At 41.7% G+C, this 113,227-nt stretch overlaps 4 protein-coding genes and 1 non-coding gene across 8 annotated transcripts; 2 read left to right on the forward strand and 3 right to left on the reverse strand.

The window, feature by feature from the left end:
• Window positions 1-15,218: 15,218 nt before the first annotated feature.
• Trnav-cac (transfer RNA valine (anticodon CAC)) lies at window positions 15,219-15,292 on the reverse strand. Its single transcript has one exon. It is a non-coding gene; the product is annotated as a tRNA-Val (tRNA).
• A 4,231-nt stretch (window positions 15,293-19,523) lies between these two features.
• LOC114084057 (HLA class II histocompatibility antigen, DP beta 1 chain) lies at window positions 19,524-29,895 on the reverse strand. The gene is made up of 6 exons (XM_071613498.1): window positions 29,700-29,895; window positions 27,458-27,721; window positions 21,519-21,800; window positions 20,342-20,452; window positions 20,030-20,053; window positions 19,524-19,750 (listed from the first exon to the last, which is right to left on the reverse strand). Exons 1-5 carry the CDS (start codon window positions 29,797-29,799, stop codon window positions 20,037-20,039), a joined length of 774 nt encoding a protein of 257 aa, XP_071469599.1. The 5' UTR covers window positions 29,800-29,895; the 3' UTR covers window positions 19,524-19,750; window positions 20,030-20,036.
• Window positions 19,524-86,005, reverse strand: LOC114084058 (HLA class II histocompatibility antigen, DP beta 1 chain-like). 2 transcript variants are annotated; one of them, XM_071613497.1, is made up of 6 exons: window positions 85,831-86,005; window positions 80,141-80,404; window positions 76,665-76,946; window positions 76,132-76,242; window positions 20,030-20,053; window positions 19,524-19,750 (listed from the first exon to the last, which is right to left on the reverse strand). In XM_071613497.1, exons 1-5 carry the CDS (start codon window positions 85,925-85,927, stop codon window positions 20,037-20,039), a joined length of 771 nt encoding a protein of 256 aa, XP_071469598.1. In that variant the 5' UTR covers window positions 85,928-86,005; the 3' UTR covers window positions 19,524-19,750; window positions 20,030-20,036. The 2 variants fall into 2 exon arrangements, with proteins under 2 accessions (XP_071469598.1, XP_071469597.1); XM_071613496.1 differs by lacking the exons at window positions 19,524-19,750; window positions 20,030-20,053 and adding exons at window positions 75,299-75,529; window positions 75,820-75,843 and having other exon boundaries at window positions 85,831-86,004.
• On the forward strand, window positions 34,920-46,418 carry LOC114084035 (HLA class II histocompatibility antigen, DP alpha 1 chain-like). 2 transcript variants are annotated; one of them, XM_071613494.1, is made up of 5 exons: window positions 34,920-35,109; window positions 38,226-38,471; window positions 38,798-39,079; window positions 39,253-39,403; window positions 46,080-46,418. In XM_071613494.1, exons 1-5 carry the CDS (start codon window positions 35,028-35,030, stop codon window positions 46,081-46,083), a joined length of 765 nt encoding a protein of 254 aa, XP_071469595.1. In that variant the 5' UTR covers window positions 34,920-35,027; the 3' UTR covers window positions 46,084-46,418. The 2 variants fall into 2 exon arrangements, with proteins under 2 accessions (XP_071469595.1, XP_071469596.1); XM_071613495.1 differs by lacking the exon at window positions 46,080-46,418 and having other exon boundaries at window positions 39,253-39,407.
• A 2,385-nt stretch (window positions 86,006-88,390) lies between the features above and the next one.
• On the forward strand, window positions 88,391-95,673 carry LOC114084036 (HLA class II histocompatibility antigen, DP alpha 1 chain-like). 2 transcript variants are annotated; one of them, XM_071613499.1, is made up of 5 exons: window positions 88,392-88,588; window positions 92,286-92,531; window positions 92,860-93,141; window positions 93,335-93,485; window positions 95,328-95,673. In XM_071613499.1, the coding sequence occupies exons 1-5, from the start codon at window positions 88,507-88,509 to the stop codon at window positions 95,329-95,331; spliced, it is 765 nt and encodes a 254-aa protein (XP_071469600.1). In that variant the 5' UTR covers window positions 88,392-88,506; the 3' UTR covers window positions 95,332-95,673. The 2 variants fall into 2 exon arrangements, with proteins under 2 accessions (XP_071469601.1, XP_071469600.1); XM_071613500.1 differs by lacking the exon at window positions 95,328-95,673 and having other exon boundaries at window positions 88,391-88,588; window positions 93,335-93,489.
• Window positions 95,674-113,227: the final 17,554 nt, after the last annotated feature.

A 113,227-nucleotide genomic window follows, 5' to 3' on the forward strand; every position in this document is an offset into this window, starting at 1 on the left:
ACAATACATAGGTGTGCATAAATATACATGGGAACCAACAGGAAGTAAAGCTTTTATAGCTTTTTACCAAAGCTGAAGGTTTCAGAGGTCTCAATCCATAGACAGCAGGCTCCATTGGGCCTCGAGGTGTGGTAGAACATCATGGTGGAAGAGTGTGGCACAGGGGAAACAGTTCAAGTGGTGATCAGGAAGCAGAGAGAGTGACTCCACTCAGTAGATATGAATATAAACCCCATAGCCACACCCCCAAGGAACCACTCCCTCAGCCACACCCCATCTGCCTGCAGCCACCACCCAGTTAATCCCATCAGGGAGAAATTCACTGATTAGTTTAAGGCTGTAACCGAATAATTTCTCCTCCAAACCTTCTTGCATTGTCTCACACGTAAGGACACCACATCTAAACCCTAACATGTAGTCGCAGCAGACAATACATAGGTGTGCATAAATATACATGGGATCCTCCTCCTCCTCTTCCTCCTCCTCCTCCTCTTCCTCTTCTTCCTCCTCCTCCTTCTTCTTCTTTTGTGGTGCTGAGGATTGAATCCAGGGCCTTATGCATGCAAGGCAAGCACTCTACCTACTGAGCTATATCTCCAGCTCTGCTTTTCTTTCAAAAAAAAAAAAATTAAAATAAAGCCTGTCACAGATCTTTACAGTATAACTCAGACATGGGAAGGGCCTGTGCACTTGGGGATGTTAGAAATAGAGTCTGTTTGCCATAGTGATGAGGAAATCAAAGGTTCAGGTGGCCACTCATCCTCCCTGTGACCATCTGGATTGAGGAGAAAACCCCATGGGAAGAAAGGTGTCCTCTGAACTTCCCAGACTTGTTTGGGGGAAATGTCTGCATTGTCCCCACAACAGGCGGCAGACCTCTTAAGCATCCTCAAAAGGTTTGGATCCTGGTGCAGCCAGCCTTTCCAGATCCTTTTCATTCTGTCTCCCTCTTTCTCTATCAGGGAGGAATTTGCTGAAAGATCAGAATTCCAGGGTACAAGAATAGAGAGAACAGCAGCTATTGGAAGTGGCTTGGATTTTAAAGTGACACCTTTTCCTCTGATCCTGAACCAGTTTGGGGCACTTGCTGCTGTAGCTTACATTCCAGATTCCAGGCAGGCTGCTAGGGAGCAAGGAAAACTGCTGTTTTGAGCATGAGAGGCAAGGGGCATTAAATAGGGCATCCTAACCCAAAGAGATGGAGGATACCCCTTTACCACAGACTTGAATTTCAGTTCCCACTGATTTGAACCTTGAGTGAGGTCCCACAAAGTTCTGTTGGTCCTTAAGGGCTGCGGAATCTGAGTTCCACTCAAGAGAACTTTTGGTCTTTACTAGAGTGTTCTCTAGCCCAAGACTCATCAATTAGTCACCAAGAATTTGAGGTGGAGAATAGAGGTTCAGAAAAGACTGAAAGAAGAAAGCAACTAGAAAAGAATTGGGGTCACTGAGGATGACCAGGTGGGAACACCAAATGTTTTAGGGCTGGGACTTCTGGGAAACTGAGGCACCACCAATTTCCCCATCAGAAAGGTTTCAGACATGTCGCTGTGAGTCACAGGCATGAGTTTATTAGAAGGATGGGAAAAGGGAAAAGCACTCACAGGAGAGAGTGGGTCCTCTCAGAGAGGAAAGGGGCCAATTTCTAGATATTTAAAAGGAACATATCATCTCTAAAGCTATTTGAAGGGAGAAAATGGGCAACAGTGTAGGAAAACACAGAATCACATATTCAAAACGTTACAAGAACAACTTTGTCATACATGATAGACCAGAGAAGACTTTTAGAAGTGGGTCCAAGTCTGCACTAACATTGTCACCAGAAACATCCAAACAAGTAACTGCTATTATTGAATAGAAGTGTTCAAACAGCTACGAAGCTACTAAACTTTACATTTAAAAAAATGTTGTTCAAAAGGATGCATAATGCTGCCAAATATCATTCTGGAATCAAAATCTATTAGTCAATAACACTCCTTTGCTCTGTCAGTCTGGTATCCTTATTTTTAAAAAAGAAAAAAAAAAGAAGTAACTTGACAAGTTCTTCCTGTAACCTGTAAGTCCCCCACCCTCTCTTTCAGGAAACAAAAACAAGTTTATAGCAAGATCCACAAGACAAGCACTCTTAGTCCTTTCCTCTTGGGTTAGCAGGGAGCCTGGCCTCTTGAGGGACTGGTCTGGCTTCCTGTGCTCCTTAGGCTCCTTGGGGTCAGGGCTGGGCACCTGGGGACAAAGGCAGAGGGGACAGAAGCCTCTTCCCTCATTTGCTGCCCCAGTCCACCCCTTCAGTGTCTTCTCTCTCCCAACCACCCTCTCACCTCTGTGCTTCAGGGTGAGACCTTTGTTCAGCTCGTAACTGTGTCTGCACACGGTGTCCACAGTGCAGTATCAATTGCAGGAATTCCTCCTGGATGTCCCAGTTCTGGGATGTGATCCGTCCCAGCTCAGTCACAGCCCTAAATGACCCTCCAGTGCTGTCGAACTGGATGAACTCCTCTCTGTTGTAAATATATTGCTCCAAGAAGCGATGCGTCCCTTTGAGCGCCTAGCAGTCACTCCACCTCTGGTACCCGCAGAGCTCTGTGGACAGTGAGGGGCCACTGGGTGGAGCCTGGAGCCACCTGCCAGACGCTGAGTGGGCTGGACACCCCACACCAACTGCATCCATTCTTTCCCATCCATTCTTTTAATCTCCTGGGTCTTCATCCTCCTCCCAACAGACTGTCCAGATATGTTTCACAAAGTGCCCGAGAATTACAGACCACCACACTTACTGAGCCAAATTCAAAGGGAAAAAAGTCCTTTAATGTGCAAGCCAGGCAAGCGGTTGGGAGCAGGCTAGTGCCTCAAAGAACTCCCAGCACCTGAATTTTGGAAGTATAGAGTTTATAAAGGCAAAAACCACAAGGATAATTGAGGCACATGTAGGTCAGGAAAGACCTTGTTGAGAAAGACATTTTGATTACATGAGAAAATGTTTTGATTATACATTTCAGAGTCATCCTTGCTATAAATCAGGGCTTGCTATAGCCAGGGACTTGGGACGGTCCTACTGTACTGTCAACATAGACACAGCTGTCAGGAGGCTGAAAAGACAACATTTTAAGCAAGCATGAAATGCAGTCAGATCACAACAAAATGGTGTTACTTTTTTTAAAAAAATATTTATTTTTTAGTTGTAGTTGGACACAATACTTTTATTTTGTTTATTTGTTTTTATGTGGTGCTGAGCATGGAACCCAGGGCCTCTCATGTGCTAGGTGAGCGCTGTCCACTGAGCCACAACCCCAGCCCCAAAATACTGTTACTTTGGTTCTTTTACATTCCATATGCATCCAGAGAGTCACTCTGCCTTAGTCCAGGGGGGACTGACCCACCTGCTACCATTATGGGCCAAAATAAAACTGCTCACTCTGCTCTCTGTATTGTGTCTCTCTTTATCTGTTCACCTCATGACTAGTCTCTTTGTGGCTCTCAATGAATGAGCCAATCAACAGAATATTGTTGATGACTGTTGATGGATTTTGCTAACCTGCTCTTAAACCTGCCCCCTTCCAAGGTGATATTATAAAGTATGTATTGCTCTTATGCTCAGACTGCGTGGAAGCTAATGAGGGACCACCAGTGTCAGTTGCAAGAATCTTTAAATTGCAAGTTTATCCGGTGGCATGGTGGCCCACTCCTGTAATCCTGTGACTCAGGAGACTGAGGCAGGAAGATGGCACATTCAAGGCCAGCCTCAGCAACATAGGAAGCCTCTGTTTCAAAATAAAAAGGAAAAAGGGGTGGGGATGTAGCTCAGTGGTTAAGCACCCCTGGTTTCAACATCCAGTACATAAATAAATAAGTAAATAAATAAATAAAATTCCAGGTTTCTTCACACAACTTAAAATGTATTCTAAGAGAAAACTGCAGATGGAGTCTCTCACACAACCTCCCAGACCCCCGTGAAGGTGCCGTGTCCGGTTCTGCAGGAGGAAGTCTCCTTAGACCTGACTTCAGCTTGTGGCAGCTTCTGCACAGGGTGAGCATGGAGCCTGAAGCTCCTCTTCCTGCTGCTCAGGAGCCTCCCTGGGTGAGAGTTGAGAGTCAAGGGGGCTCAAGGATCCGGCAGCACAGCCCACCATGGTGGTCTCTGGTCACTGCCCCTATCCCAGCAAATATGGCCAGAGTTGATCTGGGAGATCTGGTCTGTATCCTTATCCTTCTTTGATGCTCCAACTAGAATCTCACAGCTGGTAGCCAAGGAGCTGGAGGGAGTAGAACTGGCCTTGGGAGCCACCCCCTCAGCCTCAGGAACATCCTTCTCAGCTCCCTACTGTTATTTTGCCCTGTGCTCTGTCCCTGGGCCTCTGAGTCCTGGCCCCACCTGACTTGGAGTCTGGACAACATACATCTGCCTTCTACCTTGCCTCCTGCTCTACTCTCTGGCTTTTCCCTCCCTAAAGAAGTCTTAATTGCAAAGCAGATATATGTCACACAAACGGCTATTTTCTATGTGGATGTGAAAATATGACAGACTCTGTGAGTCTCTTAATAAACATCAGAGTGTTGACATACACCATCTTCTTTCCAGAGCAGATCATATAAGGCACATGCAATTACTATAGGACACAGGAAGACAGTGAGGGCAGCATATGAGCCTGTTCACTGACCACTGTGTGACCTCAAGCAAGCAAAGCAAGCTCTAGGAGTCTCACCCTGTTCACCTATAGAAAGGAAAATTATTACTTTTCCTTGAAAGACTACTTAGAAAACGAAAAGGGATGATGTGAATTAAACCTACTGCATAGTGTCTGGTGCAGCCCAGTGGAGGTTAGAGCCCTTCTCCTTACCAATCTGTGCTGGGTTAGGATACTGGAGGCAGAGGGAAGGCCAGGGTGGAGTCCCTCCTGCATTCAGAATGGCTCTGAAGAAGCTGCCCCTGGGACAAGGCCCTAGTGCTTGAGCAGGACCTTTGTTAACTTAATGCTATAGTCTATTCCTTTCCTTGGGAAAGAGTTGGAAGAAAAGGAGTAAACAACAGGTCTCTTCTGCTGCTTCCCAGGTGACATGATAGGGTAGAGGAGGCCCAGGCCACAAATGTGGGATGAACGATGTCATCAACAGTGGATTTTAAAAAATTGTTAAAAATCTATAAACTTCAATGACATGTCACTGAATCCTGATAGAATGTAACAGTTTTTCTGAAAAATTTCTTAACAGAGCATCAGAGTATTGCAACACTTTATTAAGAGTATTGGCTTTCAATTAGTAGCTGAAGTAACAACTGTATAAAGCCAGATTAGGTGTTCTGCAGAATACTCATACTCATACTTATTGACATTACTTAGCAATTTTTAAAATTGAGCACATTCCACAGTACAAAGCTGTCATGAATAATATCTGTACAGCTTGTTTCAATAGCTGATCAGACACAAATTTATTTCCAACAGATAACTGGCAAACATAACAGATTCCAAATTAGAATTAGACTATCTCAGTGCTTTAAAACATTAATATAGCAGTAATTTACAGTTGTTTAATTATGTTAGCAAAATAAAGTACAGAATACAACTGGAGTTCTACAGTAACCCCAGAGCCAGTACTCCTTGGGTGCCAAAGTCCCCTGTTATATTTAGTAGGCACAGATGAACCATGAGTTTTCAAAAGGTTGTCTGTTGAAACACTATAGGTCTGTTGCATTCATGAGTTGGATGTTTCTCATTTCTGTTTTGTCCTTTGTGGTGCTAGGGATGGGATCCAGCTTGCATGTGAGGCAAGCATTCTATTGTTATGGGCCAGGCTATACGGGCAATGACCAAACAGACTCCATTTTGCCCCGAGACTCCACTTCATGTAAGAAATGCTTCTCCCAGGGAACACCCCACCTTTGTACCCATCAACAGTTGCATACCACAGCGTGTTTGGCAACACAAAATGGCAATTCTTCTACAATATAAAAGTGTTCTCATTTTTCTTGGACATGTACCCTGTCAGAGGTTGATTGTCTAGATGTTAGTAACCGTCCTTTAATTTGTACACAACTAGGGACATTTTGGCCCATTTTCTTTTCTGCTTATGATTTTAGATCTCATGACATTTGTTTATGGTTTTCAATCATAGCAACAGCCACCGATGCTTTAATATGATTTTGGACTATAAAAGGTGTATTCACACTCCGGGAGGGGGGTAAAAAGGTGTAGACTTGCAGCCTACCCTTTGGCCCACCAGCTGGTGGATCCTGACCACCAACTGGTGAATGAAGTTTCCATCTCCTGCTTTAAGATCAAATAGGTGATTTATTGCAATCTGGCCTTAATACGATCACTGAGCTACCCCCAGCCTGGATGTTTCCTTTAGCTGCAGTTTGCTCTGTGATTCAACAGTCACCAAAGTTTTCTTGACAATTTTAGCTTCAGCCAGGCCCCTTGAAGCCAGCCCTCCTTTGCTCCTTTCCATTTTTGCTTTGTGGCAAGTTGAGGAACCCCCTGAGGAGTTGGAGGTGCAATAATGTGGCGTGTGTCAACCCATCTGATCCAAGTTGTCTGGCTCCATTTTTTGAGCAACAGTGAGCTCCTGGGCATCAACACTGTGCAGAGAGTTCTGCCCCTGCTTCTCCCTCGCCACCAGTCTTCCTCACACACACTCAGTGCATTCTTCTTACTAATCTGAACCCGTCCCCTCTCCACCTCCCTTCCATCCTTTCTACTTCATCCCATCACTCTGCCCACTGATCACTCCACAGAGTCCTGAACCCCCTGATTCCCAGTGTGTTCACATCAACTTCCACCACTTCCCCTTGGTCCCCACGAGTCTCCCATGCTCATCCTGCACCTCCTCTCCTCTCAGGCCCTCGCACTGGGCCCCATCTCACCAGCTGCTTCCCCAGCCCCCTCCTGTCTTCTGAGGCTCAGCTGCTCCATTCCTCTCTTACCTGAGTCAGAAGCTCCCCTCCTGTCTGCCTTGCCCGCTTCTCTGCTCCTCTGAGCAATAAATGTCAGGCAAAATTCCCCTTTTCCTTCCTGTGAGGAATGGGTTTAAAGGATGGAGTTGGTCAGATGAATTTGGAAGTTTCAGTGGTATTCCCCTGGAGGTAGCACAGAGAACCACATCCTCAGGAGGAAGTGGGGGTGGCTGTATGGGGGGAGACAGGGAGCGTGGGGACCTTAAAATGTGTGTCACCATTCTATTTCATGAGATCTCAGGATGAACTGAAACTAGAAATTAAGAGGTGTTATGAGGACTTGATACAGGAAGTAACAATATTAAAAGGGCCACAGGAGGGCAGCATGGGAAGCCATTTCCTATTTCTCACTTCCTCTTTGGCCCTATCCTCATGTGTTCTGATTGGGTTCTGGAAAGGAGGGACTATCTGTGAAAGGCTTTGTTGGCCTGTAATTACAGCTTGTCCTCATTGCCCCCTTCTGCTCCTCTGGCCATCAGTTCATGGGATGAGGTCCCTGCTGGTTCTGTAGATGTGGCCTCTACCTGGAGAGCTGATTCTGTGGTCTTGGGATCCTGAACGTCCTCACACTAACCATAATTTCTTGTTTCAAATCTTTGTTGTTGAAACACAATCATCTCAATGACCTCCCTGAGAACCTTGTCCCTCTAATATTATTGCAGACCAGTGGGTACCATTGTCCCAACAGATATCCACAGTGAATTCTCCCTGGTGGGAACAGAGGGCCTTGGATGGTGTTGGATCCCAAAGCCTTCCTTAGGGGCAGGCCAACACAGGAACACTCCATAGGTCATTCCTGTGAATTGAGGGTTTCAAGAGCAGCATCTCCATCCTTACCTGGGGTGTCTCTGCCCTGAGCCAAAGGGAGCTCAGAGTCACCAGCTCAGAGTGGCCATCAGGTGACTCCAGTTATCATCCTTCTAGATACTGGGAAAGGACAGACAGTGCAGGTCCATTTTTCTAGATCCTGGGGAAGGACAGAGAGTGGAGGAAACGCATGAGAGTCTACCTATAAAAATGAACTAGGAGGTTCTCTTATATTCCCTGGGTGTGACCAGATTCTGTAAAAGGCACCAATAGCCGATATCATCATCCGCAAGGGAAAGGTTTGGTATAAAGCATGTGATACTTCATTGTAAGTTTCACTCGAAACCGTATGAGGAAAGGCATCCTCATTTTGAGCTACTAGTCATGAGGCTTGGTTATTTTATGTTTCCCTTGCCCTGGAATAGGTCTTGAGGAATCTCATGCCCCCTTCAAGGTGATGGTCATTCCCTTTGCATAGACATGTTCTAGGATAGAGCAAGTCTTACCCAGTGTGTAAATGTCTAGGGGGATTGCCCTCCCCACTCCAGAGCTCTGAATAAATTCTAGGGGCTATATGAGTTCATGTGAAGTGCCTCTGCAGAGGTGCTGTAAGACCTTAGCATCTAAATGGATGTGAAGTAAGTGTTCCTGGGATTGACACCAGAAATGGTATGGACCTCAGTGTACAACCAGGGAAAATGATTTGCTTTACTTGTTCTTTCTGGGCCAGAGTGGTGCTGAGGATTGAGCACTGGGTCTCACACATGCTAGGCAAATGCTCCACCAGCGAGGTAACCTGCAGTCCATATTTTTTCTCAGTAACTCTAATGCCAAAATGAGAGTCTGCCTATAAAAATGCCTTTGGACCTCAAAGTTTTTATTGGTAAGCCAATAACATTATCAAGGATCATCCCTTTTGTGAATTCCTTGTGTTTTGGGAGTAACTTTTAAACACCAATTAATCCTCAACAAATGAGTTTACAGGTAGTTCTGGAAATGAGATAAATATTCTCCCTGATCGTAAAACCTAAGAGAGGAAATTACAAAGCAAATGTAATTTCTGATAAATTTAAATTTCCAACAAATGTATTAAGTACTTAAAAGCTTGATAACTTGAGTGAAAGTGAATAAATTACCTGACTTTGGTTTCTGTTAGGAACACGGATGCAGTATAGTAAAGAGGTCAGAACAGAGGTGTGGAGGGAGATCTCCTGTCTGGGAAGCTGCTTTTGGCTGCTTCTTGGCTTCCCAGCTGTGGACAAGTTACTTTACTGGCTGTATCTTGGTTTCCTCTCCTGTGGAGTAGAAGTTACGGTGGTCTGAATGTCGTAGGTTCATTAGGAAAACCAATTAAGGTAGTAATCAGTGTTCGTAAATCTCTTAAAGCAGAATCTTGCCCATAGGAAACCATCAGGAAATTTTAATTATTATAATGGACTAGTTCAGAACATAAAAAAACTCTTTAACAATGAAACACGCCATCTAATTCCATAATACAAGTTCTGTCATTTTAACATTAAATAGCAGAGAAGCTTACTCTAGCTTCTCATCCCTTTATACTAAAACAGAGTATGTAAAAAGAAAGATGTACCATTACATTTAATGTGAAATGATTGGAGAGAATGTTCTTAAACATAGGACCTTCTTTGTGTCACTACCTTCTTGTATAAAGAAGAAAGAAAACAGAGCAAACAAAAAGAAAATAACTAAAAATTTTCATCCCAATTTATGTGTCTAGAAATAATCAAAGAATTTCTCCAAAATTATCAAAGGGGTGAAAGAATAAATAGGATATTATTTGGCAACCATCAAATGAATTCTTATATGAAATTAGGAAGAAACATTATCCATTTACACAAGTGAAAAATAGTCATTTATACAAATGAAAAGTAGCCAGGGACCCACCCCACGCCCTAGTTCCAAACAACCCTGTGAGGGGGTGCTCCTGACGTCTCTGTTGTAGCTTCTTCCCTCATCCTCAGACCCCACAGTAGGTCGGGGCTTTCTGGGCCATGTCAGGCCCGTGGTGGACACTGGGGGCAGCCCTCCACCTCCTCTCCCAGTGGTGCTAGAGCTTCCTCAGCCAGCCACAGAGGCGCCCCCTGACTGTTCTGGTTGGTCATCTCGTCCCCTCCCTCTCCACAGGGGAAGGGGAACAAGCCCTGGCTCAGAAGCCCCTGCCCTGTGCCACCTCAGTTCTCCTCATTTTCTGGCTCACAGTGGCCACTGCAGGTGCTCCTTGAACACCGAAGGAGCCAGAGCAGGGCTGGGACCCTGGGAGCCCATGCCACCCTAGTTAACCCCAGTGGAACTGGTGCCACCAGGGCTGAGTGCTCAGGTGGGCGAGAGGGGGTGGGGTGGGACTTGGGGACAGTAGGGTCAGAAGATGCTGTTCTGTCCTGTTTTCCTTTTCTTATTCCTTTTTGTGACTTTCTTTTTGGCTTCCTCCTCCTCCTCCTCCTCCTCCTCCTCTTCTTCTTCTTTTCTCTCTCTCTCTTTTTTTTAGTACTATGGATTGGACCCCTTAATCACAGAGCCACATCCCCAGACCTTTTTCATATGTATTTAGAGACAGTGTCCTAAGTTGCTGAGGCTGGCTTTGAACCCTCCATCCTCCTGCCTCAGCCTCTGAGCCCCTGGGATCACAGGCTTCCTCTTATTCTAGCAGCAGCGATATTTGTTTGCTACTGAACACCCGCTGAGCACCAACTCTCACACCAATCTTCACAACACTTTTTTCAGGAAGGCATTTATGATCTCATTTTAGAAATGAAAAGACTGAGATTCTGAGATTCCTAAGTGCCTCATTATCCCAATGTCGGGGTGCTGAGGGGAGGAGTCAGGGCCTCCTCCTCCTCTGGAGAGCTCATCTTTCTCACTGTTTAAAGCTAAATCTCTTGGAGCAGGAGTCAGCGATGTCTGCTTTAACTTTCCCCATTTCGACTGCCCACTGGGTTCCCCTTTTGTCTCCCCACATCCTTACTGCTCCCCTCCTGTGGGGATCAGTGACCTTTGTCCAGCACCACCTCTCAGTGTCTTGTGTGCCACTGGTGATATTTGAGACATGACCACTACTTTTTGCTGGAATTTTCCTCCTTTCCTCCTATTGGTTGATCCTCTACTTTCAGCTCTTGTTGAAGGTCCACCTTTCCCAGCATCCAGACCACACACTCGGACCATCCTCCTCTGACTTTGTACACTTTTCTTGGGGACCTAATCCAAAATCACAACCTTGCTCACAGGTGAGGACTTTAGTCTACATTCCTAACAGTGTAACTTGAGACCCATCTACTTATTTTAACGTCCCCTAAAACCTCCTCTGTCCCTCAGAAATCCCACTCCAAGCAGAACATCCTATTTATTTAAAAAATGACAGCGAAATGCATTACAATTCTTATTACATATATACAGCACAATTTTTCATATCTCTGGTTGTATGTAAAGTATGTTGACACCAATTCCTGTCTTCATACATGTACTTTAGATAATAATGTCCATCACATTCCACCATCATTTCTAACCCCCTGCCTCCTCCTTTTCCCTCCCACCCCTCTGTCCTATCTAGAATTCATCTATTCCTCCCATGCTCCTGCTCCCTACCACATTATGAGTCAGCCTCTTATATCAGAGAAAATATTCGGCATTTGTTTTTTTGGGATTGGCTAAGTTCACTTAGCATTATCTTCTCCAGTGCCATCCATTTACCTGCAAATGCCATGATTTTATTCTCTTTTAATGCTAAGTAATATTCCACTGCGTATGTATGCCACATTTTTTATATGCATTCATCTACTGAAGGGCATCCAAGTTGGTTCCACAGTTTAGCTACTGTGAATTGTGCTGCTATAACATTGATGTGGCTGTGTCCCTGTGGTATCCTGATTTCAAGTCCTTTGGGTATAGACTGAGGAGAGGGATAGCTGGTTCAAATGGTGGTTTCATTTCCAGATTTCCAGGGAATCTCCATACTGCTTTCCATATTGGCTGCACCAATTTGCAATCCCACCAGCGGTGAATGGGTGTATCTTTTCCCCCACATCCTCGCCAACACTTGTTGTTTGTTTTCTTAATAGCTGCCATTGTGACTGGAGTGAGATGATATCTTAGAATAGCTTTGATTTACATTTCTCTAATTACTAGTGATGATGAGCATTTTTAAAATATATTTGTTGATTGATTGTATATCCTGTTCTGAGAAGTGTCTGTTCAGGTCCTTGGCCCATTTGTTGATCGGGTTATTTGGTTTTTTTGGTGCTTAGTTTTTTGAGTTCTTTAGAACATCCTATTTTCCCTCAATCACTTCCCATCCTTCATCACCTTTTTAGCCACTGATGCCACAATCCGCCACCGGAGTCCCCCTCATTGTTTGACGCCTGCGGATTTCCAAACACTGGCTCTCTCCTTTCCGGGTGCTCCTGTCCCCCACCCAGTCCCCTCATCCCTTCTCACCTCCCTTCCCCTGGCCCCCAGCCTTGCTTTCAATCCAGCTTTCTGCTGCTGCCACCTCCCCACCAAACTCTGATCCTGTCACTCTCCTGCTTAAGGTCCTTCAACAGTGTCCTCTGTCCTGTGGCATAATTTAGTACACAAGGAGGGTTACAGGGCAGCCCCCACCTCCCCTCAGCCCCAGCCCTGCTGAGGAGCTCCCTGGTCTTCCTGGGATTTCACCCCTCTCCCTGCCTGAGCCCATTTCTGCTGCTGGAAATGCCACTTCCCCTCTCTCTGCTTTTCCAGCCACAGGTAAAGGCCATCCCTAGGAAACCTTCCCCAAATCTTGTTGTGATTTTAATGCCCTCTTTTTGCTCCCGCATGGCATCTTCTGTAAACCCAGAAGTGATCAAAGCTTAGACTAGTGATTATCTTTTGTCTTTCTCACTATTGGAATTTCAGATAGTTTGAGGGACAACCTTAGTGCCTGGAATGTGAAATTTCATGGTATATGTTTTCATGATTTTTTTTTTAAATTTAGTTTTAACTTTTTGCACTGGGGATTGAACCCAGAGGACTTAACCACTGAGTCACAGCTCCAGTCCCTTTTTTAGACAGTGTCCCCTTAAGTTGCTGAGGCTGGCCTTCAACTTGCAATCCTCCTGCCCCAACCTCCCTAGCCACATGGATTATAGACATGCACCTGGCCCTTCCTCCAGTGAATGAAAATTAATATTTAAAGAGTATAATTCACATAAAAATGCACAGACCTTTGTCAATTTGTCAATATGCAGAAAATGAAATATTCTGAGGCAAACAAACTACATCTGTGTAGATCTTTTCTGTAGGTGACTAATTCTCTCTAGCCACTGAACTCAGGGCAGGACCCCTAAGCATTACTGTCACTAGTGTGTCTTAGGAGAGGGCTGCTCTCCATGGGCTGGGACTGGGAGGGGGAGTCCTTGGTAGAGACCCCTGAACCCCACGGTGTTGTTTCACTGTAGTTTCTCTAAACACTGTCAACACCAAACCCCAACTTGTTATTGTTTTACTGTAATAACAGTAGATTTTTCTTAACTTTTTGCTGCTCTTAATATATTAGCTAAAACTAAGATACTATCTCACAGGAGTTTCAAAGGCAATAAAAAATTGCCTGGTTCCAGGGGTTTAACTCAGGGGCACCTAACCACTGAGCCGCATCCTGAAACCTTTTTAAAATTTTGAATTTTTAAGACAGAGTCTCACTCAGTTTCTTAGAGACTCAGTAAATTGCTGAGGCTGATCTTGAACTTACAATCCTCTTTTCTGAGCCTCCTGGGTTGCTGGGATTATGGGTGTGCTCCATGGTGCCCAGCTTCAAATGCAATAATTTTTATTTCCAATTGAAATTACAATCAAAAACAAATTAATCAAGCCAATTTTGTTTATAATATTATTTTAAATTTATTATGTCTAAATTGAAAGTCTTGTGAATAAAAATACAATTAACTGCTTTTATTTATTTATTTTTAAAATATTTATTTAGTTGTAGATGAACACACAGTATCTTTATTTATTTTTAGATGGTGCTGAGAATTAAACCCAGTGCCTCATATATAGGAGGCAAGCACTTTACCACTGAGCTACAGCCTCAGCCCCAACTGCTTTTATTTAAAACCTAAAAAAGTAAACCAAGTATGGTGGCACACACCTGTAATCCCAGCAATTTGGGAAGCTGAGGCAGGAGGATTGCAAGTCCAAGGCTAGCCTGGGCAATTTAGGGAGAACCTCAGCAGTTTAGTGAGACCCTGTCTCAAAATTAAAAAAAAAAAAAAAAAGAATAGAAAATGTCTGAAGATGTAACTCAGTGATAAAGTGCCCCTGCCTTCAATCACCAGTAGAAAATGAAAACAAACAAACAAACAAAAAACTCTAAGAAAGTAACTTGAAGTCTATAATTAGTGCTAAGGGTCTGGAAATATTTTCATTCCTTTATTATTAAGCACCTTTTTTTTTTCACTCTGATTTTTATTCCATTCCTACAACCCTATGCGATTCTGTGGCTCTGTCATTAATTTTGTCTGGTCTTGTAAAGATTTTGAGACTGTGTGGGAGTGAAGTTTTAGGGGAGATTACTTAATATTGCTTCTACCAGGAGCTGTGTGACCTGGGACAGGTTATTTAACCTCTCTGATCAGTTTCCTAATATGAAAAATATTACCTTCTACATGAGGGTGTGAGGATTCAATGAATAAGTTGAATAAGACAATATTATTTTATTGTGTTCAATATATTATTATCTTGTCCTGGAGTGACCGATGCCTAAGTCTTCAGGGACAAAAAAGAAAAACAATCTAAATGTTTAACGGGTCATTTCTCTCATTTCTTTTTCCCCTTCCCCTCCCCCTCCCCCTCCTCCTCCTCCTCCTCTTCCTCTTCCTTCTTCTTCTTCTTCTCCAAGCTCTGGGGCTGGGCACTGGGGCTCTAGAGATTGGGGTCTTACCCACATGTAGGTCATGTCACCTGCAGCCATTCTCTGTGTCCCTCACAGTCTACGCAGCCTTGATTTTCTTCCATTCTCACAGTGAGGTCCAGGATTTCTGTTCTGTGTTAAACATTTGCAGAAATAAAGGGCCTTCTATCTTTTTCATACTCTCTAAGGGACTATATCTACTTTCTTCATATATCTGATATATATCTAGTTTATTAGCTTAATCATGTAAAAATAATCACACTCTGTTTATATATTGAGTTGAATTCAGCTGAAATGAATATGAATTTTCTTCTTTGGCTCACTGATATGCTAATCACATTATGGATTTTCTGACACTGAATCATCACTATATTTTTTGAATAAGCCTTATTTGATGGAAACAAATTGTTCTTTTGTTGTAATAACTGTTGGATTCAGTGATGTGGATAAAATTAGTGCATCGTTTTCCTCTTTTTTTTTATTGGAGAAGTCTAAGTGGAATTTCTCTCACAAATATGCATCCTGCTGAACTGTACTGAAAACTTGATATTTGTTTGACTCTGATACTTCTTTTTTGTGTGATTGTGTGTGATGCTGGGGATTGAACCCAGGGCCTTGTGCATGTGAGGCAAGCACTCTACCAACTGAGCTACATCCCCAGCCCCATTCCTCTTTTTTAAAAAAAATGTATTTTGGTACTGGGGATTGAACTCAGGGGCACTCGACCACTGAACCACATCCCCAGCCATATTTTGTATTATATTTAGGTCAGGGTCTCACTGAGTTGCTTAGTGCCTTGCTGTTGCTGAGGCTGGCTTTGAACTTGTGATCCTCCTGAGTCAGCCTCCCAAGATACTGGGATTACAGGTGTGTGCCTGGCCATCATTTTCATCTCTTGTACTACCCTTAGCTGGCCCTGGAAAAGAATGCACACGCTTCCTAAGATGATCTGGAAGCTTTAGTCTTTTCTGCGTTCCAGGCTGCATGTGTAAGAGAGGCATGGTCTCTCCTTCAAGTGTGGTAGGACCAGCCCAACTGCCTTGTTACCGGGACAGGAGCCCAGGGCAAGAGGTGACATTGAAATGTTTCTTTGATGTTCATTACTCTATTTTAGTTTTCCATTTCTTCCTGTTGTTTTCACCTTTATGTCTTTCTAAAAATGCATCACTCTTAATTTTCAAACTTATAGGCATAAAGTTGTTCATAATTGTTTTTCATTTTAAAATTTCTGTATGTATAATCATTTCCCTTTTCATTTTAAATCTTCTACCTTTTCCCTAGCAATCATTCTTGAAATCTGGTGACCTCATCAATTTGAATTGACTCTGTTTATCTTCTTTCTTTTTCTTTTTCATTGAATTTTGCTGTCTCCTTTATTACTTGTGTCAATCATTTAGCTCATTTGTTTTGACAGTTCTTTTTCCTGATAAATTTGTTTAAAAACATCTGTCATTCTGTGTACTATTTTCAACTAAATTATTTAATCTTTCTTTTTATTTATTTATTTGTTGGTCCTGGGGTTGAACCTGGGGTGTTTAACTACTGAGCCACATCCCCAGTCCTCTTTTATATTTTACTTACAGACTGAGTCTCGCTAAGTTGCTTAGGGCCTCGCTAAATGGCTAAGACTGACCTCAGACTTGCGATCCTCCTGCCTCAGCCTCCTAAACTGCTGGCATTATAGGCATGAGCCACTGTTTCCAGCTTGCTTATCTTTCCTTAAAGCTTAGAAATTCATTATTTTTTCCTGTGGTAATTCTCCTCCTACATTTCTCTTACTTTCTGGGTGTTTATTTACCTAGGTGTCAGAATCTTTGTTTCTATCCTTCATGTCTCTTAGCTTTTCTATTTTCTATTATTTGATCTTTCATGCTGCCCTAGGGTTAGTACCTCAGTCTGACTTTTTATATATTAGTAAAAAAATTTTGTTTTAATTAGTTTTACATGACAGTAGAATGTACTTTGATACAATGTATATAATGGAGTATAATTTCTCATTCTTCTGGTTATACATGATGTAGAATCCCACTGGTCAAATAGTTATATATGTTCATAGAGTAACGATGTCTGATTCATTATTAGTTAATCTTCAGTTGCAAAAGTCTCATTTGTTATATCATCTGTTATTTTCTTTATTCCAACTATTATTAAAACCCAGTTTTTCTGCTAGACTCATTGGCTTTTATGTTTGCTCCAAATTATCAATATCTTGCTTTGCTTCTTTTTAAACCCTTTTATCGTGAATTAGAGGACATTTTCAAGAATACATAAAACAAAATAATGTACAGCCAATGATTATCAAGGCAAACACCCATGTAACTAGTACCTGTGCCAGGAAATAGAGCTTTGTCAGCATCCCTCAGGGCAGCACGTAGTTTATGAACTTTTAGGAACTGAAGTCCCTTTACCCATAAAGCCCAGCAAAGCTCCTACTACGTGGTAGGACCTCATGTAGTAAACACGGCAGGTCCTCTTGTGTATTATTTATGTAACATGCAGTTACTGAGTAATCGCTGCTTTCAAGGATACCAACTCACTTGTAGCTGGATGCAGCCATGTGACAGGAGAACCCAAGAAGGAGAAATGACATCTCCTTAGGGTGTCCCTTAACTTATGGGCATCACCTGAGACAGTAACACCTGTCAGATTGAGAAAACTACCTTCTCCATAGGAGGGGCAGAAAATGAGGAATGAAGGATATGACACTAAACCGAGAGTCCTAACTGAGTTTTTCCTATTGTAGGTGGCAACTTTTCTGTGACAGAAGAGGACATAGGCATGTCACCAGCTTCAAGTCTGCTTGAAAACTGCAGTCCCAGCTTTCTTTTGAATCTCTCTGTGCCTCTCAATGCAGTCACTGGACTGATGTACCCAAGACCTGTCTTATTCCCACCTGTTTTTGATCCTACTCAGACTCAGCACCTAGCTCAGGGCCTGACACATACAAAGTATCCAGTTAATGTTGTTGGAATTGGAAGTGTGGTAACAGGTGGCCCCCACACTGGGTGGACTTCACACCCCCTTCTCCTCTGGGACTTCTCCCTATGCTGCATCTTTCCAGAAAAAAATCCCAGAGACCAACACATAGCTGGTGTGTGAGAGCTGGACCTGCCTGATGCCTGCTTTCTTAGCTGCAGGGCCTTCCCCATTTCCTTCACCCCAGTCCTCTAGAGGCACGTCTCCTGGACCCGTATGTGCATGCAGAAACCACAGTTTCTGATTCTGCCAGAGAATGTCGCTTCCACCCTGGTCCTGCCCTGGCCTGTGGCATGTGGAGCAGTGGGTGGGGGATGGTTATGGAAGATTCCATTCGGATATGTTTTGCAATATTCAGTGCCTGAAGGCTCCACAGAGGAATCTACACATTCTGTGTCTAGGGATTTAATAGTGATCATGATTTTAAGACTTTTCAGAATACTCATGACCCATTTCTGTGTTTGAATGACAAGGTTATAATCATATTATTTTTCTGCTACATAGACTTCTCATGTGGTGGCTCTGAATCTAGAAAGGAAAACCAAGAGATAAAGGGTCCTCATTTGTCCGCTGTAAACTGTCCTCATCCCTTCATTATGTGACAGCTGAAATTTCTACACAACCCACGGTAACAGTTATTCCTGTATTAGTGATGCCCTAGACTCCACCTTCAGCCCCAAACTCTCCCGGAAATGGGGGAGTCTGGTGCCCAGATTCAGGGCACAGTGAGAGGAGACTGTGAGAGAAGAGCACTGTAGATTGTAGGAACTGACCAGGGGCAGGCATCTAGGAGTATATGGACCCAGAAACTGCTTCTATGAAGCCAGAGACAGGGAGGTGACCGCTTTGTGTGTCAAGAGCTGTAGAGCACTCAAGATGTGCATCTCCACAAAAAAGTAGTACTAGACAGACCTGGTAACTCTTGCCTATAATCCCAGCATCTTGGGAGGCTGAGGCAGGAGGATTGCAAATTTGAGGCCAACCTCAGTAACTTAGCAAGGCCCTAAGCAACTTAGTAAGATACTGTCTCTAAATTAAAAAAATAAAAAGGACTGGGATGTTGCTCAGTGTAAAGTGACCCTTGGTTCAATCCCTAGTGCCCCCAATTAAAATAAGAAGTGCTTAGTCCCAGGACAGACAAGTTATGGTTTTATAAGACTATCTAGACTTAAAGATAACCTAATATGACATATAGAACTAAGAAAAATTTTGCATTGTAAAAAAAAGACTTGTGTTTGAAAAAGTACTACATATACTGCTTTGTCTTTCAACAATTAGGATGCATCTCCCATAGTACAAATTATTAGGAGAAGAGGTCTGGGTAGGCTGGGGAATACAGATTTTGAGGATAAGTCTGTACATTCTCCTTGATGCACTCAAAAGGGTAAGACATATTTGGTTAAGCAGTATTTATTATGTACACGATAAAAAGGTTTAAATTTATAATCCTTAATTCTGATTTTTATTTTATTTCTTAACTGATAATGGTAAAACATGCTCTTAATAAGATATATGTTGAATCGGTGAATACAGGTCACATAACCATATTCATATTCAGAGTCACTGCCTGCTCACCAAAGAATAACTAAGAATCATGGTCTGAGACCTACATAGATGAAAGGGGCAAATATGATTATGGGGCAGCCCATAATATAAATATAGCAAATTCAGAAGAAGAACTGTAGAGCACAGAGTATGTGCAGCTCCACAAAAAGAAGTGCTATCCAGACCTGGTGATTCACGCCTGTACTCCAACTGGCTACTTTATGCAGCAGTTAGGATCTCCCATTTTCATGTTTTCCTCTTGCCTGTGTGTACATGACAATGAACTTCTCCATTATCTCTGTTTACCTCAAGCCAAAGCAATGGCAGAGATGACTCGCTGCAATTCTTAAAAGAAAACAGACAACTATGTTGGATTTTAATTATTTATGGAGTTCAGGAACTTGGTTGAAAGCCTCAGGAAACTTTTGCATTGAGTCAAAGAGCAGAGCTATAGACTCTGGTTTCAGAGCAATTACTTTGCAGGAACATCTTCTTGGGAAGCTGGGGGTCTGCCCCAGAATCAGCCTCAGGGACTAAAGAAATGCAGAAAAATCCTTGTTCCAAGGTACAGAGAGTCTTCTGTAAGATCAGGAGCCCTGTGGGGTGGAGAAAAAGTCATCCCAGGTTGGTGAGCCCTCTTCCTCTGAGCCCCAGGACAGAAAAGGTAGGGTTTTATAAGATTGAGTCTTAGCCCGTTTTCCTGAGCTTCCATCCCCAGTGGAGTAAAGGAAGGCCCTTTGCCCACACTCACTCAAGGGCTGAGGCTGAGAGGGAAGTTCAGGCCTGCGACCCTCTTCCCTGTGGTCAGTCACAATGCAAGGACAGCACTTAATCCTTCTGCAACCCAGTCCCTCAAGAAAACAGAGGAGTGTTACCTGTTTGTCAAGGTCCTCGTTGAGCTGGAATGAAAGGAGGAAAGGGGATGCATTCAGCCATTAAAACCACCTCAGAATGAGAGACACCCTTATCCCACCTTCCAGTGCCCCTCACTACATGGACCCCACATGAGCCTGAGCACCAGACCTTGTCATCTGGGCTTTCCTCCCTCCCTACAGGCCATCTTTGCTTTGACGATCTGATTTCAGTGGCTTCTAGAACTCTCCAGCACTGCTCTCCTGTCTCAGTCCCTCAACATGCAGATGAGGAAGCCAGGAAGGCAAGCCTAGGTCTCCTCCAGGCTTTCTTACCTTTCTTGCTTCTCTTGTGCATGAAGATGCCCACTACAAGGAAGATGAGCCCCAGCACGAAGCCCCCGACCCCGGTGAGGGTCTTGTTCCGGGCAGAGTCAGACTGTGCCTCTGGGAAGAACAGAATCCAGGATTAGTTTCAGGGCCTCCAACTGCATCCCTTCCTGGGTCTTGTCTGAGATCCTGGAGCTGGAGCAGGAGGTCAGCAGGAGAGTTACGGGCCAGGCTACATGGGTGAGGACCAAACAGTCTCCATTTTGCCCTGAGACTCCATGTCATGTGAGAAATGCTTCTCCCAGGGAACACCCCACCTCTGTACCCATCAACAGTGGCTTAGCATAGCGTGTTTGGCAACACAAAATGGCAATTCTTCTACAGTGTAAAAGTGTTCTCCCTCTTTGGTTCCCGTTTTTCTTGGACAATGTCCCCTGTCAGAGATAGATTGTCTAGATGTTAGTTACCATTCTTTAACTTGTAATCAACTAGGGACGTTTTGGCCCACTCCCTTTTCTGCTTATGATTTTAGATCTCATGACGTTTGCTTATGGTTTTGAATCATAGCAACAGCCGCTTATGCTTTAATATGGTTTTGGACTATAAAGAATACTCAAACTCCAGGAGGGGGTCGAAGGGTGGAGACTTGCAGCCTATCCCTTGGTCCGCCAGCTGGTGGATCCTGACCACCAGCTGATGAATAAAGTGTCTGTCTCTTGCTTTAAGATCAACTCAGTGATTTATTGCAATCTCGCCTTACCATGAAGACAGTGAGGGAGTCCACTGAGAAGTAAATTTAGAAAGGACCCACCCAGTTCTGGACTTAGGCTGGTGAATTGAACAAGAGAACAGATGCTGATTCTGGCAGCTGTCATTCAACATAACAAAGACCAGGGGAAAAGGTGGAAGGAAAACAGTTCCCATGTATGAGGGCAATTCAGGAAAACAGCTGATTCCCTAGGTTTTCTGACAAAGCGGGAGATCCTCAATCCTTAGGATACCCTACACCAGAGACAGGCTAGTTTCCACTGTCTCCATTTCAGAACTGCCCTCAGGGGCTTGTATAGAAAACACATGCTGGTAAAAGTGGTCCCAGTGTACAGACGTGTAAGACAAGATGCGTGGACCTTGGAGCTAGTGTTCATAATATGGGGTCTAGAAGGGCTCTTAGGGGGTAACTCACTCCACTCCACAGTGACAGGACTGTTCAGGCTGGGGTGCTCCACGTGGCAGGTGTAGACATCTCCCTGTTTGGGGGTCATCTCCAGCATCACCATGATCTGGAAGGTCCAGTCTCCATTATGGATCAGGTCGGTGGCCACAATCCCAGCTGTTTCTTCCTGTCCATTCAGGAACCATCGGACTTCAATGTTGCCTGGGTAGAAATCTGTCACGTGGCAGACAAGCAGGTCGTGGTGCTGCAGGGACCCCTTCTTGGAGGGTGACACATGTACTTTAGGCTGGACTAGAATGGAAGGAAAAGAAGGAGTGACAATTGAGATTATAATTTCTTAGATGCTTTTATTAAGGAAGTAGTTTCTAGATGTTTAAGATATAAATATATGGGCTGGGGCTCAGTGGTAGCACACTTGCCTGGCATGTGTGAAGCACTGGGTTCGATTCTCAGCACCACATATACATAAATAAATAAATGTCTATCAACAACTAAAAAAATTTTTTAAAAAAGATATAAATGTCATTATTAGGCTAGTTGCACTGAAAAGACGGAAACAGACTTTTGGTGAAGGCGTTCCTGCACCTGCTGTCTGACAGGGTCACAGCGTGGGGGATGCTGGGGCAAGGTCGCATCATCTGGAAACCTAAACCATGAGGAATGTTAAGTGTTTTGTTTATGATACTCATGATATGGATAACAGAGCTACGTCAATCAATAACAAAAGTACATATTGCCTGAGATTGCAGGAAAATTCCCAGAATGAGACTAAGGATACAAGTGAGATATGCCATGAGGTGCATTTCAATGTCTCTCAGGATACAAACAATGGTGATATTCCTCAAGCTCAAGAAATATTTATCCCATGGTTAACAATTTACACTAGCTCCCCCAACCCCATCCTGAAGCCACAACCTGTACAACATCCTCGCTACAGAAAAACAATTGCTGTGCCAACAGTACAAGGACCACCGAACGTAGCTTATGGTATCCTCTCGATGACAAGAGGCTAATAAAAATACATTCCCCAACCAATAGACCCTCCTTTGTTTTATGCAGAAACTTATGATGAAAATGGAAAACACACAGTTAATATAAATGAGTTGAGATGTAAAGCCTGCCCTTTAGTTAAAGATTACAAAGACCTAAGAATTGGTGTGCTTTGACCAAGGATCAAGAAAGTTCTTTAAGAAAGCAGTCAAATAGGTCATATGAAAAAAGGAAATTACCTTGGAAATTAAAAATAGAATAACGGGGCTGGGGATGTGGTTCAAGCAGTAGCGCGCTCGCCTGGCATGCGTGCGGCCCGGGTTCGATCCTCAGCACCACATACAAACAAAGATGTTGTGTCTGCCGAGAACTAAAAAATAAATAAATATTAAAAAATTCTCTCTTTCTCTCTCTCTCTCTCTTTAAAAAAAAAACAGAAAAAAGTTTTAATTTTAAAAAAAATTAAAAAAATAAAAATAGAATAATGTAAAATTAACATAGATATATTTTAGAGGCACTTCAGAGTAGTAGGCTTTTAAATAATAGACTTTCACTATTTTAAGTGTGTTTTATTGGGATTTCTGTTTAAAAGTAATAAAGCTTTCCAATAATTATAAGTATGCTTTAAAATTAAAGGTTAATAAAAAATGATAGGAATGCTTTAAAGTTAGAAGTGAATAATAGGTCAGGAGTCATGTAGTCTAGTTGTGTCGCCTAGCACCTAGTGATTGAGGTAAAAACCTAAAAGCTTAATCATGATTGTCTAAGGTTACAGAAAAATATTTTGAACAATGTACTCAATATCTTAGGTAATCAATGTATGTCAGAAAAGACTGTAACTCTTGAAAATTATGTAAATCAAAAAAGTTTCAGGCTTTGAAGCTATCCATTAACTACCTGAAAAAACACTGTAAAAAAGGTATAAAAATAAAGTTCCCTCCAGGGGCAGAGAGATGTCTTCTGGAGGCTGCTTGTAACTTGCAACCTGTTGTCCTGACTCTTCTTCTTTCGCCAACGCCACTCCTTCAGGACCCCTGGAACCCCACTCCCCCCAACGGGACTGGACCTCGGCAGACTTTTGAAGAGAATATACAAGTTTTTAAGTTACATATCAAGGACTGAGAATATTAGGAGCAAGACAAAAGCAGTGCTTGTTAGGTAACAGACATGAGCGGTGGTCAGGGTTTAAGACAACAAGTAGGGCAGATCCAGTCAGTTCATTAACGGCCCTGCCTCAGTGGTACCGCAAGGGATGATAAGTTAGCTATTTTATTACCCTTGCCTGATTTCAAGCCTATAAACTATTCATTTTACAACAGGAGGAAGGTAGATATATTCAGAGGGATAGGAACCAAGGATTTGTTTGCTCAAAAAGGCTTAAATGCTAAGATACCTTAAGCAATATCGGGAAAAAAAAAAAAAAAGCACAACCCAGGTCAGAGATTCCAAGACCTAAGAAAGGAGGATGATTAAGTTCAGAGCCCAGTGATCATAAATTCTGTCAAACACGTTCCAATCCGGACCTGTCAGACAGGCCAGGATGACCAAGAGTTGCCCTTGGTTTGTCGTACTATAATATTGTAATATGAATCAGAGGTTTAAAAAATCTAATGTGGTCTGTCAGTCCAGAGTGAGAGATGATATTTGGGTGGGACTTTCTAAGAATCCTCCTACATATCCAATAAAATGAAGCTCAAAAAGAAATGAGTTGTTATTCTCCTCTTTGAGAGGACCCGACCGCCCCCCACTCCCTTGGGAGTGCTTGTGCCTTCTTCTCTTTAATAAATTTTGCTATAGTTTTACTACTTTTCATATTTTGCTTGAAATTGCCTCCTGAGAGAATCCAAAAGCTGAAAACCCTGTTAGAGTCTGTAAACAAGTCTGGATGGCGCCTGGCATTTTGCCAGAGGGAGTGGTTTGTGAAGTAATGCCAGCGAGCCATTGAGTGTGGAGATTCCTTATTGGTTGAGTGATGTATCTAGTTTATGCTAATTAAGATAAGCTGCGTGGAATGTATAAATACCGCTCCTGTCCTACAATAAACGGCTCCCACTCCTGCTGTATCAATCTACACAAGTTGCTCCCCCACCCCCGGTTATTTTGCTGTAGCCGGCCTGCGGCAGAACCCCACGCAAATCTCCATGACACTTTGTGGCACATTTAGCAGAAATTTTAACTATAAGCCATTGATTAATAAATAGTGTTTGGATAAAGAATATTTTTCCAATTGTGAAACTACCTATCTTTTCAATGTTCTATCTTGATGAAAAGAACACAAAATTCACTCAGATAACTTTTTGAAGTTAAGATATATGTGGCATTCTCTTTCTCTATTGACCTAATAATTTTATGTCATAAAAATTAAAATTAAACAGAACGAACTTGACAATGACTTATTTTTCAAATAGTCTATATATTTTATGCCATTTCCTATCTACAAAAACTCAAGATATTTAGAGTAATATCCTCAAACCCAACATTCTGAGCCCCTTTTGCTGAATTAATAGGAATTCCTGTCCATGGCCAAATTTCTCATTTTAAGTGTCTTTCTGTTGTTTGAGGAGCCCATAGGTATAGGTCCAGCCTGTGTCTCTGCTTGTCTCTGTTTGGTTCTGTTTGATGTACTTTCTTCTCCTTGTTTTTTCCTCATCCATATTGCCCACATCAGTTTGCATTCTGTTGCCTATTTCCTCCTAGACCCTCTTGATAGTTACTACTTCTGGACATCTGTCACCATTATCTTCCTCCCCTCCTTAGGCCAGAAAAGATCCAGCTGCCTCTGGAGAAAACCTATTAAGAGAATTTCCCACCTAAGACCTTCCAGATATTTAAAAAGTTAGTTCTTTTTTCTCTAATTTCTACTTCCCAGAGCAAACAAATACCTTGAGATGGGACAGGCATATTTTTGCAATTTACCTAGAATGTTGTTTCCTATAGCTACTTGGTTTTGTACATAGAGTAGTCCATGCTGCCCGCCTTTTTATACTCGTGGTACTTGTAGGAACACCATTTTACTTCAACCACCTTTATAAACTCACGGTTCATCAGACAGTTCAATTCCTATCTGAGTCACAGTTTGTGAAATAATTAAATTTCTCTGGACCTCATGAAATCAAGCTCTACACCGAAATTTACTTTGAGGCCCAGAACATTCCACAAGAACTTTGACTGAAGTATAAAATTGATTTCTAGGAGAAGATGAAGCTAAGTCTACAGGTCCAGCGCTTCCGTTTCTCAACCAGTTCAAAATACATTTCACAAAGGCAAAGACTTCCAGGTAAGTGGAAGACTGTCCGCTTATTTGCTTCTAGAATTATGTTAGGAAATTCTGCAGCTCTTTCTCCCCTTCCTCTATTTTCTTCCCCCTTATAATTCATGCCCTGATTACTATTCCCTAGACAATAATAACATTTTCTTACTCCAGCTCTGATTGCAGTCATTCCCATTTAACACTCTCTGAACCCAAAATTACGACCTTGTCATTTACTATTTAAAAAGAAAACTCCTCAGGATCTGGCAACAGTTACCTGGTTACATGGGAATCACTGGGAAACTAAAAATATAGATTTCTTGACTTCACCACCTACTAAATGTGAATCTCTGGGCAGTGTCTCTGGGGGCATGTGTGTTTTAAAAAGATCTCTAGGAGGTTCTACTTAGCAGAACTAGTTTGGGACCCACTGGCCTAAGTGATTAACCCAAATTACTCAGGCTGACACCAGGGCAATCTGGCAATGGATTATTTAGATTTATGTCCTACAAATTTGTATTAGACCCTACAGTTGTTGCCAGTCCTATTTCTTCTCTTTGGATTTTCTCACTAATTACTTTGGTAACTATCCTAAACTCATGTCATTCTCTTAATTCTTATCCAATTTGTCCACATTCTGATTCCTTCCACTTTCCAAAAGAAGAGGGATCAAAGGTGAGCCCTCCCACAGCTCCTGCCTTCTTCTACCTATCATCCTTCCCCTTTCTCTGTGAGAAGGATCCCTAGTTTTGTGGAAGGCTCATCTCTTCATCCCTCAGGTCTTCTCAGGTTGGTGCATAGGGGTCCCCCAATCCACAAGCTGATGGTAAGAGGAAGCTCACGCTCTCTTCTCTCATCCTTGAAAGGTCCTGAGGCTCTGCACAAACCTCACCTCTCTTCCCCCTCTTCACACTCAGGCTCCCTGAACCAATAAGAGTCCAAGACAAAATGCCATCTCCTCCTCAAAGAATTTATGGTTTATGCTCAGCCTGGGTCCTCACCCTTAATTCTCAGCCCATGTGGTCCAGCTCCTGGTCCTACTCTGCAGACAACCTGTTCTCTCTGGTTTCCAAGCCCACCTTTCAACTTCTATTTACTTATCTTCTGAAGTCATTGGTACAACTGTTCAGTTCCCATCTCCCTCGCTACTTCAGCGTCTGTGACCCTTCTCTGCCCAATTCTTATAATACTCACCCTTTACTTTCTGGTCCTCCCAGATATTTCTCTTAGCCAACATCATAATTGTCCACGGACCTAGGAATCAGCCCTTTGCTCTCTTTCCTGGATCCGCCTTCCTCCTTAGATAATTTTGCCCAGCCCAGACGCTCCTCCCCAGCTTCGAATCCCTACTATACCCGCCCATGAGAGATCTGCCCAAACCCCTCAAGCTGTCCAACCCAACCATCTCCCCCAAGGGAGTTTCTTCTCTGCGTGGCCTGCAGCGCTTGGAGGGCAGCATCTCTGCCTCCTCACTGCCCCACAGTCAGTGGGCAGGCCTGATAAGCCCTGATGGTGTGTTTCTCTCTCCACCCAGCCCTCCCTCTTTTCATGTTCAGCACAGTTCACGTCCTTGCCCTGGCTCCACGAGAAGGCTGACTCACCCGCATGATCCCCAGCACCCAAACCCCTTCACTGGGCCCCTCCCCGCCCCGCATCCCCAGGGGGCTCGAAGCCCAGCGGCAACCGCGAGCCCCGCCCGCGGCCTCACCTCGGCGCTTCAGGGTGAAGCCCTCGTCCAGCTCGTAGTTCTGTCTGCACATAGTGTCCACCACGGCCCGCTTCTGCTCCAGGACGTCCTTCTGGCTGTTGAAGTACTCGGCTTGCTGCCGCCCCAGCTCGCTCACTGCGCGGTACTCCCCCACGTCGCTGTCGAAGCGCACGAGCTCCTCCAGGTTGTAGATGTATCTCTCCACGAAGCGCTGCGTCCCGTTGAAGGCGTAGCATTCCTGCCGTCCCTGGTAGACGTGATTCTCTGCGGGGAGCAGGACTGCGCTGAGCCCGGCCGCGACTCCCTGGGGATGCGACCTCGGCCACCTCACGACTCCCTCCCCAGACCCCTCCTCAGCCTCTCGGCCGAGTACACCACCCTCCCGCTCGCCCCTCGGCTTCGGTCAGCGCTGACTCCAGGATCCGGCGCGGTCGCCTCTGGCCGCCTGCCAGCCAGCAGGGCCCGGGGGAGACCTCGGCGCTCGGTGTTCCCGAGCCCCCTCACTCATCTTCAAGGATTGCCGCTAATGTACTAGGTAGTAACTCTTTTTCCCACTCAGCGCTGAATCTTAAAATAGTATTTCTTTTTTCTAACAGAGTTCTGTGGTCTTAAGCGGGTCACCCAGGCCTCTGTGATTTCCTATCGGTGACCAGAATTCACTGAATAAACTGTGACTCACTGCTAGAGGGGTGACTTAGTGATCTTTGGGGAGGTGCGGGCATACTGAGAAGCTCATCCATTCTGCAGCAGATGGGGCAGGAGCAGTAGTTCACCTGAGGTCACAGGAAGGAGCAGAACCTCACTAGGACATAAAGCCCTTCAGGAAGAGAAACTGCAGGGGCAGAAGGAGCTGGGGAATGGAGAGTGGTGCTGCTCTCCCTGTTGGAGCTCCCTGCCTGACACTGCCATCCTGGAGTCAACCTTGCCTCACCGTGACCTGTTCCAAGAAATCTTCCCTTATTTCCTTCTCTTCCATAACCAAGTGCTCTTTCCTCTGTGCCACTATCTTGTATATATCTTAATCTACTCTGGCTTTGCATGCGGGAAATGTATAAATAATTTCCCTAAAACTTTCTTGAATATTAGTATAAGAAAGCCTTCCTCTCCTGGAAGTTAATGTATCTGTTTACCTTTCAAACATGGCTATGGAAAGACCTGATTTCAAAAGGTGTAGAAGGTACTTTAATCATTGAAAAGCACCACAATCACCAGAGATCTATGAAGGTGGACTCCATTGTTTCTAAAGGCAGGATTTTGAAGGTAAGTTTTCCACAGCAGAGCTGTCCTTCCAATGGATACTCACACTAACAAGTGACTAACAAGAGCAAGTTCTGCCTCCCTTCTCAGCAAGTGGACATGATGTAATGGGAGAGAGTTCCTGGGACTAAAAGGGCTGGGCTCAGGGTATTCAAATATGGCTACCCCTAGAAATAAGGACAATATATCTTAGAAAGATTCTAAGAGAAGGCTCCTGTAAAGGAAATGTGGAAATTAGTGGAAAACTAAGATAGCTCCTTCATAGCCCTCCCTCCTATGGTGGACTATAGAGTTTGGAAGCATCCTGAGAAAATGGGATCACAGAGCCACAATACTACACTAGGCAGAGGGAGGCAGTGTGAGGAAGAGGTCTTTCCATTAGTTGCTCCTTGATTGGCTGTCGGGTATTCTGCAGTAATCCTTTCTTACACACCTACACACCCTCATTTCATTCTTCCTACAAATCTCAGTTCACTCTTGTGCTCTAATCAAGCTCTTGGAAGTTTGCATTTATTACCTTCAACAAGAATGCTCTGGGGGTAGAACCCATTCCCTTTCTCTTAATCTTGCCATCACCTTCCAATAGTCTTGGCTTTTACCCGACCCTAGGGAGAATAAGGCACTCTCCTTAAGCACGACCTAAAGGTCGTGATGCGATATGAGAATACACAGGAGGCTGATCCTGCTGAATGCTCTCTGGAAACCTTGTCCTTCCTATGTTATTCCAGCCCCCCTGGCCCATTTTCCACAACATACTTCTCCTTTGGCATTGCTCCCCAGTTCACTGTCCTTGTGTCCCTGGAAAGAGGACGGGTTGGCTGGATAGCAATGGGGAAGTTAACCTGATTCTCTAGATGGGAAGGAAGGACATGGGATGTGGCAGGAATCTCCATAGCCTTTCTCAAAGTCTGGTTCCCAGAAGGGAAATGCCCTTGGGAATGGTTCCCTGAGCCAGGCCCTCCAGGAATAGCCACTTTGCTCTTACCTGGAGTGGCCCTGCCCTGGACCATGGGGTGGCTCAGCACCATCAGTAACACCGTCAGAGCTGTTGTCCAGGGGGCTTCAGGGGCCTGCAGGACCATCATAGAGCTGGAAGAGGCTGGTGAGAGAAAGTAGCAGTCAGGGAATCAGGGACTCACTGAACAGAGCTCCTGTGTGAAATATCACAGACCACAGACCAGAATAGTCTCCTCCAACCCTGGGATTAGACAGACTCTGAGGAAAGAACCAATGAGTAAGAACCTTTAGATGAGTCATCATTCACTGGGCAGATGGTTAGTGTGAAAGGTCTGACCTGATGCACTCAAAATAATGGAGGGAGGATAGTGATACTCAGTTTACCAGTTGAATAAATCACAAGGTTTGGGGAAATTGTGTTTTCTTCGTTCTGAAAGTGATCTCAAATATTTTGTTGCTCCTTCTATGTGGATTATCATTCCCCCAACCCTGACACTTCTCACATACCCACAGGTCATGGTATGGCATGAATGCCATCTGAGGGGATAAAAGGTCATCCTGTGGTATGATTTATAGAGGTTATAGTGCCCATCCCAGACAACATGAGTCCTAGAGTTCATCTGCCTTGCCTTTGTTTAAAGAGGTGTTTAGGATTATCAGTATTCATATTTTCTTTCCCCTAGAAGCATGTTAGTTTTGAGAGGAACAGGGGACCTAGGGTGCCCCCCATAGGAATGTCATCAGGGTCATCAGGACTCAGTCTAGGGTCCTGGTAGTATGTATGTAGCTGTACTACCAAGTAAGTTTGCAACTTAGAGGATATTGCCTTTTTGGACTTCAATTCTTTATCTTTTATGTGGGGCTGATATAACCTGCCTTTACAGCAATACTCTTAAGTTCAAATAAAATAAATGTATCTGAAATTTCTCTGGAATAGTAAAATACTGGAAGGCATTCGTGAAATGCGTGAGGAACTTTTTCAGCCAATGAGGGGGCAGATGTGGCATTGGGAACTTCCCATGGCAGTCCTACAGTGGTAGACCACCTGGTGCACGTGAACTCCCCCTCTGCTCTGCTAGAAAGGTCCCTGCAGCACCTGCGATGGGCGTAACCCACTAGGAACTGAGCAGCCTACCTGCCTGCACCTTTAACCTGTTTTGGCAAAGAACTTTCCATAGAATTTCTTTGATGTCTTCAGATATAAATAAAGCAAACATGGGTTTCTTTCTTTGAAGCTGGACCCGTCTGGTCAGCTTTACCTGTCTCTGCCCCCTCTGAAAATACTTTCTGTGTTCTGTGGTTATTTTTTTTACTATTTTTCTTAGCTTTTATTTCTCAGCCAGTCCATCCCACTGAAGGGAAACCCACTCCCTCATCTGTGCCAGATGTGAATGATAGTAAAGTCCATGGGGAATATAAATAGACCAGTAAATGAGGAAGAAATTTTTTTTTTAATTATCAAAAACACTGCCTCCTCCAAAACATTTGATTATGTTGTTTATTGTGAATTTTTTACAAATTTTAAAGAACATCACTGTCTACTTTTATAAACTTATACATGTGATCCTATTGGACCACAAATTCTGATAAAGAATGTCAAACTGGAACAATTTCTTTAAATAGATATTAAAATTAAATGAAATGCTAAATAAATAATATGTAATTATGTATAATGTTTAATATATAATCTATAACAATAATTAGTAATAAACAAAATTTAAATGAAATGCTAGCAGGGAAAATGCACTAGAAGAAAATAATTACATAAGAATGAGGAGTCAGCATAGAATCGTGGAATTAAAACTCAGGTTCTTCAGTAAAAGTGCCTGGGTTGGTCTCCTCTTTGTCACTTATCTGCTTCAGATTATAGAATAATAGCTCCTCAGTGTTTCAATGGACGTTAGTAATACAGGTTTGATGTGAAGATTAAGTGAGATAATATTTGTGAAGCTCTAAAAATGGTCTCTCTCCTTACTAATTTGTTAATACCTACTTATTATTTGTACATAATCAGGGTACCATAAAATAAGTAAAATATTGATATGCTTCATTATTACATTAAATATTAAGTGCCTTATAGTCTTACCTGTGAATACTAGAGAAATACTTCAAAATAAAAATCTTTAAAATAAGAGCAGTTTCTTAAATATGGTTAAAAAAAAAAAGGTAAAACAACAACATCACCATTACATGTAACAGGAAAACATTAGAGAAATTTATCTTAAAAAGTAAATTGAAAACAAGGAGCCATTGTTACTAGTACAGGGTTGTGTTGGGCATTCCCATGTGAAAATGAAATAAAATGAATAGTAATAATAATAGTAATAGTAATCTAAAGGAGAAAAATGATTTCAGACAGCTTTCACACAGGAGAACTCACATAGTTAGAAACCCAGATACAAGGATTATGTAGAAATTTCATTAACAAAGGTAACCAGGCATAGAAAATACTTAACGATCAGCTTTATTCAAGTTAATTTAAACCTCTAAATAGAAACTATAAAACTTCTACATAAAAAATTTAAAAATGACATCTCAGACAGGTGGGCCTGAAAGGAAGATTATTTTTATTAGAGAGTGCATTTATTTCTAAGTCATGGCAGAATGTTTTTTGTAAATTTAATGAACTAACTTTAAAAATCATTCAGGAAAAAACTAGTGGGAAAAATATCAAAAATAATTTGGCTAGCTTCACTTAGCATAATCTGCTCTAATGCCATCCATTTCCCTGTAAATTCTATGATTTTGTCATTTTTTTTTAATTTTTTATTGTTGGCTGTTCAAAACATTACATAGTTCTTGATATATCATATTTCACAATTTGATTCAAGTGGGTTATGAGCTCCCATTTTTACCCCATATACAGATTGCAGAATCACATCAGTTACACATCCATTGATTTACATATTGCCATACTAATGTCTGTTGTATTCTGCTGCCTTTCCTATCCTCTACTATCCCCCCTCCCCTCCCCTCCCCTCCCCTCCCCTCCCCTCCCCTCTTCTCTCTCTGCCCCCTCTACTGACATTCGTTTGTCCCCCTTATATTATTTTTCCCCTTCCCCTCACTTCCTCTTGTATGTACTTTTGTATAACTCTGAGGGTCTCCTTCCATTTCCATGCATTTTCCCTTCTCTCTCCCTTTCCCTCCCACCTCTCATCCCTGTTTAATGTTAATCTTCTTCTCATGCTCTTCGACCCTACTCTGTTCTTAGTTACTCTCCTTATATCAAAGAAGACATTTGGCATTTGTTTTTTAGGGATTGGCTAGCTTCACTTAGCATAAATGCAGAGTAATACTCCATTGTGTATAAATGCCACATTTTTTTAATCCATTCATCTATTGAAGGGCATCTAGGTTGGTTCCACAGTCTTGCTATTGTGAATTGTGCTGCTATGAACATCGATGTAGCAGTGTCCCTGTAGCATGCTCTTTTTAGGTCTTTAGGGAATAGACCGAGAAGGGGAATAGCTGGGTCAAATGGTGGCTCCATTCCCAGCTTTCCAAGAAATCTCCATACTGCTTTCCAAATTGGCTGCACCAATTTGCAGTCCCACCAGCAATGTACAAGTGTACCCTTTTCCCCACATCCTCGCCAGCACTTGTTGTTGTTTGACTTCATAATGGCTGCCAATCTTACTGGAGTGAGATGGTATCTTAGGGTGGTTTTGATTTGCATTTCTCTGACTGCTAGAGATGGTGAGCATTTTTTCATGTACTTGTTGATTGATTGTATGTCCTCCTCTGAGAAGTGTCTGTTCAGGTCCTTGGCCCATTTGTTGATTGGGTTGTTTGTTCTCTTATTGTCTAATTTTTTGAGTTCTTTGTATACTCTGGATATTAGGGCTCTATCTGAAGTGTGAGGAGTAAAGATTATGCTAAGTGAAGCTAGCCAATCCCTAAAAAACAAATGCCAAATGTCTTCTTTGATATAAGGAGAGTAACTAAGAACAGAGTAGGGTCGAAGAGCATGAGAAGAAGATTAACATTAAACAGGGATGAGAGGTGGGAGGGAAAGGGAGAGAGAAGGGAAATTGCATGGAAATGGAAGGAGACCCTCAGAGTTATACAAAAGTACATACAAGAGGAAGTGAGGGGAAAGGGAAAAATAATACAAGGGGGACAAATGAATGTCAGTAGAGGGGGCAGAGAGAGAAGAGGCGAGGGGAGGGGAGGGGAGGGGGGATAGTAAAGGATAGGAAAGGCAGCAGAACACAACAGACACTAGTATGGCAATATGTAAATCAGTGGATGTGTAACTGATGTGATTCTGCAATCTGTATATGGGATAAAAATGGGAGCTCATAACCCACTTGAATCAAATTGTGAAATATGATATATCAAGAATTATGTAATGTTTTGAACAGCCAACAATAAAAAAAAAAAAAACTGAAAAGGGCCAGGGATGTAGCTCAGAGATAAAGCATCCATGGGCTAGATTCTCAGTACTGGAAAAAAAAAAAGAAAAAGAATAAGAAAAACACTAATTTATTACTTTAACAGATTAAAGGAGAGATACCATATCTTAGTAAACAAAAATTTCTAAAATAAATTTTACTATCCATTTATAACAAATAGAAATATAAAAATAAATCCTTAGGAAGCTAAAATAGAATCTCTTACCTCCTAAACTGTATATCAGCAGCAATAATTCCAGTTCATGGTGAAGAGTTGAATATTTTCCCTTTCAGACCAAAGAAAATAATTCCCACTATAGCCTTTGTATTCAACATTATATTAGATGAGAGAAACAAAGGTATAAGAATTAGAAAAATGAAATAAACATTCATTACTCATATATAATATTGGCTTCATAGAAAACACAAAAATCTATGGAGAAATTATTAGTTTTATTGTATATTACTTAATAAAAAAATCAATATACAAAAATCACTGGATTTATATAAATAGCAACAAATTAAATAAACATTTTTTAAACATCAAAAAAAAATAATTTGGATCTCTGGGAGAAAGCAGGAAGACTAATTCCATCATATAACAGAACTTAATATAAAATATTTGTTACAGAATAATGTACAACTTATCTTTTCAAGCCTAACTCTGAAAATCAACTCTGAATGGGCTCTCCCTTGGCCCTGCTGGCTCCTGGAAGTCCTCCACCTCCTCCTGAGCCCCTTGCAGTCTCTCTTTACCTGGCAACAGGGAGAGTCAGCTCCACCAGGTCTCTGATTGGTTAACCCAGCCGTGCTCATCCCTCTCCACCCCTTCTCACAATTTCAGTCTATAGAAGCCCACAGTTTCAGAGCTCTTGTCTGTCCCCTTCTGCCTCAGTCCCTCATCATTCTTCCTGTGCTGTCGTCAGTTGTGGACCCCACAAGGTGTGTCTGAAGAGAGGATGTTCCAGACCCAAAGCATGCTCCTGAGAGCCCTCTCCCTGGCTTTGCTGCTGAGTCTCCCAGGAGCTGGGGCCATCAAGGGTGAGTGCTCAGGAAGTGTGAGAGGGTTGATCAGAGCTGGGGGCAGTCAACCTGTTAAATGCCTCAGGAATTAGAGATTTTAGGGTCTTAGCTATTTTCCTCTGCGTCCTTCTCTCTTTATTCCCTTGTGTGATGTTCACCCTTGTTCCCTCTTGCTGTGAGGATCACAATGGCAACAGCAGCCACCACTTCCTACACCTATTTAGCTTCTTTCCCTCCTCACACTTCAAAGAAATCAATAAAGATAAGTTATTCTTCATTGAACTTTTTGAGATGAAGAAACTGAAGCTCAAAGAGATTAACATGTTTTCTTTTTGAGATGAACAAAGTGAAGCTCAAAAAGATTAATACATTTTCCAAGTTATGCAAAAAGTCTAAGCCAACGTTTAAAGGCAGACCATACTCTACAGTCCCCAGACTTCTGCACACAGAGACTTTCTAACTGAACCCTGCTGGGACCCTGCACCTCTGTTGCTCCTGGATTGCCAGCTTCTGCTTTGTGTGGCTGCTATTGAGAGGCTCAGAGATATGGGCTCTGAATGTCGGAGTCTGGGAGAGTATTTTTGTCTCCCAGGATCTCTGTGGGTGGTTCATGACTTCTTCTCTCAAGACAGCAGTGTTTCTTGATTTTGTTCCCTTTCCTTCTCCCTCTCCCTCTCCCTTGTGATTTGGGTCCCGAGTGACCCAGGGGACTATTGCTGCTTTGAGAGGTCTAGACTTTGGATAACCACAAGGTCTCAACTGGCAGTTATACATTATGATGAATGCTCTCGCTCCTGCTGTTGGTATCAGGGCGCATCAAGCTTGTGCATGATATTGTCATCCAAAATGTAGTGATGTGAAGGATTAGAATTTATAACACAAAGAAGCACCTTGGACCACACAGTTTAATGTAGGGTGAAGGGGTCCAGAGTTGTGTAGAAGTGAAGAGGGGGTAAGACTACAGGGAAACAGAAGCACCTGCAGCCCTATTTATGGCCCCTTAGATTATTATCAATGTTGTGCTATAATAAACATCATAATGAACATATCTTTATAAAGGTTTGAAGACTTAAAAATATTTCAATGGACATTAGTCAGCCTCCCCCTCCCCCTCTTTCTCTTTTCTTTTTTTGTACTGGGGATTGAACTCAGGGGCACTTAGCCTGGGTTAACTGAGCCATATCCCCAGCCTTTATATTTTTTATTTTGAGATAGAGTCTTGCTAAATTGCTTAGGGCCTTGATAAATTGCTGAGGCTGGCCTCGAACTTTAGATCCTCCTGACTCAGACTCCCGAGCTGCTGGGATTAAAGGTGTGCACCACCAGCCTGGCTGCTGTCTGATCTCTGATGGTGATCTCTACCTAGCTTAAGCACCAACTACATGGCAAGGTATGTACTAGAAGCGGGAGATACAATAGCATGCAATAATTTTTTGGGGACTTCCTGGATAATTATGTTAAGACTCCCAAGCTTTGTGTGTAAGTTCTGTCATGAGCTAACCTCAGCCCGCTTCTTCTCATCTCCTGCTACTGTTTCACATCTGCAGTCAGCTCCAGTGGCACCAACGCATCTGTAGTTCTCCAAATGCATCCTGTGTCTGAGCAGGTCTGTACCTTAGAACACTCTTCCCTGTGTGCGAGGAGTGACTTTTCCACGGTTTTCTGTCTGTCTAAATTTAAGTCATCTGCCCTGTGCCTTATTTGGTGGCATCTTATGCACACTAGTATTTCTGCAGTGTCCTTGCTATGTCTTTTCTCTTGTCTGCCTCCTTCAGTGGATTGTAAGTGTCTTGAGGACAGAAACTGTATCTTTATTTTTATGTGAATATTAATTGTCTAACAGTGTTTGTCATATAGTTGACTTTTTAAACCTTTCTTGTTTGAATGAAAATTCAAGAAAATCATTTGATCTTAAAACACTAGAATATGTAAAATGTTAATTTAAAAAGGAACAAACTAATGCTCAATAATTCTTGGAGGGTGCTGACTCTGTCTGAGGAGGAACAAAAAAATCCTTGTGAAAGAACATTGTCACTGTCACTGTGAGTGTCCAAGCACATACAGGGCCTCCTGGGGCTGCAAACTCCCAGGGAAACCCACGGGTTAGGAGGTTAGAAGAGCTCAGCCCTGACACCCCTTTTCTCTCTTTCTCCTTTGTCATTCTAAGTCCAGAATCTCTCTCATATTCATTGCTTTGTTTGATGATGATAGTTTCTTTTATTCTCATGTCTTTGCTATTTATTACAAAGTAAATAAAACTAACAAATAAAAAAATTGAATCCTACAGATATTTCAAACACAGCAACACTTGAGTCACATTTAACTAAAAACTAAAATTAAAACAGAAAGTTTGAAACCTATGTCAAAATATCTGTACTCTACTTTGGATTTAATATGTTTAATATGAAAAATATGAACAAATCTATACAAACTGCAGTTTCATGTTCATGAACTAAAACAGAAATTTAAAGACTATAAGGAGCAGTACTATTTGAAGAATGTTTCCTTCTCCCTCTCAATTTTCAAAATTTTTTCTTCCTTTTATTTAATAAGAAAAATAATACTCTTGCTCTGCTATTTCCAAGACTCTAAAAATAGTTTTACATCTGTGGTCCTAGAAGAGTTGAGAGCTTATGTGGAAAGAGAAAATCTCTCTATTAGTTGCATATAGCTGTGTGACCTTAAGCAAGTTGCTTAACCTCTCTGTATTTCCTTATTCATAAAAGAGTACTTTATGTATATGATTCATACTTGCAACAATTACATAAGTAAAATATAAAAAGTATTTAGAATGATGCCTGGAACATAGTAAGTGCTCAAAAAAATTTTCTTGTTTTTGTTCTTATTCAAAATTCTGCAGGGCCAGGATGTCCAGATGTTCAATCACTAGGAAGCAGCTAAATTTTCTTACTAATACTTTTCTCATTTTGTTCCCCATTTCCTTTTATAATTGCTCTTGTCAACCTTGTATTCTGTCTTTTTTCTGTGTTACTCCTTCTTCCTCCATAGATGCTTCCTTTGACCTCTTTCCCTCTGGGTTTATGTATTAATAAAACTTTATTCATTCTCATATCTCCACCCTGTACATACTCATCCTTACATTTTGACTCATTTTCTCTATTTTCTTTACACAGCGGACCATGTGTCAATTTATGCCATCTTTGCACAGACCCATGCACCATCAGGAGAGTATATGTTTGAGTTGGATGAGGATGAGCAATTCTACGTGGATCAGGACAAGAAGGAGACCATCTGGCGTCTGCCAGAGTTTGGCCGAGCCTTTCGCTTTGATTTTCAGGGCGGGCTGACTAACATTGCTATAGCAAAGTCAAACCTGGATATGATGACAGAGCTCACCAATCACACCCAGGCCACCAGTGGTACTGCCTGTCTTTGCTTCTTCACCCACTGGGATGGGGTGGGGGTTCTCTCTGCCACACAGAATGGGAGACTTGATGCCCACAACTGAGGGACCCTCTTCCCCGTGGCTGTGGGCTCATTCCAGCATAGTCGAGGGCTGCCTCGCCCCTTCCCACTGCACAGGAAGGTCAGCTGAGTGAGGCTGGCCAGTGGGATGAGACTCCTGGCTCTGATTCAGGAGCCCAGAGATGTCACAAAGTCTGAGCCTGAGGTAGATGACACCCCCAGGGTGGCCTTTGTCGTTCATCCCAGAGCAGGGCACTCACCAGGTTCTGTCTCCTCCCAGAGCCTCCCGAGGTGACCGTGTTTCCCAAGGAGCCTGTGGAGCTGGGCCAGCCCAACACCCTCATCTGCCACGTGGACAGATTCTTCCCTCCAGTGCTCAATGTCACGTGGCTGCACAACGGGCAGCCTGTCACCGAGGGTGTTTCTGAGTCTGTCTTCCTGCCACGCACAGACTACAGGTTCCACAGGTTCCACTACCTGACCTTTGTGCCCTCAGCTGAGGACATCTATGACTGCAAGGTGGAGCACTGGGGCCTGGAGGAGCCGCGCCTCAAGCACTGGGGTACGGAGCCTCTTTCCCCTCCACACCCTCCACGCACCCCCTCCCCCAGGACCTGGTGCACAACTCCCTACCCCTCTTATCCTCCCATGCCACCAAATGGTCTATAACCTTCAACACGCCCCAGACCAGCCCCACCTTCATGCACATTCTGACTCCAAATCATCTCTCCCCAGAGGCCCAGGAACCTCTGCAGGTGACGGAGGTGACAGAGACTGTGGTTTGTGCCCTGGGCCTGGTGGTGGGCCTGGTGGGCATCATCACGGGCACCGTGCTCATCACGAGGGCTCTGCGTTCCAGTCGTGATCCCCGGGCCAGGGGACCCCTGTGAGTGACTGTGGTGGTGGGGGAGGACTCTTAGGATACAGTGAGAAGAAAAGGGGAGGGAGCCTACTATCTGTTGTATGTAAGGAAGGAGGGACAGGTGAAGTGATCAGGTGTACATTGATCTCTCAAAAACATCCAGCTGTATGACATTGATAGTTTATTGAGTACTTAATATGCTCAGGCACTTACATTTTTAAACTCATCTCATCCTCACAAATACTCTTATGAGGTAGGTATTATTGTCATCACTTAATCCCTGAGAAGTACTCAAATGTTCTCATATACACAGGGAATTAAGCAACTGACCAGGGTCGCACAGCTAGGAAGTTGTGAAGCTAGCATTCAAATCCTGGAAGCCTGGATTCAAAGTTGTCGGCTTAATAACTGCCTAATATTTCCTTTTTAATGAGGAAATAAACAAAGTCCCAGTTTGGTCTAGTAGTGGAGCACAATCCATATTCCTACATGTAATTACAACATGGTGTGATCAGTGCCTAATGACCTCTCTCTCTACTTGGACTCACAGAATGGCAAAGTTAATATAAAAATTCCCCTCCCGGGATTCATAGTTTTTAATTTATCACGACTCTTACCATTTTTTTAAACTTATCTATTTTTGTAATTCTCTTTTCGTTGAATAGTGATATTTCCATGATGATGGCCACACATAATGCCTTATCATTATTGTTTATTCCGGACCCCAGGTGCAAAGGGTTAAGCCACTCTACTGCTCAGTTCACCCCCATGCCATCGTGGGTACCTCTAAGCTCGCTCTCTCTTGATTTGTATCTTCAGTCCTCACTCTCATATCTGACCTTTTATCCCCACCCATAGATTGAACATTGTAATGGATTCAATGAGTTTTCTTTTATTTATATATATATTCTGTATAACAGAGTAGTAATCAGGGTATACTCATTTTTTAAATTAACCAAGTGACATTATATTGCACATCTAACTTTGTACATCTAGTCCATTGCTTCCACCTGTTCAATAGCGTTCTATTCTGTACATTCCCTGTCCGTATTTCTTCTGGGATACCTTGATTACCTCTGGTTTGTACAATGGCAAGCAATTCTGGTATTATTTTCTTTCTTTCCCCTGCTCCCTCCTTCCCTCTCCCCTTGTCCCCTCTTTCATTCTGGGATTGAACCCAGGGGAACTTTATCACTGAGCCACATCCTCAGACTTTTTTATTTCTTTTATTTTGAGACAGGGACTTGGTAAGTTGCTGAGGCTGGCCTCAAAATTTCGATCCTCCTGCCTCAGCTCCATTGTTGCTGGGATTTTAGACATGCACCACTGCACCCAGCGTTACTTGTATTTTATGAACCTGCATCTCTGCAGTATATCTACCCTAGAAAGGGTTTGCAAGGTTATTGGGGATGGAACTCCTTTACCTGAATAAGTAATTTCTACTCACTCATCAGAATGGCTGTACTAATATGTATTTCCTTTAGTAGTACCAGAAATTTTCTGCAGCTCCTAAATCCATAACAACATTGCACATTATCCAGTTTTCTAATTTTGGCCCATTTATGTGCATGAAAGAATATGTGTATCTAATTACTTCTATTTGGGACTCTTAAATGCTTGTTATCCCCTATTCTATAAAATGCTGGTTCACATCCTTTGTCCACTTTGGTCCTGTTGGCTTTTTGTTATTGAGTTGCAGGAGATCTTTCTATAGTCTTGCTAGTAGTTCGTATCAGTTTTAAAAAAATTGCAAAATTTCCTCCCCTAATCTGAATTCTGCTAACTTCCTCCTTGACTTCTTTCATTGAACAGAAATCCTTAATATGGTATAATAAAATCCATCAGTACTTTTTTAAGTGTTTTTTTCCATTTTTAATTTTTTAAAATTAGTTATACATGAAAGTACAATAATCTTGACATATCATATATTTGAATCAGATGGGGTATAATTTCTCATTTTTCTGATTGTACAGGTTGCAGAATCACACTGGTCATGCAGTCACCTATATACATACAGCAGTAATCATGTCTATTTTATTCTGCTGTCTTCCATTTCCCCCTTCTCCTCCCCTCCCCTCCCATCACTTCTCTCTACCTAATTCTAATGTGACACATTTCTTCTTCCCCCCCCCTCACATCTTCATACCTGTATTCTGTATAACAAAGGGGGTATCCTTCCTTCTTCCATGCAATTCCCATCCTCCCTCCCTTTCCCTCCCACCTCTCTTCCCTATCTAAAGGTGATTTTCTTCTCATGCTCTTCCTCCCTACCCCATTTTGAGTCACCTCCCTTATATCAGAGAAGACATTCAGCATTTGTTTTTTTTGGGGGGATTGGCTAACTTCCCTTAGCATCATCTGCTCTAATGCCATCCATTTCCCTGCAAATGCCAGGATCTTGTTATTTTCTAGTGCTGAGTAATATTCCATTGTGTATAAATACCACATTTTTTAAAATCCATTCATCCATTGAAGGGCATCTAGGTTGGCTCCACAGTTTAGCTATTGTGAATTGTGCTGCTATAAAAATTGATGTGGCTGTGTCCCTGTAATATGCCGTTTTTAGGTCTTTTGAATATAGTCCGAGAAGAGGAATAGCTAGGTCAAATGGTGGTTCCATTCCCAGTTTTCCAAGGAATCTCCATACTGCTTTCCAAATTGGCTGCATCAATTTGCAGTCCCACCAGCAATGTATGAGTGTACCTATTTCCCTGCATCCTCACCAGCCCTTGTTGTTGTTTGACTTCATAATGGCTGCCATTCTTACTGGAGTGAGATGGTATCTTAGAGTAGTTTTAATTTGCATTTCTCTGATTGCTAGCGATAGTGAGCATTTTTTTTGTGTGTATTTGTTGATTGATTGTATATCCTCTTCTGAGAAGTGTCTGTTCAGGTCCTTGGTCCATTTGTTGATTGGGTTATTTGTTTTTTTGTTGTTTAACTTTTTGAATTCTTTGTTGTTTAACTTTTGAGTTCTTTGTTGTTTAACTTTTTGAGTTCTTTTTTTTTTAAAAAAAAAGAAGAAGAAGTGTTGCTGGGGCTGGGGAATAGCTCATTTGGTAGAGTGCTTTGCTTTGCATGCAGAAGCCCTAGGTTCAATCCCCAGCACCAAAAAAGAAAAAAAAAAAAAGGAAGTGTTCCCCATACTGAGGTTTTAGGTAGTCTTTTTTTTTTTTTTTTAATATTTATCTATTTTCTAGTTTTCGGCAGGCACAACATCTTTGTTTGTATGTGGTGCTGAGGATCGAACCCCGGCCGCACGCATGCCAGGCGAGCGCGCTACCGCTTGAGCCACATCCCCAGCCTTAGGTAGTCTTAAAATAGCTTCTATATTTTAAATTTCACATTTAGTTTTTAAATTAATTTAGGATCCCCTATGTTTTTGATGAGGACTTTTATTTTTCTCTGTATGGTAAGCACGTTTCCCAACAACTTTTCTCCATAATAAGTTTGTGTTGTCCACTTTATCATATTGCAAGTTCCCATTGGGTTTGTGTCTGAGCTCTATTTTATTCCGTTGTTTTATTTGCCTTTTCTGTGACAGAGTCCTAATGTTTTAATTACTATGACACTGTAATGTGTGTTAACATCTGGTAGGACAAACTCCCTCCCTTTTCATTTTCTTTGTAAAAACGCGCTTGTTTTTTTTTTTATTGCACATCAGATTTTTCTCTGAGGTGAGGTCTTCCTAGGTTACCCAGGGTGGTCTCAAACTCATGGGCTCAAGCAATTTTCCTCCTTCTGCCTCCCAGAGAACTGGAACTACAGGCATGGGCCACTATGCACAGTTGGTACCAGGGACTGAGCCCAGGGGTTTTTAACCACTGAACCACATCACCAGCCCTTTTTCATATTTTATTTAGAGACAGCGTCTTGCTGAGTTGCTTAGGTCTTCACTAAATTGTTGAGGCTGGCTTTGAACTTATGATTCTCCTGCCTCAGCCTCCCAAGCCATTAGAATTATAGGCATGTGCCACCACGCCTGGCTTGCATATAGGTTTAAAATTAAGTTTATCAAATGTCTCCAAAATTTTCTCAGGAATTTTTACTGCATTAGCATTGAAGTTATAGATTAATCTGGGGAAAATTTGGCATCTTTAAAACATTAAATTATTTCATTTCAAAAGCATATAATACATCATAATTTATTCAAATATTTTCTTATAGATTTCAGTAGAATTTTTAAATGTCTTTAATATGGTCCTTGTTTCTTCTTATTTAAATGAAACACTTAGTCTTTTTTTTCTCTTTCAGTTATTTATTTATTTACAGTTTGTGTTCAATGCAAATCAATTCCATAACATGATAAGTTACTAAGAATCAAATAAAAAATACACAAACACAATATACAATCCAAATAGATGTACAGCATTCAGGTATGAAGCACAGGGGCATGTCATTCACACACCCACAGTAGCTTTAGATCCATTTGGTCTGGTTGTTCCCGTGTAGGTTTCTAAAGATGAGAAAACATGATTTGGATTATCAAGACTACTGTGGCCATATTAGATACTGGAACATGTTAAGCATTAGTTAGTGATCACATGAACAAAAGATTTCAGGGAGTGTCTGTTTTTTAAAAGGTTTCTGTGTATCAAGGCAGTTGTAAAAGTTTTAGAGGATCAAGACCACTTTTAGGCTTAGGATTAGGTTCTAACTACCTAAAAATATTGACTGATAACAGAAAGTGTTCCAAATGTGGCTATTCTGATTCATACTTTTTAAAAAAAGTATTTACAGGAAAAGTATAAAAGTTTTTGTGGATTTAATATGCAAGCTAGCTTCCAGTCTTCACTTCCCAAATACTTGATTTATAAATTTAGCTTCTTCACATAGTTGCCTTTCTAATTTCAAGATTTGCCATTTTACCTTCAAAACTGATGGTTTTAAATTGATAAAAGTATTCAACAAATGCAGAAATAAAAAGCATTTTTAAATTAGTTGAGATCAATGCAATTCTGCTTTTTGGAATCAATTTAGCTAAAGGAATCTGGCACTCTTATTGAATGAAAAACAGGAGATGGGAGATGCCTACCATTTGACTTTGAAAGGATAAGCAAGATTTACTCATGATGCCTGGATTTGAGGTGGATTCCGATCTATCATTGCCCTGGCATATGTCAGTTACCACAGGAGAGTTCAAACATAATGTCAAATCTAGAAACCACAGAGGAAAGAGTTCAGTTCCCAAGGGAACTGAAATAGCTAATAATATGAAACTTTATCTAGACTATATCAGCATTAAATTGGTACTGCTGAAATAATACAGTGAAGATTTACAGTAATACCTGGAAGTTCCTTCTAATGTACATATAAAGAGAATCATGGAAGCTTTTTATATTATCTGTTTCATGGCCTTATAGATTTCATGAACCAAATGAAAACTGAAATCTCCATTCCACATTCCATCCTTTATCTTTAGATAAAATCTATCTTGTTTTTTCTTATGCCTCATTCAAGGAAATCATGTCTCAATTTTGGATGTTAACTCTTTTTATCTTGTACATGAAACTCCAGCATATTTAATATTGGCATTCATCACCTGTGAAACCCTTCACATGTCCTTCAAACCAATCAATTTGGAATTCTCAACCTTTTCTGTGCCAATGAAATCAGCAGTGGAATTGGTAGGTTTGATGCAGACCTGCTTCTTCCTTGACACACTGGACTTCCAGTAGCCATTCGGATTGGATTTAGAAGATGGGGAAGCAGAGACGTTTTTTGGCCTGAGTCTCTAGCTGTAGAGATGTAGAAGAGAGAGCGAGATCACAAGGAGACTGGCTGTTGACTGCAGGGCACTGCCACCTACCTGCCTTGGGTGTAGCATTAGTTGAATTAGAGGCAGCAGAGGTACACTGTGAAGAGTTACTTGAGAGTATCACAACAGCTGTTTGGTTTGAATAAATCTGCATGGATAGGAGCAGTGCCAGACTCATCAGTCCCACTCCCAGCCTGGCCACCATGGCTCTGCTCATGTCCACCCACTCTGTGCATGGAGTGTCTCACTGGATGCTAGATACTAGGAGATAGGATGGCTCTGGGGGGACTCAGGCAAGAAGGGGGAAACATGAACTCTTACTGTAATTAAATTAAATGAAATTTTAATCAAATATCTTTAAAGATCAAAATTAATGCAAAAATACATAACTCACAAAATATCAAAAGAGAAGTTTTCAAAGCAAAGGGGAAAAACCATAGAGGCAGAAGAATGAGAAGAAAGTTATCACATAAGCTAAGGAAGTAAAGAATTTCAGGAAGAAGGAAATATGGAGTAGTTTTAGGTGTTCCACGGGGGTCATATAAGAAAATATACAGTGGTTCGTTTTGAAACTGTTCAAAGAGAAGTTTCCCACAGTGTGAGCAATGATCCTTCCTTCATTGCCATCATTCCAGAGTTGAGCTTCTCTGGCCTCAGTTATGTGGTCCTTCTCCTTGGGATATTTTGGTGACTTGAAGCATATGGGATGCCACCAAACTCAGCTGGGGCTTAGGGATTAAATTCAGTTACCCAGGAGTACTCCTTGTCTCCTAACTGCTGCTCACCTGCAGGACCAGGGCATGTGCAGGGATGACCACTTTCTCCCTGAACAGGGCAGAGAAATGGGGCAGAGGGATCAGGTATAAAGGGAATGGGGAAGTTGGGTCTGAGCTTAGAGTCCTGAACCCAAGGATGTCAGGAACTGTGTGTGTCTTGCTGCAGGTGACGAAATTCCTGGAAAGAAGAGGACTTCGAGAGATCTGAATTCCAGCTGCCCTATGGATGCTAGTCTCAGCTTTCCTTCTCAATTCCTGTGCTCACTACACCACGGATCGACTTTCTTGCTGACCCTCAAATTCTTGTTTGTGACCCTAAAGCACTTAGCCCTTAGTGAAGTTCCCAGTAAGTAGAAGGTGATGAATACATGTTGAGATTTTTGTAGCACTGACATGGAGATGATCTCTTCAGTGGGCTCCATGTCCTTTGGTCTCCTTTGAAAAACCCTTCATTGTCTACTTCCTGTGACTATCTCAAGATCAGTAAACACTTCATTGTTTCAGAGCTGGGATACTTTGAGTTCTTCTTGCTAGAAACCTTGGACCAGCCTACATATGTCTAATATTTTATGAAAATGTGGTTTTGAGTTGGGTTTACGGATATAGTAGTTATTGAAGGTCTAACTCACCTGGGTGGAAGGGTCTGAGAATAATGATTTAGCCCTGAGGGGTTATTCCCTAACTACAGGATAGAGTGGGATGGAGAAAGTGTATTAGGGAAATTTTACTTGGATGAAAATTTGTTTGGATATAGTTTGAAAATTGCAAGCTCCAAGGAAAGATTGGTCAGTCTGGATCAGGATTTCAGGGAGATCTGGGTTGCACTCACACACAACCCCTGAGCTTCTTTCCCATGGCTAGATTCTAACTATAGTGATTTTCCATAGAGAAAGATTTTCATATGATAAACTAAGAGACGAGAAATAAAATAAAAACACGCCCTCATTCATTCCAATTTCTACCTGCTATAGTCACTCCATGAAGGAGAGCTTAGATTATAATCAGCAGAGTCTACAATCAAGGATTTGAGAAGACCAGTGCTGATCATGAAGAAAAAAAAAACCCCTTATTTGAACAAGGATTTTGTTTCTTTAGGGAATATTTTCTAGATGATAATGTGGAAAAAGAATAGTAAAAATGTCGATAAACATAAAATTTTTCAATTTCTCATTTTAAATTTTTGAAAAAGAATTACTAATACATGTGGGGGTTTATAACATACCTAGAAATAAAATGTATGACAACAACAGCACACAGAATAAGAGGAGGAAATGGAAGGGCAGTGTTGTGCTCTGTAGAGCAGCACACCAGTGTTTGAAAGAAGAATGTTTTAAGTTAAAGATGAATATTTTAAATACCACAGCAAATACTAAAAAAAGAGATATAACTAACGAACCAATGGAGAAAATAAAATGGAATAGAAATTAATCCCAAAACAAATAAGCAAAAGAGGGAAAACAGAGAGAAATTGTAAGATGGTACCATTGAATATAACCATAGTCTTAATTGAACTAAATTGTGCAAAATCTAAATGCTCTAATAAAGGACAAAGATGGTCAGAATGCACACACAAAAATTATAGGCCAACTGTATAATGATTATGTGATATTTATTTAAATAAGAATATAAAGATAGGTTTAAAAAAAGGAGTGGGAAAATAATACTAACCATGAGAATGTTTGTGGCTATACTAATGTCAGAAATATAGAATATCAGAATAAGGAATATCACCATGGATAAAGAAGGACAGTTCATGATGATAAAAGGATACATTCACCAAGAACGTATAATAATCCTAAATGTACATATATATAAATAAAAACCTCAAGGCTCATGACACATAAATGATAAATATGAAAGCATAAATAGAAAAATTGTTATATTTTAATATTCCATCATTATTCTCCCAATAAATAAACAAAAAGATCACTAAGAATATGGAAGGTTTGAGCACTATCAACCAACAAATGTGATCTAATTGACTCTACAGATTATTCCATTCAATAATAGCAGAATACACATTATTTTCAAGTGCACATAAAACATTCCACATGGTACGTCATATACTGGATCATAAAAAAAAATTCATAAGCCTATGATCCCAGCAACTCAAGAGACTGAGGTAGGAGCATCTCAAGTTTGAGGCCAGATTGGACAACTTATTGGGACCCTTAGCAACCTAGCAAGACCCTATCTCAATATAAAAAATTAAATGGGCTGGACATATAGCTCAGTGGTAAAAACCCCTGGGTTCAATCCCTAGTACAAAAAATAGTCAATAAAATTAGAAATGTTGAAAACATAGAATACATTCTCTGACCACAACAGAATTAAATTAGAAACCAAAAACAGACAAATATCTGGAAAAAAAATCCCAAATGTTTGGAAATTAATCATCTAATTAATCATTAGAAATAGTCCCTGTGTTAAAGAATAGTTAGGAGGAAAATTAGAAATACTTAAAACTGAATGAACCTGAAAACACACTATGTCAAAATCTGTGTGAATGTAAGTAGAGGATGATTTATAGCTTTACATATTAGAGAAGAGGAAACTCTAAAAGTCAATGATCTAAGTTCCATTCTTAAAAAGTTAGAAGAGCAAAGCAAACCCATGTGTTATATTTTTTATCTGTTGTTATAACAAACATCTGATGCTGGGCACGTTATAAAGAGATATATTTAGCTCATAGTTTGGAGGCTGACAGCTCAAGGTTGTCAGCCTTTTCTGTTCTTCCTCTGGTGAAGTCCCCCTTGACTATATCAAAAAATGGTGGAGAAATGGAAAGGGAGCTGGCTGTGTGGAGAAGGGACCACCTGGTGAGACACAGGAAGCCAGAGGCAATGGAGGGGCCAGTCTGGCTTTTTTAAATAAAAACTCACCCTCATAAGAACTCACTCAATGAGACATCCAGAGAGCAATGGCCTCACTGGACTCACCATTTCCTACTAGGCCCCACCTATACTGGGGACTAATCCTCAAGCCCACCAACCGCAGGACACAAACCACATCCAAATCAAAGCAACCTAAGTTTAATAGTAAGAGCAAACCTAAATGAAATAAAAAGTGGACCAGCAATAGAGAAAATTAACAAAACCAAGCATTGGTTTTTAAAAGGCTCCATATATTGATAAGCTTATGACTAGATAGTTCAAGAAAAAAAGAAAAGATTCAAGTCACTAAAATCAAGAATGAAAATGGGTACAGCATAATAGATCTTAACAGTTGTTAAAAATCACAAGGGGCTATTATGAAAATGTCAATCAATAAAGTACCAATAAATTTGATAATTTACATTGTTAAATTAAATTTGGCCTAAAGCTGCCAGTATATCTTGAGCAAACTGAAATCTAAATTAGTATGTAAACAAACTGCAACTTAATACTATATTCTTGTTCAATTATAGCAGCTGAGGTTCATTGAATCACAGACTGACAATTGACAGACCATCCATCTAAGGCAAATGCCTCATCACACCACACCAAATAAGGCAGACACGAATCTGTAACCAAACAAGCTGCTTGGCATGCACTTCCCGTTTTTTTTCTACAAATACTACCTGAATGGAGCTTTTTGAACCTCTTCTAGATTGAGGGCTTCACTATTTGTAAATTGTTCTTTGCTTTAATAAACTTAAAAGTTTTAATTTTAACAACATGAAATAGAAACATTAGTTGAAAGATTTAAATTACCAAAAGCTGACAGAAAAAGAAACCCAAATCATTTAGAGACTAATGTTTTATCGGGAATAAATAATACCAATTCTACTCAAACTCCTTCAATAAATGAAGATAAGAAACACATCCCTGTAATTTATAAATCCAGTATATTAAAACCAAACAATGATGTTAAAAGGAAACTGTAGGCTCACGTCCCTCACAAACATACATGAATATTCTTAACAAAATACTAGAAAATTGAATGCAACATGACTCTGAGAGTTGATGCCAGGAGTGGAAATTTGTTCAATATTGAAAATCAGTGTGTTGCTCTATCCTAAACTGAATAAAGAAAAAAATGTTAATAGATGCAGAAAAGGACATTTTCTCATTCATGATAAAAAGAAACTCTTAGAAAACTGGAATAAAAGGGGATTTCATCAACTTAATAAAAAGTATCTATGAAAAGCAACAACTAACATAAGATGTTTTCAACTTGTTTGGGTGTATTTCACTTCCACCATAAAACTATAAAATTTTCTATTCTAAAGTGTGATTCAGTGAAGAATCCCAGAATCCCATCCTATTTCATAATGATAGACCCAGTCTGATTCCCTCTTAAAATTGGGAGCCATCTTGCCACAAAGACATGAAAAGCTAATTTTGGCTTTACTGTAAATTACCACAAATTCTGAACTAGCTTGGAATGCCTGCCTGTGCCTTGAACTCACCCATGCCTGGCTCTCTGACCAGATAGCAGCCCTCTCTGAAACTTTAGTGATGCCTCACAAATCTTGGCCTTCCCTGGCCAGATAATGACCCTCTCTGAGGCTCTAATGACCTTCATAAATTCTGATGTCGGGGCCAGCAAAAAATGTAAACTAGCCTTTGTGTTATACTCCTCAGAGTTTTGTTATCTGTAACCCCCCTTTGTGTAACTTTCTGGGCTATAAATCTGGGATGCAGGAAAGCTGTGGTGATATCTTTTTCCCGTGGTTTTTGTTGGGAGAGGCAGCCTGGCTGGTTGAAATAATAAGCTTGCTTTAATTTGATTTTAATTGGAATCAGTGGTCTTTTCTTTATGTCCTGGTCTAACAATACTTTGCTATTGAAAATTATGAAATGCTGGATATCCTGTGAACAGTTTCTAAGGTTTCTATGTAAATGAAATTATTAACTGTATAAAACTTTTATCAAAGAAAAAAATGACATTCATAGACTATGAGGCCAGCTAGGCATGTTAAACAAAAAAGCAAGGTTTTCAGAGAAAAAAAGATGTTTCTATTTATTTATTTATTTTACAGTAGAATGCATTTGAAACAACTTCTCATTGCTCTGCTGTACATGGTGCAGTCACTCCAGTAGTGTAATGACACATGTACATAGGGTAATAATGTCTGTCTGATTCTACCATTCTTCCCACCCCCACTGCCCCACTCCTCTCTCTCATTACCCTCTACACAATCCAGAGTTCCTTCATTCTTCCTTATCCCCTCCACTGCACTGTGGATCAGCATTCACTTATCAGAGAAAACATTCAGCTTTTGTTTTTTTGGGATTGGCTTATTTCACTTAGTATGTTATTCTCTAGTTCCACTCATTTACCTGAAAATGCCATAAGTTCATTTTTCTTTAAGGCTGAGTAATATTCCATTATGAATATGTACCACATTTTCTTTATCCGTTCATCTGTTGAAGGACATCTAGATTGGTTCCATAGTTTAGCTATTGTGAATTGAGCTGCTATAAACTAATGTGGCTGTGTCTCTGTAGTATGCTGATTTTAAGTTCTTTGGGTGTAAACTCAGAAGTGGGATAACTGGGTCAAAAGGTGGATCCATTCCAAGTTTTCTGAGGTATCTCCATACTGCTTTCCATAGTGGTTGCACCAATTCACAGTCCCACTAGCAATGTATGAGTGTGCCTTTTCCCCCACATCCTCGCCAACACTTATTGTTGCTTGAGTTCTTGGTAATTGCCATTCTGACTAGAGTAAGATGAAATCTTAGAATAGTTTTGATTTGCATTTCTCTAATTGCTAGAGATGATTAACATTTTTTTTCTTATATTTGTTGATTGATTATATTCAGAGAAAAAAATGTTCCTAACAAAATGATTAGAGGCAAGTATTGGAACATCTAGATGGATGAACTCAGTACACATCCTCAGGTGAAGTTGGAGTCTGGACTGTCGTGTTCCTTGCGACTAAAACACTCAGGGTCACTCCAGGGGAACTGGGCTGTGTGAAATAATCACACAAGAGACAGAGATACCTTTTCCTTTGGGGTCCTGGGACTACTTCTCTGACCTTAAGAGTCCACAGAAAGATTGAGAGAGCACGTGCTGACCCCTTTTATTGAGAAGCCATTCAAATGAGGCAAGGGGTCAGGTTTCAGGGGGCTGAGTGTAGCTTCTGATGTCTGCTATCAGCAGGTTGACTGACATCTAGGAAGGCCACACCCAAGGGCAGAGCAAGAGAAGGGGACACACAAAGGGTGTTTCCATGGAACAGTCTATCCCAAACGGAGCAAAGGGGTAGGATTACAAAGGAACAAGTAAGTGTGTCTCAATCCATGGGGCGACACACCTATGTCTGAAGATGCGTCCTCAACCTCTGGGACCGAGGCAATGTCCAGGTCACTTTTGATGGCTTCTTCTATTTCCTCAATTGATATTGGTCTGTTTAAGTTGTGTATATCCTCTTGATTCAATCTGGGCAGATCATATGACTTAAGAAATTTATCGATGCCTTCACTATCTTCTATTTTATTGGTGTGTAAGGTTTTGAAATGATTTCTAATTATCATCTGTATTTCTGTAGTGTCTCTTGTGATATTGCCTTTTTCATCCTGTATGCTAGTAATTTGAGTTCTCTCTCTTCTTCTCTTTGTTAGCATGGCTAAGGGTCTGTTGATGTTATTTATTTTTTCGAAGAACCAACTTTTAGTTTTGTCAAATTTTTTCAATTGTTTCTTTTATTTCAATTTCATTGATTTCAGCTCTGATTTTAATTACTTCTTGCCTTCTACTACATTTGCTGTTGTTTTGCTGTTCTTTTTCAAGGGCTTTGAGATAAAGTGTGAGATCATTTATTTATTGGTTTTTCCTTTTTTTGAGGAATGAGCTCCAAGCAATGAATTTTCCTCTTAGAACTGCTTTCATTGTGTCCCATAGATTCTAATATGTTGTGTCTGTGTTTTCATTTACCTCAATGAATTTTTTAATTTCCTCCTTGATGTCTTCTGTAACCCATTGATCATTCAGTAACATATTGTTCATTCTCCAAGTGATGTAGGGTTTTCTTTTATCGTTGATTTCCGGTTTCATTCCATTACGATCAGATAAGATGCATGGTATTATCACTACTCCTTTATAATTGCTAAGAGTTGTCCTATGGCATAATATATGGTCTATTTTTGAGAAGTATCCATGTGCTGCTGTGAAAAAAGTATATCCGCTTGCTAATGGTTGATATATCCTATATATGTCAGTTAAGTCTAGGTTATTAATTGTGTTATTGAGTTCTATAGTTTCTTTATTCAACTTTTGTTTGGAAGATCTGTCCAGGGGTGAGAGAGGTGTGTTGAAGTCACCCGTAATTATTGTGTTGTGGTCAATTTGTCCCTTGAACTTGAGAAGAGTTTGTTTATGAACATAGCAGCACCATTGTGTGGGGCATATAAATTGATAATTGTTATGTCTTGTTGGTGAATGGTTCCCTTTAACAGTATATAGTGTCCTTCTTTATCCCTTTTGATTAATTTAGGATTGAAGTTAATTTTATTTGATATGAGTATAGCCACCCCTGCTTGCTTCTGAGGTCCATGTGTGTGGTATGATTTTTCCCAGCCTTTCACCTTCAGCTTGTGTGTGTCTTTTCCTATCAGATGAGTCTCCTGAAGGCAATATATTTTTGGATCTGTTTTTTAAATCCAGGTTGCTAGCTTATGTCATTTAATTATTGAGTTTAAGCCATTAACATTTAGGGTTACTATTGATATATGGTTTGTACTTCCAGTCATGTTTGTTTATTTATTTAATTTTTTAAAAATTTGGTTTGTTTTTCCTCTTTGATTAGTTTTTTATCCCCTCCCTTTACTGAGGTACTTCCCACTGTTGGTTTTTGTTGATGTTTTTCATTTCCTCTTCGTGTAGTGTTTTGCCCAAAATGCTTTGCAGTGCTGGTTTTCTGGCTGCGAATTCTTTTAACTTTTGTTTATCATGGAAGATTTTTATTTCATTGTCAAACCTGAAGCTTAGTTTTGCTGGATACAATATTCTTGGTTGGCACCCATTATCTTTCAGCATTTGAAAAACGTTGTTCCAGGATCTTCTCGCTTTCAGTGTCTGTGATGAAAAATCAGCCGTTAACCTAATTGGTTTACCCCTAAATGTAATCTGCCTCCTTTCTCTTGTAGCTTTTAATATTCTCTCCTTGTTCTGTATGTTGCATATCTTCATAATAATGTGTCTTGGCGTTGGTCTGTTGTGGTTTTGAACATTCGGCGTCCTGTAGGCTTCTAGGATTTGGACATCCGTTTCATTTTTCATGTCTGGAAAGTTTTCTAAAATTATTTCATTTAACAGATTGCTCATTCCTTTGGTTTGGGCCTCTATACCTTCCTCTATCCCAATGACTCTTAAGTTTGTTTTTTTATAATATCCCATATCTCTTGGATGTTTTGCTCATGATTTCTTACCAACCTTTCTGAGTTGTCTAGACTCTTTTCAAGATGATATATTTTGTCTTCATTGTCTTATGTTCTGACTTGGTCTACTCAACTGGTGATACTTTCATTTGATTTTTTAATTTGGTTTATATTTTCCTTCATTTCTAGGATTTTTGTTTGATTTTTTTTTTATAACATGTATCTCCCTGTAGAGTTGTTCATTTGCTTTTTGAATTTGTTTATGTAATTCATTGTCGATGTGATCTTTCATTGCTTGCATTTGCTGTCTAGTGATCTCTTTAAGATTCCATTCCATCTGAGTCAGGTATGCCTTGAGTTCTTTATCTGACCATTTTTCTGATGCATCTAGCATCTCCTATAAATTTAAGCTGTCCTGCATTGTTTGTGTTCCTTTTTTTCCTTTTTTCATGATGTTTGTGTTTCTTTCCAGTTCTGTTTGACTGCTGTGTTATTATTTTCTCCTATAAATTTGTTTTGGTTTTGTATAGCTCCAATATCTCTCCTTTGTGATGGGAGACAATGTCTTGAGATGTTCAGTTTAATTGTGATTTAAAGTAAATTCATTAGTTTCATTAAAGGCCTACAGATTTTGATGGCATATAGAGAATTAAGGTTTGAACTTAGGATTTTATGTTAAGGTTGGGAGATGTGATGGTATGGAGGTTAGTATATCTTAGCTTCTTTGGGGGACTGCTCAAATGCAGGCGGATATTAACAAGAGAATAGACAGGAGTATTTGGGGGTAACTAAGGGCTTACGAGGATTATAGACCGTCTGGTAACATTCACCTATTTGCATTTAGTAAATTACATGTAATCGGAGTGGTGATGCTTGGGAGGAAAGATAGGGAAAAGGTAGGGAAGAAAACCAAGAAAGAGAAAGGGAGAGAAGAAAGAAAAAAGAAAAGAAAAAGAAGAAATAAGAAAAAATAATAATAAAATAAAGTAAAATAAAAATTAAAATAAAAAAGTGCACTGTTCGGCTTCTATTTTCTTCGCTTCCAGTAGGTGGAGCTGTGCTTTCCAGACCAAGACTCTGCCCTGGGGATGTAGGAAACATTCCGTGTGAGGTGGCTCCCCCGCCCCACCTGGTGTCTCTCCAATCCTGTTCACTTAGGGTTGTTCCTGGTCTCTAGCCTCCTCGTTTCTCCCGCCAGCCAGGCCTTCCCCAGTGTGGTACCTCTCCACAGTTCAAGCTACACTCTGGGCCTACAGATTCCTGGATGTGGAGGGCAGGAGTTGGGAACTGTCGCGACCCCTCGCCGGCAAGGGAACACACGACACAGGATTCTTCTTTCAGCAGTTTATTCAGGCCTTGATTCATGTAACATCTTCTAGCGACCCCCCCGCCGAGCGCCCAAGCATAGCCTAATAAAGCCTCCCGCATACCAATCTTAAGCCGCCACGTGGATCTTTCTCATAGGGTGATAAGGGATTACGTGCCAACTCTCCATAAAAGGAGTTGTTTATCACAGGCCACAGTGGAAGCTGGCGCCATCTTCTAATGGCGGCCACGATCTATAACAATGGCTTACCACAGGGAACTGGCCCCCTATTCTTTCGATTGCCTCCGATAGCCACGCCCCGAGAGCTGGCGAGACAGGTTTCATTTTCACTGCTGGTGGGAGGTGGAGTTGGAGGTCAGATGCCTTTACTGTTCCCCACGCCTCTGATATTCACGCCCACTCTGATATTCATGCCCACGGAGAGCTGGGGAGAGATTTTACGCGATTTCCCCGCTGTATGGGAGAGAGACTGAGTGTCACACACCTGTTCTGTCGCTGAATTTGGTGCGATGGGGTGGTCGGATCTGTCGAAAGCTGGCAACGGTGACATCAGCTCCCCAATATGGTGGCCGCTAGCCTCCTCTGTGGGGTGTCCAGTGTGGAGGGCAGATCTGGGCCGTTTCTCTCCCCTGTCCCAACACCAGAACTCAGCCTGGAGTACTGTGGGGGCACGGTTGGCAGGACCCCACAGAATCCATAGCACTGTTTCTCTGCGTTGCTGGCACATCGGTGTGCAGGATCCAGATGCAGGGTGGGCCACTGATCAGTCAGCCTGAATCTACGCGCACTGTTCACTAGCGATTGAGCCACGATCGCTGATCCTCAGGTGTTGGAACACTTCCTCTAGGTTTCAGTGCAGCCCAATTTTGCTGTATATTCCTATCAAGATAGCTTCCCGACGTTCTAAACTCGCTAATCATCAGCGCAGTGACATGGGACACAGGGGTGACGCACTCCATTCGCCGCCATCTTCCCAATTCAAGTGTGGGATTTAAACATAACATTTAATTGCTTTATATTTCCACTTCCCCTACTGAACAGTCAGATGGTTGACAGAAATAAGCTTACCATATTCATTGTAGAAGCCTCAGATTTTCCAGTTATGTATTTAGAGTGCACATTTTAAAAGTGCAAGAGTTGGGTTATAGTATGGTAGGAGTATACTACAGTAGGAATTTATATGTTAACTGCTAGGAGAACACAGAAATGCATTGGTTATGAGTGTAAGGAAAAGCTTCTGAGAACAGGCAAAACTGAATTAATCCTTGAGCATGAGGAAAGAGTTGTAACCAGCATTCCACTGACTGTGCAAATGAACAGAGAAACTCTGCCTACCAAATGCAGGATCCAAGGGTGAGCTAGACTTGGGAGGAAGATTTCTTAGTCAGAAATTCATTCAGTGGTGGATATTCTGGAGGAAATTGCTAAGTATTTAATTGAAGTTAATAGAAGATTAAAAAATGATGAGAAGGAGGAAATATAGAGTACTTAAACCTTGGGGTAAAAATGGGAGTTCATAACCCAATTGAGTCAAATGTATGAAAGATGATATATCATGAGCTTTGTAATGTTTTGAACAACCAATAAAAAAAAAATTAAAAAAAAATAGAGTACTTAAACCAGATAGCAGAGAGACTAGCTAACCATCATTAACTTGGGGGAGTTGTTCTTCAGTACAAGAATAAAATAATAAGAGCTTGGTGAGGTTGAGCTAGCCACGTGCATGCTCCTGCTGGTCAGTGGGGATGAGACCAGGAGGGAGTGCTGGACTGAGGGTTTGGAGGTGGCCAGTGTAGACGTGAAGGAAGCCAAGGCCTGTCTCGGTTTTCCAGAGCAGTGGAAGAGAACAGAGGCTGGTGACTTAGCCATAGGTGTGAACTTTAGGGCTTATGAAGGGGACAGATTTTAGTTCCTGCTGTGATACTTGGGCACATGGGCAGGTCTGAAGGCCTGTGGGAGGTCAAGTCCCCCTTCCACAGCTCTGTCCTTGGTCCCCCTCACTTCAGAGACTCCAGCCATCATGATTTTCTTCTCTGATGAGACAGATGGAAGGGGATAGGGGCAGAAGGAGGGAGGGAAAATATCAAGGGAAAGGATGAGTAGAGGTTTGAAGAAGCTCCGTTCCTGTGAGGTTCTGATAGACATTTCTCTCTATCCAATCAGATGTGGGTGAAAGGCAGCATCACTTGTTCCCGGCAGACTAAGGCTCTGAGAAGGCCCATCTGCTAGGCTGTGTATAAAGAAGTTGTGTTCAGGGTGCTTGGGATCTGCGCTTGAGTGTGAGGACAAGAGGAACCAGAGAGTTTCATAGCGTCAAGTGCAGAGGTGGGGCATGGGGAAATCCAGGCACAGACCCAGCGTTTCTCTGTGCATACCTGGGAAGTCCCTGGCTGGCTCCAAGGGGTCGAGTATGGCTAGACTCTAGAATCTGTTGACAGATGATGAGAATCTACAAGGAAGCTCATCTTAAGGCTTTTTTTCAGTTTTTGTCAGTTAGGAGATGGTGGAGGGTTAAAGAAACCACAGGAAGAGGAAGCAATTCTAAGCCTAACCTCTTTATAACTCAATCTCCCTCTAAATTTCCAGGTGGAGAGAGGGGAATGTTATGCATCTCCATAGTCATTGTTTTTTTGTTTTTTTAATGCTGGAGATTGAACCCAGCATGTTGGGAGTAGTTCTTTGAATCACAGTCTCTGATTGTCCTGAATCAGGAGCATGCCTGACCTGGGAACTTTCTGTACAAAGGTGCCGCTTAAGACTGCCCAGCTGCTATGGTGCTGCCCTGCTTGAAGGAGGTTCTGTACTAGGCATGGCACTATAAGTCTTGATTCTGAGTTTAGGCACCAACTTCAGGAGGTAGAGAATTATGAGCACCAAATGATAATTATAACTGGGCATGGTCCATCTGCCTGCTTGCTTTGAAGAAACTTTCTCACCAAAAGCCCTTTGGTGATGAAATCTATATAATAAACATGCTGAGCTGGCTCTGGGTCATTATACCTCCATCACAGGATAATGCCCCACCTGGCTTCAGCTTTCTTTCTATGTGTGTCTGTTTGTCTTTTCAAATCCCCCATCACCCCTCACTAGTTCTGATCCTTTGTCAGACATGACAGACCAGAGAAGACTTTCATGGATCCCAGTTTGCACTAACACTTTCCCCAGAAACAGGAAAACAAATAACAGATATTTTTGAATAGAAGTATTCAAACAGCTATGAAGCCACTAAATTTTACACCTAAAAAATCTTGTTCAAAAGGATACATAATGCTGCCAAATATCATTTTGGAATCAGAATCTATTTAGTCAATAACTCTCCTTTGATGTGTCTGTCAGGTATCCTTATTTTTTAAAAATAGAGAGAGAGAGAGAAATTTTTTTAATATTTATTTTTTAGTTCTCGGCGGACACAACATCCTTGTTTGTATGTGGTGCTGAGGATCGAACCCCGGCCGCACGCATACCAGGCGAGCGCACTGCGGCTTGAGCCACATCCCCAGCACCAGGTATCCTTATTTTTAAAAAGGAAGAAAAGAAGTAGCTTGGCACATTATTCCTGGAAACTGTGTGTCCCCTGTCCTTCTCTCCCAAGCAACAAAAACAAGTTTATTGCATAATCTACAAGACAAACACTTTTAGTTCGTCTCTGTTGGGTTAGCAGGGAGCTTGGCCCCTTTCCAGCCTGGTATAACTTCACAAGCACCTTGAGGCTCCTTAGGGTCAGGGCTTCTTCCCTCCTCTGCTGCCCCAGTCCACCCCTTCAGCGACTTCTCTCTCCCAACCACATGCTCACCTCTGTACTTCAGGTGGGACCTTTGTCCAGCTCATATCTGTTTCTGCACACGGTGTCCACAGTGCTCTGTATCAAATACAGGAATCCTTCTGGATGTTCCAGTCCTGGGATGTGATCCATGCCAGCCCAGTTACAGCCTAAAACGACTTAGTGCTGTCAAACTGGATGAACTCCTATCTGTTGTAAATATACTGCTCCAAGAAGTGAGGCGTCCCTTTGAGCGCCTAGTAATTGATCCCCCATTGTGGACAGTGAGGGGCTTTGGGCCTGAGTAGAGCCACCTGCCAGATGCCAGGTGGGCTGGATACTCCACATCAGCTGCATCCATTCTTTTCTCATCCTTTCCTCTTATTTTCTCCCTGGTCTTCGTCCTCCTCCCAATAGTGTCCAATTATGCATTCAAAGTACCAATCAGCCTCTGTCCAGGGAGGGCTGTCCCACCTGCCACTGTTTTTGTGGGCCAAAATAAAACGCTGCTCACTCTGCTTTCTGGGTTGTGTCTCTCTTTATCTGTTCACCTCATGACTAGTCTCTTTGTGGCTCTCAATGAATGAGCAAATCAACAGAATATTGTTAATGACTGTTGATGGATTTTGCTAACCTGCTCTTAAACCTTCCCTTTCCAAGGTTTCAATATAAAATATGGATTATTCTTATGCTCAGACTGACTGGAGGCTAGTGGGGGACCACCAGGGTCAGTTGCAGGAGTCTTTAAATTGCAAGTTTCTCAGGTGGCCTGGTGGCCCACTCCTGTAATCCCTGTGACTCAGGAGACTGAGGCAGGAAGGTGGCATATTTAAGGCCAGCCTCAGCAACATAGTAAGCCTCTATTCAAAATGAAAAAGATAAAGGGCCAGGGATATAGCCCAGTGGTTATGTAACCCTGGGTTCAACACCCAGTACATAAATAAATAAATAAATAAAATTACAGATTTCTTCACACAACTTAAAATGTATTCTAAGAGAAAACTGCAGATGGAGTTTCTCACACAACCTCCCAGACCCCCGTGAAGGTGCCGTGCCCGGTCTGCAGGAGGAAGTCTCCTTAGACCTGACTTCAGCTTGTGGCAGCTTTTGCACAAGGTGAGCATGGAGCCTGAAGCCCTGGTGAAGCTCCTCTTCCTGCTGCTCAGGAGCCTCCCTGGGGGAGAGTCCAGAGTCAAGGGGGCTCAAGGATCCTGCAGCAGAGGGGGAGGCTGCCAGGAGCCATCCATGACCCATATGTAAACTGAGCCATGTTGAAGTCATTAGTCAAGGAAGCCTGGTTTCAGGAACTCCCAGTCGGAATCCACTGGTGTGAAAATGCCCTAACCATGTGGTGCTCTGTCCTAGCTCTTGGCTCAAATTCAAGCACAGCCTTCCAGAAATGGGCTTGGCTTGCCAAAATGCCAGTCAACCTGTTTACTGCAAGACCCCTGCCACACTGAGAAGCAAGCACCAAACAAGACTCCTGCCACAGAAACCTTATCCTTGCCTGTGATGTACTCCCCCTTAAATAAAGAATTTTTCAGGTTTTCAATTCCAGCTCTCATCAGGACTGGAAGACCCATCAGATGCTCCACTTTTTACATCTAATCTCTGGTTCTGTCTTTATTTCTTACTAATTATTTCAGACTTTTTATTTTCCCAGACAGCTTACACCTCCTGAGCAGGAACCTACCCTGTCTGGGTTCGGCCACCCTGTTAGGAGGCCATGGTGGGCTCTGGCCATTGCCCCTGTCCCAGCAAAGATGGCCAGAGTTGATCTGGGAGATCTGGTCAGTATCCTTATCCTTCTTTGATGCCTCAACTAGAAGCTCACAGCCGGTAGCCAAGGAGCTGGAGGGAGTGGAACTGGCCTTGGGAGCCTCCCCCTCAGCCCCAGGGAACATCCTTCTCAGCTCCCACTTGCTATTTTGCCCTGTGCCCTGATTTTTCAACAGGTTGTCTGTCAAAGCACTACAAATCTGTTGCTTTCATGTCTGTTGGATGTTTCTTATTTCTGTTCTGTCCTTTGTGGTGCTAGGGATGGAATCTAGTTTGCATGCAAGGCAAGCCTTCTATCACTGAGCTACCCCCAGCCTGGATGTTTCCTTTAGCTGCAGTTTGCTCTGTGATTCAGCAGTCACCAAAGTTTTCTTGAGAATTTAAGCTTCAGCCAGGCCCCTTGAAGCCAGCCCTCCTTTGCTCCTTTCCATTTTTGCTTTGTGGCAAGTTGAGGAAACCCCTGAGGAGTTGGAGGTGCAATAATGTGGCGTGTGCCAACCCATCTGATCCAAGTTGTCTGGCTCCATTTTTTGAGCAACAGTGAGCTCCTGGGCATCAACACTGTGCAGAGAGTTCTGCCCCTGCTTCTCCCTCCCCACCAGTCTTCCTCACACACACTCAGTGCACTCTTCTTACTAATCTGAACCCGTCCCCTCTCCACCTCCCTTCCATCCTCTCTACTTCGTCCCATCACTCTGCCCACTGATCACTCCACAGAGCCCTGAACCCTGATTCCCAGTGTGTTCCCGTCAACTTCCACCACTGCCCCTTGCTCCCCATGAGTCTCCCATGCTCATCCTGCACCTCCTCTCCTCTCAGGCCCTCGGACTGGGCCCCATCCCACCAGCTGCTTCCCCAGCCCCCTCCTGTCTTCTGAGGCTCAGCTGGAGGTAGCACAGAGGGAAGAAAGTGGGGTTGGCTGTATGGAGGGAGACAGGGAGTGTGGGGACCTTAAAATGTATGTCACCATTCTATTTCATGAGGTCTCAGGATGAACTGAAACTAGAAATTAAGAGGTGTTGTGAGGACTTGATAGTAACAATATTAAAAGGGCCACAAGGGGGCCCCGTGAGGAAGCCATTTCCTGTTTCTCACTTCCTCTTTGGCCCTATCCTTCTCTGCTCTGAACAGGTTCTGGAAAAGAGGGACTATCTGTGAAAGGTTTTGTTGGCCTGTAATTACAGCTTGTCCTCATTGCCCCCTTCTGCTCCTCTGGCCATCAGTTCATGGGATGAGGTCCCTGCTGGTTCTGTAGATGTGGCCTCTACCTGGAGGGCTGATTTTGTGATCTTGGGATCCTGAACGTCCTCACACTAACCATAATTTCTTGTTTCAAATCTTTGTTGTTGAAGCACAATCATCTTGATGACCTCTCTGAGAACCTTGTCCCTCTAATATTATTGCAGACCAGAGGGTACTGTTGACCCAACAGATATCCATAGTGAATTCTCCCTGGTGGGAACAGAGGGCCTTGGACGGTGTTGGATCCCAAAGCCTTCCTTAGGGGCAGGCCAACACAGGAACACTCCATAGGTCATTCCTGTGAACTGAGGGTTTCAAGAGCAGCATCTTTGTCCTTACCTGGGGTGTCTCTGCCCTGAGCCAAAGGGAGCTCAGAGTCACCAGCTCAGAGTGGCCATCAGGTGACTCCAGTTATCATCCTTCTAGTTCCCAGGAAGGTCTAACAGTGTAGATCCAGTGTAGAACCTTCTAGATCCTGAGGAAGAACAGAGTGAAGGAAATGCAGAGTAGCTCCACTCAATAGCTCCCTCAATGTGAAGACAAGAGCTAGATTCTGAAAAAGGAATGAAAAGCTGGTATCATCATCCACTAAGGAGAGAGTTGGTATGAGGCATGTGATACTTCAGGGTAAGATTCATCGGAGACTATATGAGGAAAGGCATCCTCATCATGAGCTATTAGTCATGAGGCTTGGTTATTTTATGTTTCCCTTGCCCTGGAATAGGTCTTGAGGAATCTCATGCCCCCTTCAAGGTGATGGTCATTCCCTTTGCATAGACATGTTCTGGGATAGAGCAAGTCTTATCCAGTGTGTAAATGTCTAGGGGGATAGTCCTCCCCACTCCAGAGCTCTGAATAAGTTCTAGGGGCTATATGAGTTCATGGGAAGTGTCTCCTGCAGAGGTGCTGTAAGACCTTAGCATCTAAATGGACGTGAAGTAAGTGTTCCTGGGATTGAACACCAGAAATGGTATGGACCTCAGTGTACAACCAGGGGAAATGACTTGTTTTACTTGTCCTTTCTGGGCCACAGTGGTGCTGGGGATTGAGCCCAGGGTCTCACACATGCTAGGCAAATGCTCTACCAGCGAGGTAACCTGCAGTCCATGTTTCTCTTAGTAACTCTGAGGGTGAAATGAGAGTCTGCCTATAAAAATGCCATAGAACCTCAGAGACATGAGAGTTTTTATTGTTAGGCCAATAATGTTATCAAGGATCATCCCCTTTGTGAATTCTCTGTGTTTTTGGAGTAACTTAAATAATAGCAAGTAATTCTCAACATATGAGTTTACAGGTGGTTCTAGAAATGAGGTAAATATTCTCCTCCCAGATCATAAAAACTAAGAGAAGAAATGACAAATCAAATGTAATTTCTAACAAAATTAAATTTCCAACAAATGTATTAAGTACTTAAAAGCTTGATAACTTGAGTGAAAGTGTATAAATTACCTGACTTTGGTTTCTGTTAGGAACATGGATGCAGTATAGTAAAGAGGTCAGAACTGAGGTGTGGAGGGAGATCTCCTGTCTGGGAAGCTGCTTTTGGCTGCTTCTTGGATTCCCAACTGTGGACAAGTTATTTCACCAGCTGTGTCTTAGTTTCCTCTCCTGTGGAATAGAAGTTTTCATGCTGTGTATGTTGCAGGCCTTTGTTAGAAAAACTAATTGAGGTAATACTCAGTATTTGTAAATCTCTGAAAGCAGAATCTTGCTCACAGGACCATCAGGAAATGTTAATTATTATAATGGAAGAATAGTTCAGAAGACAAAAAAAATCTCTTTATACAATGAAACACACCATCTAATTCCGTAATACAAGTTCTGTCATTTTAACATTAAATAGCAGAGAAGCTTACTGTAGCTCCTCATCCCTTTATACTAAAACAGAGTATATAAAAAGAAAGATGTACCATTACATTTAATATGAAATGATTGGAGAGAATGTTCTTAAACATAGGACCTTCTTTGTGTCATTGCATTCTTATATAAAAAAGAAAGAAAAAAAGAGCAAACAAAAATATAATAACTAAAAGTTTTCATCCCAATTTATGTGTCTAGAAATAATCAAAATTTTTCTCCAAAATTATCAAAGGGGTGAAAGGGTAAATAGAATATTATTTGGCAACCATCAAATGAATTCTTATATGAAATTAGGAAGAAGCATTATCCATTTACACAAGCGAAAAATAGTCATTTATACAAATGAAAAGTAGCCAGGGACCCACCCCACGCCCTAGTTCCAAACAACCCTGTGAGGGGGGTGCTCCTGACGTCTCTGTTGTAGCTTCTTCCCTCATCCTCAGACCCCACAGTAGGTCGGGGCTTTCTGGGCCATGTCAGGCCCGTGGTGGACACTGGGGGCAGCCCTCCACCTCCTCTCCCAGTGATGCTAGAGCCTTCCTCAGCCAGCCACAGAGGCGCCCCCTGACTGTTCTGGTTGGTCATCTCGTCCCCTCCCTCTCCACAGGGGAAGGGGAACAAGCCCTGGCTCAGAAGCCCCTGCCCTGCGCCACCTCAGTTCTCCTCACCGCCTGGCTCACAGTGGCCACTGCAGGTGCTCCTTGAACACCGAAGGAGCCAGAGCAGGGCTGGGACCCTGGGAGCCCATGCCACCCTAGTTATCCCCAGTGGAACTGGTGCCACCAGGGCTGAGTGCTCAGCTGGGCCAGAGGGGGTGGGGTGGGGCTCGGGGACAGTAGGGTCTGCAGGTGCTGTTCTGTCCTGTTTTCCTTTTCTTATTCCTTTGTGTGAGTTTCTTTTTGGCTTTTCCCCCTTATTCCTTCTCCTCCTCCTCCATTTCCCTCCTCTTCCTCTCCTTCCAATTTTTTTTCTTCTTCTTTTTTTGGGGAGACTATGGATTGGACCCCTTAACCACTGAGCCACATCCCCAGCCCTTTTTCATATGTATTTAGAGACAGTGTCACTAAGTTGCTGAGGCTGGCTTTGAACCCTCCATCCTCCTGCCTCAGCCTCCTGAGCCCCTGGGATCACAGGCTTCCTCTTATTCCAATAGCAGCGATATTTGTTTGGTATTGAACACCCGCTAGCACCAACTCTCACACCAATCTTCACATCACTTTGTTTTCAGGAAGGCATTTAGGATCTCACTTTAGAAATGAAAAGAGATTCTGAGATTCCTAAGTGCCTCATTATCCCAATGTCGGGGTGCTGAGGGGAGGAGTCAGGGCCTCCTCCTCTGAGCTCCTCTTTCTCACTGTTTAAAGCTAAATCTCTTGGAGCAGGAGTCAGTGATGTCTGCTTTAACTTTCCCCATTTGACTGCCCACTGGGTTCCCCCTTTGTCTCCCCACATCCCTGCTGCTGCTCTCCTGTGGGGATCAGTGACCTTTGTCCAGCACCACCTCTCAGTGTCTTGTTTGCCACTGGTGATATTTGAGACGTGACCACTACTCTTTGCTGGAATTATCCTCCTTTCTTCCTCCTTTCCTCCTGTTTGTTGATCCTTTACTTCAGCCTCTTGTTGAAGGTCCACCTTTCCCAGCATCCAGACCACACACTCTGACCATCCTCCTCTGACTTTGTACACTTTTCTTGGGGACCTAATCCAAAATCACAACCTTGCTCACCTGTGAGGACTCCTAGTCTATATTCCTAACAGTGTAACTTGAGACCCATCTACTTATTTCAATGTCTCCTAAAACTTCCTCTGTTCCTCAGAAATCCCACTCCAAGCAGAACATCCTATTTTCTCTCAATCACTTACTTCCCAACCTTCATCGCCTTTTCAGCCACTGATGCTGCAACCCTCCTCCTGCGTCCCCCTTGTCCTTTACCAATGCCTGCAGATTTCCAGCTCAATCCGCCTTTCCAACCCCCTGCTCTCTCCTTCCCGGGATTATGCTCCCGCCCCCACCTCGGCCCTCACCACTTCTCACCTCCCGGTCTTGCTTTCAACCCAGCCTTCCTGCTGCTGCCACCACCCCACCAAAATCTGATCAACTGTCCTGCTTAAGGTCCTTCAGCAGTGTCCCGAGTCTCTGCAATCAGCGCACAGAGCAGTTTACAGGGCAGCCCCCACCTCCCCTCAGCCCCAGGCCTGCTGAGGAGCTCCCTGGTCTCCCTGGGATTTCACCCCTCTCCCTGCCTGAGCCCATTTCTGCTGCTGGAAATGCCATTTCCCCTCTCTCTGCTTTGCCAGCCACAGGTAAAGGCCATCCCTAGGAAACCTTCCTCAAATCTTGTATTGATTTTAATTTCCTCTTTTTGCTCCCGCGTGGCATCTTCTGTAAACCCAGAAGTGATCAAAGCTTAGACTAGTGATTTTTGTCTTTCTCATTATTGGAATTTTAAATAGTTTGAGGGACAACCTTAGTGCCTGGAGTGTGAAATTCCATGTTATATATTTTGATTTTAATATTAATTTTTTTTTGCACCAGGATTGAACCCAGAGGGTTTAACCACTGAGTCACACCCCCAGTCCCCTTTTTAGACAGCATTTCCTTAAATTGCTGAGGCTGGTCTTCAACTTGCAATCCTCCTGCCTCAGCCTCCCTAGACACATGGATTATAGACATGTGCTGCTGCACCAGGCCCCTTCCCCAGTGAATGAGTATTAACATTTAAAGAGTACACTTCACTTAAAAAATGCTCAGACCTTTGTCAATTTATCAATATGCAGAAAATGAAATATTCGGAGGCAAATAAACTATACCTGTGTAGATCAATCAGAACTCCATGCTTTCTTCCTCTTTTCTGTAGGTGACTAATTCTCTATAGTCACTGAACTCAGTGCGGGACCCCTAAGCATTACTGTTACTAGTGTGTCTAAGGAGAGGGCTGCTCTCCATGGGCTGGGACTCAGAGGGGGAGTCCTTGGTAGAGACCCCTGAACCCCACGGTGTTGTTTCACTGTAGTTTCTCTAAACACTGTCAACACCAAACCCCATCTTGTTATTGTTTTACTGTAATAACAGTAGATTTTTCTTAACTTTTTGCTGCTCCAAATATATTAGCTAAACTAAGATACTATCTCACAGGAGTTTCAAAGGCAATAAAAAATTATTTTTTGGTACCAGGGATTTAACTCAGGGGCACCTAACCACTGAGCCACATCCTGAGACCTTTTTAAATTTTTGTATTTTAGAGACAGGGTCTCACTAAGTTTCTTAGAGCCTCAGTAAATTGCTGAGGCAGATCTTGAACTTACAATCCCCTTTTCTGAGCCTCCTGAGTCGCTGGGATTATAGGCTGGCTCCACCGTACCTGGCTTCAAATGCAATAATTTTTATTTCCAATTGAAACTACACTTAAAAACAAATCAATCAAACTGATTTTGTTTATTATATTATTTTAAATTTACTATGTCTAAAATGAAAGTCTTGTGGATAAAATTATATAACTTACTGCTTTTATTTTAAAACTAAGAAAGTAAACCAAGTATGGTGGCACATGCCTGTAAGCCCAGCAACTTGGGAGGCTGAGGCAGGAGGATTGCAAGTTCAAGGCCAGCCTGGGCAATTTAGGGAAACCCTCAGCAGTTTAGTGAGACCTGTCTCAAATTAAAAGAGAGAGAGAGAGAGAGAGAGAGAGAGAGAGAGAGAGAGAGAGAGAGAGAGAGAGAGAGAGAGAGAATGTCTATAGAGGTAGCTCAGTGATAAAAGTGCCCCTGCCTTCAATCACCAGTAGAAAATGAAATAAAACAAAGAAACAAACAAAAAACTCTAAGAAAGTAACTTGAATAGTGCTAAGGATTTGGAGGTATTTTCATTCCTTTATTATTAAATACTTTTTTTCTGATTTCTATTCCATGCCTACAACCCCAGCCTGTGAAGTTGAGGCAGACCAACATCCTCATCAGCCACAGTGACAGGTTTTTCCTGTAGGTGTTCAGTGTCACCTGGCTGCAGACACAGGAGAGGTAAAAGAATCTGTCCAAGGTCACACGAGTTCTAGGTGCAGAGCTTGGATTTGAACCAGGCACTGTGGCTCCAGAGATTGGGGTCTTACCCACATGTGGGTCATGTCACCTGCAGCCATTCTCTGTGTCCCTCACATTCTATGCAGCCTTGATTTTCTTCCATTCTCATATTGAGGTCAAGAATCTCTGTTCTGTGTTAAACATTTGCAGTAATAAAGGGGAACCTATCTTTTTCATAATCTCTAAGGGAATATGTCTACTTTCCTCATATATTTTTGGTTTATTATCTTAATCATAGGGTGAAAAAACCAGTCACTTCTGTTAATTTATTGAGTTGAATTCAGCTGAAATGAATATGAATTTTCTTCTTTGGTCCATTGACAGGCTAATCACATTACGGATTTTCTGATGGTAAATTATCACTATTTTTAGAATAAACCTTATTTGATCAAAATAACTTGTTTTGAGCCTGGCACGGTGGCACACACCTGTAATCCCTGTGGCTTGGGAAGCTGAAGCAGGAGGAACGAGAGTTCAAAGCCAGCCTCAGCAATTTACCAAGGCTCTAAGCAACTCAGAATAAAAATACATAAATAAAATAAAATACAAAATAGAGCTGGGGATGTGGCTTGATAGTCCAGCCCCCTGAGTTCAATTCCTGGTACCCCAAAACAAACAAACCAAAACCAAAATCAAAACACACACACACACACACAAACCCCCTTATTTTTGTAATAACTGACAGATTCGGTGAGATGCATGAAACTACTCCATCAATTCTGTCTCTTGTAGTACTCTTAGTTGGCCCTGGAAATAAGGATGCACATGACCTGACATCCTTAACAAGACTCCTAAAGCACAAGAAGTAAAATGAAGAATCAACAAATAGGATGGATTAAAATTAAAAAGCTTCTTCTCAGCAAAGGAAACAATCAATAATGTGATGAGAGAGCCTACAGAATGGGAGAAAATCTTTCCCACACCATCTCAGATAGAGCAGTAATCTCCAGGATATGTAAAGAAATCAAAAAACTTAACACCAAAAAAACCAAATAACCCAATTAATAAATGGGCTAAGGAACTGAACAAACACTTCACAGAAGAAGAAATACAACTGATCAATAAATATACAAAAAAATGTTCGTCATCTCTAGAAATTAGAGAAATGCAAACCAAAACTAAGAAGAGCCAGGCATGGTGGCACATGCCTGTAATCCTAGCTTGGGAGGCTGAAGCAGGAGGATCATGAGTTCAAAGCCAGCCTCAGCAATTTACCAAAGCCCTAAGCAACTCAGTGAGACCCTGTCTCTAAATAAAATACAAAATAGGGCTGGGGATGTGGCTCAGTGTTTGAGTGTCCCTGAGTTCAATCCCTGGTGCAAAAAATAAAAAGCCCCCCAAACCAAAAATAAACAAACAAAAAACTACTCTAGGATTTCATCTCACTCCAATCAGAATGGTAATTATCAAGAATATAAGCAATAAGAAGTGTTGGCAAGAATGTGGGGAAAAATGTACACTCATACGGTGCTGACAGGGCTGCAAACTGGTGCAACCACTATGGAAAGCAGTATGGAGATTCCTCAGAAAACTTGGAATGGATCCACCATTTGACCCAGTTATCCCACTTCTGAGCTTATACCCAAAGGACTTAAAGTCAGCATAGTACAGTGATGTAACCACATCAATGTTTACAGCAGCTCAATTCACAATAGCTAAACTATGGAGCTAACCTAGATGCCCTTCAACAGATGAATGGATAAAGAAAATGTGGTACATTTTCACAATGGAACATTACTCAGCCTTAAAGAAGAATGAAATTATGGCATTTGCAGGTGAATGGATGAAACTAGAAAATATCATGCCAAGTGAAATAAGCCAATCCCAAAACACCAAAGGCCAAATATGTTTTCTGATAAGTGGATACTGATCCATAGTGGGGTAGGGGTGGATAGGGAAGAATGAAGGAACTTTGGATTGTGCAGAGGGGAGTGAGGGAAGGGGTGGGGTTGTGGAGATGGGAAGGACGGCAGAATGAGACAGACATTATTACCCTCTGTACATGTATGATCACACTACTGCTGTGACTCAGCACCATGGTCTGCCAGCGGAATGAGAATTTATGCTCCTTTTGTGTACAGTGTGTCAAAATATATTCCACCACATATGACTAAATAGAATGTCATCTGTATGACTAATTAGAATGTCATATGTATGACTAATTAGAACACATTTTTAAAATTTAGGGAGAAAAAGAAATAAGGGTGCATATGCTTTCTAAGATTATCTGGAAGCTTTAATCTTTTTTTGTGTTCCAGGCTGCATGGGTAGGAGAGGCATGCTCTCTTCCTCAGTGTGGTAGGACCCACCCACCTGGGATGTTATCAGGACAGGCGCCCAGGGCAAGGGGTGACACTGGAAAAAAGCACTTCAGTTTCTTTGATGTTTCTATTTTAGTTTTCCATTTCTTCCTGTGTCTTTCATATTTATGTCTTTCTAGAAATGTATCACTCTTAATTTTCAAATTTATAGGCATAAAGTTGGTCATAAATATTTTCATTTAAAGTATCTATATGTATAACCATTTTCCTTTTTTATTTTGGATCCCCTACATTTTCTACAGTAGGCTTTCTTGAAATCTGTTGACCTCATTAAACTTTGAATTGGCTCAGAATTGGATTTTGTTTATCCTCTTGTTTTTCTATTTCATTGAATTTTGCTCTCCTCTTTATTAGTTGCATAACAAAGGGACACTTTTTAAAAACTTTTTGATCATTTAGGTCATTTGTTTTCACACTTTCCTAATAATTTTTTTTTTAAAAAAAGACCATCTATTTGTAGTTCTATGTACTATTTTCAACTAAATTATTTCATTTTTTCCTGTTTATTTATTTAATAGTACTGGGGATTGAACCCAGGCGCACTTAACCACTGAGCCATACTCCCAGGTGTCTTTTATATTTTATTTAGAGACAGGATCTTGCTATGTTGCTTAGGGCCTTGCTAAGTGGCTGAGGCTGGCCTCAGACTTGCAATCCTCCTGCCTCAGCCTCCTGAGCCAGTGGGATTACAGGAATGTGCCACTGTGCTCAGCTTTCTTATCTTTCTTTAAAGCTTAGAATTTCATTTTTTTTTTTTTTTGGTGATTTTCTCTCTACCTATGTTTCTCTTACTTTCCAGATGTTTAGTTACCAAGATGTCAGAATCTTTGTTTCTATCTTTCATGTCTCTTTTCTATTATTTAATCTTTCATACTACTCTAGGGTGAGTTCCTCAGTGTGATTTTTTATGTATTATTTTTCAGTTGCAAAAGTCCCAGTTATATCATCTATTATGTTCTTTATTCCAACTATTATTTTGTTTTAATTAATTATACATGGCAGTAGAATGCAGTTTGATACATCATGTAATGGAGTATAATTTCTCATTCTTCTGGTTATACATGATGGAGAATCCCACCAGCTATATAGTTATATATGTACACAGGGTAATAATGTCTGATTCATTCTACTATCTACCGCCACATCCCCTCCCCTCCCTTTACTTCACTCTCCTCAACATAATATAAAGTAACTCTATTGTACCTTAGTGTCCCCCCACCCACACATTGTGAATTAGCATCCACATATCAGAGAAAACATTCGGCCTTTGGGTTTTTGGAATTGGCTTATTATTTCACTTAGCATGATATTCTCCAGCTCTATCTATTTACCGACAAATGCCATAATTTCATTCTTATTTAAGGCTGAGTTATATTCCATCCTATGTATATATACCACATCTTTTTTTTTTTTTTTTGCCATTCATCTGTTGAAGAACACCTAGGTTGGTTACATAGTTAGGTATTCTGAGTTGAGCTGCTATAAACATTGAGGTGGCTCCGTCACTGTAATATGCTGATGTTAAGTCCTTTGGGTATCAACGGAGAAGTGGGATAGCTGGGTCAAATAGTGGTTCCATTCCAAGTTTTCTGAGGAATCTCCATTCCACTTTAAAATCCAGTTTTCTGCTAGATTTATTGACTTTTGTTTTTGCTTCAAATTATTAATATCTTGCTTTACCTGTTTTTTAACCCTTTTATTGTGAACTAGAGGACATTTTCATGAAACACATAAAACAATACAATGTATAGCCAATGGTTATAAAGGCAGACAGCCATGTAACTAGTACCTGTGACAGGAAATAGAGCATTGTTAGCATCCCTGAGCCCCTCAGGGCAGCAGGTAGTTTATAATCTTTTTAGGAACATAAGTTTCCTTTATCCATAAAGCCCAACAGAGCTCCTACTACATGGTAGGTCCTCCTATAACACGGGGAGCCACCCGTGAATTACTTGAGGATCTTCTCTTGGTATCGGGCCATGGAGATTTAGGCTTAACCTTGGGAACTGTCCCAGCTCCCCACACACATTAGACTGCCCAAGACACATGACCTCTATCTCTGCTCTACTAGGAAGACCTGGCTCCAGATTTGGGTGTAACCCATTGGGAACTGGACAGCCCACCTCCTACCTTATTTGGCAAAGAACATTCCATGGAAAACCTTTGATGTTCCCCGATGTAAATAAAGCAAGCGTGGGCTCCATTTTGCTCTCTTTTAGTGTGGAAGCTCCATCCATATGATCGGCCAGGCTGTCCTGCCCCTGCTTTCTAAAAATATTTCCTGTGTCCTGTGGTTTTTCTGACGCTGTTTTTCTTAGCTTTTATTCCGCAGCATCCCATTCCACCAAGAGGCATTCCATTCCCACCACCTGTGCAAAACGTGGATGGGAATGGAATATAGGTGGCAGGTCCTCACGTGTATTATTTATGTAACATGCAGTTACTGAGTAATTGCTACTTTCAAGGACACCAACTCATTTGCAGCTGGATGCAGCCATGTGACAGGGGAACCCAAGAGGAGAAATGGCATCTCCTTAGGGTATCCCTGACTCTCTGTGACCATCACCTGGGGCAGCAACATATGTCAGGCTAAGAAGACTACCTTCTCATTAGGAGGGGCAGAACATGAGAGGTCAGGTGTTAGGTGTTAAGGCATGGAGGTATGACACTAACCTGGAAATCCTAACCCTGGTTGTGTCTTTTGTGACAGAAAAGGACATTGGCACTTCGCCAGCTTCAGCTCTGCTTTAAAACTCCAGTCTCCACTTTCCCTTGAATCTCTGTGTCCCTCAAAGCAGTCATGGGACTGATGTACCCAAGACCTGTCCCATTCCTGCCTATTTTTGATCCTACTCAGACTTAGCACCTAGCAAAGAGCCTGACACAAACAATATATCCAGTAAATATTGTTGGAATTTTGATAACAGGTGGCCCCCACACTGGGTGGTCTTCACACCTGTCTCCTTGGGACTTCTCCCTACATTGCGTCCTTCCACAGAAATCCCAGAGACCAACACATACCTGGTTGTGTGAGAGCTGGACCTGCCGGATGCCTGTTTTCTATAGCTGCAGGGCCTTCCCCCATTTCCTGTACCCAAGTCCCCTAGAGGCACGTATCCTGGATCCCTAATGAGCATGCAGAAACCACAGTGGGTCCACCCTTTTCCTGCCCCCTGGCCTGGGAGCAATGGGTGAGGCTGGTTGGGGAAGATTCCAGTCAGATATATTTTGTAATATTCAGTGCCTGAAGGCTCCGCGGAGGAATCTACACATTCTGTGTCTAGGGATTTAATAGTGATCTTGATTTTAAGACTTCTCAAATTCTCATGGCCTGTTTCTGTGTTTGAATGGCAGGGTTATAATCATATTATTTTTCTGATGCATAGACTTCTCATGGGGTGGCTCTGAATCTAGAAAGGAAAACGAAGAGATAGAGGGTCCTCATTTGTCTGCTGTCCTCGTCCTCTCATTATGTGACAGCTGAAATTACTACACAACCCAAGGCAGCAGTTACTCCCGTATCAATGATGCCCTAATCTCCACCTTCAGCCTCAACCTCTCCTGGAAATGGGGAGTCTCATCCCCAGATTCAGGGCACAGTGAGAGGAGACTGAGAGAAGATTGCTGTAGCTTGTAGGAACTGACCAGGGACAGGTGTCCAGAAGTATATGAACCCAGAAACTGCTTCTATGAAGCCAGGGACAGGGAGGTGACCGCTTTGTGTGTCAAGAGCTGTAGAGCACTCAAGATGTGCATAGCTGGGCTTGTGGCACACGCATGTAATCCCAGCAGCTTGGAAGGCTGAGGCAGGAGGATTGCAATTTGAGGCCAACCTCAGCAACTTATTGAGAGACCCTAAGCAACTCAGTGAGACCCTGTCTCAGAATAAAAAATAAAAAGGGCTAGGATGTAGCTCAGTGGTAAAATGACCCTGTGTTCAATGCCTAGTACCCCATCCTCCTGCCCCCCCCCCCAAAAAAAGGTGTTTAGTCCAAACATGTCCGCTATCTAGACTTAAAGAGAAACTAATGTGAAATATGAAACTAAGAATAATTTTGTATTGTAAAAAGAAGTCCTGTGTTTGAAAAAGTGCTACATGTACTGATTTGTCTTTTAACAACTGGGATTTCCCACTGTACAAATTATTAGGATTAAAGGTCTGGGTAGGTTGAGGAATACAAATTTCAAGGATAAGTCTGTATCTTCTACTTTTTGTACTCAAAATGTTAAGCCATACTTGCTTAACCAGTATTTATTATGCATGCAATGAAAATGTTTAGTTTATTAATTATACTTATAATCCTTAATTTTGATTTTTATCTTATTTCTTAGCTGATAATGGTGAAACATGCACTTAATAAGATATATGTTGAATCGGTGACTATAGGTCACATAGCCATATTCATGTTCAGAGTCACTGTCTGCTCACCAAAGAATAATTAGGAATCATGGTCCCAGACCTACGTAGATGAAAGGGGCAAACACAATTATGGGGCAGCCCATAATATAAATATATTAAATTCAGAAGAAGTCCATGTCCAGTTGGCTACCTTATGCAACAGTTAGTATATCCCTATTTTTATGTTTTCCTTCTTGCCTGTGTGTACATGACAATGAACTTCTCCATTATCTCTGTTCACCAAAACCCACACACAAAAGCAATGGCAGAGATGACTCACTGCATATTCTTAAAAGAAAATAAACAACCATGTTGGATTTTGATTATTTATGGAGTTCAGGAGGAGGGAACTTGGTTGAAGGCCTCAGGAAACTGCATTGAGTCAAAGAGCAGAGCTATAGACTCTGGTTTCAGAGCAATTACTTGACAGCAACATCCTTTGGGAGGCTGGGAATCTGCCCCAGAATCAGCCTCAGGGAGTAAAGAAACGCAGAAAAATTCTTGTTCCAAGACACAGAGAGTCTTCTGGTAAGATCAGGAGCCCTGTGGGGTGGAGAAAAGGTCATCCCAGGTTGGTGAGCCCTCTTCCTCTGAGCCCCAGGACAGAAAAGCTATGGCCTTATAAGATTGAGTCTTAGCCTGATAAAAACCCGTTTGTCTGAGCTTCCATCCCCAGTGGAGTAAAGGAAGGCCCTTTGCCCACACTCACTCAAGGGCTGAGGCTGAGAGGGAAGTTCAGGCCTGCGACCCTCTTCCCTGTGGTCAGTCACAATGCAAGGACAACACTTAATCCTTCTGCAACCCAGTCCCTCAAGAAAACAGAGGAGTGTTACCTGTTTGTCAAGGTCCTCGTTGAGCTGGAATGAAAGGAGGAAAGGGGATGCATTCAGCCATTAAAACCACCTCAGAATGAGAGACACCCTTATCCCACCTTCCAGTGCCCCTCACTACATGGACCCCACATGAGCCTGAGCACCAGACCTTGTCATCTGGGCTTTCCTCCCTCCCTACAGGCCATCTTTGCTTTGACGATCTGATTTCAGTGGCTTCTAGAACTCTCCAGCACTGCTCTCCTGTCTCAGTCCCTCAACATGCAGATGAGGAAGCCAGGAAGGCAAGCCTCGGTCTCCTCCAGGCTTTCTTACCTTTCTTGCTTCTCTTGTGCATGAAGACGCCCACTACAAGGAAGATGAGCCCCAGCACGAAGCCCCCGACCCCGGTGAGGGTCTTGTTCCGGGCAGAGTCAGACTGTGCCTCTGGGAAGAACAGAATCCAGGATTAGTTTCAGGGCCTCCAACTGCATCCCTTCCTGGGTCTTGTCTGAGATCCTGGAGCTGGAGCAGGAGGTCAGCAGAGGACAGTGAGAGGGTCCACTGAGGAGGAGGAGGAAAGAAAGAACCCCCTCGTTCTAGACTTAGGGTGGTGAATTCAACAGGATGACAGATGCTGATTCTGGCAGCTGCCTTTCAACATAACAGAGACCAGGGTAAAAGGTTAAGCAAGGAGATCTTGACCCCCAGGGACAGGTTAGTCTCCACTGCCTCTAGCTTATAACTACAAGTGGATGGAAATGGTCCCAGTGTACACACACATAAGACAAGATGAGTGGACCCTGGAGCCAATTTGTTCCCTGCATCTCAGAATGTGGGGTCTAGAAGGTCACTTCAGGGTAACTCACTCCACTCCACAGTGACTGGGCTGTTCAGGCTGGGGTGCTCCACGTGGCAGGTGTAGACATCTCCCTGCTTGGGGGTCATCTCCAGCATCACCATGATCTGGAAGGTCCAGTCTCCATTTCGTATCAGTTCGGTGGCCACAACCCCAGCTGTTTCCTCCTGTCCATTCAGGAACCATCGGACTTTAATGTTGCCTGGGTAGAAATCTGTCACGTGGCAGACAAGCATGTTGTGATGCTGCAGGGTCCCCTTCTTGGTGGGAGACACATGAACTTTAGGCTGGACTAGGAGAAATAAAAGGAATGATATTTGAGATTATTATTTTTTAGATGTTTTCATTAGGGAAGTGGTTTTTATATATTTAAGATACAAATGTCATAATTGGGTTAGTGGATACCTGCTATACTAAAAATATGGAGATAGGCCTTCAAAGGGAATATACATAATTATTAGTTATATGATAAAGAAAGATTGGCAAGGTTGGGGCAACACAAAAGCAGCACTTTGTTGCAATTTTAGTAGAAATTTAAATTATGAGTGATTGATTAAGTCTTTTGATAAACAATCCTTCTTCAGCTGTGAAACTACCTGTCTTCTCAATGTTGTATCTTGATGAAATGGATGCAAAATTTAGTCAAATAATTTCATGAAGTTATAAAGGCAATGACATTCTCTCGGTCTGCCAATCTAAGTTTATATCCCAAACATTAAAAGTACAAGAAACAAATTTGACGATGACTTGTTTTTCAAATAGCCTATATATTTGATGCTCTCCCTTACCTACAAAACCTCAAGATCTTCAAATCTACAGTCTTATTTTCAAGTGCAACATTCTGATCCCCATCTGTTTGGTTAGTAGGAATTTCAGTCTGTTCCCAAGTTTCTCCTCTGCAAAGTCTTTCTGGGTTGCCTGATGGAGCCCTCAAGTGCAGATGTTGTCTATATCTCTGTATCTCTCTGATGTACCTTCCTCTCCTTGTTCTTCCCTCATCCATCTTTTCTGCTGCTCATATGTCCATTTCCATACTGCTGTCTACTTCCTGTCACCTCCTGACACCTCCTGATAGTTACGACTCCTCAACATCTACCACCTTCAGAGGCCTTCCTGCTCTCCAGAGGCCAGGCAAGATCCATGTGCCTCTAGAGAAAGCCTGTTCAGGGAAATTTCCCACATCATAGCTTCTAGGTCCTAATAATTTACTTCTTTTTTTTTTTTTTTTTCTAATTTCTACTCCAAGAAAAACAAATATGCTGAGGTGGAACAGGGTCAGGTAACAGCATGTTCTTGAGGTATCCCCAAACCTATTGTCTCCTTAAACAACTTGACTTCCTGTTCGGACTTCTCCAATACTGCCAGTCTTCTCCCTCATAGATACTTTATTTTCAGGGATATCTTTTATTTTGACCACTTTTATAGACTCACAGTTCATCAGATGTTCGGCTCCTGTCTCAGTTTGTGAATTTGGTTAAATTTCTCTCCCTTAAGTCTCTTGGGCCTCATGCAAGTCAGTGGCTCTATCTGCATGACTATTTTAAGGCCCAGAACATTCCATGAAGAACTGTGCCTAGAATATACAACTGACATCTGGGGGCACTTGAGCTAGGTCTGTAAACCAATGGTCTTATTTCTTCTCCAGCTCAAAATACCTTTCATAAAGGCAAGATATTCCCATGTAGTCTAAGGCTGTTTTTTTCAATGCCCACAAAATACCTGTTCAGTTACTTCTAGAATTTTTGTTAGGCGTTCACACTGCAAATTCCCAAACACTCATTCTCCCTTTCCTCTCTTTTCTTCTCCTTATAATCCATGCTCTACTACTTTTTCCTTGACAATAACAACGTTTTCTTATTCTATCTTTCTGACTTCAGGCACTCCTCTTTCCAACCCATTGAACACTCTCTGAAAACGGAACTCTGGCCTTGACATTTCCTACCTGAGAAACAAACCAAAATCCTGAGGTTTGGGGTCTGGCAACACTTACCTGGTTACATAAGAATTACTGGGGATCAATTAAAAATATAGTTTTCCTGATCTCATCACCTACAAAATGTGATTCTCTGGGCAGAGATTCTAGTGCCTTAAAGATCTGTGCTTTAAAGATCTTCAGGAGACTCTGCTGAGTAGAGCTAGTTAGGGACCTAGTGATCTAGGTGACTAAACCAAACTCCTCAGACTGACACCAGGGCTCTCTGTGAACTGACAATGAATTATGCCACAAAGAAGGTTGTGTCCCTACACACTAATGGTCTGGCCCTGTAATTATTGCCAATCCTATTTCTTGCCTTTGGACATTTTCTTACCTAATTACTTCAGCAACTTTTCTAAAGTCATGTCACTCTCATAATTCTTACCAATTGGTTCACATCCTTACTCTTAGCAGATAACATTGATTTCCACTTTCAAAAAAAAAAAAAAGAGAGAGAGAGAGAGAGAGAGAGAGAGAGAAAGAGTTCAAAGGTGAGCCCTCCCACAATCTCTCCCTTCTCCTACCCTTCTTCCTTTTCTACATGACAAGTGTCCCTGTTTCTGTTGAAGGCTCACCCCTCACCCCTCCATGCTATTCCACAAGCCTCAGGCTCTTGAAAAGTCCTCAAAAAGTATTGGCTCCAGAGACACCTCACCTGTCTTCTCACCTGAACACTCAGGTTTCCTGAAGGATTAGCACATTCAACGCAAACACTACTCAGTAACAACCCCGAGAATCCTAGATAAATACCATCTCAGCCCCAAGGAGCTTCTGCTCCACGCTCAGCCTCCCCCTGTCCTCTTACTTCTCAGCCCGCCTGGTTCAGTTCCTGCTCCCAAGCTGCAGACAATCTGCTCTCCCTGGTTTCCAAGCCCGCCTTTCAGCCTCTATCTACGTATCTTCTGAAGTCGTTGGTGTCACTGTTGACTGCTATCACCCCCTCAGCTTCTGTGACACTTCTCTGCCTTGGTTCTTCTAACCCCACTCTTTACTTCTTGTTCTGCTTGTCTTTTTTCTCTGAGGCAACATCTCAAATGTCTGTGTTCCTGGGATCAGCCCTTTACTCTCTTCCCACTGGATTCCGCCTCCTTAGATGATCTCAAAAGGCCCAGATCTTCCTTCCCAGCTGCAGACCCTCCTGTTCCTGTCCAGAGGAAATCCAGCGGCGGGCGGGAGTCCCTCAGGCTCTCAAATCCGACGGTCTCCCAGGGTGTCTTCCAGAGGTGGCGTCTCGGTTTCCATTTCCCACTACCCGCGACAAGTTATCCTGTCGCCTCATTTCCCCTCACTCCCCAGCTAGTGAGTGGCTCCGCCTGATGATCTCGGGGTTGGCTTCCCTCCATTCCACCTTCCTCGCTTCCCGTCCAGCACTTTGGGTCCTCGCCCTCGCCCCGCACACGGCTCGGGATTGGCCCTCCCGCACTCCCCCAGCCCCACAGTCCCCTTCCCGCCCTGGTGGCGGCGGTGGCTGCTCTGGGCCCCGCAGCGCCCGACCCCGCCCTAGGTCTCACCTCGGCGCTGCACCGTGTAGCGCTCGATGACCTCGTAGGTGTGTCTGCACATAGTGTCCACCCTGGCCCGCTCATCCTCCAGGACGTCCTTCTGGCTGTTGAAGTTCTCGGCGTCCCGCCGCCCCAGCTCGGTCACCGCGCCGAACTCCCCCACGTCGCTGTCGAAGCGCACGAACTCCTGCCGGTTGTAGATGTGTCTCTCCACGTAGCGCTGCGTCCCGTGGGAGGCGTAGCAGTCCATCCGTGCCTGGTAGACGTAATTCTCTGCGGGGAGCAGGACGGCGCTGAGCCCGGGCGCTGCCACTCCCGGGGCCCGCGACACCCGCCACCCCACGGCCCCACGGCCCGAGCGACCCCCCTCCCTTGTCCCCGTCCCGTCCTTCCGGGCCGAGCCCAGCAGCCGCCACGCCCCGCGACCCCCGCCCGCTGGCCCCTCGGCTTCGGGTCAGCCCTGACGCCAGGACCCGGCCTGGACCCTCGGGCCGCCCGCCAGGCCGCAGGGCCCAGAGCCGCCCGGAGACGCGGCGACCTTGTTCCTGGAGCCCCCGCTCCCGGCTCTTCATGGCCCCCGGTGCACGCGGGGTTATATTTACCCACCAGGGTTGGGTTTTAAATCCCATCTTTTTGTTTGTTTGTTTTTTCAATAACGAGCCCTGGATTTTAGATCACGGAACGGATCCAGCCCCCCTTTCCTCACCGTAACATGAGAGGATCTACTGAGTAACTGTGACCCTCTGCCGAGGGTGACCCAGTGACCTTTAGGAAGGCGCGGGCACTCTGGGAAGCCATCAATATTGCGGAGGCCGGAGGAGGGCGATATTTCACGTGGGGTCACAGGAGGAGCAGAGCCTCACTACAGCACAAAGTCCCCTAGACAGAGAAACTGCGGGGGCAGGAGGAGCTGGGGAGAGAGTGGTGCTGCTGTCCCTATCCGGGCTTTGAGCCTGACCCTGCCATCCTGTAGAAAAACTTAGTTCAATGTCACCTCCTCCAGGAAGCCCTCCCTTCTTTCCTTCTCTTTTCCTCAGCGAGATGTTCTTTCCTCTGTGCCAGTATCTTGAATATAACTCAGTTTACTCTTGTTCTGCATGCTGGGAATGTAGATCGAAATTTCCTAAAATTTTCTTAAAGCTCAGTATAAAGAAAGCCCATCTATCCTAAAAGTTAATGTAGCTTTTCATTTTTCAAAGATGACTATAGAAAAAGTGTTCTCACAGATGTGGAATGGATCTTAATCAATGAAAATCACAACACCCAGAGACCTTGAGGTGGGCTCTATTGTTCCTGGACTCATAGATGATTTTTTTTTTTTTTTTGATATCAGAGATTGAACCCAGCAGTACTTAACCGCTGAGCCACATCCCCAGGCCTCTCTCTTTTTTTGAGACAGGGACTTGCTAAGTTGCTGAGGCTGCTTTTGAACTTGTAATGCTCCTATCTCAGCTCCAACCTGCTGGGATTACCAGCAGGAGCCATCACAGCCAGCTGATGATACAGTTTTTATGTAAAGAAACATGGTAGCCTCCCTCACACTGGACTTCTTAGAGAGCTACCTACATCGTTTGGTAAATGCAGTCTCCACAGAAGTAACAGTGATCTTTCATGTTTTCTTTCATTTCTTTCTTTATTTATTTCTGTTTGTCTCTTTGGGCCTGTTCTCATTGGAGGAAACAAGGTGATGTGATTGTTTTGCATGTCTTTTACATCCTGTATAGATTAACATCTCAAGGCAAATACTTACTGTTTTCTTTTTATGTATCCAACATCTAACCTAGCTCTCTACATTTTTTCTTTATCAGTAAATGTCTGAACCAACAAATGAAATGAATGATATGTCGGGGCCACAAGAGGGAGCTCTAAACCAGCATATTCTGTATGTTTTAATGGGGTCAGCCTGTTACCTCATTAGAAAGGACATCAGAAGTTAAAATGCCAGATCCAATCAATCACACAGCTTCTGAGCCCAAATGTGGTGGGACTACAAAACCATTTTGAAATAGGATGCTCGCCTGTTTTTCACCTTGTCAGGGGGAGACTGAGAGGAACTGGGAGAGGTTAAAGTCAAAGACAGGGGCCCAAAGCCCTAGATGAAGCTGCGCTGCCTGCTCTAGCCCCAGACACTGGGGAGGCTTCCTGAAGAATAAAATAGGCCTGGAGTTTCCAGGAGCAAGATGGGGGTGATTGTGGGGCGATCTGATCATTCCCCCTGTCACACAGTGGTGGCCAGAATAGCTTTGGTCTTCTAGGGAATTCTGTCTTACCTCCACCTCAGAAACTACAGAGTTAAGGGAAGAGAACAGAAAAGGGATGGGTGGGGCGTCAAGGCCACCAACAGGCCATTAGTCCACAGTAGCTAAGGCAAGAGCCATGCTTGGCTTAGATATCCTGGCTTGCTCCTTTCCTGGTCCCTTTTGTCTCAGCTTCTGAGTCCCCTGGCCATTGCTCCTAATTCCTTCGAGTCCAGAGTCTTTCTCCCTCTTCTAACCACTTGCCTCTCCCTATTCAATTGCCCAGCTCTGAATGTGTATCTTGTAATTTTAATCTGTTTGTCCTTTTCCCCTCCTCATTTATCAACATGTGAGTGTTTTTCAGTCTAGAAAAAATAATTTTGAAACTTTTCTCTGGCAAAATTTAATGACTGCCTTCCTTCCTTCCTGTACTGGGCATTGAAACTAGGGGGACTCCACCACTGTGCTACATCCCTAACTGTTTTTATTTTGAGACAGGGTCTCAAGAAGTTGCTGAGGGCCTCTCTAAATTGCCGAGGCTGGCCTTGAACTTGTGATCCTCCTGCCTCAGCCTCCAGAGTTGCTGGGATTATAGGAATACACCACCATGCCCAGCTCAGGCATTTAACCTTTAAAAATACAATTATACCTACAAAGAAGACAAAAGTGATGTGAGGGTTTTTAGATGGAATTTGAAACCTTCATTTTTTGTTCATGAGAAACCATACACCATAGGTAGAATGCTTGACAATTTAGTTACCCAGAGCACATTTTGAAAAAAGCTCTGATGTAAGTGAATTAATGTCTTTTCCAGGATAGAATATACTAAAAAAAATAATTGCAGGAGGATATAATGGAGGCAATACAGTCAAAGAAAAAGAACACAATACAGGTATGAACAGATTTAAGTCCCCATAATACAATGTATTACTATGTGATCTTGGGCAAGAAACAACCTTGTAAGTCTTCATTTCTTTTCTTTCTTTTTCTTTTCCCTTTCTTTTCTTTCCCTCCTTCCCCCTTCCTTCCTTCCTTTCCTTCTCTCTTTTTCTTTCTTTCTTTTCTTTCTCTCTGTTTTTATTTTTGTTTGCAATGCTGGCGATCAAACCCAGGGCACTGCACATGCTCGGCAAGTACTGTACCTCTGAGCTACACCCCCAGCTCTAAGTCTCCATTTCTTGAAATGTGAAACATACTAATAACACCATTGACTGTGAGGAGCTGCTGTGAGAATGAAATAAGTTACACATGTAAACCCTGTAGCTTTGTGTTGGTGCTGCTCAATACATGGGAGTTCCCATCCCTTTACAATGGTGTTCTGCTTTAATCTAGTAAAATACTAAAGAACATAGGAAGGAGGAACCAATTCAGCCACTAGCTACTTGAAAACCTCCAGGGGAGTTGTGGACCAGACCTTCAATAAAAAGGTTTTGTTGGTTAGTTGCTGACTGTGTTTTTTTCCATCTCTCTTTTATCTTAGTGAGTTTTTTTTGTTGTTGTTGTTTCTTTGTATTGAGGCACCATCTGCTGTGTTGCTCAGGCTGCTCTCAAATTCCCAATCTCCAGTGATGCTCCCTTCTCATCCACTTGAATAGCTGGGACTGCAAGTGTGTGTCACTCTGTCTGCCTAGTGATTTTACTTGGGGGAAAGTGACATAAAAATAAATTTTACTTGGGGAAAAAGTGACATAAAAATAAGTTCACAAAGACTCAAATCATAATAAGCTTCTGGGAAGGCCCAGCTGGTGGGACAGGGACTCGGGAGTGTGGCCCTGAAGCCCTGGGGTGGTGGGTGTGCTGATGGGGGAGCATATATTAAAAATCTGTCAGAGCCAAAAGATTGTTGCCGACTGAGTCTGGTTCCTTAGAGCCCATCTGCTGCGTTGGCTCTTGCTCATCATGGTGGTCTTAACCAGCCTTTTCTTCCCTCAGCCCCCTTAGCCAAAACCTGCTCTCTTGTGCCTTTCTCTTCTGCCCTGTTTGAGGTGGGGATCTGTGATGAATTGGAAGAGTAAGAGGGGATTATAGTCTGCCCTCCCCCTCTGCCTACCCTCCCTCCAGGCTCTTGCAGTTATTATTGATCATTTGTTTTGGGCAGGCTACTCTGGAAACCAACTCTCAATCTGTTCCGCACACTTGTACATCCTCATCCAATCCTCCTACAAACATGGGTCCACTTTTCTCCTCTCTCCTCCTCCTCACACCATCACACTCACCGTCCACCCCACTTCTGTCATTCCTTTCACTCCTCCCCACTGCCCATCATCCCTCAGAACAACTTTTCCTATGGAGGCCGGCACAGCCTCCCTCGCCTCCTGCCATGATTCAGTGTCATCCTGACACACCTCCAGGCTCCTCTTTCCCCAGCGTCATCCCTCTCCAATTCCCAGGACTTTGAAGACACAGTTGCCACAGCTGAGCTGTCTTGCTGTTGGCCCCAGCAACTCTCTGTGACTAACAAGGGCACATTCTCCCTCCCTTGTCAGCAAGTGGACCTGGTGTGATAGGAGAGGGGCCCTGGGGACTGGACTCAGGACATTCAAATTGTTACTCCAGGAACATGAGGAAGTGAAATGAGGACAGTACATCCTAGGACAGGAGTGGAGGGGTCTGAAAGAAGGTGGCTTGGAGAAGGAAAGGTAGGTGTTAGTAGAAAACTAAGACAGCTATTTTATAGATCTTCCACTTGTGATATTGGGTATGAATTGGGGTCACAGAGTTAAGAAGCATTCTGAGAGAATCAGTGGTTCGCAGAAGCCATAATACAGTTTAGCCAGGGGAGGCAACATGAGAAGTCTTCCCTTGGCCTCTCCTTCCCTGGCTGTCTGGTAATCTACACTCAGCCCCTTTATACAGACCTACACACCTTCCTCTCACTCTTCCTACAAATCTCAATTCTCTCTAATACTATAACCAAGCTCTGGGAAGATTGAAAGGATCACCTTCAACAAGAGTGCTGCTGGGGTAGAACCATCACCTGCCCTGTCCCCTTCCTCTCCATGTGGTCATCGCTGTCCAGGGGCCTGGGCTCCTGTCCCACTCTGGAGAGTGGAAAGGACTCTCCCTGAGCATGAAATTGTTGGGGTGACCTGAGTCCCCTCAAACCGTGATAGAGATATGAGGAAATCAAGAGGTGGATTTTGCTGACCCGACTCTCTGGAAACATTGTCACCTAAAGTCATTCTAGACTTCTCAGCCCACTGTCCAAAAGACACAAGCATACCACCACCTTGGCACCTTTCCCCTGTTCATTGTGCCTATGTCCCTGGAAGAGAGAACAGGTTGGCTGGACAGTTACAAGGAGGTAACCAGCTTTCTGTAGCTGGGAGGGAAGGCCATGAGGCTGTGGTAGCACCCCATCCCTGATACCATGTTTGTTTTTCAAAGTCTGGTTCCCTAGAGGAAAGACCTCAGGAGTTGTTCCCTGAGCCAGGCCCTCCAGAACAGCTGCTCTGCTCTTACCTGGAGTGGCCATACCCTGGACTACAGGGTTGAACAGCACCATCAGAGACACCATCAGAGCTGTTGCCCAGGAAGCCTCAGAGACCTGCAGGACCATCACGGAACTAGAAAAGGCTGGTGAGCTGAAGAAAGTAGCAGTCAGGGAATGAAGGACTTGCTGAATGGAGCTCCTGGGTGAAATATCAGAAACCATGAACCAAAGTAGTCTCCTACGACCCTGGGATTGGACGGACTCTGAGAAAAGAACCAATGAGCAAGAAGCTTTGTGTGAGTCATCACTCACTGGGCAGATGGTTAGTGGGAATGGCCTGTAAGATGCACTTAAGATGATGGAGGGAAGAGAGCGATACTCACTTTAACCAGGTGGATGAGTCATGAGGTTTGGGGAGATAATGTGTTTTCTTTGTTTTGAAGGCAACCTCAGATATTTTGTTGGCCCATTTATGGGGTTATCATTCCCCAACCCTGCCATCTCTTTCCCATCACAGGACATGAGATGGAATGAGTGTTTTCTTAGTGGCATGATTTATGAAGAAGTTAGAGTGCCCACCCCAGAACTCAAAATGTGCTCCTGAGTCCATCTGTATTGTCTTCTCAATAGGATGTTTAGGCTTACCATTGTCCATATTTTCTTTCTCCTGTTAGTTTGAAGAGGTACAGGTGCTTCCACAGGAATGTCATCAGGGTCAGCAGGGCTCAGTCTCAGGCCCATACCCTGGGAGCATGTACATAGCTGTACTACTACCAAGCAAGTGTGCAACCTGAAGGGCATTGCCTTTTTTGGACTTCAATTCTTTGTCTTTGAGGGGATGATAAAACCTGCCTTTATAGCAATGCTCTTAGGTTCAAATGGTATGAATAGAACTGCCATTGCTTTGGAAAGCTAAAGTCTCTAGTGAATATAAATAAACCAGTAGATGAAGAATAAAATGATAACAAATTTTCACAAATCCTACCCGCTCCAAAATATCAGATTCTCTTGTTTTTATTATGAATGATTTTACAACCTTCAAAGACCATTACTCCCTAATCTACAAATTTATGAATTGATTTTGTTGGACCACAGTCTCTAGTAAAATGTCAAACTGGCATCATTTGAAAATATAGATATTAAAATATTATATAAATGCTAGCATGTAAAATGCAAGAGAAGTAGATATAATATTATAATTATAAATAATATTTACATACAATTGTTATAAATAATTATAATTATTATGCCATATAATTATTAAGGAGTCTTTAGAAGGAGGATTCAGTATAGACGTGTGGAATAAAAGTTCATATTTTTTAATAAAAGTGTCTTGGTTGACCCCTATTTGTCACTTGCCTGCTTAGATGATTAGACAAATACTTAAATCCTCAATATTTCAGGTAATTTACTTTTAGAATGAACACAAATAATGCAAGTTTGATGTGAGGATTAAATAAGATAGTTGTAAAGACTAAAAATATTGTCTCCCTGTAATAAATCTGTTAATAACTATTACTTATGCAAGACAAGGCTATCACAAAACAAGAAAAATATTGATATACTTCATTTACATTAGATATTAACTGATTGTAATTTTACCTAAAAATACCAAATAAATAGTTTGAAATAAAAATCTCTAAGACTTGAAAAGCAATTTTTAAAATATGGTAAATAAAATATAAAACAAAAAATGAACAATACCTATAATATAAAAGCATTAAAGAAATCCCTTTAAAACAAGATCAGCCTGTTGTCCCAGATACTTGGAAGGCAGGAGGGTTGCTTGAGCCCAAGAGTTATGGCAGCTTGGGCGGCCCAGCAGGCTCCTCCTGAAAGAAAAACAAAAATAAGGAAAAAAAGCAAAGAAGATCAAAGTGAGGATGTCCATCATTGCCATGTGTAATGTGTGTTGGATATTATAGAAAAAGGGTATAAAAATAGTAATTTAAAGAGGAAAAGGCATTTCAGGAAAAAAAAATAAAAGAAACATGGGTAATAAAAAATGACAATGGCTTTAGGAATTAGAGATTTTAGGTAACCAAGAATGGAAAATATTTAAAGATCAACTTCATTTACATCAATTAAAACTTATAAATAGAAACTATAAAACTTCTACATAAAAATTAGAAGGAAAAATATCTCAGACAGATGAGTCTGAGACTATGTTTTCTTGATAGTGTATTTATTCCCAAGGAACGGGAAAATATTTTTGTAAGCTTGATTGAAATAGCTTTAAAAATCATTTAGAAAAAAAGAGTGGACAAAACATCAAAGATAATCTGAATATTTGGGGTGGGGTTTGGGTAGGAGAATGCAGGGAGACTAATCTTATTGTTCAACAACATAATATAAAACATTTGCTGCCAGAAGAATGTACAATTTATCTTTTCAAGCCTAACTCTGAAAATCAACTCCGAATTGGTGCTCCCTCAATCTTGCTGGCTCCTGGAAGTCCTCCACCTCCTCCTGAGCCCCTTGCAGTCTCTCTTTACCTGGCAACAGGGAGAGTCAGCTCTACCAGGTCTCTGATTGGTTAAGCCCGGCTGTGCTCATCCCTCTCCACCCCTTCTCACAATTTCAGTCTATAGAAGCCCACAGTTTCAGAGCTCTTGTCTGTCTCCGTTCTGCCTCAGTTCCTCAGCACTGTTCCTGTGCTCATTCTTGTCACCTGGGGACCCCACAAGGTGTGCTCTAAAAAGAAAATGTTCCAGACTGGAACCGTGATCCTGAGAGCCCTCTCCCTGGCTTTCCTGCTGAGTCTTCAAGGAGCTGGGGCCATAGAGGGTGAGTGCTCAGGAGGACCCAAAAGGGTGCGTGTGTGGGCGGGGGATGTCAGTATGAGAGGGGGACAGGCAGCCAGCTAATGGCTTTAGGAATTAGAGATTTTAGGAACTTATTGTCTATTTTCCTCTATGTTCCTTTTCTGTCTTCCCCCACTCATGGGAAGTTTGCCTTCTTTCCCTCTTGCTCCAATTATCGTAATAGCAATAGCACCACAACTTACTAGACACCTAGGTGATTTCTTTCCCCTTCTTTACGTGACACAAGAACCTTTGACCAAGATATTATTTTCTCCATTTTGGAGATGAAAAAAAAAAAGCAAAGCTCCAAAAGATTGATACATTTTCCAAGGTTATGTATACCGAGCCAAAGAGCCAAGGTTTAAATCCAGACCCAAATCTGATTATTGTACTCTGCATTTCTCAGACTTCTGCACACAGTGACTTTCTAACTAAACCCTACTGGGATCCTGCACTCCTCTTGTCTTTCCTGAATGCTCAATTTCTGCTTTGTGTGTCCCAGAGTTATGGGCCCTGTGTGTTGGAACTTGGGAGATAAATTGCTTAGAGTATTCCTGTGTTCGTCCCTCTCTCTCAGGATCTTTGGACTCTTCCAAGATCTTTGAGGGCGGTTCTGCCTTCTTCCAAGACACTAGTGGCTCATGTTTTTATTAACCTTGTGATTCAGGTCCCTAGTGACCTGAAGACCATTGCTACATTGAGAGGTCTCGACCTTGGATGGCTAGACCATGCAGGACCTAGTCAGGGATAACAAGTTAAGATGGTCGTCTTCCTGCTGCTGACACCAGGGAGCATCAAGCCTGTGCATAAAATTGTCATCCAAAAATGTAGTGATGTGGATTCAAATTCATCACCTAAAAGATGTGCCCCCACAACAGGGGTTGTGGCTCAGCGGTAGAACACTCGCCTTGCATGTGCAAGGCCCTGGGTTCAATCCTCAGCATCACATAAAAAAATAAGTAAAATAAAGGTATTGTGTCTGACTACAACTAAAAAAAAAAACCAGATACGTCCTAGCCTTCAGTTTAATTTTAGGGCAAAGGTGTCCAGAGGTGGATAGAAGTGAAGAGGAGGTGAGACTGTGCAGAAACAGAAGTATCTGTTGCCCTGTTGGTGGTCACTTTTCAGTGTTGTGTTATAGTAAGTGCCATGATATATCTTCACACAGATATGAAGACATTTTAGGCTTCTCGATGGAAATAACTAACTTAGCGCTGTCATTATTGCTTCCCTCCCACTGGTTCCTTCTCTCTCAACATGTACATTTGTTCTTTACTTTAGAAACACAAATATAAACCAACAAATAAAAAACAACCTTGCCTTCACTCAGTACTCTACCTAGAGACACTCTGTGTCCTCACCTAGCTGAGCTTTTGACTTGTTTCCAATACATCCTGAGGATGCTCTCAACTTGACTGTCAGTAACCTCTACGTAAGCCCAAATCCAGAGGATACTTTTCAATGTCTCTCTGACTCGAGTTCTTGATAACATTTTCACTGCAATCCATTTTTTTTTATTTGTTACTGGAACTTTTCTTTAGATCCTCCTTTAATATACTCCATCTTAATTTTTCTCCTGTTTCTCTGGAACTTCCTTTTCCTCCTTAAATGAGCTTCTTAACTATCATGTTACCAGATGCATTCCCTTAGATATCCACATTTTATGCACTTTGCATGGAAAATCTCATCTAACCCTTCAGTCCTCTGGCCCAAACCTATCCCCTGAAGTCAACCATTTATCATTTCTACTTAGATAACTGTTAGATAATCTAAATGCAATATGCCCCACACTAGACTCAAAGTCTTCTCCCACTTCAAAAGTCTTCCTTTACTACCTTTTAAACTGGTGGACTTAAGATTGCACTGGATTTGGGATGTGTTCATCAAAGGACACAAAATTTTAGTTTTAGAGGAGGAATTAGTCTAAGAGATTACAGGATAGTAACTGGAATTAATAAATCCAGACCCGAATCTGATGATTGTACTCTGCATTAGACAATTTTATGCCAAGAGAGTGGATTTTAAGTGCTCTCATACATAAACAAAAGGACAAGCATATGAGGTAATATTTATGCTAATTAGCTTGTCTGCCATTTCACAATGAATATGTTTCAAAACAACATGTTGTACACAACATAGACAATTTTTATTTGTTAGTTGAAAATAATTTTTAAAAACAATAAAATAAAAGAAAGAAAGATGGTTGCATTGATGAGCCTAAGAATAAGAGTACTTTCTACTTCCCATCTCACTTACCAATTCTTGTAGAATGGTAATCACAGTTATCAATTTAATATTTCTTTATCATCACACTGTTTTGTTTGTTTGTTTTTCCCTCCGAGGATTGAACCCAGGCCCTTGAACATACTGGGCAAACTCTATTGAACTACATACCCAGCCCCCATCTCTTCTTTATCTTGGAGGGTTAGGTTTCTTTTTGTTTTGCCTTCTTTTCTGATGATGATTCTTCTCAACTGAGAAGGAATGTAACAATGCTTGTGAAACAGTGTTCTCACTGTAAGTGTCCAAGCATAGATGGGAATCCCCGGGTTTCCCCCTTGCCTTGAGATTGCAAACTCAGGGAAATTTGTGATTTAGGAGGTTGGATCAGATAAGCCCTGAAGGCCTTTTCACCCTTGCTCTGTCATTTGAAGCCCAGAAACTCAGATATTCATTGCTTCATTTAATGATGATAGTTTCTTGTCTTTTGCTATTTCTTATAAACTAATAAAGACTAAGAAACAAACAAAAAATAAATCCCATTGTTCTATCAAACTCAGCAACACTTGTAGGCCCATTGAAAACAAAAATAAAAACAAAAATTAAAAAAGAAAGTTTGAACCTCATGCCAGAAAAACTGCACTAAACCTTTGGATTTAATATGCCTAAAATGAAAAAATATTATGAACAAATTTGAAAGACTGAAGAAGAGTGACTTATATTATAAATAGATTAAATGGATTCATAAGGAAAAATATTATGAACAAAGCTATACAATGCTATTTATGAACAGGAAATATATTTGAACCTGTTAAAAACAGAAACTTAAGGACTCTAAACAGCACTAAAATGTGAGGGACAATTTCTTTTCTCTCTCAACTTTATGCTATTTCTCTGTGTTCTGTAAGGAGACACATAGTATTCCTACTCGTCCACCTCCATGACTCTAAAAACACTTTTACATCTATGGTCCTAGAATAATTGAGAACTTATTGGGAAGAATTTTTCTACTAGCTACACATAGCTGTGTGACCTTAAGTTACTTAACTTCTCTGCCTTTCCTTATTTGTAAAGCATACTTTGTATATTTGATTCATAGAGTTATTGTGATAAATAGTAAAATAAGTATTTAGAACAATGCCTGGCACTTAGTAAGTGCTCACTAAATGTTATTTGTCACTGTTATTGCAGATATTTCTGTAAGACCATGATACTCAGGCTTTCAATGGATCAGGAGGCACCTAGACCAATGATCCTCTCCTAATTTTGTTCCTCTCTCAGATCCTTTTGTAACTGCTCTGCACCATTGCTTTTTTTATGTTACTGCTTCTTTCCCCATGTATCTTTCCTTTGACCTCTTTCTTTATTTTTATATTAAGAAATCTTTTCATTCTTGCTTGTCCACCACTCACATATTCATTCTTGCTTTTGTCATGGTTTTCTCTATTTTCTTTATACAGTGGACCATGTAACAAGCTTTGCCATGTTTGCCCAGACCAATGCACCATCTGGGGAGTTTATGTTTGAGTTTGATGAGGATGAGATGTTCTACGTGGATCGGGACAAGAAGGAGACCATCTGGCAACTGTCTGAATTTGGCCGAGGCCTTTCCTTTGATTTTCAGGGCGGGCTGACTAACATTGCTATAGTAAAGTCAAACCTGGATATCCTGACAGAGCGCACCAATCACACCCAGGACTCCAGCGGTACTGCCTGTCTTTGCTTCTCCAATCAACTGGGATGGGATGGGAGGCCCCTCTGTCACACAGAATGGGAGACTTGATGCCCACAACTGAGGGACCCCCTTCCCCGAGGCTGTGGGCTCATTCCAGCATAGTCGAGGGCTGCCTCGCCCCTTCCCACTGCACAGGAAGGTCAGCTGAGTGAGGCTGGCCAGTGGGATGAGACTCCTGGCTCTGATTCAGGAGCCCAGAGATGTCACAAAGTCTGAGCCTGAGGTAGATGACACCCCCAGGGGTAGTCTTCGTAGTTCATCCCAGAACAGGGCACTCACCAGGTTCTGTCTCCTCCCAGAGCCTCCCGAGGTGACCGTGTTTCCCAAGGAGCCTGTGGAGCTGGGCCAGCCCAACACCCTCATCTGCCACGTGGACAGATTCTTCCCTCCAGTGCTCAATGTCACGTGGCTGCACAACGGGCAGCCTGTCACCGAGGGTGTTTCTGAGTCTGTCTTCCTGCCCAGAACAGACTATAATTTCCACAAGTTCCACTTCCTGACCTTCGTGCCCTCAGCTGAGGACGTCTATGACTGCAAGGTGGAGCACTGGGGCCTGGAGGAGCCGAGCCTCAACCACTGGGGTACGGAGCCTCTTTCCCCTCCTCACCCTCCATGCACCCTCTCCCCCAGGACCTGGTGCTCTCTGCTCCAGCTTCCCCAGTCTCCTATCCTAACGTTCCATCAAACAGTCTGTAACCTTCAGTCTCCACACACCCCAAGCCAGCCCTAAACTTCACCACACCTTCTGACTTATCTCTTCATTTTTTTCCCCAGAGGCCCAGGAGCCGGTCCAAGTGACAGAGGCAACAGAGACTGTGGTTTGTGCCCTGGGCCTGGTAGTGGGCCTGGTGGGCATCATTACAGGCACGGTGCTCATCACAAGGGCTCTGCGTTCCAGTCGTGACCCTCGGGCCCAGGGACCCCTGTGAGTGACTATGGTGGTGGGGACTCATAGGATGCATTCAGAGAAAAAAGGAAGGATCCAAGTACCTGTTGTATATAAAGAAAAGGGGAATAATTTAATATGATTAAATGTACATTGATCTTCTAATGGGTTAAAGCACAGAGATGAACAACAGTGACAACACTTAAACATATTAAGTACCCCATGATTATTTATGGGGTACTTAATATGCTTAGGCATTATTCTGAGCATTTATTACTTAGCTCACTTTATTCTTGCAAATATTCTAGTCTGGCACTACTATTGTTATCATTTTACTCATGAGAGATACTTGTATCTTATGTACACAGAGGTATTAAGCAACTTGATCAAGGTCACTTGGCTAGGAAGTAGTGAATCTGCCATTCAAATCCAGGAAGTCTGGATCCAAAACTGTTTCCTTAAACACTGTCCTATATTCCCCATTTTATGAAGAAAAAGACCAACACTCCACAAACCCATATTAGAACCAGACCCATATTTCTATGCATAATTACAATGTGGTGTGACAGGTTCCCAATAAACTATTTGCTGTCTCTGTTTGGACTCACCAAATGGCAAAGCTCACACAAAATGCTCCTTCTGGGATTTCATGGTTTTTTATCTATCTATCTATCTATCTATCTAACAACTTGCCATGTTTCCTATATTTGTGTTTTTGTGATTTTCTTCCCATTAGATAGTGATCTTTCCATGATAATGACTATGTCTAATTCATCACTATTATCACCATTGGTATCATTCATGCTGGATCTCAGGTGCAAAGGGTTAAGTCAATTACATTACTCAGTTCATGTATACCATCATCATGGATACCTCTGAGTTCCATCTCTTTGTTAATTTGTTCACTTTTATCTTCAGTCTTTACTCCCATATCTAACCTCTTTCCTCAACCATGTAGATAAATTTTCAAATGGATTTCATGAGGTTTATTTTATTGTATATATCTGATAAAGTGGTATTTGGTGTACATGAATTTTTAAAATTTATTTGCTTTTTTTTTTTCTTTCTTTCTTATTTTGGTACTAGAGACTTAACCCAGGAGTGCTTAACCACTGATCCACATCCCCATACCTTTTTGTTTTTTATTTTGAGACAGGGTCTCACTAAGTTTCTTAGAGCCTTGCTGAGTTGTGGAGGCTGTCCTTGAACTTGCAATCTTTCTGCATCAGCCTCCCAAGCCACTAGGATTACAGGCGTGAGCCACCACACCTGGCTTGAAATGTATATTCTTATTTTAAGGAAATATCTTAAAATCAAAATTAGTGTAAAAATGCATGATTCACAAAATATCAAAAGAAAAATATTTGAAGAAAATGGGAAAAAATAGAGGCAGAAGAATGAAGAGAAGGTTATCAACGAAGTAAAGAATTTCAGGAAAGAGGAAATATAGTTTCAGATGTTCTACAAGATCATATGGGCAAATGTATTTTGGTTTTGAAATCCTTACAAAGAGCAGTTTTACACATTGTGAGCAATGAATCTTCCTTCATTACCATTATTTCAGAGTTGAGCTTCTCTGGCCTCAATAATGTGACCCTTCTCTTTCTTGGGATATTTTGGTGACTTGAGGCATGTGGGATGCCTCCACACTCAGCTGGGTCTTAGATATGAAATTCAGTCACCTAAGAGTACACCTTGACTCCTAACTGCTGTTCATCTAGAGGACCAGGGCATGTTCAGGGATGACTGCCTTCTCCCTGGGACCTGAACAGGGCAGAAAAATGGGGTGGGGGGATTATGTGTGAGGGGAATGAGGAAATTGGGTCTGAGTTTAGAGTCCTGAATCCAAGGATGCCAGTAACTGTGTGTGTCTTGCTGCAGGTGACAAAATTCCTGAAAAGAAGAGGACTTCGGAGAGATCTGAATTCTAGCTGTCCTATGGATGCTAGTCTCAGCTTTCCTTTTCAATTCCTGTGCTTTCTATCCCACTGACTAACTTTCTTGCTAGCCCTTCAAGTCCTTATTTGCAACCTTAACTTCCTCAGCCCTTGATACAGTTCCCAAAAAATGGAATGTAATGAATAAGTATTGATATTTTTGTAGCACTGGCATGGAGATTATCCCTTCAGTGGGCTTCATGTCTTCTGGACTCCTTTGAAAAACCTTCCAATGCCTGCTTCCTAAAAACACCCTAAGACCAATAAATTTTTCACTGTTTCATAACTGAGATACTTTGAGTCTTCTTGCTGGAATTCTTCGACCAGGTCACCTATGACGAATATTTTATGAAGGTGTGGTTTCAAGTTGGGTTATGGATGTAGTAGTTACTGAAGATCTAACCTCACCTGAGTAGAAGGGTCTGAGAATACTGATTTAGCTTTGGGTTATTCCCTAACTACAGGATAGGGTAAGGTGGAGAAAGTGGATTGGGGGAAATTTTACTTGGATGAAGATTTGTTTGGCTATAGTTTGAAAATTGCAGGCTCCAAGGGAAGAGATTTGGTCAGTCTGGATCAGGATTTCAGGCAGATCTTGGTTGTACTCATGCAACCCCTGAACTTCTTTCCCATGGCTAGAGCATAACTATGGTGATGTCCCATGGAGAAGGTTTTTTGTATGATAAACAAAGAGACAAGAAATGAAATAAAAAAGTGCCCTCATTCATTCTGATTTCCACCTGCTATAGTTACTTCATGAAGGAGAGCTTCTATTATAATGAGGAGAATTTGCAATCAAAGATTTGAGAATAGTTCTGATCATGATGAAAAGTATCTGACGTGAACAGAGATTTTGTTTAAAAAATTTGAAAAATAAATTAAAAATTATAATACTGCAATTTTTGCTTTATAACATATATAGAGGTAAAATGTATGACAAGGCACAAAGAATAAGGAGGAAATGGAAGGACAATGTTGTAAGAATATCAAGTATGTAAAGTGGCACACCGTTATTTTAAGGTAGAATGTATTATTAAAGATGAATATTTTAATATCACAACAACTATTAAAAAAGTTGTAACTAAAATTCCAATGGAGAAAATAAAATGGAATAATATTTAAGCAAAAGTAAATAAGTAAAAAAGGGAAAACATTTGGGAGAAATTGTAAGACAGTATAGTTAAATATAACCATAGTCTTAATTGAATTGAATGTGCAAAATCTAAACACTCTAATTAAAAGACAAAGATGGTCAGAATGCGTGTGTGCACGCACACACACATGGTCAACTATGTGTTGTCTACCTGTCTACTTTAAATATGAAGACAAAGATAGGTAAAAAGTAAAGAATGTGAAAATAACGCTAACCATGAGAATGTTGGTGGCTATATTAATGCCAGAAATATAGAACTTCAGAATTGGGACATGGATGAAGAAGACAGTTCATTATGATAAAAAGAACATATCCAGAACATATAATAATTCTAAATTTGTATATACCTAATAAAAAAATCTTCAAAGCTCACATAAGTGATAAAAATGAAAGCAGAAGTAAGAAAATTGACAGCTATATTTTAATGTTCTAGCATTATTCTCTCAATAAATAATAGAAAAATTAAACAAAATTGGTAAGGATATGAAAGTTTTTTGTTTTTTTGTTTTTGGTACTGAGGATTGAAGTAAAAAGTGCTTTACCACTGAGACACATCCCTCCCCTCCCCATCTTTAAAAAAATTTTTGGAGACAGGGTTTCACTAAGGTGCCTAGAGCCTAGCTAAGTTGCTAAGGTTGGCCTTGAATTTGCAATCCTCCTATATCAGCCTCCCAAGTAGCTGCGATTATAGGTGTGCACCCCACACCTGGTAGGATATGGAAGATTTGAACACTTTCAACCTACCAATGTGTTCTAATTGACATCTATAGATTATTCAACCCAATAGCAGAAGAATACACTTTATTTTCAAGTTACATGGAACATTCCACTTCATAGGCCATATACTGAATCATAGAAAAGTCAGTAAGTCTAAAATCCCAGCAACTCGGGAGGAGAGGCAGGAAGATCTCAAGTTTGAGGTCAGTCTGGGCAAATTAGAGAGAACTTTAGCAATTTTGCAAAACACTATCTCAAGATAAAAAAAAATTAAAAAGGATGGGAATATATCTGAGTGGTAAAGAGCCCCTGGGTTCAATCTCCAGTACAAAAAAAAAAAAAGTCAATAAACAAGAAATGTTGAAATTCTAGAAAATATTCTCTTAACACAATAAAATTAAATTAGAGACCAATAACAGAAAAATATCTGGAAAATCCCAAAGACTTGGAAATTTAAAAAGCATACATTCAAATAGCATCTGTGCTAAAGAAGAGTCAGGAAAAAAATTAGAAAATATTTTAAACTGAATGGATATGAAAATACACTGTGTGATATAGTAATTAGTGGATAATTTATAGTTTTATGCAATTAAAAAAGAGGATAATACTAAACATCAACCATTTAGGTTCCATTGTTAAGAAGTTAGAAGAGGAAATCAAACTCATGTAATTGACTGGTTTCTGTTACTGTAACAAAATACCTGAGACTGGATACTTTATTTTTTTAATTGCTCTTATTTTTTAAATACATGATAGTGGAATGCATCACAATTCTTATTATACATATAGAACACAATTTTTCATATCTCTGTTTGTATATAAAGTATGTTCACACCAACTTATATACTTATATAAAGTATGTTCACACATGTCTTCATACATGTACTTTGGATAATGATGTTCATCACATTCCTCCATCATTGCTAACCCCCTGCCCCCTCCCTTCCCCTCCCCCCTCTTTGCCCTATCTAGAGTTTGTCAATTCCTCCATGCTCCCTCTCCCTACCCAACTATGAGTCAGTCACCTTATATCAGAGAAAACATTCACCATTTGTTTTTTTGGGGGGATTGGCTAACTTCACTTAGTATTATCTTCTCCAACTGCATCCATTTACCTGCAAATGTGAGGCTGAGTACTTTAGAAAGAGATTTATTTAGGCTTAAATTTCAAGATTGCCAATTCATCTGTTCTTCCTCTAGTGAGGGCTCCCTTAGCTATATCAAAACCTGGTGGAGAAATGGAAAGGGAACTTACTGTGTGCAAAGGGATGACATGGTGAGACACAGTAAGCCAGAGACAGTGGAAGGGCCAGTCTTGCCATTTTTTTTTCTTTCTTTCTTTCTTTTTTTTTTTTTTTAATAACAACTCACCTTCACAAGAACTTACTCCATGAGAATAGCAGCAATCCCTCCAGAAGGCAATGGTCTCAATGAACTCACCACTTCCTACTAGGCCCAAATTCTTAAGGGTTCCATCACCTCTTTTTTGTTTTATTTAATAATTTAAATTTAAATTTAATCTAACTGAATTTTTAAAAAATGTTAATATACAGAAAAGGGCATTTTCTCATTCATGATAAAAATAACTCTTATAAAACTAGAACAAAAAAGAAGGTTTGAGGAGAAAAAAAAAAATATTCCTAACAAAACAACTAGGGGCAAGTGTTGGAACATCTAGATGGATGAACTCAGCACATGAGCTAAGGTAAAGTTGGAGTCTGTAAGACCGGAGTTTTCTGAGGCATAATGGCTGATATCAAGAGTATGAGTAAGATCTGAAGAGGAAGATGAGCAGAGGAATGATTATTAGGCCCTACATATGTCTCCACTTAAAGATGGAAAAAAGAGGAGAAGAAAAAGGAGATACATTTTTTTTTCCTGCCTTAGCATTTGGGAGTAAGTATAAGAAAAAAAAAGAAATGGAAAGAAAATGACCTTGCAACTATTGGTTTGCCTATCAAGCCAGCAGTTTAAGTAGTTGCCAAAGAATATATTAATGTAAGCAATAAATCTGTAATATAGCTTGGTCCCTACCTCAAGTCTTACATATTCAGAGACAGATTGTTAAGAAAACTGAATACCACCTGGACAGTGATATAAAGTAAAATGGAAAACAAGAGTAAAAGTAATTCAAATGTTTGTCATTGGGAATCTGTGATAGTTTGGATCTTGAGTGTCCCCCAAAGGCCTGTGTGTTAAAAACTTGGTCCTCGGGGAGGTGCTACAGGGAGGCCATGGAGCCTCTAGGAGGTGGCCCTTGTTGAAGGTCTTTAGGTCACTGGGGATGTGCCATTGAAGGGATCAGTAAAACTCAAGCCCCTTCCCGTTCCTCTCTTTTGCTTCCAGGCCATGAGGTGAGTAGTTTTGCTCCACAGTGTGCTCCCACCATGAGGTGCTGCCTCACTCTGGATCAAGAACAACAGGACCAATCACTCATGGATCAAAACTTCCAAAACAGTGAGCCAAAATAAAACTTTTCTCTTATTAAATTGCTTATTATCTCAGGCATTTTGTTATAGTGATGGAGAGCTGACTAACACAGAGCCATTAAAGTATCTGGACAGGTTGGGCCTGGAGAAAAGAAAAAGAGAGAACTGGTTTTATGATCGCTGATCCAAATAGCTGTACCTCAATTATGAAGGTCCTTGGAAGATAGGCAGGGGCATTTTGCTTTATGAGAAAAGTGAACTTACATATCCTTAAGTATATGATACATTATTGTGTTTTTTAAATTTTTTTTTAGTTGTAGATGGGCACAATACCCTTATTTTATTTATTTTTATGTGGTGTTGGGGATCAAACCCAGTGCCTCCCATGTGCTAGGCAAGCGCTCCACCACCGAGCTACAATCCCAGCCCTTGATTGTATTTTTTTAAGTAGGATTATCTGGTAGTTACAAAGTATAGATGGGGCACACATAAGGCCTAATCACTTGTGTATGAGAGAGGAGAAGATTCTTCATAAGGGTGAGAGAACTTCAAGGAAGAAGACCATTCCAACCCATCTTCCATTTTAATTTGTCTGTGTTTTCTACTGTCATAAAAGCCTTTTATGGTACTGAAGTCAATAGCTCTTATTATGGGACAAACAGAAGTAGCATATGACTCAACTGAAAAATCTATCCCAAGAGGGGCCATTGGACACTGAACTGTGCATGTAATTATTGAAGCAGGACTCAGAGTGAGAGAGTAAGCCTGATGGAAAGGTTTGGGGAAAGCTGTGACTATAAGGATCGTTATTATTTCTGTGTAGTGCTTCCAGTCAATGAGAAGGAGGTGTGAGGCACTGTCCTGAGTACCCAGCTGACAGAGGTGCTGTGATTGCTCTGAGCTGAGTTGTGGAGAAGGAAGAGGTGTCATAACAGAGATACTATGAATTCTGAAAACAGAAGTGGCGTGGTGTCATGAGAGTTCCTTTTGGAAACGGAATCAGAGGTGTGTGGACAGAGAGGTGAGAGAACTGAGGACCTAAGTGGGTTCTTGGAGAAGATGTGTTGACAAAATCAAAGTGGATGTCAATAAGGGTGAGAATTGTTGCCTCACAGGGGGAGAAGGCAGTAGAGCCTCCAGTTAGAGCTGCCTGCTGGGATTCTGATAAACAGGTTTGCATCAGAGATGAGAAAAATCACGGAAGAGAAAACTAAGGAAGAAAAAATGGAAATAGTTCATGGAAAAGCAGCCAGAAGAGAAGAAAGCAGCTCATAAGTGCAAAGTCTGATGATGTTCCTCTGAAAGTCATTTCATTCTGACAAAAATGGGAAAGTGAGATCATCCTCACTTTGTCTTCTAGAGTCCAGTGTCCCAAATCAAATCCATCCCAAGTACTGACAGCAGGTTACTTTTACAAAATAGTTGTTCTTTGTCACTTCTCTGCTCACAAACTTTCACTGACTCCAAGTGCTACTGAGTAAAATCCAAAATTCCCCACTTGGCCCTAGCATCCATCTAACTCAGTCCAAATTTCCAGCCTGCTCTCCTTCTGCATCCACGCACAAACACAGCAATCCCACCCTTTGTGTTAGTTTCTATCATCCTGAAGCTTCTTCACATCTAAGACTTCTTCATATCACTTACTCTACAGAACATGCTTCTCTAAAATACCTTGGACCTTATAGCTCTCTGGTTTGAGATAGGAAAAGAGAAGCCAGTGATTATATTATCAACACCTTTCTACCTTCCTTGACTGTGGCCCATAGACTTTTCCTTTCAAAATGTTCAGAGGTAATGGTGTATTCTCATCATCTCTTATAAGGGTCTTTAACTCCATGGGAATTAGTACCCAAAACCCAAGAATGGTCAGTCTAACTGTTGATACAACTGTGATAGGTAGCCTCTAAGATGGTGCCCAGTAATCCCCCCACCTCCAGGTGTTCTGTAGTCTCCTCCCACACTGCAGCAGCATAGGTCTGTGTGGCCAACAGAATACATCAGAAATGATAGCACACCATCACCAAGATCAGATTATAGATGACACTGCAGCTTCTGTCTTGGTTGTTTTTTGTCTTGGATCCCTTGCTCTGATGGCAAAGAGCTGCTGGGTTATGAGTGCCCTATGCAGGCCCCATGTAGGATTTGAAGATGACATCCAACCATGTGAGTGAACTCAGAAACAGATTCACTAGCCCCCTAGTCATACCTTCAGATGACTTTAAAGACACAGAGCCTAATGGAATCTTCACTTATATATTTTAAATATTCAGAACTTTATTAATAAACAAATTTACAAAATTATTAAAGTATTCTCCATTTCTTAAGTACAATCATTTTGAAAAGTATGTAGAAAGAATAGGAAAGTTCAGTTGGGAGAGGGTAAGGGGGGAGAGAGAGAGAGAGAGAGAGGAAAAGTTTTTTTTTTTTTTTTTTTTAAAAAGGAGAGAGAAAATGTAGATGAAAGAATCTTGATGCAGAAGCTGACCCATCATTAAGCTAAATAAACTTAAAATTTAGGGCCCTACTTGCAAGAGCCCTTCTACCTGATCATATATGCCATAAAGTTTGCAAAAAAATATGATCATTGAATTGCGGATAGGTATGGCTGCCTCCTCTCTCTGCTCTGAATTCCTCCCTCATGTGTGGTTATGAAACCATGAACATATTGGGGAATCAGACAAGGGGAAGCTGAGTTAGGGATCCATATGAGATAAAAGAATATATTTATGGATTGACACTCCATGTATAGTTATTGCTAGAGATACTTCATGGACCTGGTCAGTGGCACAGATAGATTATTTTTTTGTACTGGGGATTGAATTCAGGGGCACTTTGCCACTGAGCTTCTTCGCCAGTCCTTTTTATTTTATTTTATTTTTTATTTTGAGACAGGCCTTGATAAGGTACTTGTTTCTCTAAGTTGCTGAGGCTGACCTTGAACTTGTCAGCTTGATCTCCTCCTGCCTGAGTCTCCTGAGTTGCTGGGATTATAGGCATGTGCCACTGTGCCTGGCATGACACAGAGAGATTTAAAATTTACTGATTCCAATACTAATGATCTTAGGACTCTGATAGTGTCTTTTATGTACTTATTGGTAACCACTGGCCCTTGATGCCTCAACTTAAAGTCATTACAATCTATCATTTACTGCCACGGAGAGATACTATGTACCACCTTCCTCTTTCATTTCATCTCATTTTTTTCTAGTCATTTACTTTGTCATCCTACTGTATATTACACCATAATCATATTGAACTTCTTACCTTTATTAGTTCAAATACTTGCTCATTATTTTTTTTGTCAACCTGAAATGGACCTGCCCAAGTGCAGCTACAGAGGTTATTATTAATTTCTTACTTGAAATACTGACATTGGTGACAATGATCCCTTATTCCTAATCTGCCACTGTAATAGTGAATTTTCATTAATTCTAAGATTATCTATGAATAATGACTACAATATAGTAACTAAAGAGAAATAATATAATTCTACCCAGTCCCAGGCACATGGGCACATAACCTATGGCTGACTAACTGTATGCTCCCACCAAGGAGTACCTGTGCTTTGCTGTTCAGAGTAGAGTGGGAGGTATGATAGTCATAACATATCCTTTTATTATCTCCCTGGACCTTGGAAGGGAATGTAGTACAAGCATTCTGCTCCTAGAATTGGTCTTGAAGAATTTCAGGTATTGACACCCAGACTTGAAATAAGAGAGAATGGAGGCTAGGGTGGTGGCTCAGCAGTAGAGTGCTTGCCTAGCACATGTGAGGTCCTGGGTTTGATCCTCAGCACCACATAAAAATAAATAAATAAAATAAAGGTATTATGTCCAACTACAACTAAAAAATAAAATATCAAAAAGAAAAAAAGAAATAAGAGATAATAAAGAAGGGGCAAATAGAAAAGCTGGAGATTCCAACTTGGTGCCAAGTTGTAAATCAAAAATAATAATACAGACTGACTTCCACTATGGAGTAGTTTGAAAAATTCCTTCCAAAGAAGTAAGATTCCTTCCGAGGACAACAAGTAAAACCAGAGAAAGACGAAAAACATGCTTGAGGGCGTCAGAGAACTCTCCAGGCAACCACAGCTTCACAAGACAAGATAATGGTGAGTTCTGATCCATTCTTTGTCTGTCCATGCCTATCATACATCTGTCTGCTAGGACTATCAGCCTCTTGCTCTGTCCTAAAAGTGAAACAATTCCTTTAGCATTAAAACAGCAGCAAAATGTTGGTTCTCTACTCTTGGTCTTTTCCTTGCATGATCCTGTATCCTCAAGAAATGAGACTGATTCATTCTCTCTTTCCCTGTCTCTCTTTTTCCCTCTCAAGTATGATTCTGAGCATAAGCAGCCTTAAAACTTCACCTCAGGTTGTAATTATATTGCAGGACCTAAAGAGGGGATGAAACTGTGATGTTTCATGAAACAACCTGTCAAAACTTGTTCACATTGGGAAAAAATTTTCTTGGGATCCACAAAAATGTCTGAATTTCTTTTAAATAATAAGAAAAATTAACACATTCCATCCCGGACTAGATTCTTCTTTCTTTCAAAATGTTCTTTCACAGACAACTTGATTCAAATCAAGGATCATTTCCCATGACAAAGAACCTTTTTAAACACCAGGATGGGTATGAGCCTTGTATTTTATGATGGAAAACAGAAATGACAGAAAAATATTTTTTAAATTCTTATGTGCACTTGCAATTGTAGGCAGAAAATAAATAATCCCTGAAAGACAGAGAATTAGGAAGAATCAAATTTAAGAAGAAACACACAGCCCAGGAAAACACTAGAAAATACTATTGCAGAAGGTAAGAGCACAAACTGGTGCTCAGCTGAGGTGGTTTATGCTGAGAGAATCATGGGCCTTGGGATCAACTGCAAAGTTATTAAAGGAGGCTGAAAATCAGGAACAGCCAGGTGGGCCAATTCTTGCTCTTTCCCACACTTGTCCCAGAAAGTGGGCAGCAGCTCTTGGGAAGTGTGTTTCCAGTCTAGGACATAGAGTGTGGCTATGAAGGAAAGGGTACATGCAGGATCAGAAGACTAAGAATCAGGGTATTCTGCCAAGTGGCCACGAAATCCCTTCTCCACTTTCACTGAAAACAGGCTGGAGTACAAATGCCCGCCAGTCCCTCTCCTGTCCCCTAAGTGAACTGTACACACAGGTACAGCAGACCTGTGTGCACACAGGGGATTCCAACTAAATGGACAAACCTGCAGTCAGCAATCACAAGCAACAGAAAAATCCAACCCCATGAAACACAACAAATTCAGCAAATAATAGAAGTTACATGTTCCTTTGTTTGATTATCCAGTGATCAATTAATCATTAACAAGAAGCAAAGTACTCAGGGTTTATGATGCCTTCAGGGGCCCACAAAAGCATGTGAATTTCTTTTTAAGTTATAAGATCAATCAATCAGCATGGATTACATTCTTCTTTATTCCAGTGCAATTATAAAACATTTGGTGTGTTTGTTTTGTTTTTGGTGCTGAGGATTGAACCTAGGGCCTTGTGTATGCTAAGCATGTGCTCTGCTACTGAGCCACAATTCCAGCCCTGAAATGCAATTTTTATATTTACTTTTATAAAGGAAAAAGTCCATATGAGCAAAGATACCTACAGCCTGCAGTTGTAATGTGGCTCTGGTCATTCTTAGTTTAATTTTTATAAGGCAAAAACTAAACAGTCATCTATGGAGACTCTAGAGTATTCTTTCAATATCTACCCCAAGTGCTTATATATTCTCTTCCAAGTGGGGGAATTAATCATAACATTTAATCACTTTATATTTCCACCTCACCACTGAACTGTCAGATTGTTGATGGAAATAAGTTTGCCATATTCATTGTAGAAGCCTCCAATTTTGCAGTCATGTATTTAAAGTGCAAGTTTTAAAAGTGCAAGAGTTGGATTGTAATATGGTTGGAATATATTATAGTATGCATTTATATATAAGCTGTTAGGAGCACACAGAAAAATACATTGGATATGAGTGTAGGGAAAAGCTTCTGAGAACAGACAAAACTGAATTAATCCTTGAGTGTGAGGAAGGACTTGTAACGAGCATTCCAATGAACAGAGGAACACCTCCTACCAAGTTCACTGACACTGTGAGCTAGATTTGTGAGGAAGATTCCTTAGTTGGAAATTCATTCAGTGGTGGATATTCAGGAGACAATTGCTAAGCATCTAATGTAACCGAAGTTAGTAGGACATAAAAAAAATATGAGAAAGTGGAAATATTTAGTACTTAAACCAGGCAGCAGAGACACCAGCTCTGTCAAGGTGGGGAAGATGTTCTCTGGAACAAGAATAAAATAATTGGAGTTCGGGTGATGTTGAGCTAGCCACGTGCATGCTCCTGCTGGCCAGTGGGAATGAGACCAGGAGGGAGTGCTGGGCTGAGGGTTTGGAGGTGGCCAGTGTAGATGTGGAGGAAGTCACTGGCCTGTCTCAGTTTTCCAGAGCAGAGAAAGAGAAGAGCATAAGGCTGGTGACTAAGTGAACTTTGGGACTTAAGAAGGGGACAGATTTTAATTCCTGCTGTGATACTTAGGTGCATGGGCAGGTCTGAAGGCCTGAGGGAGGTCAAGTCCCCCTTCCACAGCTCTGTCCTAGGTCCCCCTCACTTCAGAGACTCCACCCATCGTGACATTCTTCTCTGATGCGACAGATGGAAGGGGACTTCAGGGTTCTGATTGAGGTTGGGGACAGAATGAGGGAGGGAAAATATCAAGGGGAAAGATGTATTTCAATGCATGTGGAGGTTTGAAGAAGCTCTGTTCCTGTGAGGTTCTGGTAGACATTTCTCTCTATCCAATCAAATGTGGGTGAAAGGCAGCATCACTTGTTCCTGGCAGACTAAGGCTCTGAGAAGGCCCATCAGTTAGGCTGTGTATAAAGAAGTTGTGTTCAGGGTGCTTGGGATCTGCGCTTGAGTGTGAGGACAAGAGGAACCAGAGAGTTTCACAGCATCAAGTGCAGAGGTGGGGCATGGGGAAATCCAGGCACAGACCCAGCGTTCCTCTGCGCATACCTGGGAAGTCCTTGGCTGGCTCCAAGGGGTCGAGTATGGCTAGACTCTAGGATCTGTTGACAGATGATGAGAATCGACAAGGAAGCTCATCTTAAGGCTTTTTGTCAGTTTTTGTCAGTTAGGAGATGATGGAGGGTTAAAGAAACCACAGGAAGAGGAAGAGTTTCTATGCCTAACCTCTTTATAACTCCATCCTCTTCTGAATTTTCAGATGGGGGAAGGGGAGTGTTATGCATCTCCATATTCACTGCTTTTTTTTTTTTTTTTGACACTGAAGATGGAACCCAGGGCCTGTGCAATCTGAGCAGCTGCTCTACACTGAGCTACACCTGCAATGCCTGCATTCATTCTTGATTGATTGTGATAGGATATATATATATATATATATATGATGTATTTTATATTATACATATTCACTTATGCTTCCATATCCACTGAATTGCAACAGCCTTGACTGTTCTTAAATCTCCTATCCTTGGTGTCCAGAGGACAGACACCTGCCTCAGAGCGGATAGAAATGTTACCAGGGTAGGATTTGGTGGAGAGAGGATCCCGCGTTACCCTTTGTATTGGAGAGAGACTCTAAAGAATAAAAGGATTAGGAGAAGGAACAGAAACATTATTCTTATTGCTGTGGATCAATATTATATATAAATATATACAACATATTTATATTTATATATGCTATGTGTAAGTTTTATATATATATATAATATGACATGAATTAATATGACATACAGATATGGGGGGAGGAGAGAGAATAAATTAATTAGTCTGTAGAGGCCTGGTTGGCCATTTTTTGGATTATTTCACCCTGAAACTGTGAGGGGTGTTGGGCGGCTCTGGACCAGGAGTGGACTTCAGGAACTAGACACGTGCATAGGCTGGCAGGTCCACGTTTCAATGCCTCCTCTAGGAACAAGCCTGTACTGCTCTTTCCTCCCTCTCATTGCCACTGTCCTCACTACAACAAAATGAAAGATTGTGGGAAGTTCTTAAGAAAAAAAGGAAACTCATTGTCTGCATCTTAAATTCCCCGTTGCTCCCACCCCGTACTCACTTTTGCTCCCGTATCAGTTGAACTGCAGCAGCCCTTGACTATTCTTAAACCCCTTACTCTTGGCCTCAGGAGGATAAACAACTGCTTCAGAGCAGATAGAAATGCTACCAGGAGAGTGTTTGGTGGAAAGAGGACCCATGTTACCCTTCCTATTGGAGCAAGGCTCTATATAAGGAATAGAAGGTCTAGGAGAAGGAACAGGAACATTATTCTCCTTATTTCTGTGAATCAATGGCATATCTGGGTAATAACTGGCTGCTCTGAAGGAAGGGCGAGGGTTTTTATGAAGTAGACCTTATCAATGACGAATTTGAGTGTGTGTGTGAGTGGCAATGGAAAGAGAGTGAGGTCAGAAGCCTTGACGAATCTATGCTCAGTGTAAGGAAAAAGGAAGAGAGAGCCGAGGTCGGTGAAGGTACAATGCCCGGTGGATGTAGGAAGCCAAGAGCAGAGCTCAGGGACGAGCACAGGATATTACTGACACCTCCCTGTTGGCCTGGTGACAGCCTTTGTGGTCAGGGAGATGAGAAGTGAAAGGGAAACCCACGCTCAGAGGGATCACATTTCCTAAAAATAATAGAAGGAATAAAGCATGCCAGACAGTCTTAGCGAAAAAGTCATCACATGATTTGAGGACATTGGAAAGTCCCTGCATTTTTTAGCCACTTGCATCCTATAATTGTGTTTCAGAGCACTTCATCAGAAAGTCACTCCTTTGGATGAATGTCATTTGCTGATTGTAATTTTCTTTCTTTCTTCTTTTCTTTTCTTTTTATTTTGTATTTTATTTAGAGACAGGGCCTCACTGAGTTGCTTAGTGCCTCGCTTTTGCTGAGGCTGGCTTTGAACTCGTGATCCTCCTGCCTCAGCCTCCCAAGCGGCTGGGATTATAGGCATGTGCCACCACACCCAGCCTGTTTATTGTTATTTTCTATCTTGAGGTACAATATCTCTTCTCTAGATTCAAGGCACACAGACTTGAGTTTCATGTAAATACAGGACACCATGGGCACAGAAATGAACGACCATGTGAAGAGTTATAGGAGCTAAGATGAAGTATGAATCATTGAAAATTGGAAGGTTTTCAGTCCTCCAGAGGGATCTCCACTTCCCATTCTGGCACTAAGTACTCCATTAAGTCTAGTTAAATGGGCAAATGAATGGACAGAAGGAGTGAATGAATAAGTATGGGTTTTGTCTTAAGAGATAGAAAGTAATTGCAAAGTCAGGTTATGAGATATAAGAAAGGCTTTTCTAAGACTATACCCCAAATACTCCTACCCTCTTTTTTTTTTCAGAACCCAGTGTTGCTGTATGTTGCACTTAATTATACAATAAATGTCAATTGATAGATATAAAGTCCCCCATGCAGTAGAATGGGCATCAGAGACACAGAGTTGAGAGAGCAGCTGAACTTTGACCTCTCTTTCCCTTCTACTTACTGCAATGTATAAATCATATCCAGGTATCTTCCTCCTGAACTCAGGTTGAAATGAGTCATATTCAGTTTCTTCTTTTCTTTCCCCATTTTAGGCAAACACACACTTCTTGTAAGATTTTAAAAGGTGTTATGTCTCATGACTTTGGGTGGAGAGATAGGGGAATTATTAAAAGAAAATGTGAAAGTTTCAGAAATAGGAAAATTATCCTAAAACTTCATATGGAATTTTAAGGAACCCTAAGTAGCAAAAGAAAAAAAAATGTTTAAAAACTCACACTTCTTCACTTCAAACATATTACAACAAAACTGTGGTACAGGAATAAAAACATATAAATAGACCAGTGGAACAGAATAGAGGACCCAGAAATAAACCCTTAATTATGTGGCTAGGAATACCCAATGGGGAAAGGACAATTTCTTCAACAGACAGTGCTGGGAAAGCTAGATATCCAAGTGCAAAATAATGAAGTGGAGTTCTCACCTCACACCACGTAGAAAACATTAACTTAAATGGAAGAGCTCAACGTAAGACCTAAAAGTATGAAACTCCTAGAAGAAAACTGGAGAAAAGCTTCATAACATCGAATTTCTTGGATACGACACCAAGAACCCAGGTGACAAATGAAAACATAGACAAATTCAACTTCATAAAAATTAAATGCTTGTGTTTATCAATGAAAAAAAAATTTCATTCTACTGAATGAAAGATAGCCTGTAGCATGGGAGAAAATACTTGCAAATGATCTTTTCAAGTAAGAGGTTAATATCCAGAATAATAGAAGCAGTTTACAACTGAACAACAAAACAAATAATTTGAACAAAATTTTCAACAAAATACCAGTGAGCTGAATTCAATAGCACATTGATAATTCAACATATCTGAATCTATAAATGTGACACACCATATTAGCAGAATGTAAGACCAGAACCACATGATCATCTCAGTAGGATCAGAGACAACATTTCACACAATTAAACATCCTTTCTTGATGAAAAAACTCTCGATAAATGGGATGTAGAAGGCAGGTAGGTAGTGCAATGTGATAAAGGTCATATATGACAAACCCACAGCTAAAGTCATACTCAGTGGTGAAAACTTGTTCCTGTAAGATTAGGAACAAGGCAAGGATTCCCACTCAGCACTTCTATTCAACCTGGTAATGGGAGTTCTAGCCACAGCTCTTAGGCAAGAGAAAGAAATGGAAGGCATTGAAGTTGGAAAAAAAGAAGTTAAGTTGTCCTTGCTTGCAGATAATATGATCATACAGAAAACTCCAAAGATTCCATGAAAAAATTGTAAACTAATAAAGTGATTTAATAACTTTGCAGGATACAAAATCATAATAAAAAAAAATCAATAGTGCCAGGTGTGGTGGTGCTTGTGTGTAATCCCAGCAACTCAGAGGGCTGAGGCAGGAGGATTGCAAGTTCAAAGCCAGCCTCAGAAGTTTGGCGATTTAGCAGTTTATCTTAGGAGCCACTTAGTGAGTCTCAAAATAAAAAAAAAAATAAAAAATAAAAATAAAAGAGGGCTAGGATATAGTTCAGTGGCTAAGCCTCCTGGGTTCAATGCCCAGCACATACACACACACACAAAAAAAAAAAAAAAAAAAAAAAAAATCAGCAGCATTTCTATACACTGTATTCATAATAATTAATTAACTTTGAAAAAGAAAGCAAATTATTGAGGTGTAGTTCAGTGGTAGTGTCAAGAGCTCTGGATTTCTCACCAGCACCACCAAAAAAAAAAAAAAAAGAAAAAAAAATCAGAAAACAATCCCACTTACAGTTGTTCAAAATAAATAAATAAACTTAGTAGGAATAAACTTAAATAGTGAGAGATGTGCACATTGAAAACTATAAAATATTAAACTTCAGACTGAAACTGTAAAACTACTGGAAGAAAATGCAAGGTAAAAGCACCATGACATTGGTCTGGCCAATAACTTTTTGGATATGACGCCCAAAGCACAGGCAACAAAAACAAAAATAGACGAATGAGATCACATCAAACTAAAATCTTCTGTACAACCAAGGAAACAATCAACAGAGTGAAGAGACAATCTATGTAATGGGAAAAATATTTGCAAACCATACATCTGAGAAGGGGTTAATATAAAAAATATACAAGGAACTTAAGCAAACAAGCAGCAAGGAAACAAATAGCCTGATTTTAACATTGGCAAAGGACATTTCTCAAAAGAGAAAATAGACATTTCTATTTTCTCAAAAGAGAAAATAGAAATGGCCAAACAGGTATATGAAAGAATCCTCCACATCACTAATCATCAGAGAAATGCAAATTTAAAGTATAATGAGATATCACTTCACACCTGTTAGGATGGCTACTTATAAAAAAGATAGCAAGTGTCACCAAGAGTGTGAAGTGTTGCAAGTCTCCCTGGCTCCAAAGACTAACTTCCCCATTCCCTGAGAAGAGCTGTCCAATGGTGAGCCCTGCTGGCTCACATGATTCTTACCCACCAATCAGACTACCCTGCTTGTTCACATGATCCTTACCCACCAATCAGACTAGCCCTGCTGGTTCACATGATCTTTACCTACCAATCAGACTAGCCCTGCTGGCTCACATAATCCTTACCCATAAATCAGACTAGCCCTGCTGGCTCACATGATCCTTACCCACCAATCAGAAAGCACCCCATGCCAACTGTCAAACCCTTCAACCATTAAACTGTCATAACTGTCAAAAACGCCCCCCCCTCTATAAATATGCAGAACTGTTCCTCAAAAAACGGACATTTTCTCCATCTAGGAGCCTTGTTCGTTCTTTCGTGAAGGAAAGAAAACTGTCATACACTGTTGGTGTAAATTGCCATAGCATTATGGAGAACAGTACAAAGTTTCCTTGAAGTATTAAAAATAGAACTACCATTTGATCAAGTGGTACTACTTCTTAAAGAAAATGTGGTGTATACCAATGGAATACTATCCAGCCTTGAAAAAGGAGATCTTGTCATTTACAGCAACATGGTTGAACCCAGAGGAGACATTAAGTAAAGAAGACACAGTAAGACAAATACCACATAATTTCACTTATATTTGTATAGAATTTAATTTTTTTTTTTGAACTCACAAAAACAAATAGTAAAATGGTGGTAACTATGTGCTGGGTGTTGGGGATTGAAAAGATGTTGGTCAACAAATACAAAGTTCCAGCAAGATAAAGAATAGGTTCAAGGGGCTGGAGTTGTGACTCAGTGGTAGCATGTTTGCCTTGAACATGTGGGACACTGGGTTGGATCCTTGGCTCCCACCTAAATAAGTAAAAAATAACAATAAAATAAAGATATTGTATCCATCTACAACTAAAAAAAAATTAAAAAAGAATACGTTCAAGAGATCTATTGTACACTGTAATGACTGTAATCAAGGACAATGCATTGTACTTTTGAAAATTGCACAGACAGTAGATTTTGAGTGCTCTCACTACAAAAAAAAATGATAAATATGTGAGGTAATGCATGTTAATTAGCTTGACTCTTAGACATTCCACAAGGTACACAAAAGTCAAATCATCATGTTGTGCAAAATAAGAGTGTTTTTGTCAGTTGAAAAAAATCAAACTATTTTTGTTAATTACAAAATCAAATTAAACTGACTAAAAAAATAGATGAAGAACTTGAATAGACAATTCCTCAAAGATACACAAATTGTCATCAAGCATATGCAAAGATGTTCATTATTAGTCAAATGTAAATCCAAACCAAAATGAATTGTCATCTCACACCTACCAGGAAGGCCACTACAAAACAAAACAAAATAATCCCCCACCCTCCAACTAGCAAGTTTGGTGAAGATGGGGAGAAACTGGAACATGGCACACTATTGGTTGCAATGCAAAACGGTGCAGCCACAATGGAAAACAGCTAGATGTGCCAAAAAAAGAAAAAAAAAAGGAAAGAAAGAAAACTGCCATATGATATAGCAATCCCATTATTTCTGGTGCAGGGCCAAGTTCCAGAGAGA

This window comes from Marmota flaviventris, chromosome 6 (genome assembly GCF_047511675.1).
Source record: "Marmota flaviventris isolate mMarFla1 chromosome 6, mMarFla1.hap1, whole genome shotgun sequence".
NCBI lineage: Eukaryota > Metazoa > Chordata > Mammalia > Rodentia > Sciuridae > Marmota > Marmota flaviventris.

Bases quoted from the DNA above. Each gene is read 5' to 3' on its own strand.
- LOC114084057 (XM_071613498.1), bottom strand. From the start codon at position 29,799: ATGATGGTCCTGCAGGCCCCTGAAGCCCCCTGGACAACAGCTCTGACG. The intron at 27,722-29,699 runs GTAAGAGCAAAG...TGCTCCCCGCAG, and splicing joins CCAGGGCAGGGCCACTCCAG to AGAATCACGTCTACCAGGGA. The intron at 20,453-21,518 runs GTGAGTTACCCC...TGTTCTTCCCAG, and splicing joins TCCTGTCACTGTGGAGTGGA to AGGCACAGTCTGACTCTGCC.
- LOC114084035 (XM_071613494.1), top strand. From the start codon at position 35,028: ATGTTCCAGACCCAAAGCATGCTCCTGAGAGCCCTCTCCCTGGCTTTG. The intron at 38,472-38,797 runs GTACTGCCTGTC...GTCTCCTCCCAG, and splicing joins TCACACCCAGGCCACCAGTG to AGCCTCCCGAGGTGACCGTG. The intron at 39,080-39,252 runs GTACGGAGCCTC...ATCTCTCCCCAG, and splicing joins GCCGCGCCTCAAGCACTGGG to AGGCCCAGGAACCTCTGCAG.
- LOC114084058 (XM_071613497.1), bottom strand. From the start codon at position 85,927: ATGGTCCTGCAGGTCTCTGAGGCTTCCTGGGCAACAGCTCTGATGGTG. The intron at 80,405-85,830 runs GTAAGAGCAGAG...TGCTCCCCGCAG, and splicing joins CCAGGGTATGGCCACTCCAG to AGAATTACGTCTACCAGGCA. The intron at 76,243-76,664 runs GTGAGTTACCCT...TGTTCTTCCCAG, and splicing joins CCCAGTCACTGTGGAGTGGA to AGGCACAGTCTGACTCTGCC.
- LOC114084036 (XM_071613500.1), top strand. From the start codon at position 88,507: ATGTTCCAGACTGGAACCGTGATCCTGAGAGCCCTCTCCCTGGCTTTC. The intron at 92,532-92,859 runs GTACTGCCTGTC...GTCTCCTCCCAG, and splicing joins TCACACCCAGGACTCCAGCG to AGCCTCCCGAGGTGACCGTG. The intron at 93,142-93,334 runs GTACGGAGCCTC...TTTTTTCCCCAG, and splicing joins GCCGAGCCTCAACCACTGGG to AGGCCCAGGAGCCGGTCCAA.